This window comes from Cyprinus carpio, chromosome A25 (genome assembly GCF_018340385.1).
Source record: "Cyprinus carpio isolate SPL01 chromosome A25, ASM1834038v1, whole genome shotgun sequence".
Taxonomy (NCBI): Eukaryota; Metazoa; Chordata; class Actinopteri; order Cypriniformes; family Cyprinidae; genus Cyprinus; species Cyprinus carpio.
The window spans coordinates 3,607,878-3,723,040 of NC_056596.1; the positions used below are offsets into that span (position 1 = coordinate 3,607,878).

At 35.8% G+C, this 115,163-nt stretch overlaps 1 protein-coding gene and 2 pseudogenes across 1 annotated transcript; 2 read left to right on the plus strand and 1 right to left on the minus strand.

Annotated features, from left to right (window-relative positions):
* Positions 1-7,077: 7,077 nt before the first annotated feature.
* LOC122135668 lies at positions 7,078-58,604 on the plus strand (annotated as a pseudogene).
* A 7,615-nt stretch (positions 58,605-66,219) lies between these two features.
* On the plus strand, positions 66,220-89,731 carry LOC109098541 (gamma-tubulin complex component 6-like). The gene is given in 28 exon segments (XM_042715896.1): positions 66,220-66,357; positions 66,772-67,475; positions 67,477-67,575; positions 67,661-67,824; positions 69,134-69,353; positions 69,670-69,831; positions 69,938-70,059; positions 70,464-70,527; positions 70,694-70,803; positions 73,169-73,260; positions 73,441-73,580; positions 75,230-75,379; positions 75,693-75,774; positions 77,117-77,205; positions 77,278-77,393; positions 78,540-78,678; positions 80,449-80,535; positions 80,627-81,736; positions 81,835-82,152; positions 82,557-83,229; positions 83,555-83,713; positions 83,807-83,975; positions 85,097-85,238; positions 85,412-85,606; positions 85,686-85,818; positions 86,995-87,208; positions 87,310-87,503; positions 89,522-89,731. Coding segments are annotated over 27 exon segments (5,952 nt in total). The 5' UTR covers positions 66,220-66,357; positions 66,772-66,800; the 3' UTR covers positions 89,656-89,731.
* A 1,767-nt stretch (positions 89,732-91,498) lies between these two features.
* Positions 91,499-104,433, minus strand: LOC122135541 (annotated as a pseudogene).
* Between the last annotated feature and the right edge of the window lie 10,730 nt (positions 104,434-115,163).

Consider the following 115,163-nt stretch of genomic DNA (forward strand, 5'->3'; position numbering starts at 1 on the left):
TTAATTATATATTATTTTATATTATTATAGCGGTCAAATAACACAATATCATATAATATATTATTAATACATGATTATAAATATAGAATATATAGTTTTTAAATATACATAAAATGTATATATATGTACAGTATGTGTGTGTGTATATATATATATATTATTCAAATATTTATGTGTATTACTAGTAGAATTGAATCTATAATTGTATATTTATAATTATATATTAACAATTAATTATATGTTATTGTTATTTTATATTATTATATCTGTCAAATAACACAATAACATATATAATTAATCATTAATATATGATTATAAATATATAAATTGTAAATTGTATTATTTTTTACATGATTCTAAAGAGAATATATAATTAATTATAAATTATAACATTATATATATATATATATATATATATATATATATATATATATATATATATATATAATATATATATATAAGATATATATATAATTATTATTATTATTATTATTATTATATTATGTCATATTATTATATATTGGGAGCATGTGCTGAATCATATTTCTCTCTCCAGATCTTCCAGAGCTCCATGTAGGAACCCCAGACTCTTCTATAATATCAGAGGCAGATGGTGATCCAATAAATGAGGCACAAATGTGTCGGGGCTCTCAGGTGGTTTCCATCGGCAACAGTATATGGCACACACGTGTTGAAATGTGCACATCAAATCAACCCGTATTTATCAAACTCTACTGTCCTCGAGCGCCTCATTCTCTCGTTCAGAGGTCGTGTGGGCCTGGTCACGGCTGAGATTTATAAAGCTTCTCCGTAAGTATGCTGATCCGACGCTGGCCTCCTCCGTGCCCTGAAAGCCATATTCATCAGGATATGAAAGGTTATAAACTTGTCCTACATCAGCACTTCTGCTCGCCGCTTAATTAGATCTTATATTTCACGGAGCGAGCTTTGAGCTAAAACTTTTTGCTCATGCTGATTACCAGCCCGACAAAGTTTGTAGCTCAAACGCAGTGTGATGCTAGCGCTCAACGTCGTGACGCTCACTAAAACCCCAAACCCCCGTCGCGTCTAGCAAAGCGCCTGAGCTTTGATTTGCCTCTAATGGCGGTTGTGTTTCGCCAGTCTGGTTGCAACCAATACAGACTAATTAGGCTTTGGTGTGAATAATTAAGGTGGTGTAGCATGACCAGCAGTAAGTAACAAAGTACATTTAGCGAAAAGCAATTAGCGGATTTTAGCACCTGCAAAAGACCATTTATCCTTTTTAAGCATTTTGCTGTTGTTGTAAGAAAGGAGTTCTCTGGCTGTGTTTCAAACACTAGTGAGCTACATAGACACTGCCTCCTAAGGCGCATACTAACTGAAAGTGCTGTTATGAGTGTTGTACCTAGAGAGCAACAGTTTGTCATGGAAATAGAATGTGGGAGGCATAAGATTATTAACAGTCATTTTAATGTTTTTCTCACACAAAATTATCCCATCCATCCATCCATATATCTATCATTTTAAAATGATATAATATATTTTAATATATATATATGTGTGTGTGTAGAGTGTGTGCCCTTGGCATAATGCATTCGGGATTGCCTTCTGCACTATAAGGATACATGTGATGCCTCTTTCAGAATTCATCCATAGAAAGCTGTCATAATTGCAGGTTTTCGAGCACCGCAGCCTCCGTGTGTGTTTAGTTACAGAGGAAAGCTTCCAGTGCATAGGATCTGTCGATTGAACATTTGTGTGTGATTTCCGGAGAAGTCCCTCGCAGCTCTTTTGGGTTTGGAGATCCTCATCCGGGTGTTTCTCTGATGCTAGCTAATGCTAAAGCCCCGCCGTCTCCACGCAGCGCAATTAAAATTTCATGGCCTCACCCTGCCCTCACTGCCAGCCTGCTAACTTATTTTACGCCTCTGAAATCCCCTAATAAGGGTACTTGTGACATGATTCTCTCCCTAACCGGGCTTCATTACAGATTAACAGGTCTATAGAAGAGAGAAGGACGACTTGAATGAGAGAGGAAGATTACAGAGCCCATGTGATTTATCTGAATTTGGTTACCACACACCTCATTCTCTCCGCTTTCTCTCTCTCTCCTCTCTCTGTTTCAGTTGTCGTGGAGGTTGAACAGACAGACACCTCTCTCTTATGTCAAACATCAATTAAAGCAATTTTCGCCTTGGAAGTAAGTGTCGCCCAGCTCTGTTTATTAACATCTCCACTACAGCTAGTGGATTTTTTTCCTTCTTAAGGAACAGTTTTTTTTCCCCCAAAAAGTACAGAAAAAATTCTTACATACTGGCTGAAATAACACTATTAAAACAACATATGAAGAATAATATCAGATATATCAAAATCACGTAGAGTGGGGGTGTGGGTGTTTCGGACGGTACAAAAGCATGCAATCTATAGGTCGAGTGCAACCAAGTGGCCTTGATGATGTACAATCACTTAAGTATGCATGCTGTTTGGTGTTTTACTTCCGCTTTTGAAATTGATCAGTTCAAGGAAGGAGGGGAAGGGTGGCACAGTAACTCGTTTTTGGGGGCCAGGCCCGCAAATGCCCCCCTTTGGCGCTGGCCCTGAGTAGCTGTGACATCAATCCCCGTTTTGTCAGAGCAATGCCCCCGGTCTGCCACATGATGCCTCATCCTTCAAAACTTTCAGGACGTTCTCTCGCACTGGAACCAAACCAAAAGTATTCCCTGCGGCAGAACAAAACTGTCTTGTGCTTAATTGATGGCGGTGGGGAAAATGTGTTTGAATATTTTCGGTTCACGTTAAAACAAGTGGCAGAGAAGCCAGTTGTGAAATTCCCCTTTAGCATAGAGCTTCATTTAGCAATAGCGAGGAGTCTCATGTGATCAGTGTCCGAGTAAAACTCTGTTTCTTCACTATGAGCACTTGTGTCCCTGTGCACTTTGAGAAAATAAACTCTCTTAAACACTTTTCACACCTTCATTCTGACAGTGTCAAACAGTTGACATGCAAATGCATCAATGGGAGAATTCCCTCATTTTGAGACTTATACAAATACATGTATTACACATATATTATATATATAACAATAATCTAACCTTGAGGTCATGAATGCTGGAATTAACATTTCTGCATTTTGACATTGAGAGTATAGGTCGTAATTTAGATATATATTTTAACATGGAAAAATGTGGTTTTAACAATGCTAGAATGCTTTATGTATCCCCCAAACTGTAAGTCGCTTTGGAAAAAAGTGTCCTGCAAATGAACTAAATTTAAATGTAATGTTTTTTGTAATTGTATATGAAAAAACTATAATATAAGTATAGTCATTATAAGTGATTTTAATATCTGGGACAAGCCGAAATAATAAATTTCTATGCATATATCATATAGTGAACAGTAGTACTTGTTTTACCAAAGAATGAAGCATGTTATTTTTTTATTTTTTTTATTATATTTAAATCTGATCACCCTTGTGACATAAGGGTCCAAAGTTGAAGAAACACCTAGACTGTGTGTGTCCTCTGTTCCTCAGACGTCTCCTCATGACTCCAGAGGAGCAGAGAAATTGGCTTCACTCAGCAGAGCAAGACACAGATGCAATGCAATTCGACTCCATCTAGAACTCCATTTAGGGATTGAATCATCAGTTTCCATTTGGACCTTCTCCGCCAAATTGAAAAAGAATGTTTTGTGCAGCTTGGCCTCGGATGTGGAGCTCACCCTGAACTTAGTGTCCTGATGGTTTTGGAATGTGGACTGAGGACAGACTTTCGAGTTTTGATGAGCCATCCGATGCCACAGGTGATATCCGGCCAAGTTTGTGTTCTGTAATTATCAGCAGAAGCCGTGGAGAATAAATACTCAGGAACGAGAGCGAGTGACCGGCGGTTATCTGAGGCGAGGGTTAGCATCAATAGCCGACGAGAGAGATTTTAAACAGTACATGTCGGCTAAAGCCTGGCTTTTGATGTTGCCCAAACCCATCTGAGCCCCTACAACATTTTCCTTATAGGCCAGATATGACAGGATAACGTGAATGTGTGTGTGTGATTTCATATCTGCCGTGTGTCCCGTTTAGTCACATGGGCAAATTCAAACTCTTATTTAAAGCAGTGCCAGCACACTAAGGAAAGTTCTCAGGTACATCTTTCATCGGCTTTAGTTTCTGAAATTTCCATTTTGTGAAAGTCGATTGAAATCCGTCTCCTATCACACATCCTTAAGACTTTTCTTTTCCTTTCCTTTGAAGGAAAATATTCATGAATAAGTAGGATTTTGTAGCTGTTTTTTGAGTTGTGTGAAGAGCAGTGAAACTCAGAGCACCCCCATCATTTCACCCCTGGTTAACCCACAGCATTAATGTGCGGGCGGTCACATTAGCTCCATTTCTATAGAATGGAACACAACTTGCACAGAAGTCACTCTAAAAGCAAGCAGAATTTTTTTTTTTTTTTTTTTTTGGTCAACGTGACAAATCTGATTTCATTCAGAAATCCTCAAAGTATGAAGTCACAACTTCTAACAGCATTAACTTACGTCTGCCCACATTTATTTATTGACACCTATTCATTATCACCAGTTCATTTAGCCAATCATATCAGAGTTCATTACATGTCCCTAAAAAAAATTAACCCTACTTGGTGTCTAAATTTAACCCGTCCAAGTGCACACACACAGCAGTGAGAATGAATACAGAAGTGAACAACACACCGGAGCACCCAAGGGACACTGAGGGTTCAATGCCTTGCTCAAGGGCACTTCCAGCCATGGGTATTGATGGGTGGAAAGAGCGCTGTTCATTAACTTCCCCTCCCCCACCTACAACTCCTGCCAGCACCGAGACTCAAAACCTGCAATCCTTCGGGTTCCAAGTCCCAACTCTCTTAACTCTCTAACAATCTTAACTGAATATTTGACTGAATTATTAAAGGGGTCATGAACTGCATTTTTTAATCATTTTGATAATGTTCCTCTGAGGTTTCACCTCATAATATTATTGTGATTTTTACATAAAAAAAAAAACATAATTTTAACAGTAATAGCTGTTTTATATTCCTATTTTTTTGAGCCTCTCTGCAGAACATTCTGTTTTTATAGGCAGGGTATACATCAAACGTCTGGAACACAAAATGCAATACTGTTAATATCCACTCTGGTCAAGACTCAGCGCATGCATCATCTCTGAAAAGCCTGCAAGGTACTATCTTGTTTAAAAATGAATCAGTAGCAAAGCAAGCAAACAAACAAACATTGTGTTTCACTGGAGCTCTTGCTAATTTTACCCTGATGCCCGGTGTTTTTACACCAAACCGACTTGAGAGGACACAACGCAGCGTATAGACAGCAACGAATCCATATATAATTCAGCAGGATTCTGTCTAGAGTGGATTGACACAACAAATCCCTGACTGTAAACTTCACGTCGGGTGGTTCTTAGCCGGTCCAAGTAACCGTGCATTAAAATTGTTAATGCATAGCTATCCATGCATATCCCGCTTAAAGCCGTAGTGATGTTGCCAGTATTAAATAGTTTAGGGGGAAGTCTTGGCCTAGTGGTTAGAGCGTTTGACTCCGAACCCTAAGGTTGTGGGTTCGAGTCTCAGGCCATCAATACACGACTGCAGGTGCTCTTGAGCAAAGGCACCGAACCCCCCAACTGTCTCCCCGGACGCTGCAGCATAAATGGCTTGCCCACTGCTCCGGGTGCTGTGTTCACGGCTGTGTTACGTGTGTGTGTGGTGTGTGTTGTGTGTGTGTGTGTGTGGTGTGCACTTTGGATGGGGTTAATGCAGAGCACGCAATTCTGAGTATGGGTCACCATACTTTGCTGTATGTAACGTCACTTTCACTTAAGCTGTTTATGATGTTTTGCAGTGCAATATTTGTCCTGAAGGGTAAAAATTAGGTTATTTCATCATGTTATGGCTCTATTAAAGCTTTATTATTCTGCCACTTCAAGTCAGACACAGAGCTGAAATTGGTGTGTGTAAGATCATATTTATTTTGAATTAATTATTGGTTGATGGATCAATCAATCTACAAACAATGAGTTGTTAAGTTTTACTTAAAGAGACAGTGAGTTTACCTTCCTCGTTGCTGAGGAATATAATGTGCAGCAGCGATACAGTATCTAAGTTGACACAAGTTTATGTACTTCTGTCTGATGCTTCTGTGTGTGCGTTACAGTGTGACCTCTGATCTCTCTCTCTCTCCCTCTCTTCTCTCTCCGCCCTCTCTCTCTCTCGCTCTCTTTAACTGACTTGGAACTACCACCTGTACCTGCATTAAAAAAATTTTAATGCATACCTGCCAGCCATATCAGAATTGATATTTCAGACTGACCATGGTATAAATATGATTTGAATGATATTTTCAAAAATAATATTTGAAAGAAAAGAGAGTTGGCAAGGTAAACCAGAAGCAACTAAATACCAAGTGTTGCAGTGTTGACGACTTAATTTATTATAATGTGGAATATTGATCTAAATAGACGAGAATAAAAAGCATAAACAATCTAATATAACTAATAATTCTCTTGTTTTTTACAGATATGCACTGGGGGGTTAATTTCATTCTCGAGTCTGTAATGTAAAAAGAATCCTTGCTTGTTTTGATAAATGATAACATTATTGTGTGAAACTGAGACGGTATTTCATTTATATCTTGCAAGAATGGAAGAGTTTTGAGAGTGTTGAGTTGTTTAAATCAGATCATGACAAGTGGCTGACAAGATTTTTAAAAATTTCTTGGCAAATCAAAAACATCTGGTGTAAAAATATCAGCCGTTTAAAAGCACTTACTGAATGCTGAATTGCTTGCCTCTCTGAATGGAGGAATGGCCCACGCTAAGCCTCGTTCCTGACCGCCCGCCCGCTGGCTGCTGTGATTGACAGCTCCCTGATCATTCCCTGATTTCAGAACCTAATTATCCGACACGTCTGTGTGCGTCAGTCACTGCTATCGCACACTAGATCAATAGATAGATGGACAGAGAGAGGGAGGATAGTCGGTTAAAGCATAACTAATGCGATATGAGTCCCACCAGCACCAAGCAAGAGAGAAATATAATTAAGGATCAGATGTCAGTCCGTTAGGATGCGCGTGACGCTGGTTTCTTATTGCGCTGCAGAAGAGCTATTTTTAGAGCCAGTGACCACAGGGAATGACAAGAGGGGTCAAGGCGTGACCGGTAGCCACTGTCCTTATGACACCTGCGCTGGACCCAAACCAGGTGTTGTGAGAGATAAACATTGCGAGAATTGCTGGCCTGTGCAAAAACACTGCGAGAATCACCTTATCATAAGAGAGAAGCGTGCAGCGTTATTTCTGACCTCTTTGTGTAGAGCTCTAAATATTGTTGTGGAGTTTGTGCTGTTCGGCCGGAGACTTTCAGAAGGGCTGAACGGGACAGAAAGGAGCACCCGGACGGCCGAAGGTGACGTGGACTGGCGGTGTCCCTCCGCTCATTTACAGCGGTGACATTTGGGGAGAAGGATGTGGTTTGCAAGCGCAGACGTGTGTGTGTGTTTATCTTAAGGAAAAGAAGGTCAGGCCTGTCTCCACGGAGCTAAGATCAACCGCTGCTCTTGACGCGCTGACTCTCTCCAAACTGCCACGTGTTTCCCGGCCGCTCGTGAGCACGACTCTTTATTTGCATGCATTTGTAAATGTGTGTGTGTGTGTGTGTGTGTGTGTGTGTGTGTGTGTGTGTGTGTGTGTGTGTGTGTGTTTGTGTGTGTGTTGTGTGTGTGTGTGTAGTTGTGTGCGGTGTGTGTGTCTGTGTGTGTTTGTGTGTGTGTGTTTGTGTGTGTGTGTGTTGTGTTTTGTGTGTGGTGTGTGGTGGTTGTGTGTGTGTTTTGTGCGCTGTTGTGCGTGCGTGTGCCGTGTGTAGTGTGCGTGCGTGTCGTGTGTGTGGTGTGTGTGTGTGTGTGTGGTGTGTGTGTGGGGTGTGTGTGCTTGTGCGTGTGTGTGTGTGTGTTTGTGTGGTGTGTTGTTTGTGTGTGTGTTTTAGTGCTGGTTAAAGGCTCTCATTAGTGTCGTAGAGAGGCCGGGGGGATTTGCTGAGTTGGGTGTGGCTCGGTAATGCAGAAACATCACAGCCCTGATAATTGGTTTGTATTGTCATTACCCAGCGGTCCTAGACTGACCGACTCGGGAGTGTTTTGGAGGCGTGACGGCGTAGACTCCAAAAGCAGAAATACGTTTCCTAGTTGAAAAGAACATAGATCTGGATTAACCAAATATTCATGTTTTGCAGTGTTCTCATGCATCTACAGAACAAATGCCCCCTCCTGGGCATTATTATTCTTACTATTATGAATCTGAATTTTAAAAGCAAAGTATGAAAAATTTCCCCTTGGTAAAATCTATGAATGATTTGCTATGTTATTAGGGAGTGTAGTAGTTCTAGAACGCAGACACACAGCTCGTGGTCCTTCGTGTGTCCCAGCAAGGGCAGCTGTGTGCATCACTGTCAGTGACCTGCAAAGCTTTTATTGGCTTTATTTATTAGCAGCCAGTGGGAGAGGAGCAATTCGATTTATTTTTCTCTCGTTCGTGTTGACAACATGTTGCGCCTGAAGATGCTGATGGTGGGTTCAAAGCGCTGGCACGGTGTTACAGACACGATCTGACGTTTGGAAGAGTCTACAAACACACACACCCACTATCTAGAGCTCAGTCACTACTCGTCTCTGACCTTTGACCCTGATTGTCACACAACCAAGCAAAAGCTCTCCCCTCCCTTCCTCCATTTCTCTCTCCCTGCTGCTATATTTGGAATGGAAAAAGTCCTGCATACTGTGGCCTACAATATGCAATTGTTATGTAACAGTATACAACAGTAATTGTTTCAGACAGTAGTAGTGTATGCCACATTGACCTCATCATTGCAAAATGTTTTATAAAGTTCTGTTGAACTTTCACTTTTATTTTGGGTATTCTCACAATACACTCAGTTAAAATTCAGGACACCCCTGCGGTAAGTGTTACTCTTTATGTCTTTTACAAACAGTAATGTATGTATTCACACACACACACAAACACACTTTTTTAGATTACCTTTTTCAGACTTGTAATTACTATTAAATTTTATATTTTTTTTTATTGTTAACCTTTTTTATTTCGCGGGGATTTTTTCTTTTTTTTTCATTTTTTTTTCTTTTTTTTTTGTTATTTCATTATTATTGTGATTATTTTTATTAGCATTTTTATCAGGCTCCTATGTTTAGGTTCATTAATTTTATTTTAGTGGCGATCTATAGGTCCTTTTCTATGCCATTAAAGTGAAATAAATGAACATAATCTTAGGAGGCCATGATAAAAATAGCTTTCATATTAGCTGAGAAAAATTTCAGATTGGCATATTAGAGGCTTTTGGCAACTGCAACTCTTCATATATACTGGGGAAAGTACTATTGTTTCATATTTTCATTGATTACATTTTTAAATAATAAATTTATAATTAAATTATTACTTTTATTTTATTTATTATTTTTATTACCTTTTGTAAACTGGGAAATGGCCATAGTTTTTGTTATTTCAACATAATTTTATTATTAATGTTATTCTTCAGCTTTTTTATTCAGATTAGGAATTTTTTTTTTTTATTGTTATTATTGTATAATAATTATTGTTACGTATGTATGTATTTATGTAATTTTTTTATTTCATTTTATTTTATTTATTCATATATATTAGGCATTATCCCCATCAATAAATCTATCCAAAAAGGCAAAAATGAAAGAAACTCCATCTTAGCATTATCCCCATCAATAAATCTATCCAAAAAGGCAAAAATGAAAGAAACTCCTCTCAGTTCTCTGTGAAATGGAGGCATAGTAGAAGAATCAAGCTTCACGGCTCCACCGACTTAAAAGATGATTGAAAGCTACTCATCATTAGTAGACAACATAATCAGTTGGGTGTTGGATCGTTTTTTACAACTAGTTCCAGAGCTGTGTGACTGAAAAATAAGGGGACCAAAAACAGTAATGAGAACAAATCGGTGCTAGAGAGAGAAAGGCACAGAGGAAAGGATGGACGGTTAAATCAAATGGATTTGGCGGTAGAATTCTGTCCACCGTTTCATATTTAATTCTTGTTTGGCCTGGGCCACGCTGTGTCCCCCCGTCCACACACAGATCCCTAGCGTTCCCAAGCGGAGATCCCCGGCTCAGCCAGAAGGTGCAAAGAGGACCAGATAAGGTGCTGGAAAAATCCAGTCCCAAACATGCGACGAGGCAGATGTGTGTTTGTGAGAGGAACAACACATCTGGCGGGTTGGCACTGAGTGGAGCAATAACGCTCAGATGAGGCCAACGAGGATGGGCAGGCGGCGCCCACACACCGCAGAGAGGCGCTCTGCGCCCTGCGCACGCTCTGGAGTCCTCCGGTCCTGTTTGTTAATGGTCTCTTACCGCTCCCTGGACGCGCGGTCGCCATGGCACAAGCCGCTTTGCGCTCTCCACATCAATGAAAATAAATGGAAGAGGCGGTCCGGAAAGAATCACTCATATGGAAATTCAATGGAGTCTGTGACAGGGACTTTCAGCAGGGTGTTGGGGCTCACAGGAGCCGCAGACTCCCGTGCTGAAACGAAATTCAGGGCCCTGTAGGTTTCGTGTTTATTTACTTGTATTGGTGCTTCATTCTCTCTTGAAAAGAAGTGTAGAAACAATCGATTTATCTCTTTCTCTTGTTTAAAACTCCATGAAATCTTGTCTGTTGGCTTTGAAGGCTGACATCTAAGACGCTTGTGTACTGGACAACAACACACTTTCTGTAGAAAATATGTGCCAAAAGATTATTTACACATTATTTATTGTTTTATACTATCCAGTGCTAAAATTTAAAACATTCCCATCATTCTAAATTATAATACCTGACCCTGACTAGCGTAAGCATTTATATGTTATTATTCTCTCTCTTTTTTAGTTACCAAATGTGTAGTGGTGTGTGTGGGTTATGTGGTGTGTATATATCTATATATAAAAATATTCTTTTATATATATATAATAATATAGATATAATTATATAGTATATATATATATATATATATTATATTACATTCTTTTTTTTATCCATTATAATTCATCATTATCACCTATCACTTCACTTTTTTATTTATTTACTTTTATTTATTTATTTAGTTTAGCCTTTGCCTTTATTTCATCTTTATTGTATCTTTTATTATTAATTTTAAAATTCTTAAATTCAAAGTTAAAATTATTATTATTATTCATTTGCGATTATAGGGGCTTTTACAGGCTTTTTGTAGACTGGGGAATTTCCTATTATTTATGTAGATTAATTAGGATAATTCTTTTTTTGGGGGGTGGAAATTATTATATTTCATTATTATTTTTTCTTTTATTAATATTATTATTATTATTGGGGTCTTTTGCGTTTATTCAGACGAGTAATAAATAAATTTTTTCTTTTCCTTTTTAATTTGATTTATTTGAGTTATTTTTAGTTTTGTGTCTTGTTTCCTTTATTCAGCATTTTGAATAATGTGCACTACCTGCAAGTCTACAACTCTTAAAATTTAGCCATCTTTAATGAACAACAAAGTTCTGTGCAAACCCCTAAACACCTGACCCTGACTAGCATTAGCATGCATTTAATTACTGTATATTTTTCTCTCTTCAATCTTGTCAGAACTGACTACTATTTCCATATGATTTTTTGCAGTCATTACAGAAACGTTCTGCTTAGGACGTGGCTTTTTGTGCTCTTGAAAGCTTGAATCATGACTACATGCTCGCTGTAATCTTCCCACGATAGCCCAGGTGAAAGGCACATGTGGACTTTCCCTTGAAGTCTGTGACACCGCGCACGGATATCTGAAAGCCTGCGACGATCTAACAAGGCCATTTTTTGTTTTCCCACAGGACGGCTGTTTTTGTAAGGTGTTTTTTTGGTTCCTGTCGCCTGACTGATGCGAGAAAACAGGAATTATCTTCTCTCTGGCAATAATAAACTACGCTAACTATGAGGTCTTCTTTCTCTCGTCTCTTTTCTCTCTTACTGTCTTCTCCTGGAAGGTAAAACCCTTATGTTCTTCAGTACACGTTATAATTAACCTCCTGGCTCTCCACTCCGATTCACTCCCGATTCCTCAACAGCATGTTTTTGCTTCAAAAATAGCGCATTTACAGTAAAAAAACATTACTGGTTATTATTTATCAGACAACGTTCCGAAACCAACGTTTTGCCCTCTGGCTATATTCAGGTATCTATCCTCAGGTATCAAGTAGAGTTTGGGTATCCTCCATAGGGGCGATCGATGCCTTACGATGTATGTCTCTGGAATGCGGCTGCGCAGTCCTGATGGACTGGGCCACAGGCGGCTCTTAGCCCGATGGTGTTGAGCCCTGGCTGCGGGCCCGTGTATTGCATGACTGTCGAGCCTCCGGCACGTTGATCCTGCGCGAAATTATTCAGGATTAGGCAGCCGGGATTAAGCGTGAGCGTGTGATGGATTGAAAGAGCCGGCACACGGAGACAGGAGACTGGATCCACACACGATGACCACTATACCCACACATAGCTAGAAGGGAAGATTTGTATAGGCTGAACAGACCAGTTTTTTGGTGCAGGGTTGTATCGGCGAGAAGCGATTTGCAAGCATAAGCTAAATGAATCTTTGAAGCTTACATGTCGTACAATGAGAGAAGAACCAGTGCAAGGAATTCGGCTGTCGGCCTAATCAGAGGTTAAAGACTCTGTACCGCTCGCAAGTAGCTTTGTGTCAGGGAATTATAGTTATATGTGTCCTTTGCATGCTTTTCAATTAATAAAGGTTCTTATTAGCTTTCATACTTGCTTAAAACAAACGGGGAGCATGGAGGTTCGTTTGACAGCGCTTCTATTTTTTTTGGGCCCTTCAGTCCCTAGATAACGAGCATCATGCTCCCACAGATAGCAAGCACTGTCGTTTGGAGTGCACCGCGCCAGTAAGAGAGAATAACAAGTTGAGTCTTCATGGATAATACAATAAGTTCAATCATGGATATCTATGTGTCAATATATGTACTTTGTAATAAAAGTGATACGTGGTATGCACTTGGACCTTAGATGTTAGGTCCATTAAAGGATTGCAACGATCTATGCATTGTAAACTGACACGCAGTAAGATCTGCGACTACAGATGAACAAGAAATTAAAAAGAGGGTACAGTATCACCACTCCACAAAATACGAATTAAAAGTGTTGTCAAAAATGATTTAATCTGCTCGACCCCTCATTCCAGTAGTACGTATGTTCCAAGTTTTGTCTAGTGAGTTCGTTCCTGTTCTGTTGACACAAAGGGGGAAGTCTCCATATTCATTAGGAATCTTCTGGCAGTCTGCCAATGTGTAGATTGCACAGGTATAGCGTCAGTGGATTGCCATAAGTATTTTATTTAAACAAGTTGTTTTCCTATCCTATTGGGATATGTTGTCAAAACGGTATGGTATTGTTTTAAGCGTTTATCATTGTAGTGAATGTCTGAATGTATCCAGGGCGATCATACATCTGACGTACACACACACGACACGCTGGAGTGCCATAGCGAGATCGATCTGCGCAGTCTGTGAGTTGCTACAACCGGATGAGTGTGCTCTCTAATAGCTATTTTTCAAGTGGTGTTCTTTGAACTGTTCTTGTGTGGGTTCCCTATGAGCCATGAATTCTTTGGATTGTGTCTAGGGTAGCATGTTTTAGAATTGCTCAACTGGAGGCATGCGTAGTACAGATCCTGTTTTAGGTGATTCCATGGGGTGTATCTACTGAGTGACGCGTGGTTGCTATCATGGGGTTGCTGAGGCAGTTCTATATAGGTATCATTAGGTGTTCTAGGGAGTTTCCAGACGGTTGCTAAGGAGTGATACTGTTGGTCACTACTATAGGTATGCAATTTGAGGAAAGTTCTATGGAATTTCAAGGATGTTGCTAGAATGTTTCTAGTGGGTTTTTATGACAATATGAAGGTTGGCTAGTGTTTTTGAATGGGTTTCCAATTGTGTTTGTGGTGGTTTCTATGATGTTCTGTTTGTCTGTCCGCTAGGCGGTTTCGCGCAGGGTATGTTAGGAGGTTTACCAATTGCCAATTCTTGGGTGACTTTCTACTGTAAGTCGTGTTCTATAGGGGGTTTCAAGATGATTTGGTGGTTTCTAGGTGTTGTTTAAATGGGGTTCCAGGTCTGTTCTGGGGAAGTTGCGCTATGATGTTCTGTGTTGAACTTTTTAGGGTGTGATAGGGATTCAAGGGGGTTTCCAAGGTGGTAGGGGTGACTCTGAGGTGGTGCTTTAGAGTATGATCTAAGGGGTTTCTAGAGAGTATTTCCGAGTGTAGATGGTTGCTATGGATATTTCTAGAGCTGGGGGGGTCTTCTAGGCGTTTTCTCAATGTGTTTCTGGGGGGATGCTAGGGGATTTTTAATGGCACTTCAGTGCTGACTTCAATGCTATGTCTGGTATATCTGTTTCTCTTTTCACACCTGTCTTTGGTCATCCAATGTCAGGGTGCAAAATTATATGTCTGCATTGCCCTGTATAGAAATGAATAATCAGGCGTGCACGTCATACGCTCTCATTCTCGTGACTAACACCCAGTCATTGAGGACTTTGAAAGTGTAATACAGTCCATGGTCCTCTAAAACACTCAGCAGCTAAGATCAATGATAACAATTAGTAAAATTATTGTGGGTCTCTTGCCAAGATTTTACTAATGTCACAAGTGGCGCTCGAAACCTTTTATACTAAACTTAACCACCGAAACCTCCAGCCGTCCCGTACCAATTAGCATTTGAATCCTGCCCGGGCTTTGTCATTTGCCTTAATCTGATGAGACAGAACGGCTAAAGATTTTCATCCAAGGTGCTGATGCATGTCCACACTGGTCACCTGTCAATAACAGAATGTAATCAGGACCAGCTAGACCAGTGTGTCTTGACCTTCTGTCCCTGCATTCAAAAAACGAACACACATGTCAGGAGATAATTAGGAATCCACTGAGATGATACTATGTGTGGACCTTCTTATAGTATGCAGTTCTCTGTCACTGATCTAGATGCTCCACGTACGCGATTTCCTTGTTGGTGGTCCATCGAGCTCAGTATTGAGTTAGGAGCTCGATCTGAAATCATTCTTTCAGGTCTAGGGCGCTGTTTCAAGTAAATGCTGTCATCTTGTCTTCCCTAAATTAGAGTGTTAAATATGTATATGATTCCTTTCAAGCACCTGGCAGCAGAGCACTACTGCATTGTGAGAGGAGCTTTGTGCTTCTAAACCCAATTCCCAAAGTAAATCTCTGAGGAAAATTGTGAATTGCTCACAGATGTGGTGATTCTTAACTCAAGTTGATTGGAGCATCAACATTTGCAGTGAGATGTTTCTTTCTGCCAAAATAATAGGCACAAATGATCATTGAAGTATCAACTTCATCTAGATGTTTTCTTCTTCATCAGATTCCACAAGTGGATCATATCAGAAAGAGTATGATAAGAAGTATTTGTGGATTAAACGCTCAGATCATTTTGTGCTTTGGTCGGCGACGTTTTGCAGTGCAGAAATCTTTCGAGCAGCAGTGTTTTTATCAAAACTCTGGACTTTGATAAATATGGACACTTGTTTGAGACAATTTTCTTCTGAAATTTTTAGTAAGAGCAGCGATAAAGCTCCGAGAAGCCAAGATATAAGGAAAAAGTCTCCATTTGGCACTCTATTAAGTCTTGTTGGTGATTTATTTTTTCTCTTCCTATGAGGGTTATCAGTCACACTTGATGTTTTCTTATTTACAAGGGTCAGTCATACTTTTCAGACACAACAAAATAAGGTCTTTATTTGTCAATTGTTGAGAAACAATTAAGATATTATAGAGATCTCATTGGTGGGTTTGTCTTTACAACAGAGGATCATTCATGGTTTCAGAACAAGAAAAAAGTCATGTTTGCTCTCCGTTTAGTCTCTTTGGGAATTTTCCATTTCTCTATTACAGATCGAGTCACACTTTGTAGACACACGAAAAATCTTGAGTATCTATCCATTTATTAGGGTAGCCGTTACTTTCAATGAGAATCAGTTGAGAGATTGGAGATATTTGTGATTTTTTTTTTTCTTTCTCAGGATCAGTCACACTTCAGACAGAAGCAAAAGTCTCAATTTTACTCATTCAGGGCTGCAATATTTAACTCTTAAGGTCTTCATTGGTCTTCATTGAACCCATTTGCTGTTTAGGAGAAAACAACTGAGATGATACAGAGACCTCATTTGTTATTTTTTTATTTTTTTCCCCACAAGGAAACTTTGGGACACAAGCAAAAGTCTAAATTTCCTCTTTGTTGTTTAGGAGAGGAAACAATTGATGGCATTACAAAATCGCAGGATCTCATTTGTGTGTTTCTTCTCTACATTGTCAGTTACAACATACTTTTTAATCACATTAAAGAATTCTCTTTACTATCTAGGAGAAACTGCAGAGATCTCCTTGGATGATTTGGTCACAACTTTTGCAACTATAGCACGATAAGCATCTACACCTGATTTCAACCTAAATGCTGCAACACCCATCAGACGAGAGCAAAACAACGTCCTCACGACACAACCATAAAAAGAATAACAAACCACTTCCCCGAAAGAGGGTACGAACGGCGTAAACCAATTTAAGCCATCATTCCCAAATTAAAAAGAAATGTTCTGATCGGGTATGAACTAAAAAGGGGCAGCTACATTTACGTGAAGAAATTCGAATTTGTAATAAATGAGTGGCTTGCGTGATCAAGCAGGGGAAGTGTGTAAAAAGATGAATTAAAATTGCCAAAAGATAGAAACAAATTTTTACATGTGAAAGGTCAAGGTTTTCTATGTAACACTGAATGTGAGAGCTGAAATTAACTCACACCTCAGGGTGAGTCGGGGTGCGTTATCATTTCGATGCGTCGATTGGAACTCCAGGGAATGGCAGGTTAACGTCATAAAAAACAGTCCACCCAGGTTTGAATCCACGTCAGGCTTTTTTAATTTAAAGAATGTTTCTCGAAGTCATGAATGGGCAGAGAGAGTGTCTCTGCTGCGACGGTGTTTGTTTGTTCACTTTGTGGACACTCCTTCACAACCGTAACTCTTTTTACAGCAATTGGGTCTGACCTTGCTGGTTGCTAGGTATGGTGCTACTATAGGTGGTTGCTGGGATTCTTCAGGGATGGTTTCTGTTATGTCGTTCAAGAGTGGTCGTTCTAGCAGTTTCCCAAGGGATTGTTAAGATGTTGATCTGGTGTTGCTCACAGGATGTTTTAGTGGGTTGTTTTTTTTTTTTTTGGGGGAGGCGAGGGGGGATGCGGGGGAGGGGTGTTCTAATGTGTTGCTAGGTCTGTTGTAAGGCGTTGGGGTGCTTCCGGACAGGAAGGTTGAGAAGGTGTGGTGGTTTTCTACAAACTGTTTTGGGTGTTATTACTGAGGGGGTTCTAGGTGAGTTGTCTATCGATGTTCCTGAGGCAGGGGTTTCTTCTATATGTGTTGCTATGTGCATTCCTGAACTATGGGTGATTTTGGGCTTGCTAGTCGTGCTACACTGATGGTTCTAAGAGAGCGGGGGGTCTCTGAGTGGTGGTGTGGCTAGTGGGTATATGATGGAGTTTAAACTTACACTTCTAAGATGGATTCAAGGCTGTTCTAGCGGAGTTTTTAATATGTTTATGCTGTTTTGGGTGTGGTAGTTGTTTTTTTTGATTGTGGTGGTTTTGATTGGTTTGCTCGTGGTGTTCTAGTGAGTTTATCTCTATGTTAATCACGGGTTGTTATGGGTTGTTCTAATGTTCTAGTGTTCCGTAGTATTCTACGATGTTTACATGTTTACATTTTAGTGATGGTTGCTAGGAGGACTTTTTATGTGAGTTTCTATTTTCTGGGGGTTTGTTTAGAGTGTTGCTCTCGATAAGTTTTGATTAGAATTGCTGTGTTGTTTTTGCGATTTTTGCGGGTTCGATGACTTGTGCCAATGATGTTCTGGCTGATGGTTGCTAGGGTGTTTCTAGGGAGCTATTCTTCTATGATGCTCTGGGTGGGGTCTATCATAGCGTGTTGCTAGAATGTTTCATTGGGATTTTCTGTGATATTTTGTTCAAAAACAAAAAAAAATGTTCAAAGGGGTTTTCTATGATGTTTTGAGTAGAGCTGTTTCCTATGGTGTTTTCTGCTGGGGGTTGCTAGGATAGTTGTCCTCTCCTCGGTGTATGCCTGGATGTATTTAGTAGGTGCTTTAATGGTTTTTTTTGTGGGGTAGGTGTTCTATGGTGTGTTCTAGGTGGTTGCTACAATGTTCCCTATGTGAGTTTTGGTTGCAGGTGTCCTGTGATGTGTCTAATCGCATATGAGAACTAGTAATAGTGATTGCACTTAGCAAGCAACTTTACTAAGTAACCTCGACTTTTATATTTTCCTGATACCTGAAACTTTGCATTTTATTGCTTTTTCCTAATTCAACCTACTCTTTTGACTTTTTCCAGCCAATGGCACCATGATTACCAGTGGTTCTTACTGGTGTCTAACAGAGTAACACCTATTGCGTTCTCTGAAGACCCCGAGATCTAGGAGTTTCTCCCACGAGACACACCCATCAATGAACGTGGCACAAGGACCCACAGACCTGGTCGGTGTTTACCTGGGTGCTGTCAGAATGCCATTTTCGTTGAAAACTGGCTTCATTGGCAACCTTTGAGGGCCAGGAGCTGAAACAGGGCCCAAGAAAGATGCGAGGGGTGTCACCCCTCCCGTGTCTACTTGCCATGACCTGAAAGACACCACACAACACCCATAAACTCTGCTGGTTCTTCGTGCTAATGGGGTCACTGATAGTCCTGTGGGAGTTGTAACCAGAGGAATCCTGCTCTCTGCTCAACCTCACCAAGAAGGCCAATACAACTTACAGCGACAGCAAAGGGTAGCGTCCTACGGTGCCACCAAGCCTGAAGACGCCGTTTCCGTGTAGTAAGTCATGTGCCACCTATTGAAATGCGGTGTGATAAACCGTTCAGTGTCTTTTTAGAGTTAAGGGAAGAGGGCTAGTTGGAACATGGACAGCTCCAAACTCATCAGCACCAGAATCGTGCAGAACTACCGCGACTGGGTCGTGTTCGAGAGCATCATCGAGGCGTCTACAGTCCAGGCAGTTCCCTTCGTGCCCAAGTACCTGCACGACTTCCGCTTCGCCTTCAAAAATGACAACTTCGTCTACTTCCCTCTTTTCACGCACTCTCGGTGGAGCGGACAACAGAACTTTACTTTTGTTTCGCGCCTCTGCGAAAACGACAATCACTATTATTCGTACACGAGCTTCAGCTTAGTTGCGGTCTGAAGAATCGCTAGCAAACAGAAGTCCCAAGGCTCGCTATTTGACAGAACCTAGGAAAATGGAAAGCATAGACAGGCCTTTACATGAATCTCGGAAGAGTATGATGTCCTGAGTTGAGGAACTAAGTCCTGTTTGGGGCGCTGCCTAGCCGTCAAGAAGGGACCACCGAATCAGCTTCTGTGTATGCTATCTCCCTTAAAAACTTCCAACCAGAAACCCTCTTGGCCCATCGTTACTTACTTACTCTGCTTGCTGACAACTCACGACATGGCAAGGATTGATGACCGATTAGTTTTGGAATCCCTACACGTCCAGTAAGATGATCCATGTGTCAACACGTGTAAGTTCCAGCTTTTTCATTACAGTGATCAATGACACAAGTGTAACAATGGTATTTCTTGCTAGTTTACAACTGCAATGCTTTAACATTTTCGGGACCCCCACCATTTGTTTATTATGAACTCTACCACAGGTATTTGATGTCCATTAAGTTGTATGCAGAATAGTTTTTTTTTTCTGCACTAATGACGTAATGGCATTTACAACAGAAATAAAGGGCTTTTAAACCCACACTACAAGGTACATATCTCCTCCCCATTAGATAATGTGCACATATAAAATGACCTTTAATAAGAAAATAATCGCTTTGCTTACCCTGTATTTTATGTTTTTCGTTTAATGAAAAAATATCTTTAAAATATAGTATATCTCATAACTAATCATTTAGATTATATACTATATATATGATATACTATTATGATATTATATGTGTGTAGTATATGTGGTTGTTACTATTATTATACTATATATTATATAAATAATTTTTTTTTTTAGTAAATACATGTAGGTATTATGATCTATTGATCAAGCCTTTTGCCACAACAAATGCGTTTCTTTCTTTTCGAGTAATGTTCATGACAAACAGACTCTATATTTGTTGGAGAGATTTACTCATATGACGTTGACAATATGCAATAGTGTTAAAAAAAATAAGGGGCAGTGTGCCACCGTTATGCGGGAAAACCTGACTCAGCCCCTCCGAATTTGTGCAAATTGCTATTTCTATGCGTGCTCCTTGTCAGGCGACAGCCTACTTAGCACGAGAAGGAGCGTAGAGAAAACCGTCATCAAAACGTAGTAGCTCACTTTGTCAAAACCCCATCATATTTCGTAACTTCCTTGTGAACTGTCAATTTTTTGACGGGATCAGAACGCAATGCCATGGGAAAAAAGTGCCTTAGACTAGCTACTGTAACCTAGCGAGCAGCTTCATATATATTTTGTTGGATAAGCTCAACGGCCCAATCTCGCCTCGGACATCCTGGAGTGTCCTGATAACCTGCCCGCGGCCAAGATAGCAATGGGAGTATGCATGGACGCACAGTAGCATTGTAAATAGCAGACTATCTTGATGTCATCAGGTTATGTTAGTGAATCTAACCCTCGAACTCTTATGTTATCTTGCAGAAAAAAGACATTGATGCAACCAGGTATAAGTGGAGAGCCGATTTTCTCCCCCATCTCCGTGTGGCCATATTAAGTTCGAGCAGCGAAAAAAGTTGTTGTCCTTGTAAGGGCCAATCCGCGTGCTTCATCAGAGCAGACCTAGCTGAATGCAGCTGCCCGCTCCCCGTGGCCTGTCGAGAATGAACACACCACTGTATGTCTTTTCTGGCGACTACAATAGCGTAACCCGTGAGAGTGCGTGATTCACAAGCGCTGACGATAAGCCTGTGTTAAAGCCCTTCAAAAAACCTACATTCACACAGTGGCTCAAACCCACATTCCAGACGGGTGATTCATAGCCCATAGCGTTGAGTGCGCCACCACTTTGTCGGAATTACATAAGTGGAAAGGAATGTAGTTCCATAGTTATCATAAGAATAACACTTAAGGAATGACCTTTATATGGGAACTGTAAACAACTGGCTTTGGCATTGGGAATAGATCCATCGACATTCTGGTGCCCTCACCCCTAGGTGTTCGCTTTCAAATCTGCATGATGGTTTCTTCTCTGATAAATTTTCTGTCCCATATGATGCCATTTTTTATAATCTTTCCTAAATATTGCTTATTGCGGAGTCTCCTTCCCTACATAGCCGAGTACATCATGACTGGCAAAGGTCAAAAGTGGGTTTTTTTTAGTTTTGTTTTTTCTTTTTTGTCAAAAGTCAAAGATATATTTTGGATTTTGTCAAAATATAGCGTTACCACAATATACACCCACTAATTTTTTTTTTAATAATTTCTCCTAAACGAGTCAATCCCAAAAAGGGCAGTTTTCAAAAACTCCAGATGTTTCGATCTCTAAAGAAACACATCCTGTTCATGAGCCCTATCACGTCTTACTTGTGATATGGATCGGTATGGCCCTACTCCTGTGTGGTGTAATTGGGCCTACGGATGTACAGTGCTGTGTCGGAAACGATATGCCCACTTGCCACCAAAGACTAAGTTTCTCTTTTTTTGAGGTGCACCGCCCATAAGACAAATGGTAACAGTCTATTTATTTTTCCATATATTCACAGCGTAGCTAGATTCAGTGAGCATCCTAGCTGCAGTCCAATATATCTGCGGCCTAGCTGTAGTTCAGCTTTCAGAGGGCCGAGATGTTTTGTGAAATCTTCCTACACATTTGACTTCCCCCGCGTAGATTAGAAGCGACAAGTTTTCGGTGCAGTTTAAAATGATGCGAAGACACAAATAAAAGATTTGGGGCCGTTGTACTGCCTACGTGAGTCGACCTGCTGTGATATTGTTAACCACTGATTTTCTTTGCCAGCCTATAAACTTTCGGTTCCCGTGGACAATTACAAACAATGTTTTTAACTGTTTCACACCCGGGCGTAGGACACAGCATCTTCTCACAACATCGAGGTTAACGCAACAATGAACAGGCTACATTGTGTTTGTAGGGGTCAGGTCAAGAGCTTGTTCATAGGCCTGGCCAATGATCGAAGCCCATAGATTGCGCGCATTATTACATGCCAAATATACAAACAATTGCATGTAAACGGCAATATATTAGAAATGGCGCAGATAGGGCCCGCACTAATTAATAATACTTTTGAATACAATAGAGATTGAATGGCGAATAACTGCTTGCCCTAAGCGTTTAAAATGATTACAAAAAAAACATCATAAAACTGTTATAAAAGTTGTCCACTGATGGACTTACAGTATGCACTATATTCTCAAGTCTTCTGGAGTCATATATAATAGTTTTTTGTGAGGAAAAGCATCTACATTTTAAGCGTTATTGAGTGGAAAATCCTTCTCCTTTGTTCCTTGTCCTGGAAGTATATTAGCAATGTGAATGATTCTTTTTGAGTCAGAGCTTTCAGTGAGTCATTTGATGCCCTTCACAGAACCGACTACTGTAAGTGATTCATTAATGAATTAAACTGATTCACTTCTCGCGGGTTTCCTGCTTCAACTGATTATCATAGTGAAAAAGCACATTTTTTTTTTTCTTTTCTTTTTTTACACAAAGGTATGACTTCAGAATGCAAACATAGTGCAAAAGTCATACTACATTTATAATTTTATGACAACTTAGTGTCTTTTTGAAGCTTGAAAGCACATCGGTTCATTTATTATTACATGCGAAAATGAACGACCAGCACAGTATTCAAAATTCTCTCCTTTCAGTTTTTCAAAAAAGAAAGTCATACTTGTTTGAAACAAACATGAGATAAGTAAATGACACAACGCCCATATTTTGAGTGAAGTAACCCTTTAAACTAACTTTCCCTCAATTTAAAAAATAACCCAAAAATTGATTCAGCCCCTTGGAGGACGCGCGAAAGAGAGGCCTTGTTAAGGAAATGTTGAGGAAACGAGCATCTCTAGAAATTTGAGACAACCAATTAGTGAACCGCTACAACCAGCTAGCTACCTGGTGTCACACACCTGATTTAGCATGCGCGTCACAAAGCTGGAGTTTAGGCTTTGGCAGGTGAGGGAATTGGAGGGTGAACGTGGCGAATCTCTGACAGAGGGATGAAAGAGAAAAAGATATTACTGTCACCGAAGCGAGACACAACCTAAACATCAACGTTAGACGATATATTAGAAATAATGAACCTCTCGCTCCACGTGAGTCCAATTCGTACGTCCCAATAAAAAGGCTTTGTTAGAGCTGATTATTTGTAGGATAGACAGATGAAATTGAGCGATAGATGGATAAAAACAGTCCAGATCGAGGTTTCTGTGAGTTTCCTGCAAACGGAGCCACAAGTTTGACGCATTAGGTGGCTTGTAGGCTATTGTTGAGGGTGACACCGTGTCAGGTGCGGCTCGGTGCGTGGGACACGCTGAGGGGGTTTTGTGTGGTCGGAAAATATGACACAGATGGGTCCTGTCTGTGCTGGCTCGACTGTTTAATTGCGGGGTTTTATGTGTCTATTGTTCTTTCTCTACCAGGTACATTTGTCAAGCCATCCAGAGGTGTACAAACCACCGGTCCGGGTACACAACCAGCGGCCCGGCTATGTAAATACTGAACCTTTTCGTTTGACAAAACCCAGGGGCACGTGTACACAGCACCGAGGGAAAAAGGTTTACGGGGCTGGCGTCATTTATAATAGATGGTGGTACTAGGTAGCAGCTCTTTTCGACTATCACCTCCTCGACCTCAGGAAAGCATGATGATGCGACTATTCCAAGCGGCTTTTTGTATTGATTACGGCTCCTGCTGGTGCAACTGAAATATACATTAGTATTTTTGTAACAGGCAGACAAATATAGTGTACGTCTTGGCCACGTGAGCTATATGACCTTCAGTGTGGTAATTGCAGTGTTTACAAGGCGGTGATCGGGTGATGTATTGAACTCCTTCATGCCTTTGCTTTTTTGTGTTCCTTCTCTGTAATTTTCTGCAATTGATTTCCGCTTGAACTGAGTGAGCATTCAGGCCTTCGTTTAGATCAGTTCAATTTCAGTATAAACTATTTACTTTTCAAAAAAATACTATTGTATGGTTTTGACTTAATTGTCCGCTTCTTGGGACCTTTTAAAATCTTACTGAAGTTGTGGACGCGCTTATTTGCTTTGCATGCTTTTAGAGTACACTCTATGCGAGTGCAACTTTATTTGAGATCTTTGTTATGATTTTGTGGTCGTGCAGCTTCACCAAGGTGCCCGTACAGGCCTTTTGGCCATATGAACGTCAGACTGCAGTAGTCTGCGTCGCTCAGATCGAGATCCGTACTGTGGCTGTTGTGTCTGTCCATGGGAGGAACAGTACCCATATGTTTTCAAGTTAAAATTGTGGCATATAGTCTAAGTTTGTAGTTAAGTGTTTGAAACCAGCCTCTGTTTCCACTAAAGTGTGTGTGTAGTGTTTGCAAAACATAATATATTTAAGATATATTTTATTTATTTATAAGTGTATTCAAATCTTTTTATTTTCTTAAATTTAATTGTGAGGTATTAGTATGTTATTATAGTAATTAATATATTAAATACTATATAAAATTCTTTAATTAGAATTATATTTGAAAGATTGAATTTATAGTGTTATATAGTATATATTAGTTGGTATATACTATGTTGTACATTATTTTTATGTTTTTTAAAGCTAAAAAAAATAAATATAAACGACACAAAAATAATACTTATTTAGTTTTATTTTTTCATTTTTAATGCTTATTTTAGATTTTTTTTTTTTTCTTTATATAAGTAAATTGAATTGTTGACAGTGCTTTATATTAATTTATTATGATATTATTAAATACACTTTTTATTTTTCTTACATTTTGTGTGTTTATAGTTTTAAGTAGTTTAGTTATATATAACATACGCACATATATATTATTTAATTAGAATTACATTTTAATTTATGTAGTATTTTAATATGTTGAAAAAAGTTAGGTTTATTGTATTATTGTGTGAATGCTATGTTTTAAATTTTTTTGACCATTTTGACCATTACCTTGATAGTATTTACATACACTGTTTGCATTAAATTGTGGTGTCTATTTAAATGTAAACTGTTTGCATTTTTGATAACATTTTTTTATATTATTGATGTAGATTATTATTTTAAATTTGAACCAATTGAATGCATGATTTTTTAGTATTGTTTTTTTATTTACAGAATGCAAAATTGCAAGGTTAGAACACAATCATCATGTTTTCCTCCCTGAACATAAGTGATATTTGTGTATTTTAATAATATTGTTGTATTTAATTGCATGAGGAGTGTTATGTTCTAATGCGTTATTGATTGGCTTAGATGCACCAGGAGATTCGGAGTGCAGTCCGCGCGGAGGAAAAGAACGGTTGGCTGTGGAGTCCAAACCAACAGTTTGTGAAAATCGTCTCTTTCCATCCGCCAAATCTCAGCTGCTTGAAGTCCCAGCAGGTACCAGGCTGAGTGGTCGCGGACAACAATTACCAGAGTCTTATTTTTAAACCAGACTGCTCAGCGCTGATTATGAGAAAAAGCTGAGCACGACTCCCACACAATGAGGCCATATTGGTGAACCAACGGTGAAAAACACAATGGGCGCTGATGGCGTGTTTAGAATGCTGTGTGTAAAGGTGCTGCTGTTGTGTTGTTCTGCGCTTCAATGCAATACGTTCTCTGATTACAGAATGTGTGTATTTAGAGGATGCTTATAGCTGTTTTCTGGAGACGAAATGTTAAAAGTTATTTGTTCAAGGACATTCTTATGAAATCTCAATGATTCAGACGAAGTTTGGAAATCTTGTGGTCGAGCCATAGCCTGGTGGTTCCACCTAAACATGATAAACATCATCATAAATCCATCATTTTTGCATTGAATTGCATGGAACAACCCAAAACCAGTCCATCTCCTTGTACTCTGTATATATGTAGTAGTTTCAAAGATTTCTGATTGAAGTTATGGAGTGTTTTTTGCTCCTTTTCTCTCATATCATCACAAGTGTGTGAGTTCCATAGTTTGTAAAATGTCCCTCAGGTTGAGATAAAAGTGCGATCACTGCCGATCCTCCGAGATTCAGACCGGATCCTCTGCACCTTCGGCTCTTATCAGAGCAACGCCGGGATGGTGGACGGCCGAATCAGTTGCCGCTTACCTGAGCAGCATCTTATAAAACCGCCGACACCTGCCCCAGCCAAGGTACGTCACTCACAACACAGCACACGTAATATGTGTGTCAGACTCTCTAAAATGTTGACTATGTTACTGAATGCACTGTTTCTAAGTACCCTAGCCCTAATGAAGGGCTGACTGTTCCTGAAAGCTTCTCATTTTATGTCTGAATTATTTATTATTTTGAATTACATTTGAATTTCATTTAATTACAGTTTTCATTAAATTATTTAATAAATAATTGTTAAATATATATTTTTATTATTATTTTATTTATTGTTTGTCTACACGTAGCAATCCAAATAAGTTTCTAAAATAAAGCGAAAACTAAAAAAATAAATTAAATTCAATTTAATTAGTTATTAAAGATGTTCTATTATTATTTGCATTTATAATAAATAATAAATGTTATTATAATTTGAATTAATGAAAGCAATACTGTATTGTTAATAATAAATAAATTGTAATATTTATATTATTATTTTTGTTTAAATGTTTTATATTTTTTTAAACAATTATTATTATTATTAATATTATTAGAATTCATATAATGTAGCAGTCCAATTCTTTTAAATGGTCCAGATTGATGTGGGGTTATAGCTATAGTCTAAATTAAATAATTAATGTAGCATTTTAATTAATGTTTTTTGTTTTTGTAATAAAAAGTGTATTTTATTTAATTATAAAATGTCATTTATAAATACAAGAAATTGTTATATTAAAGTAAAATGTATTTTATTATTTAATTGGTTTTTATTCATTATTTTATTTACTTTATGATTTACATGCTATTTCAAGCTTATATTTTGTTATTACTGTGAAACTCAAAAGGAGAAATTTCACACTGGTTTTCAACAGTTCTTGACCACATCTGTCCAAGCTACAAAAAGGGCAACAACAAAAAAATCACCATAAAAGACATCAATCTGACTAATCTTCTCCTCCATTAGCTGTTAAGTTGAAACTTGTCTAATTTGTGAAGAAATTGTTCTTTTGAGTTGATTCTTTCCACTGAATCACTTGATTTGTTTTTACACAATCAGACAAATCCAATTCTATCTTTAATTTGCTTTGTTAAAGGGATACTCCACACCCCAAAATGAACATTTTGTCATTAATCACTTACCCCATGTTGTTCAAACAAGCCCGTAAAAGCTTTGTTCTTCTTCGGAACACAATTTAAGATATTTTGGATGAAAACCGGGAGGCCTGTGACTGACCCATAGACTGCCAAATAAATAACAGTGTCAAGGTCCAGAAAAGTTATGAAAGTCCTGTCAGAATACTCCATCTACCATCAGACGTGCAATCTGGGTTATATGAAGCAACGGGAACACTTTTTGTAAGCGAAGACAACGACAAAAATAATAAACGACTTTATTTCAACAATTCCTTTGTCAACGTATCTCCTCTGTGTCTCTCCATATCACTGTATGCTGCGTATGTGCTCTTCTGTGTCAGCACGCCACAAGGATGCGCTGTTTTCTACGTGTATTTAGCTTTGATTTGAAAGAAAACAGCGCATCCTTTGTGGCGTGGATGATACAGAAGAGCATACGCAGCATACGGTGATATGGAGAGACACAGAGGAATCGTTAGCCATTATTTTGTTTTAATTCACTTTGTCCAAAAAGTGTTCCACCTGTTGCTTCATATAACCCAGATTGCACGTCTGCTGGGCCAGATGGATGTATCTGACAATGACTTTCATACCTTTTATGGACCTTGACACTGTTATTTATTTGGCAGTCTATGGGATAGTCACAGGCCTCCTGGTTTTCATACAAATTATCTTAAATTGTGTTCCGAAGACGAACAGAGCTTTTACTGAGTTTGGAACGACATTGGGGTAATGATTAATGACAAAATTTTCATTTTGGGGTGGATATCCCTTTAACGACTTGATGTCCACTTACTGTATAACGTTCCATATAACATCTCTTACATCTCTTACTGTCCTGTTTTGCTACTGTATCTTTAAGACTTGATGCTGTGATTGGCTAACCTTCTCCTGACCCTCTCTGTATATCTTTTTTTTGTAGATTTCGTTGCGGTTCCAGTTCACATCTTTGTGAACGGTAGCGTGCGGTTCGCGTCCAGTGAGTAACAAGTTCTACAACTGTGGCAGCGGCAGTCCCGGAAAGCAGAAAATACACCGTACGTTTGCTGTCTGTCTGGGCTGCTATTGTCAGCGAGTGTGGTCTCCGCTTTATGCTGACACCACTGTGTGTATAAATGAATACAAGCATCTGTAACGTTGAGGTTTACTCATAAATTGAAACGCATCACTGAAGCTGGAATTGAATTTGATTCTATAGAGACTTTTTTTTCCCTCAAAGAGCAGGAAATTGCTTTCGTTTCTCATTCATTCCATCACACATGAAAGTCGAATCGATCTCTCATCTCTTTTTTTTCCCCTTCTCCTTGTGTTTTTAAAGCTCTGGGACTTTGCTGATGAATGAGTATTATTTGAAGTGCACTGAGACTATATGCTTTTACTACAAACTTTACACACTGATTAAAAATGTAACTAGAAACTCTGATTTGAACCTCCTGCTTTAATGGCTTGCGTGTTTCTCTGCAGATGCACCCTTCCTGTGTAAGCACCGCTTGGGGATGTCAGTGGAACCATTGCAAGCGCACACCTGCACGGATCTGAGCGATGCGGAAACCGGCGCCAGTATAATCAAACACAGACAGGTACCTGAACAGAGAATCCAAATGAGCTCACACATTTTCTCCATTTTCTTCCTTTTTATCAATAATGCAGATTAAACGCCTCACTTAATGTCAGAAAGTTTTTTTTTGTTTGTTTTTTGTTTTGTAAATGTGTTAAAGTATCACTATTCAACTTTATTCAGCATGGATGCATTTTATAATGTTACATTATAATGTTCTCTTCTTCTGTTGAACCTTCTATTCATCAAATAATTCTGAAAAAAAAGGGGAAATTCAACTTTGCCATCACAGGAATATTATTTAATATATTCAAATAGGGGGAAAAAGTCATTTTAAATTGAAATAATAATGTATAATGTTCCAGTTTTAACTGTATTTTTGTTCAAATAAATGCAGCTTGAGTGTAAGAGACTTCAAAGATATTAAAAAATAAGACCAACCCCTAACTTTTTACTGGGTATTATATGGCACCAGAACATCATAAAATGTGTTGTGAAGCATCATATTAAAATCCGAAAAATCAACATGAAATGGTGTTCACAACCATTTTTACTTCCATAAAATCAGATGTATTTCACACGAGAAAATCTTTATTGAAAAAAGTGGGATTAGTTACTTGAACAGAATTTTTGAAAGGAAACACAAAAATGCACCTCCTCACTAGCCTTGATTTGTTAAAAAAACGTGTAAAAACAATATTGGCTATTTTCCTTGCCATGTCGTCCTAAGGATGGTCATCTGTAATGGAAAGTATAATTTATTAATGCACTTGATAACTTTTTAAATGATTGATTCACGGCCAAAAATTGGGTATCTAAGATGTAGATGATTTTGTTTCTTCATCTGAACAGATTTGGGAAATTCACTTGCTCCTTGCTCACCCAGTGATCCTTTGCAGTGAATGGGTGCCGTGTAGGAATGAGAGTCCATGCAGCTGATAAAAACATCACAGTAATCCAGAAGTAATCAACACCACTCCAGTCCATCAGTTAATGTCTTGTGCGTTTGTGAGAAACAAAACCCATACTTAAGACATATTTAACTTCAAATTGTTGCTTTCAGCTAAAAAATACGATTCCATAATAATCCATAATATTGCTTTCCTTCCCTTCAGTGAAAAAAAATAATTTCAGCTGAATCAGGAGAAGAAAATATGCTCAGATCAAGCACCTATTTACAAGTGAAACACAACCCTAAACAGTTCTAATAATGGACTCGTATTTTTGTTTCAGAAAATGGCCTTGATGGATTTGTTTCTTATAACACAGATATTCCTTAATAACTCACAAGACAATTATTTGAAGGACTGGAGTGGTCTACATATTACTTGTGATGTCTTTATCAGCTGTTTGGACTCTCATTCTGACGGCACCCATTCACTGCAGAGCATCCATTGGTGAGCAAGTGATGGAATGCTGAATTTCTCCAAATCTGTTCAGATGAAAAAAACAAACTCCTCTACATCTCAGATTTTCAGCAAATTTTTCATTTTTGGGTGACTGTTGTTCCTTTAAGACCAGGAATGTGTATTTGGCAAATAAAAACATCATCTGACTTTTATTCTAACCTTCAACGGCGAGTGTTTTAGCAGTGTTGCAGATGAGGAAGTGGGCTAAAAATGACATGTATGAAAAGCAGGCCATTGAGTAAACGTCTCTTCGTGATGTATGTCTGCTATCAGCACCATTGATTTGGCCACACTTTGATTAGTTTCATGTGATTTCTTCTCTTCCAGCACCAGATCCACTGTCTAGATGTTAGATTTATTATTTCTTAAAACCATTTCTTGAAGCACACAGCTGAATCATTATCGATATCCATTGCCAGCAATTTCAGAAATGGCCTCCACACTGTTTGATATTTGCTGCTTCCTGGAACAGGCCACACAATGGCTGATGAAATGGACACAAAGTAAATGATGCTTTAACTCATAAAGTTTAAATTGCAAAACACATTCGCTGAGAAATCAGCAAAAAATAAAAAACAAAAAATGGATGGGAAAAATGTATTTTATGCAATTAACACAGTCGCCAACGTCAGTGCAGATATATTAGAGTTCAGCTGTAAATAAACTGTTTTATTCATACAACATCAATCATAGTTAATGAGTTTTTCAGTTTCAATAGATGTTCATTAATTTATTCGATGTCCGATGTAAATTTAAAATGTGGGGGGGGCTCAGAAAATTGCCATAGATTAGTGTGGACTTCAGCAGACTCTCCGCTTTCCTGAGTTCTCCATCTTCTCTGTGTTCTAGAACAAGAGCTGTCCGCGGTTCGAGAACCCAGATCCCGTCCTTATCCCAGTCGGATACAAAACCCGCATCAGTTTTGAGGGCATCAATCTGGACCCGTACAAGGTGAGTTCTGTTTTGCGCTCCTCCTTTTCTCTCATCAAATGCCCCACTCTTCAATTTTATCTCGTTTTCTGACTCAATTGTGTAATATATTAAGTAGGGCTTTATAAGTTGGTTAAAATTGTATTTAAATAAACTGCATATGTTTATTAAGTATCGTAAAGCCCAAAGTATACTTCGGCTGTCCATGTTCTGCAACGGTCCACGGTCCCACGGTTGAGTTTACTTTAAAGTTAGTATACATTAAAAGCTGCGCGAGACGGAGCGGAACTCGGAAAATGAAGTATATACCCAGACCTTGAAAAATGTAATATTGGCATACCTAATATTAAGATAGTTTTCAGAGATTATATCATTGGCAAATTGTTTTGTTGTTGTTGTTGTTATTTGAAGTCAATTTTGTAACTAATTTCATAGTCAGTCTTGGATTAAAGGATGTTTAGATGTTAAATGTTTTCTGGACAGCAAGAGAAAAATACTAATAATACTATTTTTTTTTTTTCAGTGCACTTACAATGCATTCATAATCCATTATAAATCATAATTCACTTTCCTCTAAACAGATCTGTCCAAATGTGTCTTGTGTTTCTTTCCAAATTTGTTCCCTTATCTCCCTCCATCATTTCCTGTCCTCCTTCCTGTGAATAAATGTCTCAAAATGCTTTTTGTTGATGTTTTATGAATTGCGACACTTCAGGGTCGTGATTTCACCATCGGAACAGAGCTGATGAAGTTTGAGGAAGATGTCAAGACAGAGCCGGGACCCTTCTACTCTTTCAGCGGATATGCGGTTAGTTTCACACACACACACACACACACACACACACACACACACACACACACTCCAGGTCTGTTTCTCTCTCTCTCTGCATGTTGCCCAAGGCAGACTGTTGTTCCTCTACTGTAAATCTTTTTATATAAAAAGCTCTTGCTAAATGATACGCAACCAATGCCATTGTAAGGGACACCTACCTACACCTCAGTGGCTCTTCTGGAGTTTGAGATTATAGCTCCCACCTGTTGGGAAAGCCTCCAGTCCTGTAATTCGTCTCTAGTGTTTTAATGTGGAGGAGAGAACCGTAGGTGTTGAGATGAGAAAGGGGCGGCGATAGCAGCATATACTGTTCGGTTGGGCTGCTTTTTGACTTCCTGCCAAACTGCCCGGGGGATACGGAGAGGAATATTTTTACCTAAGATGAGCTCTTGTCCAAATGAGACTCTCCTGAAAGCTGCTCTGACTCTCCCTCTGATCTGTCTCTTCCAGTTTTCCTTTGATTAAAGCTCATGAGACCAACGTTCGTGTTTCCACGTAAGAGACAAGCACACTGGAAGAAGATCGAGCACGCAGTCTTAAGCGGTAATCGCCGTCGATCATTTGCTCACCCTCATGCCATTCCAAACCCATATTACTCTTTCTTCTGTGGAACATAAAAGACGATATTTTGAAGAATGTACTGGTTGCTCTTGCAGTGGACTTACAATGAATGGGGATAGAAGTTTTTAAGCTTCAAAAATGGGCAAAAATGGAAGGGATCTGGATTTTCATGTTTAACTCAGCGACTCGATTGTCTTGGATTGAGTCAATGAGTTGAACTTGAGAATCCAATCAATTCAGTTTGTGATTGATCATTTGGACTGGTTTTGTGAATCAGATCAACTGATTTACTGAAAGGCAGATTTGACTCAAAAGAATGATTCTATTCATTCACAATGTAAATTTAGCTGTTTCTCAATCAAAGCCATTGAATGAGTTTAGAAGTCTTGAATATAGCACACAAGTCATATGAAATATGGTGCTTTTGCATTTTTTTTTAAGCTTGTAAGCAACAATCATTATTCATTGTTATTACATGAACAAGTTATTTTAATTGTTATTTACATAAAAGTAATATGTATATAGGTCTGTTATAATTTATATTATTTCTGAAAAACATTTATTTATTTTCATACTTATAAATATAAATATTATATTATGCAAAAAAGTATTTCAAATTAAAATAAATTCCTACAGGTTTGGTCCGAAATGGGTAAACAAGAACATAAAATTTAGGCAGGTTTAGACTGATTTGGTAAATCAGATATATTGATTCATTGAAAAGATTTGACTCAAAACAACGATTCATTCACATTTTGGGGCTTCACCTACGTCTCGTATTAATTAAACAACTTAAATTCGAGTTATTTCTTAGGCAAAGCCATTGAATGACTTTAGAAGACTTTAAATTTAGCACACAAGGTTAATCATTTATTTAAATAAATATTTACTTATATTACGTTTTTTTTTTAATAGATATTATTTACTTATGCAAAAAAATAAATGAATAAAATCTACAGGTTTGGACCGACATGAGTAAACAATGACAAAAATTTAAACTGGTTTTGTATATCAGATTAATTGAAAAGATTTGACTCAAAAGAATGATTCATTCACAAACTGAGCTTAAAAAGTTCTCATATACCAACTTAAATTCAGGTCATCCTGTAGACTCTCACCCAAAGCCACTGAATGACATTAGAAGACCTGACTGTAGTGCACACGTTTATTTATTTATATTATTTACTTATTTATTTATATTATTTATTTTATAATATTATTTACTTATTGCATTATTTATGCAAAAAAAAGCCTTTAAAATGAAAATAAACCTAAGCAAGTCCCTCTGGTGGTTTTACTCTGGGTTTGTGTTTCAGTCACTCTGTATAACTGCTCTCTGGGACGTGAAGACTGCAGCCTGTGCAAGAACGCCGACCCCAAATATCAGTGTGTGTGGTGCACGCAGTCCAGCTCGTGTGTGTACGACCAGCTCTGTGCCTCGAAAGAGCCGAAGGAGTGTCCCGACCCCCAGATCACTGACTGTGAGTCTCCGCTGATGACCAAAACAAGCCCATAACCCGAAAGCTCTGGGTTTTTTATGAAGACAGCCTTTTCATAATAATTTAATGTTATTGATTTTCACAATCCTCAGTAGTCAAAAAACACAGCCCAAGAAAGTTTCAATCAATATTTATAAACTCTCTTGTTTCTCCTTTCCAGCTTTCACACAAGTTGTGACCCCTGGAGCACAAAAGCAGTGTTAAGTCTCTGGGGTATATTTGTAGCAATAGTCAAAAATACATTGTGCGGATCAAAATTATAGATTTTTCTTTTATGCCAAAAATCATTAGACTATTAAGTAAAGATCATGTTCCATGAAGATATTTAGTAAATTTCCTGCTGTAAATATATCAAAACTTAATTTTTGATTAGTAATATGCATTGTTAAGAATTAATTTGGACAAGTTTAAAGGCGATTTTCTCAGTATTTAGATTTTTTTTGCACCCCTCAGATTCCAGATTTTTCAATAGTTGTATCTCAGCCTACAATATTGAATATTTGTAATAAACCATACATCAATGGAAAGCTTATTTATTCAGCTTTTTCAGGTGATGTATAAATCTCAATTTCGAAAAATTGACACTTAAGACTGGTTTTGTGGTCCAGGGTCATAATTGAGTAAAAATCAGTAGAAAACCTCAGATCATGTACTCTGTTCACATGACTGAATTACTGCTGGGAATACATTAGCTTGTTTAGAAAATATTCATCTTTTTTCTGTTGTTTTAGGGGGGATATGGGTCATCTGTGTGGTGGTTTTTCTCCCTCATTTCGGCGGTCTCATAATTCGGGTGTTTTTATAATGTATTTCAGATCACGCCGAATTCGGGCCGCTGGAAGGAGGAATAGCTGTCACGATTAAGGGCTCGGAACCTAGGCATTCAGAAGGACGACATTTAAAAACATCACAGTGGCTGGAGTGCCGTGCAAACACCTGCGGGAACGATACTCCGTCTCAAACCAGGTAACAACACACCCCAAAACTGAGCCGCTTCACATGAAAAGGTCCTGTGACTAAATACTATGTGCATTGTTTTTTTCAACAAGCGCTCAGGAAATTGAGGTGCTTAAACTTCAGATACTGTTTACTAGTCTCACAAGACAAATAAATAGCAAAAAATACAGTTTAAACATTTCATGTTACAGAAAATACAGTTTAAAACTCTGAATTTGTACATGTTATTGCAATAAAAACACTAAGGACATTAGTATCGTATATATATATAACAAACCTCAAAATTAAAGGATTGTTTCTTCAAATTTAGAATATTAAAATACATAATATTAGATAATAACAATTAATGAAAGTTTTTGCAATAAATATAAATAAAAACTGTAAATTTATATATGTTTATTATATTATTAATTAATATTAAATTTATACCTATTTATCTCTTTCTCTCTCTCTCTCTCTCTCTCTTCTCCTCTCTCTCGCTTATATTATATATACAGACTAGCTATTTGGGACCTTATATTGATTAGTTATACAGTACTTATAGATAAAAAAAAAAAAAAAAAAAAAAAAAATATTTCCCTAAAAATAAAAAAATAAAAAATAATAAATAATAATATAAATAAATCACTATTTTACTGAGGGATATGGACATTTGATGTGTTTAAAACTAGTTTTAATGTTTATAATATAATTTATCTGTCATGTCTAATAAAATACAAAAAAATGGGGATTTGTGCCTGATATGGCTTTTAAAATGCTGATCATAACTTTACTCCTGTGAGTCTTCTTGGTCACTGTATTTGTGTGTTTGGTGGCTCAGATACAGGAATAACTAAACAAGTTTGGTTACTGCAATACATCATAACATTTTTCTTAAAGTCTCTCATAAAGTGTGTTTGGTGCTGAACGAGAGCTCTTGTAAAATGAAATCCCTGCTGGACCTGCGCGTGCGGATCTCTGTGGTACCAAATGGCCTGGTTATCAGCAAACGTCCTGTTTGAGAAAATCTGGTTTTCTTCAAAAGCTTAATTAAAAAATAATTACCCAGAATTCAACATGTAAATGCCTCCCCCAAGAATGATCCAAATAATGCCTTTTAGAATCTGCTCAAGGCGTGCGATTATACTTCAAATATTAAGCATCTTTCGCACGAGTTTGTCTTTGCGTTTCCTCTTGTAGAACAATGTTAGATTTGTACACGTTTGAAATATGGAGGCAATGTTGTGTGGATTCGGAAGTTGACAATGAGCTTTTCTCACAGGCAATGTCAGGCTTGGCTGAGTCAGTGGATTTCTACATCAGGCTTTATCAGCTCTGTTGTGAGCGTTCAGCCTGACTGAGTGTTTGTCTGGCTGCTAACAAGTTTGAAAAGATTCTCTTTTTCACGGGAGAGTTTGGCTTCCGAATGGTAAATAAGACTCATGGAGAGATCGCTGTCAGAAGAGTCCTGTCTGGGGCAGGCTGAAGTTCCAGGTTTCGGAGACTAACAGAGGATTGGTTTTCTGAGTTGCTACATTTCGGCTGTAATGAATCTGGAATCTGTGGGCTCGGGGTTAATTAATAGCATCTGTTTTCAGCCGCTGATGTTTTTGGGTGTCTGGGCGGGAAATGTTGGTCCAGCACTTATGATCTGGTCTGTCTGCACACTTTGACCTGGTCTAGAATCCATTAGTGTTAAAAGAACATTCCGGGTTGAATATAGTGTAAGCTTTATGGACAGCATCTGTGGCACGCTGTGTGCGGAAATTATTATTCCACCTTGTGCTTCAGTTTGCATAAACTACTGTAAATATGATCATTTATATGCATGCATAGAATATAGAATGTTTTTTAATATATTTTTTAAAAGTATTAACTTACTATTTATGTATATTATATTACACACACACACAACACCACACACACACACACACAATATATATATTGATAAACACAATAACAGTTTCTATATGTGGGTATATTGCATTTATTTATATGTAAATAATATTAAATAATATATAATATATTTTTATGTATTTACTTCTTTAATTATCTTGTTTGTGTTCAAAACATTTAGTTTTAAGATTTTTTATTAATATTATTCACACCACACACATATGGTAAATATATAAATAATATAATGCAAGTAAATTACTAATTTGTTTATTGACGTGTCTAAATGTATTAATTTATCATTTATATGAATAAGTTTAATTTAATGTAAACCACATTGAATTTATCTTTGTATATATTATAGTATTTTATATGTAAATACTATAAATACAATATATATATATCTAATATAAATATCGAGTATAACTAAGATTTGGAATTTTATATAGATTCCGTAGCTGTCACTAAATGAATATGAATGTGGTGTGTGGTGAATTAGTGTGTGTGTGCGTGTGTGCGTGTGTGTGTGTGTGTGTGTGTTTATATGTATTTATTTAGATTTTTAAATAAAAAGTCATTCATTCAGTCTAAAATGTGTTTTTTATTTATATTATTTACATAAAAAATGAATTAAAAACAAAAAAAGTTTGCTGGTTTTACAAAAAGCAAAGTGTAATTTCAGTTTGTAAAAAATGAATTTTCTTTATGAACTTCTCGTAAACAATATAAATAGTATTTTAGTGATACTCAGAAGCATGTCACAGATGTTGGTAGAACTTCAGTGTCTGGATCTTTTTAATTAAAGCCGTTTTCCGTGTGTTTGTTTGGAAGTGTGGGTGTGTGAAATTTTCGGCTCGGCCAAACTGTACAAAACCGTAGAGGTGGAAATCGAGGTGGGGCAGAGGAAAAGAAAGGCATATCCACAAAAACGTCCGCCGCTTCACCTGACATGGTAAGTCATCAGCATCTGCATTACCCACATTGCACTGCACACACCACACACAGTAATTCAGTGAAACTCTGAAGGTTTGTAGTGAGTCCAACAGGACCTTCTACTGGCTGTGTGTGTTGGTGTATTGCTTGCGGCTGTTTTTTGTGTGTGGCCACTGGTCACACGCTCCTGCAGGCCTAATGATTATCAGCTGCTGACGGCTTTAAGCCGACTTTATTGCATCAGATTTTCAGGGAGAAAGGCTGTCACAGTCCGCTCCCACGACGGGAAAACTCTAAGGGGATGTGTTTGTTTGGCAGACTGACGGCTCTCGGACAGCGCGCAGATGCATTTCCTGGGGATTATGTATCATTACAATAAATAGTAATGCATACAGCGTCTTTGTCATTGCTGGGTACTTGCTGTTCTTGTGCACATTACTACTGTAATATTACAATTTATATTAATTATATTACTTATTATTACTTATATTATTTATCTAGTACATACAGTATAATTGTATGTAATTTAAAGTAATTATTAAATTAATAAAAATATATATATTGTTGTAATATATCGTTTTGTAATATTAACTTGTATAACATGAGTTATAAATATTATAAATAGTGTTCCGTATTCAGTTTAATATTTACTTATGACCTGTTTGCTGTAAAAATATTAGTTATATGTACTGTGCTAATGCTGTATTTTGTATAATCAATGTAATTAAATTAATGTAAATTATTTAATTAATAAAATATAAAATTATGTTTTTTTATATGTATAAACAACATTTTATATTTTTATTACTTTAATAATTACATTAATTTAATTACATTGATTATACAAATACAGTATATATATATATATATATATATATATAATATATATATATATATATAATTTTGTATAACTTTTAAAGTTTAAATAAGAGTGAGTTAGATACACACCTCAACATTTATCTAAACAAGATACAATATTTTATATTTTTAAAAAAAATGTAATTTACTTTTTATTTTATTTATATTATTACTGAGAAAAATACAAATTAAATTCATGAATTAATAAATAATATTGTACAAAAAACATACAGGTGTAATTCAACTTTAAAAAAGGCAAAATATACAATAATACTTTATATGCATATTCCATAAGGCAAATTATTAAGTTTGCACACAAAAGAAGAGTAAGAAACCTAGAACTACATTATACAGTTAGTGAACAAAAATAAATGTGATCTTTGTTTGTGTAGGACCCCGTCGCACAAAGCGTGTCTCCTAATCAAGGTCCTAAAGCAGGAGGAACTGTCCTCACTATCAGTGGCATATACCTGAACACCGCTTCAAAAGAAGACCTTCAGGTCATGGTGGACAATGTACCCTGCAGAGTGTGAGTGCATCATGGGAAATGTCGTTTCTGTCATTTTGATTAGATTTGCCCCTTTTGGTTGATTTTGTGCTCTTCCTCTGTGTTAGTGAGAGCTTTGGAGAGCAGATCACCTGTAAACTGTCTGAGTATCGGGGCGAGACGGTTCCATCGGCTCACCTCCCTGTCACAATTCAATACGGCAAACACACCACAACCACCATCAAGACGGCCTTTCAGTTCTCCAGCAACCCCTCGGTGTCCGACCATCAACCCAGGAGCAGCTTCATCTGGTCAGTTCTGTTTGCCAGAAAAGATGCCATCCAATCCATGCAATAATGTCCTTGCCCACACAGCCGTTACATCTTTACTCATTTGTACACAGATAAATACTGCTTTTTTGCAAGACATTATTGAAATACTATTACATATATTATTATTAGTACATGTATTATTTTGTACATACGTACAAGATCATTTATTTTAGATTATTAATATAAAAATGCATCTAGTGTTGTATGTATATTTATATTTATAAAATGCATGTGTATATAAATATAAAGCATGTGTATATATATATATAATATTTTTATTACTTTTTTATAGATTTTAAATATATAATGCATATTTCATTATATTGCATCATACTGTATATTTTATTAACCTGCATAACTTGTATAACATTTATACAATTTATTAATTTATATAAATATTTTATATATATAGATTTATATGAATAATTAAATTGTATATATGATGCAATATTTTAGTTTACTATTATTTTGTATGTTAATGTTACAATTTTTCTATTTTTAAATATATATTTAAACTATATATTAACATATAGTATGTATATGTATAATATATATGTGTTTTAAATGTATATTTATATATTATTCTATATATAATATATATATTATTAATATATATGTATGTATTTGAAAATTTAAACAATATTTTTTAAATATCGTATTATGAACTTGTGTGTATGTATATATGATAAAATGTTTTATAAATGTATTGTATATTGACTATATTTGATATTGTGTGTGTGTGTGTGTGTGTGTGTGTGTGTATCAACTTGTATAACACTTATAATGTTCATATACATAGTGTAGTTCAAATAATTTTGTATATTTAATTTTATAATTTTATATTTAATTTATATTATAGAATAATATATAGGGACAAACCTCAACATTATGTAAACAATATTATTTTATTTTATATATGTATTATTTATTATACACTGCCCTTCAGCAATGTTACATCAATCTAAATTAAATATATATATATATATATCATTGTGTTATGACTGTGTGTATGTTTCAGTGGTGGCAGACAAATCATGGTGGTGGGCTCTGGATTTGACCTGGTCCAGAAGGCTACCATCAAGGTGGTGGGCGTCAGCTGGAGAGTGGTCCGGTCAGGCCGTCCTAGAGGAGGTGAGAGAAACACCAACCCTGATCCTCTCGAGGGAAACATTACTTGCTGTTTGTTTTTTGTTTCATTTTTTCATCTGTTCCTCTCGCTTTTAGGTTTCCATCGTGCATGAGTCGCTCGGGACTCCTGATTGAAACAACGAGAGCTGCTCCCGGTCCGAAGCGCTCAACGAGACGGAGATTAAACGAGCGTTTATCGCATGAAAAACTTGATGAACGCTTCATTTCATCTCCCTTATCTGAGGAGAAGCCTTTGTACTCCAGCCCTTTCTCAAGCGTTCTCACTGCTTCCATCGCTCTTTGCTCCATCTGTCTATCTATCAGATTTTCCACCCCCACTTTTAGGGACTTTTGCTGCTCCCTCTCAGAATATCAATAGATTTCCCAGCTGCAGTGAAATCTGTTCCTCTGTTTTGCTGTCTGAGAACGTTCGGTCCATCTCAGGGTTGGACATTAACAGGGGCTTGTGGGAAAAAAAATGCCCCACAAATTCAAGATATTGCCCCTGCACAATTACACTAAATCTATTATTGCTGTCACGATGTGAAGATGAATGAAAAGTGACAATTCGCGTAATTACATTTAATCTGTGAATCAGATTGCCTTTGCATGTTGTTTTGGCATTGTTGAGCCTTACAACCAATCACACACGTTTCTGTTGAGTTTATGAATGCAATGGCCAATCAGTGGTGTTTATATAAGTCAGTGCTGAAATCTCCGGTGGTGCATCCAAAAATCGCAAACTTTCTGAGCAGGTACTACATTTAATTTGAATTTATTTCACATCGGTTAAAAAAGTATGTTCTATACAGTATGATAATGGGTACTAGGAAGGAAATTCAGAGGTACTAGATTCACCATGTTGCGTCGCTTCACTTCCGTTCATAAATCCTCTCCCGTGGCCTCATGGGAAAGTAAAGTGTCCATTGTTTGTGCACTTCAGAATCCGGGCAGAAGAAGTAGTTCATCATCCGGGTACTTTCACCTACTGTGTTTCAAATTTGTGAATTTGGACATACTACTTTCCTCACATACTGTTTTTCGCATACTATATAGTAGGGAAGTATGCGATTTCGGACGCAGCATGTTGTTTTGTTGAGCGCATACCTTTACTGACTGAATTCTCTACTTTAACGCTGTTGCCGTGGGTTGTTTTTCATGTCTGCGAGTTGAAGCGACCCCAATAACATGATATTTAGCCCCTGGAATGCAAATGCAAAAAACCTGGCAACCCTGTGAAATTCTCTCATCATAAACAACAAAATGCAGATATGAATAGATTCATTTCGAAGCTTCGGTGATTATAACAGTTTTATTTGCATAACGTATGCTAGACTAGAACTAGACTAAGTTTGTCTGTGTAGCCAGAATATGACGTGCCGTCTTCATTTACAGAAGTCTCTCTCTTCCTCAGTTTGTAGAGGGATCCAAGCACAAAAACGACACCGTGATCATGTTCCTGACAACTTCCCTCAAACATTCTCACAACTACACGACCAACTCTCAACGACCTACGACCACCTCGATGACCTCCAGACGGAGCTGACGCCGTTCGAGTATCACCCCGACCCTACATTCGATCGCCTCAACAAGACGGTTATCACCGAGAACAGCATGATCATCGTCACTGTGAGTATCTGCATGAAATCTCATTCAGGCCGGGGGTTTTCATGCTCCTCAACGCTTTTTTGGTGTGTCTCAGGGGTCGGGTGGTTTTTCTAAAGCGATGACGGCGAAGGATGGCGCAGGCGTTTGGCGCTCGATCCAACCGTGTAACGTAAACACATTACAGGATGAGAAATTATTCCTGGACCCGCCCTCAACCGCACCCAGCGCTCGATCCAAGAGACAGAGGAGAGACACCAGCTCTGACCCGCTGGACCTGGTGGTGAGACAACAACATCCTTCCATTCATTCTGCCCTCCTTCAAGCCTTACATTTATTCATCCATTCACATTTTTTTTACAAGTAGTTATTGAATATACTTTTTTACTTCCAGAGAAATAAATGTGTGTGTGTATATATATATATAATTTATATATCCATCAGTCCATCTATCACTTATCTGTCTGTCCAATTATGTATCTATTTATCCATCCATCAGTGTATTTATATTTGATCATTTATTTATGACAAAAAATTATTTGCACCTATTTATGTGCATCTATCCACACATTTGTTTCTTTACATTCTTTTTTTTTCTAAATAGTATTTTTAAACTAAAATAAAATTAAAAATATACATTATACATTATTATATATATATATATATTATATATATATATATATATATATATATATATATATATATATATATATATATATATATATATAATATATATATATATTATATATCCATTAATCCATTTATCTTTCCATTCACTTATTAATTTATTAGATATACATTTTTATATTTCAGAAAATATCTGATTTTTTTATTCATATAGTCACCGATCCATCACTTGTCTGTTTATCCACTTATTCATCTGTTTATCCCTCCATCCATCCATCATTCATCCACCTATTTATATTTATTTGTTTATTTATATAATCATATATCCATCTGTCCATTTATCTATTCATTCATTCACTTATTTATTTGTTTGCTTGAATATTTATTTTTACATTTATTTATTGATCAATGTTGATATCATGATATTGATATCCACACGTGTTTATTTCTTTATATCCTCATTTATTTATTTGTTTGTATATATATAAATGTATATATCCTCCAACACATATTTTTCATTCATTCATTCATTCATGCATTCAATTAATAATTTATGTATGTATTCATTCAATGAATCATTTATTTTTATTTATCCATCCGCCTGTTTATTTATTTATTTATCTAATCATCTTTCCACCTTTTTATTCATTAGTTTGCTTCCATCATCCACATATTCATATATACTGTATTTATCTATCCATCCACCCATCAGTTTATACATCCATAGGTTTTTTCTGTCATCCACTTTTATCTATTCATTCGTTTATCTATCCACCCAACACACTCTCTCACTCTCTTTCTCTCTCTCTCTCAGATTAAGTTTGGTAATGGCGAGTGGTTGGTCGGCTCAGTTCGGTACGAGAGGAAGTACAGTCTCCCGCTGCCCATCATCATCCCCGCGGTGGTCGTTCCCATGCTGCTGATTATCGCCATCTCCGTCGTCTGCTACAGGTTAAAAAGAAGAACTGCACTTCCCACAGTGCCCTTGATCTGTTCGTCTGAGAGAACGTTTCATGTAATGAATTTGTGAGTTCATCTGATCATCTGTGTGTAGGAGGAAGAGCCAGCAGGCAGAGCGAGAGTACGAGAAAGTGAAGCATCAGCTGGAGAATCTGGAGGAGAGTGTTCGTGACCGCTGCAAAAAAGAGTTCACAGGTCACACGTGCACACATAATCCCGTAACCATGGCAACAGATGATTTAAGACCCTACTCTAAAACTAGTTGACCTCAATAATTTACTAGTTGGTTGTTAGATGACTGCCATCACTCATTCCTAGTATCTATTATCTATCTTTCTACTTTTTTTTATTTATCAGTAATTTATCTGTTCTTTAACATTTATTTCTGTATTTATTACTTAATTATAAATTATTTATTAATAATTAAGTAATCAATACATATTAATTATTAAATTAATATATATTAATTTATGAATTAATCAGTTGTTTATCTATTATTTGTTTATTATTCCCTCATTCATCAACCTATTATTTATTTATTTATTTATGAATTTATCAGTTAATATGCTGTTTATTTGTCTTTCCACCTATTTTTCATTTATCTATTATCTAGCAGACCATATATTTATTTATTTATTTGTCTATCTATCCATCCACTTAATATTTATCAAATAATCTATTAGTTTCCTATCTTAACAAAAAAAATGTAATTTACAGTTGCTTATCTGTCCATTCACATTTTTTATTTATTTATTTATTACTTTTTATTTTTCAATTAATCCATTATTTATCTATTGTTGTACCCTTTTTTATTTATTTTTTATCCATCAGTTTTATCTTCTCATTCGTGTTTGTATATTCTTAGCAAACAAAATAAATAAATAAATAAATATAATTTATATATATATATATATATAATATATATATATAAAAACATGTATCAGTTCAACCCTCCCTCATATTTATTTATTTATTTATTTTGTTTGCTAAGAATATACAAACAGGAATGAGAAAATAAAAACACGTATCAGTTCAACCCTCGCTCCCTCCCTCACCCAAAAAAAGTGTGGTTTTGATATGTACTAATGAAAACAATCTTCACATCTAGGATCTTGAGCTGGTCTTTAATTCTAAATCTGGTTTTTAAAACTCAATCTCAGAACTGTCTGGATAAGTTTGAAGTGTCGAGTTTGAAGCCAACACGTCATTAACGTTGGGCGTGTCATTTCCTGTGCAGATCTGATGATCGAAATGGAGGACCACAGTAACGACATCAGCGAGGGCCGGATCCCGTTCCTGGACTACAAGACCTACACAGACCGCGTCTTCTTCCTGCCCTCGAAGGATGGCGCCAACGACGTCATGATCACCGGCAAACTGGATATCCCAGAATCCCGCAGGGCTACGGTCACCCAGGCGCTGAACCAGTTCTCCAACCTCCTCAACAGCAAAACTTTCCTCATCAATGTATGAAAACACACACACAAACTGTAATTATGATCCATTTAAAGACTCTTCACATACTCAACTTAAACCATTCTGTGCAGTTAATAGCAGGAAAGGTCAGCAAATTAATATTTGAGGATAATTGTCGAAGGGTTCTCATCAGAAACAACACACATCAGTGATGAAGCCTTTAGACATTTGCTCAATTATACCGAATGGCTCTAAACCGGCCCCAGAGGACTCAATCAGCTCCTGCGCTCTCATTAAAGTCTTTTATATTCATGGCACAAACACAATTAAACATTTACATCTAATGACACACGTGCACGCATAAACAAGCACACATCAGTGTTTTAAGACTGGCCTGTAATTATCTCCCCAGTGTTTAAATCGTTACCCTCCACACACAAAAGTGCATCATACAGACAGTAACAAACAAAATAATCATTAGAGTATAACAAGATGCTTGTTTAAGATGTAAATCTGAATGCTGCACACTTTTTATCACAATTAGTAAACAGTGATCTCTCTGTGTGCAGTTTATCAGAACGCTGGAGGGCCGTCCGGATTTTAACGCCAGGGCCAAAGTGTATTTCGCGTCTCTGCTGACTGTAGCGCTTCACGGTAAACTGGAGTATTACACAGACATCATGAGGACGCTTCTGCTGGGGCTCATGGAGGATTACGTTCACAGCAAGAACCCTAAACTGTTGCTCCGCAGGTGAGATGCCGTCTGACACGGCATGCTAAGGTCTGATGCATGTTGTACAACAATGGCAACGTTTTTCAAAATTTGTACTCTGTAATCTGATTGGCTGGCTTTACGCAACTTCTGGAAGCCAGGGTGAATATGCTTTATAAGTTAGTCAGGAATAGTGTTATTTTAGTTGTATTTACATACTTGTGCAGTATTTATTAATATTCAGAATTAGTTTTTTTATAATTACATATTTTTTTAATATCTTTTTATAATTTCAGTTTCCTCTCATGATTATAATACAGTGATACATAATTTATTCATGTATTATATGGATTGCAGTAATAAGGTTTTTGCCTTAAAATAATGAAAATGAAAAAAATTTATAATAATGTTTATCTTGATCCTAGAAACCACTTTTTTAAATAATTTATATAATATAATATATTATTATTATTATTATTATTATTAAATTTAAGGTCATTTGAATAGATTCTCTTTATTATAGTACAGTGATTTTTTTTATATACATTTATATATTTATATTTGTTATATATTATAATACCGTGATATATTCTATATATATTATATATATATATATATATATATATATATATTATATTATATATATATATATATATATATATATATATCTATATATTTATAAAATGTATTAATTTATTATATGCGTTGTAGTGGATATGATTTTGCTTTAAAACAATGAAAAATGTATTGTCATTCATTGTCAAATTAATTTTCTTTCTTTATTGTCATAAAATTATGTTATAGTGAAAACTAATTTTAACTCCAAATTTTAGCTCCAAACAAAATGCTGTTTTTTCTTTGTGTAAAATATATTTAATTTCTGGTGTTTTGATTTTGGAGCAGGTTTTGACAGGGTGTTCCCAAGCCATAACTAGTCACTAGATTTCTCATATGAAGTTTGTGGCACTGAATCATATATAATATGATATATATTCAAAATATTAAAAGTTTTAGTTTGAGACATCCTCAAGTGTGACTTTGAAATAGATGGTTATTAATTTTGGATGGACCTCTAAATGTCACATGAAGCATATCATGTTAGTCAAAATTCTCGACATGAAAAACACAAAGCTCACTGTCCCAAAGCCCATCCGCAGGCACAGAACTCTCCAGCACCATGTTCACATGCTTGTTTGATTGTCATAGCTGGGTGCTGATGCTAATTATCGTTGTTTGTTATTGACTCAGATGAGTGTTGAAGTCTTGATTAGAGCAGCAGGCCGCTGGGGGCCGTGCGTTACACAGATCTTAGCACAGTTAAGGGCCGGTTTTAAAGCAGAAACCACTTCAAATCACTGTGATGTACGGCCTCAAGTGACTTGTCGCTTTCATTAACAGCCAGCAACCGCAACACAATAAAACTCATCTGTGTTCAATAAATAACTGTGTTTATTATTAATAATAATCATAATAAACAATTATTCTGCCATGTAATCTAGTTCATTAGCCTGACAGCTTGCTGTCTAGCAACTTGTTGTGTTAATATAGTGTTTAACAGATCAGATTGGATATCAGCTTCAAATGAAACGATTTCAGAGATTTTATAATACAATAAAAAATAATTTTAGGTGGTTTGCAGAGGAAAAAGCATCAGTGTTTTAGAGTAGGGATTCCCAAGCTTGTTCTGTCAGAATTATTTTGTTTTTTTGTTGTTTTTCATTTGATTGTTGTTTATTATTTATTAATTGTTTTAAAAATGTTTTTTTTATACATATATATATATATATATAAAATTGTTCATTTTTTATGATATAATAATTATTTTTAATTTTTATAATTTAATTAAATATTAGCTATGAAGTGAATATTAGTAAGTGTGTGCAAATGTTTTAATATAAAGGTAATCTTTTTTATTTTTATTGTTTTAAACTGTTTTTAATGATTTTTATGTGAAATTCTATATTTAATATGATTTCTATATAAATTATAATTTGTTATGATTTCGTTATTAATTTTATAGTTTTATAATTTTGTAGTTTTATGATTTAATCATGAACTCCATTTTCATTTTCCATTTTCATTTTTTCCCCTTTTGGGAAACACTATTTTAGTGAATATTAGTAAGTGTTTTAAAATAACATTTTCATTTTTTTTTTTTTATTAATTAATTTATTATTTTTTATATAAAATTTTATTTTTTATATAAAAAATAATATATACATTTTATTTAAAATTATGTTTTCATGTTTACATTTTTATGATTTAATTCATGATTAGCTTTTCATTATCTCACGAGCTCCAGTTTGGCAAACAGTGAATATTAATTATTGTGTGTGTGTGTGTGTGTGTAGGTCTGAAACGGTGGTGGAAAGGATGCTGAGTAACTGGATGTCCATCTGTCTCTATCAGTTCTTGAAGGTAAAATATTAAACATGAAATACATTCATAAAGATTCACTCATATTTCAATGCATCGGGATTTAACGATCAAGTCAAATCTTGACCTGGAAGCTTCATCTTTTAGGAAGTTTTACACACTTCAACACCTTTAATTTCATATTACATAAGATTGATTATTAGTAGTATTTTAAGGTCTTTTAGGGTTTGGTTTTGTGATGATAATGGTGAAGTGGCGTCTGTTCTTCATCTGCATGAATCAGCCCTTCAGTCGCTCACACACTTGAACTGTAGATTCTTCAGAGCCTCCGCTCATTCACAGGCGGAGCTCAGCTGGAGGAATGGTTTGTCTGTGTCCTGAGGCCGTGTTAATGTGCTGCTGTTTTGTTCAGGACACCGCCGGAGAGCCGCTCTACAAACTCTTCAGAGCCATAAAGCACCAGATTGAAAAGGGGCCGGTGGACGCACAGCTCAAGAAAGCCAAATACACGCTGAATGACACTGGCCTCCTCGGAGATGACGTGGAGTACATTGTGCTGGTGTGTGTGTTTGTTTAGATGTTTTCTATAAGACCCTCTGGGAAATTCCCACATTCAGAAGTCCCTAACTACAGCCTGACGTGATTTGGTCAGAAAGAAATGGGCATGGAGTTCCCTCACTTCAATTTTTTGATTAATTAAAAACAAAAACAAAAAAATTAATTTAGTGCTGCTACAACAAGATGATTAGAATTATGTCTTCTTTATGCATTTTAACTACATTCAATTAAATTTAAGATAACACATTCATATAATTTCCTACAGTTTAATTAATAAAGAAGCAGGTTGAATAAATAAGCGAGAACAATATAATATAATAATAATAATAATAATAATAATAATAATAATATAACAATGTAATAAAACTAATTCATATCTATATAATTTTGTAAAAATATGTTAATATCAAATTATATACATGTATTTTAAATTTATTGTAAACATGTATGATATTTGTCATTTATACATTACAAATATAATATAAATAAAAGATTATATACATGTATATTGTATAAATAAATCAATTGAAATTCTATGTATAATTTATTAAAATATATAATTTTAATATTTATAGTGTTTATTTATATATATACTTTAAATAGTTTAAAAACAAGTAAAAACTAAATAATAGTAATCTACATAATATAATAAAATAAAAATTTATTCATTTTTATTTCAAGAATTTCTTTTATAAAATTATAAAAATTAGAAATATATATTTTATTTTATTAAATTATTATAAATTTTTATATATAAATGTATTATATAATTTAAATTATATTTCTAATTTATTATTAATATTTATATTTTGTTAAATATTATGTGTATATAATTTAAATATTTGTATTTAAATAAGCTATAAATAAATACATTTTATTATTTATATATTTAATATAAATAAATAGCAAATAATAAATGTTGCCATAAATTTTCACGTTCATCCCACAAATAATAAGTGTGAAAATGACTAAAGGAACAACTATTCGTTAAACAAATTTAAGCCAACTAATATGATTCATATTGTTTTGGTTTCTCTACCCAATATTTTTTTTAAATGACAAATGCAATGAAAATCTTAAGAAATTGTTATCGGGACGTACCAAAAATGAAAGTATCATTATTGCACTTGTCAGGAAAGAAAGTTTTATCCATGCATTCCTAATATATATTTAATATGTTTATTATATCTCTTCATCTCTAATCAGATGTAAAAAAAAATATATACAGCCACTTTATTTTCACATTATTTTATCAGAAAACTGGTGATGATGGGAAATTGATTTTGTCCCTTCACGAAGGAGTATCAATTTTCTAGGATGTTCAGAGCGTTTGTATGAGTTTGCTGTGTGACCCCAGACGCTGCAGGTGCTGGTTCAGGGCGAGGGGCCTGACATCACCCCCGTAAAGGTGCTGAACTGTGACACCATCTCTCAGGTGAAGGAGAAGATCATCGAGCAGGTGTACAAAAACCTGCCGCACTCTCAGAGACCCAAAGTAGACAGCGTCACCCTCGGTGAGAGAGCGCACGCGTTTAATCGCTCATGATTCCACATCCAGCACGCGCTTCTTCATCCGCACGTGTTCTGGTCTCTTGCACAGAATGGCGGCCCGGTTCCACAGGACAGATCCTGTCAGATCTAGACGTGACGTCGCAGAAGGAGGGCAGATGGAGACGTATCAATACGTTGGCGCACTATAACGTGAGCGCATACAGGATGCTTTAACCTAAAATGCTGATGTGTTAAAAACACAAGTGTCATTTTCTCTTCTTAAACGTGACTTTTGTGTGTGTTTGTGCTTTTAGGTACGTGATAATGCAACGGTGGTCCTTTCCAGAGTTCAGCACACACAGCAGTCATACGACCAAAATCATGATAACCATGAAGAGCGTGAGTTGAAGTCTGCTCTCTAAGTGTGATCTGTGACTCCCGCTCTGACAGATGCGTGGTTCATACACTCTCTTCACCTCGACTCACAGGAAACGCCCTGCTGGAGGATGATAAAGTTTTTCACCTGGTGCGACCGGCCGATGAGCTGGACGAGATGAAGTCCAAGGAGAGGCAGTATAAAGGACAAATCCATGACCAAAGCCATCACAGAGATATATCTGACCCGACTGCTCTCCGTCAAGGTACTGACCTCCTCTTCTCACTGAATGAGCTGCTCCTTTAGAAGAAAATAATATTTGACTTACATACTTTGTTGGTAAATCATGAAGGGAGGAACGTGATTAATGTTAATTAAAACTAAAACCTTAAAGAAAATTGTTACCTGAAACTAAATATGTCAATTGAAATAATTACTAAATATAAAGAACTTAAACATATTTATTTCAGCTAGTTATCAAGGCATCATTTCATTTGTACTAAAATAACTCAAACTAAAGCAATAAATAAAAATTAAATTAAACTAAAACTAAAATAAAAAAATAAATAAAAATACATAATAAAATGTAATTCATAGTATTAAGAAAAAAATATATTAGTATATCAGTTATGCTAAAATAACACTGGATTTTATCCAGATTTGTTTGGATTGTGAAATCTATGATATTATTGTTTTGTTTTTGTTTTTTTGTTTTTTTGTGGTTTTGTTGTACTTCAGGAGAAAAGATGTTTTAGAGACAAAAATTATTATGTAAATAAAAACTTTAAATGTGAAATATTAAAATTGGAAAAAATATTTAAAAACAATAATAAAATGTATAGAAAATGCATGTCAAAAGCAACGTTGCATAGACAGCTGAAGAGTGCCACTTAATAAAATGAAGAAATAAAAGATCAGTTTATTAATGAAAATGAATTGCTCTTCAAACTGATAACTAAATCAACATTTAAAACTTGAAGTTGTTTAAATTTTACTTATCTGACACTGTCAAATTATTTATTGTTTATATTTTTGAATTAATATCTTGTTAAATGTATTTATTTATTCATTTATTATTTTTTTGAGAACATATAATTTATATAAATATATTATTGTTACATTATTGAACAAACTTTGTTTACAAGTTTTAAAAGTATGATAAATAAATTTGATTCTCTAAAAAACGTGTACATTTATCTTATATTTTACCTAATTTCAATGGATAAGTCAAGTCAAGTCAAGTCAAGTCTGCTTTATTTGTCAATTCTTCCACATGTACAGTACATACATACAGAGAATCGAAATTGCGTTACTCTCAGACCCCCGGTGCATACAGATAACACATCAAATATAAAATATAAAAGAAAGATAAAACTGTACAATAAGGGAATGTAAAAAAGACATAATAGAAAAAATAAAATAAAAATAAGGTTAAATAAAAGCAGCGCAAGGCACATGGCAGATAGAGTACAAACCAGTGAACAAACGGTGCAGATAAAAAAAAAGCTGCATAAAGTCCATAAAAAAAGCTTATTCAGACTGATTAAAGTGACAAAGGGCTCGAGCAGTTATTTTATTTAAAAACTGACTGATGAGGAGGTAGAATGACGTCAGTTCATGGTGAATGAGGTAGTGAGCAGACCAATGCTGCACAAAGTGACTGGTGCATGTCATCGTATGTTAGAGGGAGGGGGGGTGGAAGGACCTGGAGATGTGGGATCTGGGGAGGGGGGGGGGGTTCATAGTTCAGTGGTGCCCTGGGCAGAAGAGGGACGAGGGGGGGGGCAAGTTTCGGGAGCGAGTTCAGCTTCCTGACAGCCTGATGGATGAAGCTGTCCTTCAGTCTGCTGGTCCTGGCCTGGAGACTCCGCAGTCTCCTTCCTGATGGCAGCAGACTGAAGAAGCTGTTTAACGGGTGAGTGGGGAATCACCTGTGATGCAGAGGGCTTTGCGAGTGAGACGGGTTCTATAAATGTCCTGGAGGGAGGGGAGAGAGACACCAATGATCTTTTAAAACCATTTTTATAAAGTCAGTCCACTGATTAAGAAATTATTTTAGCTGTGTTACATTTTGATGGAAGATGAAAACGGTGCATAATCAGTTATGACTTATGATTTAATGTTGCTGATGAGCAGTCCAACTCTACAGCAGTATTTAATGTGGGAAGTGTGTCGTATAATTATTGTAACCTCCATAAACCTCTAGGAACTCTTGTGAGTGCTCGCATGTTCTCTTAACTCACAACGTGTAAATCTAATTGTGTTTGATTGGTTCGTCACATGTCCTTGTGTCAGAGGCCGTTCGCAGTAAATTGGGCGATTAGAGGCTAATTACCTCACAAGTCTTTCACCTTGTACAGGAGTAATTCTGTCAGTGCTGACAGACACAAGGTGTAGTGGAGATGAGAAGCATGTAACTTCACCTGTCAGGCCGATCAAAGCATGAAAACATCCATGTGTGACTGTCAGTGACCCAGCAGCCTGACGTGTGAAGAAATCAGATGGTTTTCTGCGGGGGTTTTTTTAAGATCTGTGTTATGTTTCAGGGCTCAGGTCTTATAACATGTATCAAGGGTTTTCAACCATTTTTGTCACCTGAACCTCAAATAATTTACTTGAAGTGATTTAACATTTATAAAAACAGATTTTTGTTATATATATAACCCAATATAATAACAATATAATTATATTAAAACATTTTAAAAAATTACATATAAATAAAAATGTACATAAATGTTTGTGTGTGTGTGTGTCTATATATTATATATATATATATATATAATTATATATTATATATATATATATGTATGTATGTATATATAGATAGATAGAGAGACACACACACACACACACACACACACACATATATATATTATATATAATTATATATATAATATATATATGTATATATTTTAAAAAATGTTTATATTTTTAATGCACTTTATGTACTTTGTATGTTGTGTGTAATTGTGCGTACATATATATATATATATATATATATATATATATATATATATATATATATGTGTGTGGTGTGTGTGTGTGTGTGTGTGTGTGTGTGTATTAACCTGTTTGAAGTGATTATAAAATATTCCACACAAAAAAATTAACTAATAAGAAATAAATACATTTGAAATAAATAGAAATAAATAAATAAAATATTCATTAACCTAGGTTCATGGCATCAAATCTGCGAAAGTTTTTTTTTTTTTCTCCCACGAAAGCTCAGGGCAGTTATAGAGAATTTTAGTGATAACTGTGAGTTAGAAGAATCATTTTACGCATAAAAAAAACACTTACAGCACTCTTAAAATGAAGTGCTAAACTCTAATCACCTTGTTTTTGTGTCTGTGTGTTTTCAGGGTACGCTGCAGCAGTTCGTGGATGATTTCTTTCGCAGTGTGCTCTGTTCTGGCACCAGCGTCCCGCCGGCGGTTAAATACTTTTTCGACTTCCTGGATGAGCAAGCCCTTAGACACGAGAACGTAGATGAGGAAACCATACACATCTGGAAGACCAACAGGTGGGAGAGAGTGTGCGCGTGTTGTGCTAGTCACAGCGGCGTCTCTGCTCTTCTCTCGAGAGACCGTTCGGCAAATGCTAATGCCAGCACCGCATTCATTTATTCCACCTGATGTGCTGCCGCGGGTGCGGCGTGATTGACAGCTGCTGCTGAGATGTGAATAAATGTGACAAGCAATATCATCACTCCAGCAGCTTCACCAGCGATTCTATTAAATATAAAACCCGCTCACAGCCAAACAAACACCTTAATTACATCCCTGCTTCATTTAATTGTTCTGTCATTATACACCTTTTTTTTCTCTCTCTCTACTGTTTCTCTTCAGAGATGCGACTAGCCAATATATATTCCAGAATCAGTCATCTGAACGAGGTTTTTTTTTTAAACCGGCTCACAAGAAACAAAAGCCAGAGCTGTTTAATAAACTGTTTGAAATTCTAGAGCCGTCTGTCCGTGTTCATGCTCCGACGGAGTGAGTATTGAGGGGCGGATTGAGTGAATTATTTGCTCTGTAAATTTGTAAATGTGAGTTTATGCGCCAACCGCAGGAAAGACTGAGTATAAAATGGATTAAATACATAATTAGCGGTGTTTGATAAGGAAAGCATCGCTGTTGCTCATCCCGAGGGTTAGAGATTTAAACAAACCCCTGACTGTGATTATTAAACTCTGCCGCATAATTTGACCTGTTTGACATGAACGATTCCTCAAATTGTACAGTTTGTTCAAGAGAGGCGTGCTGTTACTTTACTCACTCATCAGACTTATGGTTTTTGACTAAAGCATGATTAAACGTTAATTAAAATTTTGACTTCACTTCAAAATTTACTAATGAACAGTATTGTTCTTTTTATTATGTGTGTGTGTGTGTGTGTGTGTGTGTGTGTGTGTGTGTGTGTGTGGGTGTTAAAAAATAAAACATATTAAACAAAAATATTGACGACTTCAGAATTGACTATTTCTTTAAATATATATATATATATATATATATAATTGATATATATATAATAATATATATATATGATAGTCAATTCTAAATATACAGTATATACTGTAGTAGTTGACATGGAGTGACAGCAGTGACATGCTATATTTTAATAAGTTTTAAAATATATATATTAATTTGAAAGATTATATGGAATAACATTATTATATACTTGACTTAAATTGAACATGAAAATTACTTTCCGAACCAAGGCTGCTGAAGTTTGAAACTAAATGACTAAATTACTGTATGCTTTGTTGCAAGAAACCTTGACTATATGAGTGAAGTATTTCATATTCACAGCCGCTTTAATATTCATCCGCCTCTCTCCGCAGTTTGCCGCTGCGTTTCTGGGTAAACATACTGAAGAACCCTCACTTCATTTTTGACGTGCATGTGAGCGAGGTCGTGGACGCCTCTCTGTCTGTCATCGCTCAGACCTTCATGGACGCCTGCACAGAAAACAGAGCACAAACTCAGCCGGTAAGTGTTTTGAGAATCAGCCACAGACAAACCGCCCAGAAACACATCATTTATCGACGTGCTCTCTCTCTCTCTGTCGCCTGCAGGATTCTCCCAGCAACAAATTACTCTATGCAAAGGAGATCTCCACCTACAAAAGGATGGTAGACGAGTAAGTGCTCCAGTATTGCGCAGTCTCAGCCTCCAGCCGGACGCCCACAGATGGTTTACAGACTGTCTGATGCATGTTGTGCACAAAAATGCCAAGAACTTTCTCAGCATGATCTGATTTACTGGCTTTATGCAATATCTGGGAGTCAGAGCGACAGGTTTTTAGCAGTCCTCTGGGAAGCTAAGTTGTGTTTATGTTCCCAGGCGGATACATTGAGCATTTCTGAAGTAGAACTAGTCTGCTAAAGTTTAAACGCATCAAATCTTTTAAAGTGATTCTTGATAATATTAAAGAATTCTTGTGTTTGAGACACTTTAAGTAAGATCTACTTGGATACACAACAGTATATTCTGCTGTATTTTGTGTTTTTAGATTTAAATGCAATTTAAGAGACAGGTAGAGAACTTCTGACTGATACTGTATGTGAAGCAGTCAACCCTGTTCATAGTAGGTGTTTTTAGCTGCAGTTTGGATCAGACGTCTCTTGTGTTTTCTCCACAGGTACTATAAAGGAATCCGGCAGATGGTGTCAGTCAGTGACCAGGGTACGTTCTTTCTCTAAGTGGAGCTAGTCAGAAAAAGCTGCATGAAGCTACTATCAATAATAATATCAGACAAAATAAACATATAGTACTTTTCCTAACATAGAAAAAGCCCTTTATTGAATTTTCTTCTGGAAATAGTAATATAAAACAAAAAGCAACTGTGCAAATTTAGAACCCACCCCAAACTTGGTAGACTTCAAAAATAAATACAAAATAATAATAAAAATGAAATAAAAAATATGTATATAAAAATAAATAGTAATAATAAAAATAAATGATTTAATAATAATAGATAAATACATAGCAATAAAATAATTTTAGAAGATTTTAGAAAAGCTGACACAACATTAAAAGCTGAATGCCATATTTTTCACATTAGATCCATGTAAACGAGAGTTCCATCGAGATAATGTCCAACAAATACACAGTCCAGGTTTATTAATGTTTGTTTTTTCAGTCACACACAGACAAACTGAAACACACAAGTGGCTCTTCATCAGCACGCCAGCAAATACTACGATGGGGTGAGTGCACACGCAAAAAAAAAAAAAAAAAAAAAAAAAAAAAACACACACACACAAAAAAAGGGTAACTGACATGAAGAACTGACAGCAGTGACATATACAAGTATTTTGACCTTAAGCTTTTTTTTTCTTTTTTTTAATTAATATGCAAGTTGTTTTACATTAATTGAGACTATATGGGAAAAAAATTAATTTGTCACACAGCAGGACCATTTAAATAAACAGTTAAAAGATGAGGGGGAAAAACATCAGATGGATGGCTGGATGTTATAGATAGTTGTATAATGTGTGTGCACTGAAAGCTCATGGTCCGTCTGTCTCTGTAGATCATCATGTCTCTGGATGAAGATCCTGCGGCCCAGAGTAAACAGTTAACACTGAGACTGCAGCAGATCGCCGCAGCGCTGGAGAACAAAGTGACTGACCTCTAACCCTGTCCGAACGAACGCTCTCAGTGTGTATTTAGCTCATCACTATAATCAGACGTTCAGTTTCTTTCTGTGTAGAGACAAAGGTTTTAAGAATCGTATTCTATATTTTTTTTAATGTGCAGTCTTTATGCAGAAAGCTTTATAAGAGAAAAATAACTTTTTAAATAGACGGCCTTGTTTCAGTTGTTTTTAAAGCTTCTCTGTGTGTGTGTGTGTGTGTGTGTGTGTGTGTGTGTGTGTGTGTGTCTGTGTGTCTGTGTGTGTGTAAAAGGATGCCTATTTTTTGACCAAAAGGGAGCAGCCCATGACCCTGCAGTTTGTGTGAGCAGGTCACATCTGGTCTCGTCCAATCAAAAGCAGCTGAAGGCGACCGCAGGATTTGCATGGGATGTGTTCGGAACAGCATACTAGCATATTACCCATACTACTTCTGCAGTATGTACTGTTAATGTGCAGGGTGCCAAAACTTTTACCACTGTTGGGTACGTTTTCATGGACAGATCCATGCTGAAATGTGACCACACCTTAACACAAGTGAGTACACTGCACAAAGTACTACAGTATATCCCACAATGCGATACACTCATCTTGATCTTCCATTTCCAGCATGATCTAATATCATTATTAACATCTCCTTTTTAACTTATTGTTTGAATCAAAAGTTGAGACATTTCTACACAAAACAGTGTGTACTGCACTGCAGTATGCTAGTATGTTATTCCAAACATATCCGTTTAGACGATCAAATGGCCGTCCATTTCATAACCACCTGTTTCAGTTCAGCCATATGGACTCACTCTCTAGTAGATCCACAAATAATCAACACAGGCAATAAGAAGTTGTCATGAGGCATTTCTTTTTTACCTGTGCAAAGACTTTATTTCAGAGTTTACTTCAGAAAATCATTTTATTGTGAAAACTTTGCCACTGACTGAATTTATTACAGAAAGCACAAACAGTCGATGCACAGGACAGATTTTGGGACATTTCTGAAAAAAAGAAGAAAATGCCTGAAACAGGCTATATGCAAGAGTATAGATGTTTTAGCTACACAAACTCAATTTCAGCTTGCGTAGACTGTGTTTCTGGCCTGAGATGGTTGAGCAAAGCTGAAAACTTCTCTCCGACTGTTTGCGGCTCTTTTGGAAAGGGTTTAGATGTGTGATCTGGATCATTAATGGCTTTATTTTGGCAGGGAGGATAATGACACACTAATTTGTTTGTTATTCACTACTAAACAAGATGGTACTATAGCACTCCGCCAAAATTCTGCTCCCAGAGACGCTATTATCTTTGGACAAAACCTTTTTTGCGAGAGCATTTTGCATTTGATTGAGTGTCTTAAAGACATCAAGAAAAAAGGCTTGAAGCTTTTTGTTTTGCATTACAGGCTGAAAAAAAATAATCAAATTGATAATGCTAGTTGGAGAAGGTGAGGGACAGTCTCATTCTAGAGAGCATTGTGGACAAAAGGACGATTCGTGCATATACTCGACCATTCAAAGGTTTGGGATTTGTACGTTTTTTTAAGCTCACAAAGACTGCATAATAACTGAAATATTGTGATATAATATTCCAATTTAAAATAACTTTTTTCTATTTGAATATATTTTAAAAAATAAAATAATAATATCATGAATAGCAGAATTGAAAAAAACCTTACTATAATATTATAAACTTGTAAAATCTTACAAAATTATTCAATTATTAGATGGATATAAGAAACATTTCTTATTATTATTAATGTTCAAAACGGTTGTGCTGCTTCAAGTTTTTGTGGAAAGTGTGCTACTTTTTTTTTTTTTTGCTAAACTTGAAGTTCATAAGAACAGCATTAATTTGAAACATATTTTGCAACATTAAAATGTCTTTACAGTCACTTCTGATGAATTGAATGCATCCTTGCTGAATAAAAGTATTAATTTCTTTGAAGAAAAAAATCTTAGCCTGCTCACGCCAAACCTTTGAACAGTTGTGTATATGATAAAACCAAGCAATAAGCAACTAGAATATAGTCAAGGCTAGAGGGGTTTTTTGGAGTTACAAAGCATGACCACGATTGATTTCATTAAACTGTTTCTACAAAATAAAAAATATTAAATACTACATATAGTCCCCTGACATTTACATGACATTTAAAATTACACATTAGCCACATAACATAAAAAAACCATTTCCAATTGGACTTTATAAACAGGTTTTCTGTTAATGTGGCCCTCTGAACTCAAGTTTTTTAGCGGGTCCCTCTCTATGGAAATAGTCTGATCTCGCTGCCTGTTACTGATCTGAGAGCAGCGGTTTCATGGTAGCAGATGGCACGCGATGTCAGATGTTGAGATCTCTCTGTTTCTGTCAGAGAGTTGGGCAGAGCTGCTTGGTGTGAAGCGCTTTGGCACGGGCCGGCCCTCCCTCTCTCTTCCCGTCTGCTTTAATACAAGCAGCAGGAGCTGGGTTTGATCGTAACTGTATGTGTGATTCTGACTCCATGCGTTCGAATCTACCCTTGCCAATTACTCTTTGATTTTTAGAGGGATTGTTCACTCAAAAATAAACGTGTGATTGTCATTTACTCACCCTCGTGTCGTTCCAAATGTCGTATACAAAAGAATAGGGCTTGGTTGAAAAAAATAGATTCTTAAATTTTCATCAATTTTCATTTTGATGAACTGATATCGATTCTTAAATCCAAAGAATCGATCTTGATGCTTGTGTAAAAACTTCACTTGTTCTTAACATAATTTGATTATTTGTAGCGCGCATCCTATCCAGAAAATCGCAGTAAGCTTAGTGCTTTGTTACATTTGATGAGAAACAAAGTCTTAGCTTTCAAATTCTGTCAATATTATTACAAAATTCAATCAATAAATACTGTTTTGGTGCACTTAAATGTGGAGTGACCGATCGCTTAGCGCTTCAGTTCAAACCATAGCCTCAGAGTCATAGGTCACACTTTAAGTAAAAGTTACAGAACGAAATAAATGAACGAACATCAGAAGGTATGTTGAAAGATACAGTACAACCTAATGAAATGTATCATGTGTCTCTTGTAGTGCTTTCAAACGATTAATCGTGATTAATCGCATCCAAAATAAAAGTTTTTGTTAACATAATATGTGTACTTTGTATATTTATCATGTATATATAAATACACACACATACAATATATATGTTAAAAAATATTTACATGTATATATATTTATATATTTAAATTCTTATATTTTATATTATATATAAATATATTTAAAATATAAACAACATATTTTTCTTAAACATATACATGCATGTGTTTGTATTTATATATACATAATAAATATACACACACATATTATGAAAACAAAAACTTTTATTTTGAATGTGATTAATCGTGATTGTATTCGCTCAATCAGCGTTTTAGCCGCTGAAAGACTTCAATAAAACTAAATGTCACATAACGTACATTTACCTCAGGAAAGCCATTCAATGTTTAGAAACTTGACAGTTAGGTAGAAAAAATAAATCTAGAGAGGAAAATTTTGCTAAATATGTATCCGCTATATTACATATTCATTGTATTTTTACTTTACGTTCTTCATTATTTAATGTACGTTTGAAAATAAGTTATTATGGCAGCCAGCATTTAAATGTTTATATATAAAAAAAAAAAACGAATTGGAATAGAAAGATAATTATGTAATTACCATAAAAATTGCCTTAAATGTTTGTATACAAATCAAAACTATTTAAACCTTAAATATTACAGTAATTAACCAACTGACAGGTTTCCCTACAGGATTGATAGAAATAAAATATTTCATTTGAGAAAAGCTGACATACTGACGCACACGCACACACACACATATATATGCATATATATATATATACATACATCAAAATGAATCATAATTGAATTTAGATCAGAACTGAATCAAGTTGTGTAATTTGTGCCAATGCCCAGCCCTAAACAAACATTTTCTAAAGAATGTGTTTCTGCCATAATAAACAATTTAATTTTGTGTTCCACAGGAAAAATAAAAGTAAACAGGTTTTGGAATGACATGAGGGTGAGTAAATAATTTTAATTTTTAGAATGAACTGTCCCTTAAAAAGCAGCACAAGCACAGATGCGAGTCTCCGTAGTCGAGTGTAAACACCTTCTTTTAACGCCTTTCTGTAGCCAAAACGTGCCTTAATATGTGTTTAAACGTGATGGTACGGTGTTGAGGACGTCAGGGTGGGTGGGGTTTCGGTAGTCGTGTAGAGGTCAGAGGTCGGGGCGTACGTGAAGTGTGGTGTTAGACATCAGTAAGTGCAGTATTCAGAGGTGTGCTGTAGCCAGAATATGCCAATATATTTGAACATGCTGTATGTATAGAGCAAAAGCGCCGTTTTTAATATCTTTTGGGTGTTTGTGGTGAGTGTGTGTGTGCTTTTTAGGAGTTTTACCGCACTGGGAAAAATGCTCGAGCTGAATAAATGTGTGGAGGAGAATGTCAATACGTTCCCTCTGGACAGCTGCCATTACGTTTGGTTTTTTATGCAAAACGAATTATTGATTAGCACAATTGTTTTATTATTGTACCGACCCGAAATTGTGTTTCAATGGTGTGTATGAACAAACAATCTGTACAAAACCTTTTCTTACTGCTGTGCAGTTAATATTTTATGTCCTAAAGAAAATATATGCCTTTGTATTAAAATGCTACTCTGTCTACACTGTTCTCCTGTGCGTTATGCTCTGAGAAAACTTGTTTGTTGTTGTCTACATTTTTTTTTTTTTCACTTGTGAATGTGGCGAGAGCAAGGTGTTCTGGGATTGTAGAGGACTACGAGTGCTCTTTCTGGACTCTCGGAGGACTGATGTCGTATGTGTGAACTGTGCCGCCACAGGTCCAACATGCCGTCTGATCCTTATATGAATAAATATACACGTCCATTTCTCAAGTGTTGGGTTTCGCCTCTTTTCTAGCCCCTGATCTGGAGGGTCTCTAATGAATCAGGTGCTGCAAAGACATTATGTGACCTTTCATGACGAGATTTACATGGTTTCACTGTCATTTGTCAGCACAGTTAATGTCTTGAAAGTAGAAAGGAAGCGCCAGATTTTGTCTTTTATATCAGGCGAGGACCCAATACACTTACAGAACCTGTTATTCTTAAAACTACTAAAAATCATTTTCGGTAAATGAACATAATGTTGACATACAATATAAAACATTTTTGAAAAAAAGAAAACAAAAACAAAAAAATGTACAGTACATGAAAATAGAAATATTGCCTTGGCATCTAACTGAAATACGTTTAAGTAGAAGTAGTAAAATTAATAAACGGAAATAAAAAAGCTATATAGAAATATAAAATAATAATAATAAACATGACAAAAGCACATAACAGAATTATTAAAACACACGTCTATAAATATACATATATATATATATATATATATATATATATATATATATGTATGTATATATGGCCTATATATATATATATATATATATATATATCTATATCATATAATATATAGTATATATAATATATCTATATATATATAAATAATACTAAAAATAACACTAATATGCAGAATCATTGAGTGTTAATAATACTAAAAATAACACTAATATGCAGAATCATTGAGTGTTTGGTTTCTAAATGTCTCATTAAATTGATTTCATGCTCTCAGCAGCCAATAATACAAACCATCTTTATCCTATTTTTTGCATAGTTTTGGTCATGTTTTTGGAGGATGAAGGTGTGTTACACAACCTGAACATCTGACAAACTTGATTAGCTTCTAACAGGTGAGTTTGATAGGATGCACTGGCTTTGACAGCAATAAAAAAAGATAAGGGTGTTTTCTCCACCTCTGTACAATGTAACAAAGTAGAGTTCAAATTTATGCAAATAAGCAGTGATGCAATGTTGCAACTACCAATCTTATAGCAACCAAGGAAGAATTGCTGTCAGTGTGAACACACGGTTAATGTGAGAAATTCAGTCTGTTAATGTTTCGTAGAAAACCACTGGTTAAAAAATATAGATTTGCATAAAGCTGTCACAGTCGCTCAAATCAGCAACTTTCATTGAAAACCAATGACTTTTCATCACGGAATAAAAATGCTAAAAAGTAATTGTAAGTAATCTTTTCACACAATTACCAGTTTTTATCTCACAGTTCTGTCTCACAATTCTGACATATTTTCCTCACAATTGCAAGTTTCTGAATTGCGAGAGAAAAAAAATATTTTGAGGAAAAAAATATTTTTTTATTTTTTATCTGTAGCGGATATAAGCTTTAATTTGACATTAATATTAAAACTAAAGGTTTAAACCAGGATCCTCTTTATATTCGGGCCACCAAATAATATTTGTCTTTTTTGCTGTATAACTATAAGCAGATAACTATAAAATTACACAGTTGATGGTAGCCATTGTCTTTCATATTTCTGTATTTTTCCCATACTATGGAAGTCAATGCCAACTATTTGGTTGCCGAAACTTTTCAGAATATCTTCTTTGGTGCTCAACAGAAAAAAAGAACCTCAAACAGATCTGAAACAACCTGAGGGTGAGTAAATGACAGAATTTACATTTTTGGATGAACTTTCCCTTAAAATGGGTTGTTGAAGAAAAATGACAAATGCAAAAAATGAGAACATCATTCAGACGGAGCAGTGGAAGAAGAGTGGGACAGTATCAAAACAAGCACACCTATGGACTCGTGTGAATTCTGTTTTGTCCTTTTTACTACAAATTGATTACACGTCTAATCCAGGTTATGTCTTCTCAGTGACAATTCTAACTCCTGTATAAATTCATTAAAGAAGAGAATGTTGTTTGCTGGTTTTACAGCTGCAAAGAAGACAATAATACAAAACTGGTTTACTCCGCACATGTGTGCAAAAACCTTTTGGATTCATAGCCTCCTTAAAACAGTAACCTATGAATGTACAACAGCACAAATTAACAAGGCTTAACCTACTACACTTGATGCATGGCATGTTTGGCAATGTTTTTATTCTAACATTTATTCAACACTTTCTTTTTTTTTTATGTTTTTCTCTTTCAGATTGTAAATTATTGATACTATGTTGCTGCCCCTTCCCTATTTGTTTGTTTGAATGGTGGTATTTTGTTAATCTAAAAACAATAAAGAAACACACACACAAAAAACACACCTAAAGTCCCGAGTCCACCACAAATGGACCTAATGTGTTAGTGCCAAAACTGAAATATTTAAATCAGATTATCAGGAATGTTTTCATGATTTACTTCGCAGAAACAAATCTACAAATTACACCTCTCTCTTATTAGATTTCAGATGAGAGGAAGACAGTTTAAATATAAAAACCCTTCACCTTTTACGCCTCTTGAGTTATGTAAATTTAGAAAGTCCCGGTAATAAGCATTATATGAGTCTCTGTCTTTAGTTAAACCCTGGGAAAGAGGCGGTCTGGATGTGTGAGAGTCTCTCTTTCATAGGAGCTTCTGCTACCCATGATTCTATAACTGAATTAATCCGATCAGACCGTGCAGCCCCCCTGCATGGGCGCTGAATTAACTTAGTCACGATTCCATGCAACCCGAGCTTCAGCCTAAAAAAAAAAAAAAACGCTCAGATTTTCCACATGCTGGGAAAATAAGAAGCTCAGGTCTTTTCATTCTCGCTGTGAGAGCCATCACTCAAGGAAAGCTCGCCCGAGCAGGTGTTTGTGTTTGGATTCATCTGCAGTGGTGTCTCACCTTCAGATATTAAAGAGATTTCTTCAGCTTTGCCCTAAAAGGGAGACACGGGCCCCCAAACCCACACACACACTCAAGAAATCTCCCTCAGCTGCTGCGGTCCAAGAAAATCTCAGAAGGAACTGTCATGATTAATAATGTAATGCTTGACCACAAACATCTAAGCATCTGCATATCTCACAGGAGCCAGAGTTTGAGTCTGAATGGGGTTGTTGTCCCTCACGTTCAGGGACATCTACTCTTCTCTAGCTTGTTAGAAAGTTCATTCTTTACTGTTTTTCCCTTAGGGGCGAAAAGAACCAGCCTCATCTGCCAACAGGAGACCAACTGCATCTGCATGTAAATGTTAAAGGTCATTTTGTATATAAAAATATTATTACTAATGCATTCAGATTCATTAACCAAAACAATACTACAAGAATCATAAATAACTAATGACTTGACTTGTAGCCTATGGGGTGAATCCAAAATTTTGTTTACTCTATCTAGTAAAACATAAAGTCAAGTATGCACTGTCAGCAATATTTGGAGTCACCTTGAGGGAATAAGTCTAATAAGAAATAAAATATCATAGTTAAAGGATGTGTATCACATACAGAAAAATAGAAAATGCATGAATGTAAACATATTTATACATTTATGGAGCTCTCGTGCCTTCATATGAGAAAACAAAATGCATTAATATCGCCGCGACGCCGCTAGTTGACGCTTTTAGCATCCGGGGATGTGCACGTCATAATACAGTCAAGTTTGATCCAATGAAATGACTGAGAGTGCGGGCACGTGTCTCAGGTTTAGCCAATGAATGTGCACTCACTTACGTTTCATCCAATGAGAGTACAGAGAGGGCGGGACTTCAGTGTGTAGCGCGGCGGTCAAGGAAGCTTAGCTTGTGCGTGTTTATGTGCACCAAATTCTTGTGGTTTTATACAAATAATGTTTATTCACTGATGTGGAATAAACAATTGCAGCCCGGACAGCTGAAAGTCGAATTCTAACGTGAGTAAAAGATCTTTAAGACACGTTTATGTGAGCGTGATGGCGGTTGTACGCTACAGTTGTGCTTGTTTACTGCCTTCAGTATTAAATACGGCAAATACAATGCTTTTATCTGTTAAATAAACCAGTTATGAGTGCAATAAACCTTAAATATTCATATATAAGAATGTATTTGAACTGTGTTCTCTGGCTTTTGGGTTTGGATCATGTATGCTTCATTTATTGAAACAAAGAGCATATAACATAATAGTAAATGTAATATGTTAATATAATATTGAATATTTTAGGCTAGAAGATACACAAAATATAATTTATACCTTTCATTAAGCTCAAAGACACTTTATTTAATTAAGGACAAACGATACTGTGCATATCATGATTTCGTGACGTAAAAAAATTGTTTGTTTTGCGCAGGTTTCCTTGCATCGCGCGCTCTTGCTGAGATGTCTGGTTGCCAAGACAACAGCGGCAGCATCACTGGGCTGCTGGGTGCGCTCTGCGACTGCGGCCTTTCCGGGTTGTCATGGAAACGCCGCGCTCTGGGCGCAGCATCCCGGGAGTCTGCGCGTCGGTCCCTGCGCAAGCGTGCGTATGGTGCGCTTCTCGCCGGACTCTTCCAGGACGGGTCACCCAAACCGCCTCCGAACGCCCTGGCGAACACACCCGCCCATAATAAAATACTGATGATCTCGTTCGACCTGCGCGTGTCTGGCCACAATGAGGAGGCGGAGAGGTTGGAGGAGCTCTTGAGTCAGCTACAGGATGGGGCGGACTCTTCGGGACTGTCCGAACTCGATTCTGTCCTGGAGCTCCTGGTGCAGCTGGCCGGGTCCGTAGCTCCGCCCCCTCTGTCTTTCAGTCACGACTATATGCGCCGGAGCGTCCCGTGCAGCGCAGACCACCGTTGGGCGGGTTACCTGAGCCGGGACATTAGCAGCGGGGCCTGGAGGAGGAGAAGGGTGTGCGTGTGTGGTCTTTGATGTGGTGAGGAATGGGGTGTTTTCGGGGGCATCTGTAGGACCCTGAGCACAGATGCTCCGCCGGGCACTGGGCTGCTCGGACTGGGACGCAGACAGGATACAGAGGAGAGGTTTGAAAGAGAGACCCGGCTGTCGCTGTTTTGGTGCCCTACAGCACTCCAGAACGGAAGATATGGACGTCCGACTGGACCTGCCGCCCGTTCCAAGCAACGCAGACCTTACTGGACTCAGTATACGGGTGAAGATACTACATTAGAATCAATACTAGTATTTTCTCCTAAAAACGGTCCTCTCTGGTAGCTTATATGCTGTTGTTTCTGCAGGTTCCTCTGTGTCTGGATCAGTCTGATGATGAAGGCTTCCAGTCCGCCTCTAATCTGACTCCAGATTCCCAATCCGAGACGAGTCCCAGCCCTGAGATCGACGTGTGGGAGGCCCTGCGGACATTCGTGCCTGGAAGACGACGCTGTTGGGAGAACATTGGCTGGTAAGAGAGAGAGAGAATATGTAAATATCTGCTCTGACTGACAGTGGTTTGATTCGATAATATAGAGATATATATCTATCTATATATATATATATATATATATATATATATGATAGATAGATATATAGATATATAGATATATATATATATATATATATATATATATAGATAGATAGATAGATAGATAGATAGAATTTTTTTTTATCTGCATCAAAACGCTTAAACTGAATTGACCAAATTTTGATTCAGAATTATTTTCAAAAATACATTATTGATCAAAAATTTATAAACACTTTTAATCAATTTATGCATTTCAAAAACCTGGTCTAAAGGCTTATTCTTAAATGTTTGAAATCAGTTTTGTACACAATATAGTTAACTAAAACTAAAATTAAAACCAGTGAAAAACATTTATTTCTTTAAGTGAAAAATATTAATTAAAATGTAAAATCCAGGTAGTTGCCAAGGCAATATTTCTTAATTTAATTTATTAAACTTAATGTACTAAATTGACTTAAACTAAAATTGAAATGGAAATGAATAAAAACTACATATATGTAATTAAAAACAACACACAACAAAATTAGTAAAATTCTAACTCAAACTAAAATAGAAAAGGAAAATGTAAAAATAAAAACTGATTAAAAATATTAATAACTATAATAGTATCTCGGTGATACTAAAATAACACAGGTGCCCAAATTGCTTCACAAAACAAATATTTTAATTCTTCAGTTTGTTTAATGTTATTTTTGATAAAATTGTCAAAAGGTTTATTTTGGATAATCAATAATTACTGAAGTAATAATAATAATAATATTACAAAAATTATATTATAAATATTATATAATAATTAATACCTTGTGATATTCTAATTATCATAATCCATTAAAGGGATAGTTCACCCAGAAATGACAGTTCTGTCATCATTTCCTCATCCTGATGTTGTTAGACGTGACTGACTCTGCTGTGCAACACAAAAGAAAAAGATTTTGTAGAATGTTGGTAACCAAAATTTCCAGTTGGTTCCCGTTGACTTCCATTATATTTTTTGATCATACAGTTGGAAGCAACACTGTTTTGGTTACCAGCGTTCTTCATAATATATATATTTTTTGCATTTCACAAGGGGAAAGAATGTCATGCAGGTTTGGAACTAAATGAGGGTGATTAAATTATGACAGAAATTTCAGTTTTGGGTGAACTATCCCTTTAAAAAATAGCAAAGCAATGCATTCAGTTCCCCCCTGCCAACTTGTTTGAAGTAGTTTGAAGATGGTCCACATTTGTCATCCTCTCTCTCCTTCAGCCCGCCGGGTCAGAAGGACCCTCCGTACCTGACAGAGGCTGGCAGAGAGGCGTTTGATCAGCTGTACCGACTGTGGGAGGGGGAAATGAGGAACATTCTCACAAAAAACACAACATCACCTCCCCCTCCCCCTCCACTGTAATGACAAGATCAGAAGCTGGTCAAGGACGTGCTCAACGTGCTGATCGGGGTCTCCTCTGTCACTTTTCCACTCAACGAGGTAGCGGAATCAAATATACAACACAAAAAACACAGTTGTGGCGTAACGGCCCATAGAAGCATTTCATGTGAAGAGAATTGATGACAATGAAATTTAGCACATCTACCTTTCATATTGTGACATTACAGAGTGAAACATGGAAGTGTCACTGTTACTCTTTTTACTTGAGCCCATAAGCAACTGTGCAGAACACCCTACCAACTGCATAGTAACATGCCAAATATTTTGGAAAACCTTGAATCAGATGTTGATACTTATAATTAGGAAATCTAACAATAAGACCTTTTTTCTTGACTTGCTTTATTCTTCACTCAAGACTAGTGTGCAGTTTGATGTTCGTCCGGATATATGTGTGTCCGGGACGTCCCCTGAGAGTGTGTCTCGGCTGCTGGGTGAGCTGGCGCAGTACGGCACACACTACCTGCGTCTCAGCCGCTTCTCCCTGAGCAGCACGAGTCAGAAGGGACTCGTCTTCCAGGTGACGCATGCTTTACTTTAGGACTGATCTAGGACCAGTATTTCCCATCCTGTTTATTCTTTTCCTATAACAACATGTTAGACAGATGCTTGTTTGTGTGTTTTAGGCCTTCACAGGTGGGCTGCGCCGTTACCTGCATTACTACAGAGCGTGTGTGCTGAGCACGCCAGCCTCTCTCAGTCTCCTAACTATCGCTTGTCATTTCCGCAAACTGGGGCGTCAGCTCAGGTGAATCTTCACCCGAGTCACACAGTCACATGTAGTCCAGACAGCTGGGGTTTTAAATTGGGCATATGATGGAAGACAGGTATTTTGGACCCTGTATTGAAGAACCTCAGCTGTGTGGAGAGCACTTTAAATTGAGTGATATATATATATATATATATATAAGTCACACACAAAATATAGCTATATAAATGCAAAATTATAGATTTAAAATATATATTATTTTATATAAATATTATAATAAAAATGTATAAATATTATAATAAAAATGCCAGTGGAAAAAATCCTTGTTGATGAGTCCTGGGTGTTATTATTATTATCGGACATCAAGAGAAGAACTAACATAAATAGATTATGTAGTCTTTAAAAAACTTGAATCATTGTCTCTGTATGTGTGTGTTGATCAGGTATCTGTCAGAACTGTGTTGTGTGGATGGAATCGGAGGCGTGGGACGAGCAGCGTTCCCCGTGGTAAGACACACACTCTCGTCACACACTTTAAATACTTCTGTCAGAGACATCAGCTTTGAAGAGGAGTCTGAAGACATTGCTTTCAGCTCAGAAGTGTTGTTGGCAGGTGTGTGTTGCAGGTCTGCGGTGGTGTTTGTGTTATTGGCAGTGTAATGTGTGTGTTTAGGGTGTAAAGCTGCTGTCGTGTCTGTATAATGAAGCTCAGAGTAACTGCAGTAATGAGAATCATCCGGTGCTGCTGTCGCTGCTGAAGAGCAGCTGTGAGCCGTACACACGGTGAGAAACTCATCTCCTCCTTTCGCTTTTTATTTCTTTATCTATTATTCAACTCAGGAAGGTCACTTGAGAGCAGAGTGGTTTTTGACACCCTGTATTTTCCGAGTGATTGAGACCATGAAATAAATGGTAGCGAGATACTGTAGTGTCTAACTGGCATTTAAATGCACAATACAGATCCTCTGCTGTTATTTACTCACCTTCATGTTGGAACAAACCCGTATGCTGTTATCTTTCTTGTGTGATTGGAGAATTGTCATGTATAAACAAAATCAAAACAAATAACAAAACCAAAATTTAAAATAAACCACCTAATATAAAAAAATTACATAATAAAACTTTCCCCGCCATTAAACTCTTTCAATGTACAAAAAATTTATTTAAATAAAGATACCAACCACCGCCAGAGATTTTGATGATTTTCACTAAAATTGGTGACCTTCAGTATATTTTGCTGTATGAATATTTGAATATGCAATACACCAAAATAAAGATCAGAACCTCTACTTTTAAACAATAAAATCTATTTTACTATATCAAAAAACACTCTTTTTATAAAAACACTAATAAAATAAGTATTTATAAAAAAAAATTAAAATTTAGAAAAAAAATGAGAAAAAATCAAATTTTTAACAAAAAACAAAACCATAATAAATATTCGGTACGATTATCAAAGCATAAATCCAGTAAATCGCTTCCATCAACACCTCCAAAGCTTGCACAGCCATAAACCACTTTCTGGATCAACATTTTACTCCGTAACATTATGCAGTTTTCATTTATATGCTGTCTATTTCTGATGATCGCGTTATACATAATATACATCTCTTTACACAGTCCTGTTCACGTGTCTTTTTGTCCGGGAGGTTTTGTACTCGTTCAGAAGATGTGTAATAGCACCCCCTAGTGTATAAAAGTGAAAACACGCAAAGCTATAAAAACTCGTCTTTAAAAAAAAAAAAAAGCCAATAACGAAAAAAAAAAAAACAAAAAAAAAAACAAAAATTAAGCCATAAAAAACAAACTCGTCTTTGGCGGGGAAGTGTTGTCTTCTAAATGACGAGATAACTCGTCAATGGCAGTGTTACGTCCCCTGTAGTTAGTAAGGGGTATGGGAAATAACATTAAGTGTTGGGAATTGATTTCGGTTCAATACCAGGGCAAGCAGTAAAAACAAAGATGCTAAAGGCAAACAAGTATTTATTTACAAGGTTATTGTAGGAAAGCTTATACACACAAAAAAAAACAAAAAGGGAAAAATAATAAAACCCCAGGAAACTAGGGAACAGAAAAGGAGGGAATTGGGCGGCAATCAAACAAATGAAATAATCAAAACATAACCCTCTAACTCAATTATCAATTCTACACTAGCTACAGAAAAAGAAAAAGAAAAGAAAATCTTCAGTATCCGAAGATACCCTAACGTAAGCTACTCTCACTAGTTCAAACAAGAAAATACAGCAGGTGATGCACGCCCCTTACCTAGTGTATATAACAAAAGTTAACTGCAGGATGAAAAATGTATATCACGTGATATGCTTACCTTTCCTCTCCTTCCCTTCCCTTTGTATACATACGAATGACCAACCAAAATATATTTAAATGAATGGGGGTCAAACCGAGGATTTTTGGTAATGTACTGAACACACGCAGATATACACAAACAACACAGCTTAACCACAATACACAAAGCTAGCATCGGCTAAAATCGGAATAACAGAAAGACTAGCAAACAGACAACAAGCAAGGCCTCTCTTGCATTGTCATCGTCTTCCTTTTCTAGATTCCAAGCTCCATCAGGTGGAACGAATCAGATGACGTCATCACCTCCAACGATGATGGCAGGAAGCAGGACCAATGGCGTCGCACTAAGAAAGGGAAAAAAATAAAGAAACCAAAAGAGGAGAGAAAACACCACAAAACGGCACCAGCCGTAACACTCTCCCCCTTAAGAGTAAACATTATAAGAACATACAAAATATGTTTTACATTCATAACCTTTCCTAGACTCGCGACAGGGCATCTGCTACTACGTTCTCTTGTCCTCTTTTATGCTGAATTTCCAAATCATAATTCTGTATCACCAGAGCCCACCGCATAAGCCGCTGATTAATTCATTTTAGCCTTCCTGTAGCTCAAACAGCAGAGCATGTCGCTAACAATGCCACGGTCATGGGTTTGATTCTAGAGAATGCATGAATTGAAAAAAAGCATACTTTAAAGTATACTGTAAAAGCAGGTGCATAAATGTGCGTAAACTTTTTTTTAACAGTTAGTTTAGCCTTATTAGTCTACAGTGTAATGTAGCTTTCTATAATAACAGCGGTTGTCTGATAGCTTACTAACTATCTGTGCGGGTGTGTAGGTTTGTTTCAGACTGGGTGTACAGTGGCGTCTTCCGTGACGTATATAAAGAGTTTATGATCGAGGTCAATGAGGATTATCTGACCTACAGAGGTGAGCTTCTCAGTCTCATGCTTTCATTTTGTTGAATGATAATTCCATCTGTTTTCTGCTGCATTATTATGGATTTCTTGTATTATCTTGATTGTGTGCAGTTACATCTGTGATAACAGTCTTAAAATCAATGACATTTATGCAAAACCCCTTTAAAAATGAATGAATCTGTTTCCTCAGATAAGAACTTTTGGACGCAGGGCTACACTCTCATTTCGTGTGATGCAGAGGACTGTGTGCCGGTGTTCCTCAAACACATCGCCAATGACGTCTACGTCTGCGGAAAAACAATCAACCTGCTGAAAATCTGCTGCCCGCAGGTACTCCTCAAACACTTTAGAATGCTTTATATACACTGCTGCTCAAAAGCTTGAGGACCGTAAGATTTTTTTGTATATTTTTCATCTATTATGCTCATCAAGGCTGCGTTTATTTTCTGAAAAATTCAATAAAAACAGTAATATTGTGGATTATTATTGCAATTTAAAATAACTGTTTTCTATTTTAATATATTTAAAAATGTCGTTTATTCTTGTGATCAAACCTGTATTTTCAGCATCATTCCTCCAGTTTTCTTTGTCACATGATCTTCAGAAATCATTCTAATATGCTGATAAGATGTTTAAGAAACTTTTATCATTATCAGTGTTGAAAACAGTTGTGCTGCTGAATATTTTGGTGGAAACTGTAATACATTATTCCAGGATTCTTTGATTTAATAGAAAAGTAGTACAGCTTTATAACATTATAAATGTCTTTACCCTCACTTTTGATCAATTTAAATTGTCCTTGCTGAAAGTATTAATTTCTTTATTTATTAATTCCGTTTTACTTTTTTCCAAATTCAGTTTTTTCTGTTTTAATTTTTCTGGATTCTGTTTTTTTCCGTTTTTTTACTCCCTACTAATTATTAAAATTAAAATTAAATAATAAAAAAGCAAATCAAATCCAATAAATTAAAATCATGAAACATACATTTTCACATCAGTTTATTAAAAGTTTAACAAAAATTACATTTAGGGCCCTAAGAAATGTTTTATTTTTTTCTTACCATATTTTTTATTGTTACCATATTCTGTTTTAGCATGTCTAATCATTTGAATGCATAAAACAACTTAATTTATTCATTTTTTTTCTTAAAGTAGCCTTATGAATTATTTCCCTCTCAGAAAATTTAATTTTTCTGGTTATCAATTGAAGGCATAAAAAAATGTATTACAAGCAAACTTTATTTTTTGGCAAAGAAGAGGGGATTAACTAACTAACTAATTAACTTAATTTAAATTAAAACCTGAAGAAGAAATGTTGCGTGATTATTCATTAAAAAATAATGTTTGTTTCATTTTCGTAGTAGTAGTAGGCTATGTACATTCTACTGAAAAATAGACTTCAAATCAAACCGGACTTTTATTTTGACGGGTTGCCGTGAATATATTTCAGTTCTGTGTATGTGATATGATGCTAGTTTTACTCAAATCAAACGGTAAAATGCTCATAAAGTGACTCTCAGAGCAGTTCTGGAGATGTTGTTCATGTGTTTATGTCCTCATTTAGAGAGAAAGCAGACGCTGAAAACACTGCGAGCGTCACGCCTGCTTCAGTGTGTGTGTAGTAAATGAACTGCGCGTCTGCACCATTCATTAACAGAGACACAAAGAACATGCAGGATTCATACTTAAATCAACTTTTGTGGCTTAATATTTACAGATACTAGTTTATATCACAATTTGATTGTAATGACTTACTTTTTATTAGTTCATTTAAAATTTGACAAATTGCGTGACATTCCGCATTAAACTGTGAATTCCGTTTTTAAGACTGGATTCCACGATTCCGTCCGCGTTTTCTGCATCGCAGAAATCATAGGGCCCTATATATGTGTATATATAATAAATAGATAAAAATACATTTTACTGGAGATAATTACAACATCGGAAATTCCGTCTAACGCCATCTTTTCATTAAACAGCACTACATCTTCTGGTCGGATGTACCAGTGCCCAGGATCGCTGTGACGTTTTCCCTGCAGGAAGTAGAGGAGATTGAGAGAGACTGTGCTGTGTATCGCGGACGAATGGAGACGATCGCTAGGCACAGCGCCATCAGCAGGGAGGAGAAGGTACTGCACCTGTAATCATGCTGATTGGATGATTTGTGGAGATTTTTTTGGAAATGTTGATATGTTGTAAATTAATTGTGAGGTTTTTAGAATAGCTCATCCAGGTTAAATGCTTATATGTCTACAGTATGATTGCTGAATTCAGAGCCACTAATGGTGGAGAGCCAGTACTGTTGGCATGGCAACAGATAAGATTTTAAAAGCTGGTCCATTAACCCAGTTTTATCAGGACACTCTGACCTGGGATAAAGTCTGCTTTATTGTTTTGCGCTGAAGTCTGTCTTCTTTCTTCTACAACTTGTGTTTTTGTCAGGCTATGCGGACTGAACAGGCCCGACAGGAGCTCATTAACCTGGTCAGAGTGTCAGCGGCCAAGACCCTGGAGAGAATCAGAGGTCAGAAATCTGTCCCTTCAAAACCCACGCGCGCACACACACACACACACACACACACACCTGATGCTGTTAGAAGCCTCTGTCTGGCTAAAATTAGTCTTGCGTAGCCAGACTTGACTTTCATCATAGTTCCCTGTCCCAAATAGCACCCTTCTAAATTATAAAATGAGAAATGGGATATTCTGTGGGCCTGCAAGTTCACGTTGAGTGAGCCATTTGGGACAACCACATTGCTGATTATCCTGGCCAAAAGCCGTTCACTTGGACAGGAACATCTGACTGATGTGTAACAGGGTTTTTATTGTTAACTTGCACTAAACCATAAAAAGTATTACTTGAAATATTAACTGAAATAAAACATTGACCCCCGGTTTCACAGACAAGGCTTAAGCCGAGTCCCAGAATAAAATGTAAGTCTGAGCTGTGTCTACTGAAAAAACTTGCCCTTACGGATCTTAAAATATATCAGTGCTTTTGTTTTGTCTCAAGATGCACACATATATAATGTGTTTTCTCAAAAAATTACTTAAGTGTCCTAGTTGAACTGTGGCCTAATCCTGGCTTAGTCTAAGCCCTGTCTGTGAAACCAGGCCTAAATGTATTTTATTTCATGTAGTTGCCAAAGCATTTTTTTTTTTAATTACATTTTTAAGTTAAACTAAATATACTAAAACCAAATAAAAACTATATAGACATGCTAAACAAAAAATAAAAATTGTTTTAAAAACACAAAATTACTACATTTATAAAAAATGACTAAAAGTACTAAAATAAATAAAACTAAATCTAATATGTAATATAAACTATACAGACAGAGTTTTAAAAAACAAATAAAAATGACAAAGAATGATCAAATTGCTCAGATTTCTTATGAACATTTAGTTTAATAAAATTAAATAATCTAAAACTAAAACTATAGACAAATAAAATAAAAATGACAAAAAAAATTGCTAAATTGACAAAAATAAAATAAAGTACTGAAGAAAACTAAAACGTAATAAACTATATAGAGATACTTTAAAAAAAAAAAAAAGAAAAAAATTATTAAATGACATTTAGACATTTTAAATAATCAAAATAAAAAATTACCACAAAATTTCAACTAGTTGCTAAGGAAAATGTTTCATTCTTGTTTAATTTAGTTTAAATACTAAAATAACACTGATATGTGTAGTAAACATTATTATTTTTTTTTAATGTGAGGAGGACACACAGCTGTTCTCCTCGCAGAGGTCAAGTATTAATTATCAGGATGACTAACGAGAGAGAATTCCTCCCCACAGAGACAGATGAATGGGGATTACAGCTGACACCCCACTGTTCTCGCTCTCGCCCCCTGCAGGTCACCAGGTGTCGCAGCGTCTGGCAGAGGAGGCCCAGAAGAGAGAGCGATTTGAAGAGCTGAAACAGCAGCTGGAGCTCGACCAGGAGGTGAGGAGCATATTAATAACCCTTCAGTAAAACCATCTTCAGCAGTTCTAACTTGTATGGATGTGGTTTCAGTGGCGTAGTGCTGTGAGACGGAAGCAGCAGGAAGACGATTTCAGCTACGCTCGAGAGCTCAGAGACCGAGAGCAGAGGCTGCAGGCCCTCGAGGAGCAGCTGGAGCGCCGGGCACGGTGGGCGGCATACAGTAACAAACAGAAAAAGAAGTGATTGAAGCTGAGGCTGTAGGGCAGCAGTGACCGCCCACAGGAAGTTTATGTCCCATTCATGCATTTGAGCAATTTATTTAGTAAAGCATTCTGAGCCGTGAACCAAAACAAGCAGTTCTCAGATGAATCTTAACATTGAAATATTGGAATTAAACCAAAGAAGTATTTAAGAAAAAAGACAAAGGTACAAGATTGTGTACTTTTTTTATAAGGGAAATGAACTGCTCATCCTGGAGGGCACTGCAAATGACATAATCAAGTGAAAAACAGTGTTAAAATGTAAAACTGTTGACTAAATTTATTATTGTTAATATTCAAACATACAAATATAAACAACTTGATTGAACAGCTTTGATCGCTTGAGAATTGTTGGTATTACACCTTTTTTTTAAATGTAGTGGAAATTGCATTGACTTTTAGCTTCATATAGTGTAATATCACCCTCAGGGCTCAGGGTAGGTCTGTCTTGAAAAATTCATGTGTGACCCTGGAGCACAAAACCAGTGTTAAGTCTCTGGGGTATATTTGTAGCAATAGCCAAAAAAACATTGTATGGATCAAAATCATCAATTTTTCTTTTATGCCAAAAGTCATTAGGATATTAAGTAAAGATCATGTTCCATGAAGATATTTTGTCAATTTCCTACTGTAAATATATCAAAACTTAATTTTTGATTAGTAATATGCATAGCAAAGAATTAATTTGGACAACTTTAAAGATAATTTTATCAGTATTTTGGTTTTTTTGCACCCCCAGATTCCAGATTTTCAAATAGTTGTATCTCAGTCGAATATTGTCCGATCCTAATAAACCATACATCAATGGAAAGCTTATTTATTCAGCTTTCAGATGGTGTATAAATCTCAATTTCGAAAAATGTACACTTAAGACTGGTTTTGTGGTCCATGGTCACATAGTATAAATAAAAAAATATATTTCACTGTGAAGAGAATTTATAAGATTTTTTTGAACTGTTGCACTTTCTAAAAGCACTCAAATATCCAGAGAGATCAAAGACATTTATATATATGTATATTATATGTACATTTATTATAAATGATATATTATCATTTATTATTTATTAAATGATGTATTTTCTGTGTGTTCAGGATGGATCTGATCACTCAGTACAGTCAGTTATCAGAAGCTGCTGCAAGACGAGAGCTCAGAGCCATGTGGAAGGTGCAGAGGATGAAACTCGACGAGCGCAGAGTGAACTTCCTGCAGCAAGAACAACAGAACGTACAGGTCTGATATCATGCTTCAGAGTTTTTATTGTTATTATTTGTCTTTTTTTTCTAATAACTTTTTAATAAATGTTATCTTTTTTTTTACATTTTTTCTTTTTTTGCTTTTTAATAGATTTCAGTACCTGTTTAGTAGGGGTGGGCGATATGACCAAAATCTTATATCACGATATGATAAATGAATTAGTCTTCATTGTCTAAGTTATGTACATCTATCTATCTATCTATATATATATATATATCTATATATATATATATATATATATATATATATATATATATATAGATAAATGGTATATATATATATATATCATATACGCATAATCATTAGCATTAGCATTATTTATTTATTTATTTTCTTCTTATTCGAGTTACAAAAGTGATTTAGTCAAGAGCAGTGAGAGATCTCAACAAATTCCATACAAAACGAATATTGGACAGCTTCCCCTTTAAGACCCGAAGTCCAGATCCAATATACTGTTACATATACGCTTTCTCTCGCAACTGTTTAAATTAAATTAAATAATTAAATTTATGCATTTAGCAGACGCTTTTATCCAAAGCGACTTACAGTGCATTCAGGATATCAATTTTTACCTATCATGTGGTTCCCGGGGAATCGAACCCCCAACCTTGCGCTTGTTAACGCAATGCTCTACCACTTGAGCTACAGGAGCACTTATACAATAAAAAAACGCTCATGAATCATATACTCATACAATCAGTTTACAATCATTTAAAACCTAAATGACTGTGTTTATGAGGATACTTGCATTTGGACGCATAAAAGTGTTTATGCAATCGTTCAAAGCCAATAAAGCGACAAAAACGCTCACGAGCTCTATTAGCAGCTGATGCGCAGCTCACGCACTCCTCTCACACAGAAACAGAGACAGAGCGCGCATATAGCTCTGTTTTTGTGTTTCAATGGCCTAAAATCAGTAGTTAATACATTTAAAAAAACATAAAAAAAATGTTTTTAATATTTTTGTTTTTATGTTTGAGCTTATATATCTTTATTATCATAACAGTCTGAGAATTCTGATTCCTGAACAGTAAACTTTGAAGTGTCAGCTTTGTAAACATATGTTTATTATGTATCTAGTCAGAAAGACTCATAAGCAGAAACCTTATTATTTTGGGTATGTCATTTCTGTCTCTATGCCGAAAATGGGGGTATACTGTTAAGGGGTCAAATTGCAGTGCTTAAAAACGCATGCAAACATTAAGTTTTCATGACCACGCGCACAGCAACGTGACGTGAGCACACGCATGCTGTTATTCACGTGTCTGTCTGCATCCCCGTGTAATGCATGTGACTGCCGTCATTCAAATAATGAAAACGTATTGCCGTAAACAATGTATTTTGCGGCACCACAAAATAAACGATAGAGCACAATATGAATCGATAGACTTTTAATTTAGTCCATCCGATTTAAATCGTCATATCGCCCAGCCCTACTGTTTAGTATCTTACTTTGCTATTGTAATAGTGATATTATACATTTATTTTTACAAAATGTTTTAATAACAGTATAATCTTAATTTTAATTATAGAAATAATACAACTAAAATCTTACTTGTGTTATATGAAAGTTTCCAGTTCTCAGTTTATGAACCATTCTTTATGAGTTCCTTAAACTTTTAACTGACTGATAGTTGTACTTCAGCAGTTAGCCAAGGATATGTGTGCATTTGCCATTATAGTACTATTTTGAAGTGATGGATAAGGGTAAATCTTTATCTCTGAGGTGCTATGATTTATGTTCAGGCTATTCTGGAGAAGTTTCCTTTAGGTCAGGAGGGCCCCCCTCTAGAAATATCCCAAATGCTACAACCTGCACAACTACACGCTGAGGTCTGTGTGCTGTTCTTTAAATGTACTCATCTATAGCATAATAAATTCAACCTACTCCAATGCTGTTTTAATTGTTTTTATTTTACCTCAGCTCTCTGAGCAGCAGAATCTACGAGAACAGCAAATAGCAGATCCTCCTCTCACAGAATCCTTTGCTCCTCTCTGCTCTCCTGCCATTGGTGAAACTCAAGCTCTTAAATCAGAGGAAATCGACATAGCTGACTTCCTCCCGAAGCCTCTATACGTCCCTGATAGTGATGCCATGACCCAGGCCCTCCACAACATTGGATCCGACCTCCTGCAATCCCCTCAGAAACCCCACCCACAGCAGCCACACCCATCGACCTCCCACATATGCGTTGGTGAAAACGTTTCGGAATTCCTGGATTCTGTCCCCGTTCCTAATATATATGCACGGGCATCCAAGTCCAGCTTCCTATGGGGTCAGTTCACTCCAGAGGTGCCAGCAGGTCAGCCGAAGGCTAGTGTTCATGGACACCCTTCACAGAGCTCTGTGCAGTTGGGAGGCTCCACTGCCTCAGGGCGAAACAAGGGCCCAATTCGCTCTGAGTCAAACACCCCTGCACAAACCATTCAAGAGCGAACATGTGAGGCAGAGAGCAATAGCCAGTGTACAGAAAAACAACCGACTGGAGATGAGACAGGAACAGAGCCCTCGGCAGCCAGCACAGGTTCAGAGCCAAAGCAAGCCGCCCAGGAGCCAACAGAGGAAGCCAAGTCCTGTGAGCTTGTCAGCCAGCCCTCTCACTGTTCTCAGCCAGATCAAGAACAATCTGTGTCTCTTCTCAGAGGCTTCCATGAGTCAGAGTCCGATTCTGATATGAGAAATAACAGCCATGATCCTGATCCAGCACTGATCTCATCTTTATCCTCCTCTGATGTCTGTGGCCACTCCTCCAATGCCCATATAAAGGTTTACAAAAAAGTTTCCGAGCAGGTCACCCCTCTTGCCATATCTAACATCCATGGCCATGCCTCTGATGCCCATATAAGGGTTGGCGATCATGTTTCCGAGGTGACCACTTCCATCCCCACACCTAACATCCATGGCCACGCCTCTGATGCCCATATAAGGGTTGGCGAACATGTTTCCGAGGTGACCACTCCCATCCCCACACCTAACATCCATGGCCACGCCTCTGATGCCCATATAAGGGTTGGCGAACATGTTTCAGACCCGGTGACCACTCCCCATCCCCACACCTAACATTCCCATGGACACACCTCTGATGCCCATATAAGGGTTGGCGAACATGTTTCCGAGGTGACCACTTCTAGCATACCATCCCCACACCTAACATCCATGGCCACGCCTCTGATGCCCATATAAGGGTTGGCGAACATGTTTCCGAGGTGACCACTCCCATCCCCACACCTAACATCCATGGCCACACCTCTGATGCCCATATAAGGGTTGGCGAACATGTTTCCGAGGTGACCACTTCCATCCCCACACCTAACATCCATGGACACGCCTCTGATGCCCATATAAGGGTTGGCGAACATGTTTCCGAGGTGACCACTTCCATCCCCACACCTAACATCCATGGCCACGCCTCTGATTCCCATATAAGAGTTGGCGAGCATGTTTCCGAGGTGACCACTGATACTCTCGTTGACACAACATCCATGGCGACGCCTCTGATGCCCATATAATGGTTGGCGAACATGTTTCAAAGGTAACCAATCCTCTTCCCACGTCTAACATCCAAAGCCATACCTCTGATGCCTATAAAAGGGTTGGTGAACATGTTTCTAAGGTTATCACTCTTCCTATGCCTAACATCCATGGCCACGCCTCTGATGCCCATATAAGGGTTGGTGAACATGTTTCTGAGGTGACCACTCTCATCCCTATGGCCAATATCCATGGCCATGCCTCTGACAGCCATATAAGGGTTGGTGAACACGTTTCTGAGGTGACCACTCCTCTTCCAATGCTTAACATCCATGGCCACGCCTCTGATGCCCATATAAGGGTTGGCGAACATGTTTCTGAGGTGACCAATCCTCTTCCAACACCTAACATCCATGGCCACGCCTCTGACGCCCATATAAGGGTTGGTGAACATGTTTCTGAGGTGACCAATCTGCTTCCAACACCTAACATCCATGGCCACGCCTCTGACGCCCATATAAGGGTTGGTGAACATGTTTCTGAAGTGACCAATCCCATCCACACGGCAAATATTCATGGCCACGCTTCTGACGCCCATATAAAGGTGGGTGAATTTGTGTCAGATGTTGCCTCCTCTCAGCCACGTTGGAGCAAATATGGTCATTCCTCTGACAGCACCCTTAAAGTGGGTTGTGTGATGCCCTATGCTGCCCCATCACTCACCCCTCTACCTGGCAGCTCTTTCGGTCACACATCTGACTCCACATTGACAGTTGGGTGTGTTGTCTCAGGCGTAGATCCTCAACCTTCTCCGTTACCTGGCAGTGCATATGGACATTCCTCACAGTCCACCTTGGGTATCGGGTGTGTGGTTCGTGGGACTGAAACCACTCGACCCAGCTCTCTTTACAGCGGTGCCTACGGGCATTCGTCAGACTCTGCTCTGGGTATGGGCTGCATGGTTGGCGGGGTGGTGCCAGGGAGTTTGTACGGTGACAGACCACCATCCAAATCTGACCGAACATCAGAAGATGCAGAGAATCTAGCCATCCAGGGTGAGACTGCTGCTAAAATAAAATAAATAAAAAAAACACTTAACAGCAGGTGCTACAGAATAAAATATCTAGCATTTTCAGCTGCTTTTAAAAACCTTCCGAACTTAAAAATAACTTCGCAAACATTATTAAATGTTTGAAATTATTGTCAAAAAACATGAAGGTCTATTCTTAGCCTATAAACCTGTAGTACCTCTCTTTAAAAACAAGGTGTGTGTATATATACAGTATATATATTAGGTCTCTTGATGTCTGTTGGTCATACACAAAGTGAATCCACTGTGGTTAATGGTTTCATATTGTTTGTATTTGTAATGTTGTAAAGCAGCGCCCCCTAGTGAGCTGTTCTCCCTGGACGAGGGACTGTCTGCCTGGGCTCTGGGACTGGGATTGTCCCCTAAAGAGAGTCCAGAGGATCGTTATCTTCTCAGTCTAGCCTTACAGTACCAAGTGGAGCAGTACCAGGACTCGTACGGCTTGATGAGTGAGTACCGGACCTTCTGCCTTCGTCATGAACCACTAGAGCTTTCTTTCTTTGTCAGAAACTGAGAGGTTTGTGTTGTTGTTCCTGCTCTAGCTGCGTCTCCAGACTCTGAGCTGCTACTGCAGGTGACGCGGGGTCCGAATGGCCTTCCTGTAGATCCGTCTCTGCACCGGTCCACCGACGCCACTGCTGTTCAGCTCAACGAGATGATGCCACTTCCTGTTCTCATGAAACACTCAGTTACAACACCACTGATTACACAGTATGTACTTTTATTTTCTGATTTATCATATTCTTTATTTGAACTATGCAAATTTGCTTATTAAAATCTCAGCATTTAGTCTAACTCATCCACCTAAATTTAATAAACACTTGATTTTTGATTTTTATGTATACCTTTGGCATGAAGGAGTCTTAGTTGGTTCAATGCAAAACCACCAGCATGATGAGTATAGTAAGATTCAAGAACAAATGACTTTTATGAGCCAGTTCTTTGAATTTGTGGGGCAGGTTATTGGTCTGAATCGGGGTTATTGTAGTTAACTAAAACTGAAACTAAAATGAAAACAATTTTTGTTACTTACAATAAATAAACTTAAAATATTGAAAAAACATATTTTAGCTAGTTGCAAAGATAGTATTTCTCATTTTCATTTAGTTTAAGAATGCACTAAAGCTGAAATAAAAATGAAAAAAAAAATCTGATGATAAAATAGTAAAATAACAAAAACACAACAAAATTACTAAAACTTAATGAAAATGAAAACAAAATCTAACTGATACAAAATATTTATAAGTAATAGTATTGTCTACTATTTATATCTATCTTTATATCTATGTATATACAAATTTGTACATAAATATATAGTATTAATTTAATAGTTATTGTTAAAAAAACAAAAAAACTATATATATAATATATATATAATATACATATATATATATATATATATATATATATATATATATATATATATATAAAAATCAAAAAAATTGAAATTGACAAATAAATATTTTTAATTGTTTAAAAAATTTACCATTGCAACTGAAATATATTTTCAATTCAAATCGAAATCCAAACTGAATTGTAAAATCAGTTCCAATATCCAGGCCTAATGTAAACTATAAACAACAGAGAAATCTCTTAATACAAAAAAAAAATATTGTCACAACAAAACAAAATTTGTACATTTGAATCTCTCACTCTCGCTCTCTTTCTCTCTCACTCTCGCTCTCTGCTCATCTCTTCCTCTCTCTCCTCTTCGCTCTCTCTCTCTCTCTCTCTTCTCTCATCTCTCTCTCTCTCTCTCTCCTCTCGCAGCTCCATCCTCTCACTCTCTCTCTCACTCTCTCTCTCTCTCTCACTCTCTCTCTCTCTCTCAGTGTGTCTATGGTAAATAAGGCTGTGGTGGATTATTTCTTTGTGGAGTTGGGTGTGGAGAAGCACTTTGAGACACTCAGGCATTTCCTGTTAATGGAGGATGGAGAGTTTGCCCTCTCTCTCAGCGATCAGCTCTTTGAGAAGGTCTGAACCATTTTTCTTCTTCTACAAAATCTGATTAAAAATGACAAATTAAACATTTGAAAGATAACTAGATGCCTCTCGCTCAACTAACCATGCAGCATAATGAGGTCATGTGATGCATGCATAAAGAAACTACTGTGTGAAATGCTTATCGTTGTGTGTTGTGTGTTTAGCTGGGCAGTGGTCAGACGCCTGGTGAGCTGCTGACCCCGCTGGTGTTGAACTCCATTCTCAATAAGGCCTTACAGTACAGCGTTCACGGCGACAGCGAGCTGGCGGCTCACTTCACGTTTGCGCTACGATATCTCCCTGAGATCTTCCATCCTCACGCGCCAGACTCGCTGAACTGTCTCGAGCTCCGCTACAAGGTCAAGAGACGCCCACTGTGTTCATTTCTTCAGCTCCTGATGCAATATTTTCGTAATCTCGCTCTCGTTCTGTCTGTAGGTGGACTGGCCGGTGAATATCGTCATCACAGACAGCTGTCTGAACAAATACAACAGACTCTTCTCTTTCCTGCTGCAGCTCAAACACATGGTGTGGTCCCTCCGAGACGTCTGGTTTCACCTCAAGAGGACGGGTGAGATTTCTGCTCCTCATTGCACACTCAGTGAATGTATGAAACTCTGCACACAGAGAAGTACATTTCATGTCCATTTTGGTCTTCAGTTCTCATATGCTGGTTATGAAAAAAGGTACTGTTTTTAAATCTGTCACAGTGGCCTTTGTATAGATCTGTTCCAAAAACCCTTCCAAACAGGAGGCAGCAGAATTATAAATTTAATATTTAGAGATATATATAATTCAGATAGGACAAAATTTAAGGTGCCCTTCGTGGGTAACACAATCCCAGAATGCATTAGTAAACCAGAATTTCGTGGGGAAGATTACATCACAAATTGAGGAGTTTAAGTATGTTTTCACAAAACATTTTTATTAACATTACACTTATATATTTGGGAAAAGAATCTATGTAGCTTTAAAATAATATACAAAAATAGTACTATATATATACATACATGCACTAAAATTTCTCAAAGTAATACAATTTTTCAGTAGTATATTAAACCATAATAAATAATAAAATGATACATCAAAAATATATTAATACATAAATATTATTTTATCTATATATTATTTTAAATATATATATATGTGTATATATGTATGTATACACATATATATATATATAATATAATATATATATATAATAATATATTTATATAAAAACATTGTTTATTATATATATATATATAATTTTTTATATATTGTAATATATATTTATTTTTATATATTAATTTTGTGTAAATATATATAAAACATTGTTTATTGTTTAATATATGAATCAAATATGTATAATTTTATTATTTATGATTTAAAATACTAATTATATATTACAATCAAAAATTATCTTAAATATTTTACAATCTTTACAGTATGTTTAAATATATATATGTGTGTATTTATTTGTCATTTACAGTAGCTACAATATTGCTGGAAAATTATAAGAGGAGCAAACATGACTTCCTGAGGAAAAATAAGTAATCTAGCTTGACAGTGTTACCTTGATGATATTATTTATATATAAAACTCAAATACATCGAAAAAAAAAAAAAGAAAATTGTATATGAAACTGACCACCGCCTTTATTCAAAAAGGACAATTATCATTTTTGTAAGGTTGTGCTAATTGTATATGAAAACTGTCCTGATACTTGACCAGTTTTTATATGGAAATGTCCTCCTCCTTCTCTCAGCGCTGGTGAAAGGTGCCGGTCGCTCCGCTCAGTTCCATCAGCTGCAGCTCTACAGACACGAGATGCAGCACTTTGTGAAGGTGATCCAGGGCTACATCGCTAACCAGATCCTTCAGGTGTCCTGGAGCGAGTTCACACACAAACTGAGCAGCGCCAACGACCTGGACGCGATTCACCGCACACACGCCGAATACCTCAACAGAGCCATCTTCAGGTGAGGACACGTCCTACACAAACATGACACATTCACTGTGCCTATACAGATATCTGGAGCGGGATATGAAGCTGGGATGGGTTTTTTTTTTACTCTCTCAGGGGTTTGCTGACGGAGAAAGCTGCCCCCGTCATGAACATCATCCACAGCATCTTTAGTCTGATCCTGAAGTTCCGCGGGCAGCTGATCGCGCAGCCGTGGGAGCTCCAGCAGGGGGAGCCGGTGCATCCCAGTTTCATTGCCATGCAGCAGTCCTACAACACCTTCAAATACTACTCCCGCTTCCTGTTCAAAGGTGAGCTGCTTCTACAGGTGTAAACATGCCATGATCAGATTTCTGCGAGCGTGGAACGAAAGATTAAGAAGCGTCCACCTGCTTCCGTCCAGAATACAGACCGATGTGTGCCAATATACAGATCATACCTCAACACGCGACAACCTCGCACATTCATATACATCTGTACTGTGTGCTATTGTTATGACTTGTTGGTTTATTTACTCTCTCAGTGGGTTTGGTTGTACCAAGAGAGATTCCCCCGTAATGAACTCATCCATCAGAAACTCCGTCTACTATCGAAGTTCCCGCGTGCAGCTGATAGCGAAAGATAAAGTGCCGTTAACAGCTACTATAGAAACTTTAAATTTTGCGCCCAGTAACAAAATTGCCACCTGCAGTAGTAGAACTACACCTTTGAACGATTAAACACTAAAATATTTTATTTTCCTGTAATAAAAATCAAAATATTTGTATAGTCTTTATAAAGGTAATATATATTATAAATATTAATATTATCAATAATGCCGAATACTGGATAATATTGTTTACTTACTGTCATAAGAAAGTACAAACCAAAGGCATGTTGATAATAATATTAAGAAGAAATGCTTCTAGACATATATATCACCTAAAAACCTTAGTATAGGTCATTATATAACATGTAGTATAACTTCATTTATTCCTTTTGTCTTTTTGTGCTTGTTGTGATGGACTGTAGTAGATACCATTACTGATACAATAAATCCGAGTAGACCATAGCCCTACAAATTATATCGAACAAGAACATTTATTTTATTGTTTTACAAAATACGTGGTAAGATCGAAGGTGACACATTTTTTAATTAACAAAATTTAGTAAGAAAACATTTTCTTACACATATAACAGAACTATTATTACTTTATAATAACAATAAAAATATCTTGTATATGTTAGAAATAATCTATATTAGAACATGTTCTACATATCATATATATGAAATACTGCATAACTTTTATTATGTATATCTAAATACAAACACAGGCAGTATAATATATTTAAGCAAAAAATATACATATGATATAAAATATTTATATTAAGACATATACATGCTTAATATTTTTCAATATATCTACTTTATGTTGTGTGTATTTATCCATAATAGCTGTATACACAGTCAACATACATTATTATTAAACAAAACTTTTATTGTTAATGTTATTAAACTAGTGTTTTAGATAGAAAGGTACACACACTAAAAAAATTGTGTTAACGCAAATATAGCTCTTACTTTACTCATGTTTTTTCTTTGAGGTTACATTTCAAAAAGACTCTCCCTCAGTACACCTGTTTATTTAGCATTCTTTAATTTTATTTATTAGTCATAATTGCATAATGCCTAGAAAATATAATGTCTTACTGTTAAGTACTCATACCTCTTTCCGCTTGAAAATCAGCCGCAATCTGATGGCAAAACAGTCTACAGAGTTTTCATTTTCAGCGCATCAATCCACACTAATGAGCACTCAATTAAATTTTTTTGTGGCGAATTAAACCACCAACCTACATCACACCACGTCGTCTTGTATTACTGCTGTCACTATACACCAGGTGATTGCAAGACAAGGACGCCGCTGTAACAAACTAACCAGATGGTGCAGTCTTTGGAAAACCTGGCTCAAGTAAATACTGTATTGTTTGCCAGCAGAGTCATCACTGATACAGCTAGAGTTCTTGAGCAGAGATGCATGCAAGCCGTGACAGAGTGTCTCCATCAGGACGTTCAGACGTGTAATAAAACACCTCTAAAGGGTCTATATCCTACTCTTCTGAAGTATTTGATCTGTTCTTGAACTCTTTGATAAATGTTCTTGTATCTGATCAATCACAGTAACTTAGTTTTACGTGATCATTTTGCACACTACTGAACAAGTATGTAAATTTGATCAGTCATATTTTAATAGTAGTTCAAATTAGTGTTTATAATAATAATAAACTTTCAAAAGAGCATTAAAAAATAAATGTTGAATGGCTGTATTTATGCTTGTATTTTCTGCAGTGGTGACCAAACTGGTGGATAAAGGTTATCAGCCCCATCTGGAGGAACCACCAAAGCAAACAATCACATATCAGCCCCATCTGGAGGACTTCCTGTTGCGGATCAACCTCAATAACTACTACAAAGACTCTTGATTTGTCCTCTGACCTGCTGCTTTAGTATCATGTCAGTGTGTATATAACCAAAGCAAACAATCACAATTGCCCGTAGCCCTGTGCAATTCGTTTCCTGTTCTGATGTGTGCACTGATGCTTTTCTCCACAGAGGCTAGATGCTGTTCATCTCCTCCTGTTATGATTTCAGCACTGATGCTTTTCTCCACAGAGGCTAAACGTAATTTATAAGAATAAAATAAACAATATAATCATAATACTTCTTCACAACACACAAAAAATCATAAATATTTTTATTTGTCAAAATGGTCACAAAGCTTTATTAAAGTGTTGTCCATTCTGAACAGATGTTACTGAATCTAATAGACCAGTAACTGCTGTGCTCAACAACCAGTCACACCTTCATGAATATTTTTATTTGTCGTCATGCTAAAGCTCGTTGCAGGTTAAACTTCATACACTAACAAACAAATACCAAGAACTTGAATAAAAATAATTAAACCCTCAATCAGCACAATAAATGTAAACAGTTCAACGTCATTCACTAGAAAACAACTTCCAGGAACTTGGATTTCAAGAGTTAAACCCTTCAGTTCACAAACGATTGCAGATAAATGAGTGTTTAATAAAGTGCTGTGGATGCGCTGATCCATCTGCTCTGAGGAGAAAAAGCCCTTCCGCACAAAAAAATAAAGTAAAATAGAAAATGATTTAATTTTGTTGCCAGACTCACCCTGAGATTATTCATTTATCCACAGAATGAATGTTAAAATATATGACACAGTTGTTTTTCATCTACAGGATGTCTGAATTTCCTATTCGAGTTAATCTGTTCACTGTATTAAATATAAACACACAACTAGGAAAGTAAACATATTCTAGAGGTTTTAAAGTTACTGTTTTGTCTGCGCGCAGCAATCTAAATTGCATGTTAAAAGAAAAATGAAAACCAAAATTCAGAGAAAAGTAGAAGAATTTTTGTTTTGCATTCTGCTGAATCCAATCTGCGCAAAACATAAATCTAAAATACATTTATGCCAGACAAGTCGAAAAGGTTTTGCATCCTTTTAAATCAAAATATCTGCATGTAAGCAGTAACATCAGCCCTTAATAACCTTAAATTAATGGTTCACTTCACAACTGGAAAAACTTCCGATTTATACGAGTTTGTTTCGTCATCTGAACAGATTGGAGAAATGTAGCATTGCAATCACTTGCTCCCAATGGTCCTCTGCAGTGAATGGGTGCCGTCAGAAAGAGAGTCCAAACAAACTGATAAAAACATCACAATAATCCACAAGTAATCCCACCACCTCCAGTCCATCAGTTAATGTCTTGTGAAGTGAAAAAACTCCATGTTTGTAAGAAAAAAAAATGCATCAAGACATTTTAGCTTTAAACCGTCACCTCTGCCCAAAATATGAGTCCATAATCCATAACACTTCCTCCAGTTCCATGTCTTTATCATCTGTTTGGACTCTCATTCTGACGGCACCCATTCACTGCAGAGGACCCCAACCCAGATGTAAGAGCAAGTGATGCAATGCTGCATTTCTCCAAATCTGCTCTGATGAAGAAACACACTCATCACCTGAGGGTGAACACATTTTCAGCAAGTTTTCATTTTTGGAAGAACTATTCATTAACATTTTTTCATGCATTTTTTTTAATTTTACCAAGAACACCACCAAACATCTTTTCCTAAGTAGTATTAGCATTCATGAATGCATATTTTAAAACTTTGCTAATTCTGCATACTAAATCGTTGCTAGTATGCAAATTGGGATTCACACAGGCTTTGCAAGACATAATTCTAAACAGCATCACAATTAAAGTATAATGGGAGCTTTATGGAATGTAAATGTTATGAAAATCAGCATTTAATATTTCAGATGCAACAGGAAGAAAGAATGTGCAAATGTTCAGGTTTCATTGGAGGTGTTTGCTTATAACGTAGTGTGAGACATCTAAACCTTTCCTGTATCATGAGCAACAGAATGAACTATCATTTAAAAAAAAAAAAAAACAGTTTGTAGCTAAAACAAACTTTGACATTAGGAAACAATTTTAAACGGTAATGAAGTTTAAATGACAATCAAATTGCGAATAGAATCATTAAAAGACTTTTTCCTTAAAGTGACAGTACACCCAAAAATGAAAACCCTTGAGTTGCTCTTTTCCACACAATTAAACTAAAACAGTAATTTACACTGCTGAACTCCAAAAAGTACCATTAAAATATAATAAAATGAGTGTATAGTACTCAAGCACTATATTTAGAGTCATGCAGTACCCTTGCTTGAGCAACTCTCATTTGTTGAGGAAACGGTAGAAATGTTCATTTTTGGGTGAATTATTCCTCTAACTTGTAAACTCATGTCTGATGTGTTGAAACTGAAAGATTACAACAAGCCTTTATCCTTCATCAGGTGCATCTAAAACTGGGTAAGTGCTAAACAGATCACCTGTTGTCTTTCCTTCATTAGTCTGTCTAGAGATGAGAGAACAGCAGCAGGAAATGAGAGTGTGTGTGTGTGTGTGTGTGTTGTGTTCAGATCAGGCCTCTGACTCCTGCTCGTCCGGTCCGGCTGCTTCCACTGCAGCCCCCGTCTCGCTCTCCAGCAGCAAAAACTTGCCATCGTTCGTCAGAGGCATGGCCTTCTTCGCCTTCATCAGCATGGGCCAGAGCTTCAGGGTCCCTGACCAAGGGTGAGGTGCACGTCATGAAAATCACAAGGGGACAATAAACCCCCACTAAAAATATACACATTGGAAATGACCTTTGAATGTAACTGTAAAAATGTGTATAAACATTAATATTTTAACCCAATGCTTCCATCCAATGCAATCCAAATTAATCAATACAAGTTTAGAAATATATATATATATACAATCTTCATTTAGTCTTAATATATTTTAATATATTCACATAATATTAATTATAATTTATTTATATTTTATACTAATATATTCTCAATTTTTAATATAAATTTATTTAAAATATATTCTAAACATTTAATACAATACTTTAAAAAAACTACATGTATAATATTTGTATTATTTCATATAGTAAGTTTGAATATTAACATGTAATAGGATTATACTAATATATTCATAATATAAAATTTTTGTTGATTTAAAGACTTTTATTACTATAATCAAATATTATCACTTTTGATAAAAATAAACATTAAAACATTTAATATAATATACTAATATCAATAAAATTTTGGTGTTTTATTTTTAAAAATTTTCAAATTGACTCAACAGTCTGTCAATATAGTATTTCAAAGAATACCATGGTAAATATTCTGTTAATCTTTTGTTAGTTGTTATGTTTTCACAGTGATATTACACAAAATATTACACAAAAATATATACAATACATAACAAATGTCAAAAAAAAAAATCACAAAAAAAAAAAATTTTTGTTTACACGATATATTTTTGTACTGTATGTGTGTATGTTAAAAAATAAATATATATATATATATATATATATATATAACGATTTGACATATATATAGTTTGATCGACCCCCCATCCCTTGCCCCCCCCCCCCCCCCCCCCCCCCCCCCCAGCCTAGTTATCTATATACTATATATATATATGTATATGTTTATATACACATATGTATTATGCAAAAAAAAAAAAAATTCCAGCAGAAAATCTTTATTCTCAAAAAAAAAAAAAAAAAAAAAACAGCACATTCCAGACATTAAATTGGCTGTGAATGATGTTTAAAATGGCAGATTTTAATCTCTGAACATCAGATGTTGTGGTTTTACCTTCTTTGCCAGTGAGATCTCCTTCCCCAGGTTTATCGTATAACAAATCTGAGGAGAAACAGCAGAAATTCAGGCATTAATCTGATATTAAATATGTGATGTAAGCGTTAATGTTTATGATTTCAGACAGACCTTCTCTCCTTCAGTGTTGCTCTCAAACGCGAACACGCTGAAGGAGGGCTGATCCTCGCCTCCGTCGCTCCAGTCGCTCCCCTGCAGAACAAACCCCATCAGCCTGCTGTTCTCCTGATGGGCGGCAAACTGAGTCACGTCCTTCAGCTGGAACTGACACACACACACACACACACACACACTACTGAGATGTTTCTGCTGTTGATCAGAGAGATGTCATCGCTGATGTTTGGCTTCAGTAGCCGCAGTCTTATTAATAAATCAGCACTTACACTGATTTTGGTGACTTGTGTCTGCGGATCGATCAATCTGTTGAGAGACACAAAAACATTTTGGAGCTCCCTGAGCATCCTGCACACATATAAACATGTGAAACAGTCCAGGTCAGAGCAGTTCTACCTGATGCAGGTACTGGTGACCATCAGGTGGGATTCGCTGGTTTTGAAGATGTTGTGAATTGCGCGAGCGGCGAGAACCTGCCTCATGGCTTCATAGATCACTTCCTGTGTGTGACCGGCCCGAACGGCCATCGAACCCAAGAACCGCACGGCAAACACCTGCTGCAGGAGCGAATCTGGGATATTTGACATAAAATAAAAGGAAAAAGAGAAATTATATTTTTGCAAAAATATTTTCCTATTTTAAGAACATAATGTGTAATAATCACATTTCTTACCACATATTTATATTATTCACCACATATTTATATTTGTGTGTGTGTGTGTATATATATATATCTATATATATATATATATATATTATATATATATATATATATCTATATATATATATATATATATATATTATATATAATAAATTCCTGAATATATTTAAATTACTGTTTAATATAATATACTAATATAAACTTAATTTAATATTTTAAATAATATATATATATTTTTTTATTGATAAACATAAGTATTAATACATTTATTATAATATATTACACTGATATATTATACATTTTTTATTAGTAATATTGGTTTTACCTTTTTCTATTATTCTCAAATTTATATATATGATTTAAAATATAGAAAATGTATAAAAAGTATACACAAAATATTTACAATACTTATATATTGCTAAGTTATTTACTTAATGCTCATATTATTTGATTATATATATATATATATATTTTTTTTTAATACTTTTTTAAAAATATATTTAAAAAATATTAGCATATTTACCAAATGTCATTAAAAACTTGGATCAATTAATAGACAGAAAGATAGATAAATAACTCAGTATAATAGTAAAAATATAGACAATGCATATCAAATATGTAAATATATATAAAACATATAAAAACATATAGTACATTAAAATAAATCATAATCATTAAAATTACTTCATAATCTGCAAAAAAAAAAAAAATTTCTAGAATTCTAGAATTATATATATATATATATATATAATATATATATATATATCTATATATATATATATATATCATATCTATATAATAAAAAATAAATATATATATATATAAATATATATATTTATATATATATATATATAAAGTAGTACTTTATTTATTTACTTCCCCAGTGTGTCGAGTTGAAACAGGCTCGTCTCACCGTGTGTGTCTGAATCACCGTCAATCCTCCGTCTCACCAAAGGGGTTTGTGCGTCTGACAGAAAACAAACCGTTATAACAGAGCAGAGACAGTAAAACTATAAACACACTGTAAAAACACACACACTGATACGGTTCATATAAACACTTCACAAAAAGGCCACACTGTTTCTCATAATCTCTTCATGTGTCCAGGTGGTGTTTGACCTCTGACCTCGCTCCGGCTCGGTTTCTGGTCCAGGAACTCAGACGCGGGCAGCACAATGTCAAACTGGATTGGCGTTCCTGGGACGATCAGATCCTCAGGCTCGAGGGCTGCAGGGGGTTTCTGAGGCTCTCTAGAGGTCACGCCCGCCTGGTTTCGCTCTGTGGAGGAGAATAAAAAACAGGACTTTAACAATAGTTTATAAAGCTCTATTAAAAGATTTGAATAAACTATAAAAGCATGAATGTTGTTAGTCATCATGAAATATTAGTACCGGTCTGGGTTAGGAGAACCCTCTGCTCGCTTCTCAAAGCTTGTGATGGGCGTCACAGCCTGGAGGGCCGTCTGATGCAACCTGATCGCCACAGCCTGAAAACATCACACACACACACACACACACACACACACACACACACTTCAACTGACAGATACATAGATTTACTCAGTGCTCACATTAGGTATCTGATACATACAAAAATGTATAAAAAAATAACGAATAATAAATAAATAAATAAGTGTGATAAAGTAAACTGTAATTAATACAGTTAAATTTGTTTTGCCTTTAATTAAAAAACTAATTTTTAATGTGTGTGTATATAGATATATATATATATATATATATATATATATATATATATATATATATATATAAAATATAGAAATTGTATTAATGACTTGGTATTTAATTCTGACTGTTTTCTTGAAATTTATATATATAATTCAAATACTGTATTTGATTATTAAAAATTATATTTTTCAAATATATTACAAATATATATAAAATATAAACAAATATATACAAATGTTTTAAAATATACCAATTAAAATGTATAAAGATGTTAATATGTATGTATGTATATATTATTAATATGTAATAACATTAAGAAAAACAATTCAAAGAATCCTGAATAAAGTATCACAGTTTCCAAAAAAATATTTGGCAGCACAACTATTGCCAACATATGTATAATTTACAATATATATATATATATATATATATATATATATAATATATATATATTATATATCATATATATATAATAGATAATTGTAATTTGTATTATTTTTTACATACATTTAGCCTTCATTTAATTAAAAAGCGATTAATTCTAAATTATTATTTGCATATTCATTTACCTTCCAGTTGTAAGGATGTTGCTAAGTTATTCCCTCAGTGCTCACATTGTGTATTGTATTATAATATACTGTACATATTTCTATCATTTTTGTTTACCATGTTGTAACTGCTATAATCTGTGTAGGTAACTGAAAGCACTCTTTAAGCCATACCTCAGGATTGTCGGTCAGATAAATCTGTCTGGAAATGTTGTTGAGGGTGCAAATCCACTGTGGAGAAAAATGAAAGAAGTGTGCAGAAAGAATGTGCAGTCATAAATCAGTCTATAATCAAGAGAGTTGAGTTCAGAGTGTATTTTGCAAAGCATCTTTATATAAGAGTGTAAATACCTCTTCATATTCCTTCTTACCCTCGGCCTGAAGAATCAGAGACCTGAAAACAGAGTGAGAAAGAGCGATGGTAACCACAGGAAGACATCATGTCTGTTATCTCAGGGACGTGTCAGTGTGAACATCAGGAGAACGGAGGAATCTTCCATTAACACCACAGACACACACATCAGGACGTCATTAATCTGTTGAATCATTCAGCGGGAGATTCAGAAGGAGTGACACTGATGGAGGATCAGAGGAACAAGGTGAGAGGGAGACTCACTGGGGAAATGAAGAGATGTGTACGTTTCCTTCAGCACTAGCCATATTTTTAGCAGTGACATCTATTTAACATAATGGCTGGATTATAAAAACTTCAGTGTTTTAGTTTTGTGTATTAAGACAGACATAACCTACAGTTGAAGAGAGTGAATCAACTCAACTACAGCTGAGACAATTTCAGCTCAAAATGGAATGACTTTCATCTAAAAACATAGCAATGTTAATTGACATTTATGCATTTGGCAGATGCTTATTCAATATTTAATGTCTTCATTCAAGAAATCTGGATCTTGATTTTTTTTTTTTCTCTAACTCTTTTTTTTTTATTCTCGCCATTTTATTCAAATTTTTTCAACAAAATATGAGTTTAATCATTTAATTGCATATTATAACTTAAATATCAAGATATTTACCTTTTTGCTTCTCATTTATATATGTGTATATATATATATATATATATACTATATATATATATATATATATATAAATTTGTATACATAATAATAATTGATAAATAATACAATTAACATATTTATTTATTTATTTATTTATTTATGTTTATTTTTAATATTCTGTTAATAAGAATATAAAAAAAATATCAAAAAATATCTCCATGACATTTATTAAAAGTAAAATATAATTATTGGTATTTATTAAGCTTATATATGTACGTGTGTGTGTGTATATATATATATATATATATATAATATATATATATATATATATATATATATATTATATATATATATATCGATATATATATATATAATATATCTCTTCTGTCACCAAGACAAATTCCATGTGTGTATATATAATTTTATATCATATAGAATTATATATAGTTTATTTATTACATAAACATAATTTAAATATTTAATAATATTTATAATATAGTTTTTTTTTTTATTATTCTTAATATCTCTTGTTTGTTGCCCCCAATTCATCTACAGGAACACTCCCTGTAGCAGCCTGGGACCTTTATGAGCTGACAGATAAAGCCTGACTCGTTTGACAGATTCACACACAAGCACTGTCTCCATACGTTTTGCCGTTGGGTGAAGTGATCTGGAAGCAGTAGCGGCGGTCCTCACACTCGACGGCCATGACAGAACTGTTGTCCAGATCCAGAACCATCCCGCCTGCCACCGCGCCCCGCGGCTGACACATCAGGTTACCGCCCTGCGTGAAGAAGAACAAGCGGTCCCACGCCGTCGTCACCAGACCCGTCTTACTGCCGGACACAGAGGGTTCAGTATGTTAAACACGAGACGTCACCCGCACGTTTTCATCATATCCGACAGATATAAAGTGAGGCGTACTTCCTGATGTTGAGGTAACCGGCTTTCTGGACGAGAGCGCGATTCACGGGGACCTGATCGTGATCCGGCATGTAGACGGTGTCATCCACGGACAGGAGCTCTCTCTGAGACGAACGCATGACCTCTGCGTCCACCTCTAACTGAGACTCAATACTGAAGCACAGACACAGACTCGATTCACTCACAGCCAATCAACGATCAATCACAGAAATCACTCTGCTCCTTTACCTCTGATTCATGCTAGAAACTGAGCTTAGAAAACTGTCCATCTTCTTCGACACCAGCTCCATCCCCTTCTTAAAGAAATCTATCTGTGAGCAAAGAGGATAAAAGATTATTCAGCTATACTGACCATAATGTGCACAAATAACACTTACATTGAAGCAGAAAGTCAAGAGAGGTCATGCATTAGTCATTTTACCACAGGCAGGCTGCAAAGAGACACACACAACCTTGAATGTCTTTTAAAAAGCAGCTGTAACAATATGATAAAAAGACGTAGCTGAAGAAAAAGAAACACCTGAATTCATATTTATATAACTATTATTCTAAAAGATACCAAGCAAATAAAAGAGAATTTTTTTTAATTATTGTTTTAATATGAAATATATATATATGATAATAATAAATATTTTTTATTTGTCTGCTTAGAATTTAATACAGTTCATTAATTTATTTATTTTGAAATTTGTCTACTTAAAATTTAATATGCTTTTCCAGAAACATCTGATTGTTTTAAAATCTATAAAAAAAAAAAATCATATTAACCTAAAAGCAAATAAAATAGCATTTTTGAAATGTAAAATTTTAATTAGCAATATAAATAATATACTAATTGTTGTTATTAAAAATATCTTTTTTAAATTTGTCCATTTAGAAGTTAATATGATGAATAACTAACTGAACTTTAAATATCAATATTAATCTTTAAAAACAAGCAAACAAAATAGTATTCTTGAAAGTGTAGTGTAAAATAAATAATATTAATGTAATATGATATATAATGTAACGAATTGTAATATAAACAGTATAATAATATTATTATTAAAACAAAATTCTTTTTACATTTTTTATTTTAAATATAATATGGTGTTCCAAAAATAACTGAATATTAAAATAAATATAAAAAACAATTATAATAATCATCAGTAATAATAATAATAATAATAATAATCCAAAATCACGACAAATAAAATTATATTTTTGAAATTATTATTTTACAAATAATATAGTTTTATTATTAGAAATACAATAATTAATTTTTACTTTTGTCTCTTTTAAATTAAATAAGATTAAAACACACTAATATTCAATAAATAACTGGATTAAAACCCAGTTAATATTAATAATATTCATATTAAAATTTATATAAATAATACTATTACCAATGTTACTAAATGCCAAGCAAATAGTATTTTTGAAATTATTATTTCAATATCTTTAAATGTTTTTTAATTAATTTGAAGTATATTGTCAATGAATTATATCGTGAAGTATATTGTCATTGACCAATAATTTTGAGAATATTAACTATTTCTTCATACAGCTAGACTACTGTACATGCATCAACTGATGTGTGGTCCCCAGTGTGCATACAGTATACTATTTGCTATTCACAAAAGCTTTCAAATGTAGCTGATCCGTGAAAGAGTGAAGCAGTGACTGCGGCGAGCTGAGGTTGTTTTGATCAGGTGACAGACCTGAGCGTGTGTGTATCCCAGCATGGGCTCCAGCATGGCCACTCTCTTCCTGTACTGCAGCGCGTTCAGAGCACAATAATACTGCATCGCGGCCTGATGCTGCTTCCTGCGGCAATACGCCACCTCTCTCACCACCTCAGCTTTCATCTGTCCACACACACACATTTATCTACTCACTGCTGGATCCTGATGGATGGGTTTCATAGAACATATCAGCAGACACATCTGATCAATATTTACCTTTTCATTTTCCTCTCTTTTTAGGTAAACGGACTATATTTTCACCATGGCAGCTTCGTGCTCTGAAAGAGACAAAGAGACACAAAAAGAGGTAAAAGTGGTTTCATTTAGCACAGAACTATTTTTCTTTCATCCATTATTAATAAAGAGATATTCTTAACCTCATACCATCACTGGCGATGCTGAATATCTCCTTCAATGTGCTGATCTCTGAAAACAAACAGCACAGCGCTTTAAAATCTCCTTCACATCATACTGAGATCTGATTACCTGACACTCAGACTTCACTTCAACAGATCATATCATTAAAAACAGGATTTTCACCTTTGACAAAATACATACATTTATACTGTATAAAAAGCCTTAAAATAATTTAAAAAACAGATACAAGAGCCTTAAAGGTACAGTAACACAAGCATTTAAACAGAGATTGTGATTAAGAGTGATTAAGGAATATAAACAATTCATATTTAAATAAATATGAATATTAATTGAAAAGATACCAAGAAAATAAAACCGTATTATTCTTTTAATAAGTGATATAAATAATATAACAATTTTATTATTAAAATATTATTAAATATTTTTTATTTGTCTACTTAGAATTTAATGATCAAAGACATCAATGTTCAAGAAATAAATTAAATTAATATTAAAATATGATATAAATATATTTATATAAATTAATTATATATATTACTAAATTAATATTATAATAACTATCAATATTAATATTAATCTAAAAAACAAGCAGACAAAATATATGTATTATAATATAAATAAAAAAAAAATTCTTATTAAAAAGTAATTTTTAACTGTCTGCTTGAAATTTAATATGATGTTTAAAAAATAACTGAATTAATTTTAACATAAGATTAATATTATTCTATATACACAAGTAAATCAAATAGTATTTTTTTAATTAGTATTTTTTACCGTAAAAAAAATTAATAAAAAATATGTAAACAGTCTAAAAAAAGAATAAAATAAAAATTGGATGTAAGAATCTTAAAGGTACAGTAACAAACATTTAAACATGAGGAGATAGTAAAAGTGTTAAAAAGTTACAAAAAACATACATTCACTAAATTCTATAAATGAATGAATAATGAAATAAACAAAATGAAAGCAGATGATCTTTAAGGTGAGTGTTGTACCTGTGAGGTCCTTCTCTCTGAATTGCACCATGGGAAACACCATCTTGTCTGCAATCTGAGAGGCCAGTTCAGCATGCAGAGAGTTCAGCTAGAGAGATAACAGTAATATTTTAATAGTTATGTTATTTTCAATATTTATAAAAAATATTAGTGTGCAGAGTGTGGACAGTAATAGACAACGGAGATGTCACACTGTAAGTTGTTGCTGCTTTGATCTAGATAATATTAAAATTCTGTGATCATGCCATCATAGCATACTGTACATCAAACAACCTGCGAGAGAGAACACCTGCCACACAATTGATGGCCTCGCTCTGACCGAGAGACCCTGACAGATGGACACACACACACACACACACACACACACACTGCAGGTGTCTTCTCACCTCTTCCACGCTTTTGGCGAAGTGCTGTAAAGTGTTGATCACCTCTTCATCGCCCTTTGCCAGAGCAAAATTCTGCGCCCACAAAGCATCAGATCAGATTGATCAGTAACACATCAGATATTCAGACATTCCCACAGCTCCTCACGACTGCTAATGCACCGCCGCCGTTAAAGAGGAAGTCAAAACTGCTCACCTGTTTCTCATACTCCAAGAGCTGCTTAGAAAGCTGTTCTGTCGCCAGAGCCATTTCATTCTGCAGACTCAAAGAAAAAATTATTTTAGTCAGATGAAGAATCGGTCTGATGCTAACACAAATAGTGAAATCAGAATGCATATGTTGTGGGATCTTTGTGAAAAAACAAGCTTCTTAAAGGGGCTAATTTTATTGATTTTATTATATAAACTTATTAAAAAATGTAATTGCATTTTATTCAAAACTGTAAGTCAAATCGAAAAAAAGAAAAGAAATGTGTATATATATATATTATATATATATATATATATATATATATATATATATAGATATATATATATATAGTATATATATATATATTCGCCTAACAAGAAATTCTTAAACTGAATATATAAATAAAATAAAATAAAGATTTATATCTAACAAATGCATGACTATATAATCAAGGTTTATAACTATTCATATATATATATAACTTAAAAATTTACATTTTTAGGATTTATAGCTATATATTCAGAATTACAACTATACTGTATATCTGAATTAATATTTATATTTTCAGACTAATTATTACATATTAAGATTAACATACATTCAGATCTTTAAAAATCACATAAATACATACATAAATCAAAACATACATAATTAGAAATATAAATATACACATTCAGATTTACATAATAAATATAACATTTATATATTCAGTTTGATAGTTACATGCTAATTTATTTATATAAATATTCAAATTTATATTTACATATTTAAAATTATAACTTTATATTCAGGTCATAAAACATATATTAAGATTTTTTATAATTATTTCCTGTCTGGCTGTTTATAATATTTAATTACATTTAAATTACGCTCAAATAATTAAATTAAAATTCATAATGTTCCATATTTCCAAGTATATGGATTAATCCTTTGGAATTTGATTGAATCGTAAATGTTATGCTATGATACTATTGGTTGTTATTATTTTCCGCACCCCTGTGGCCCTGGTGACATCATCAGAAAAGAACATTTGTTTCACATGTGAAGAAAGTTTGCTAAAAGACTATGGAAACAAACTTTTAGCTTTAAAATAACATGCACTGATCATTTGTGCACAACAAGCTGAACATTTATTTAAAAATACAGACTTTACTGATTAAGTCAAAGTGAAAATGTGTGTTGTGTGTACCTGTGCTCCAAACACTCTTTGCATAGACTGGAGCAGCTGGTTTGTGTAGTTAGTGAGCGTGCCTGCATCCTCTTCAAACACACTGAGCAAGGACCGCGTCTGCAAACACAAACACCAGTGAACACGGGACGCATACAATTCTCCATATTCACACAGCGTCAAACGTGCAACAAGCATTTGTGTATCCACAGGTGTGTTCTGTCAGGGATCAGGATAGACTTTTGGGTGTGTTTCCAGTGCAAACAAAGTGAACAGCCGGGCGAGCATTGCATTATTGGGTATGACTCAGACAAATAACTGCATATGAAGTAAATCATTAGTTCACTGAGAATATCACAAGCATGTGGGAGAGGCTTCACGCTTTTGAACTGCTATGAAATAACATGCAAATACTAGGCCTAATTATGACTTTTGCATAGCCAGTATTAATCAAGACATGTTGCAAGACAATGCAACAGTGTTTCACTTGATGCCTCAGACCTGTCAGGTGCAGAGCTGATACTCAATAGCATTTGTAGTTGTTTCTGACCTGACGTTGATGTGTCAGATTTGATATTAATATCTGATTCATCTGGTCTAATGTATCAGTATCAGACTTGAGTGGGTTGGACCACCTAAACAACATCTCACTCCTCCCATACAGGCCCCTTCATTCACAACTCCCACCACTACCAACAAAACAACAACAACAAAAAATCAACAAAGCATTTAATAAGATTCGCGTTTGTAGCGTCAGATACACGCGTCTCTCATATTTATAAACATATGATCAACATACGTGCAGGATGCGTCTCGTCTATAGGCGCTTATCTGAGATAAAAAGCTTTTTAAATTAACCATACATGCAATGATATGAACTATGAGCTGAGGTTATTCTCCGGTTAATCTTACACTTAAATTTAACCTAAAACGATGTTTTATTTAGATTAGCTGGCACAGACGCGCTGCGACGCGTCGCGACAACCGCATCATCAGTTTTGCAACGCTAAACGCACAAAACCAAACAGTTATGAGTACTAAAGCATTGAACAAAAGTCCAGTAAAATAATTTTTACCTGCGGACTGTCTTGCAAGGCCTCCTCGAGTAATAATTTGTGGTGTACGGCCGGCATCTTTCCTGTCGAAGACGGTGGGAACGGAATACAAGGATGAGGACTACATTTCCCAGCATGCAGCTGCTCAGAGACGATCCGGAACTGCTTTGGTTGCATGCTGGGAAATGAAGTACTATTTAGTTAGAATTAAACCTGCTGCAAAAATAGGCATAAGTAAAGCACAATAAATGCGATCATTTAAAAGCATTTTGTCGTTAAAAAGGATGCGGAAATCAAATACATAAAAAATAATAAATAAAAAAAAATAAACTGCTGTTTTGTCTTTGGGGTTGGAAAGCTTGCTAACTTCTATCCAACAATACCCTCTGCTGGACTATACTGGCATATTGTTACCATTAAAAGTTTGCATTTTCATTCGTAGGTTAATCTTATATAATAATTTATTTTTATATTTATTTTTCATATATATAGTGTGTGTGTGTGTGTGTGTGTGTGTGTGTGCGCGCATCAAGAGAAACACAGATGCAGACAGAGTGTTTTTTTCTGCATCACAACCTTGATATGGGAGGTGCATAAGGAAGTTCTGGAGACCCCAGTGGCCCCTGAACAGCTCCCTGATGAGGCCGCTCCTGTCGCTGTCATAACAAATATCTCTTTGTTAACACATCAAGGCTGATCACTTGGGATCCCAGACAGTCCTTGAAACTCAGAAACCAACATCTGTGCATCCTTCATTTGTCATCAGCCCAAACAATATCTAACTAGATTTCTTAAAAACGGAAACAGACAGAGAGACAGGCAGATATACAGACAGACAGCTGGATTTGAAGAGGCTTTACTTTGTTCAGAGTCCTTGTTTATGACGGTCATTGATCTTCTATAAAAATTCTCTCCACAGCTCAGAGCTTTTATTTATAAATAAAAGAAAAAAAATATTATAACAGATATACACATATTTATACACACAAAAAAAAAAAGCACTTCACTGTGTGTGGGGACGGTTGTTTTTGGCATGACACTTGATGACTTTCTGCTTTTGGCATGTCATTTTTTCTGGGTTTCTGTGGTATTCAGGTCAGGTTTTATGAGCTGGACACATTGTCTACACTTAACCACTGCAATACTTTTCAGGGGCAGCTGAAAATATGCCGCCTTTAATATATAAATATATTCCAATTGTTTAATGCATTATTTTTTAAATAAAGAAATCATTGGACAACATAGTTAGCATATGAAACTCCCTATCACAAAAACATCAAGTGATTTTGTATCATATTTTGTTTTGATGACAATGTAACATATGTGGCATATACTTCTGTTAAGAAAAAAATACTTAAGCATTTTAGATAAACCTTATTAAAATGTTTATTATTTTCTTGCTTTTTTTTTACTTGCTTTTTATTTGTCCTATTTACTTATTTATTATTTGGCTAAATATTTCCAACTTGATTCCCTGTAATGCATTTTCTTTTCAGTTTTTATTCATTTTAATATTTTCTATATTTATTGCTTGCTTACTGTTTTTTTTACTTGTCAAATTTATTTATTTTTATAATAATTTCACATTCTGACCTGCAAAGATATTTATTAAATTGTTTATAATTACCATTTATTATTATTATTTTCTAAATATAATACTAAATATTATTAGGCTTTTTTGGTTCATTGCGATACATTTGTAGATTAATGTGTATTATTATTTAGTAAGTTTTATTCATCTTAATCATACATTTTTTATATTTCTTGCTTTACTGGTTTTATTTGCCTAATTTTTTAATGTTTGAAAAGTCTGACATGTGAATATATTTATTAAATTGTTTATAATGTTTTAATGAATTACAAATGTCAATTATTTCTATTAAATATAATTACACATCTTTCATTCCTTGTACATTGTTATTCATTTTATTGTACAGTAATTAAGATTTTATTATTATTTTACTGCTTCCTTTTTACTGTTTTTATTAGTCTTATTTTATTTAGCTGGTTAAAATATTATAATATCACCCCCCTTCTCCCCCCTCTGTTTCCACGGCAACCCTGTCAGGGTGGAGGAGGAGAGGAGAGGAGCGAATCATGAGCATCTCAGCTCTCTCTCTCTATCTCTCTCTCTCTCTACTGTCTCCTTCTACTCTCTCTCTCTCTCTCTCTCTGCGTTCGAGGGAGCTCGTGCATCACAACAGAGAGGTCCCTCACTCATTCGTCCTTCTAAAGCAGGCACGGAAAGCTGCGTTCATGCCAAAATGGGATGTGGAAATTCCTCCGCCACCAGCACTACAGCAGGAGGTGAGTGTGTACTGCTTTTCTATCAGTGCACGGGGCTGTTCGTGCTGTCCGAGGTTTGATTGAGCGCGCTGTTTGTCCTTAAACACTTGATTAAGTGCGTGTAGGAGCTTGTTAAAGTCTCGTGTCCTCGGTTTATTAGCAGGAGCTCCGCGGCGGACGGATGTGTAGAGGTATGTGGCGTTAGTCAGACAGAGGTGAAAGGATCTGATGCTTCATAAACTCAGTCATGGAGATTTCGTCCTCTCACGTCTAATATGTATTCAGGTCAGATCTGTGCTTACGGGCTTAATGAAGAGAGCGTGTGTGAGCGCGCTGGAAAGAAAAATGAGACAAACCATAAATGAGATCACTTTAGCATCTATGCTTCTCCCAGACGGCAGTGAGAGGCACTTTTGCTTCTCAAGAAAAAAAAACCTCCGAAAATCTTACATTTTGTTCACTAAAGGTTAAGAAAAGGATGCTCGGATGCGACCAAGACATCAAAGTCTGAATCAAAAGTCAGAGATCTCAAATGTGAACTCAATATTGCTCTGAGGACTTCATGTTACAGCTGCTTTTTTTTGTTTTTTTTTTTGGCATCAATTGTTCCATACAATAACCTTTAACATCATTGGAACGTTCCATTGGATAAAGGTTCTTTAGATTATTAAAAATGTTCTTAAAATGAATAAAATAAAAATTGTTCTTTTAAGAACTGTTCACTGAATGTGGTTCTTTGCTGTGAAAACCCTGCTTTGGAATATGTCCGTTGATTCATTTTTGAAAGTTTTTATTTCTCCATTTCAGGAGAAACAAAGTTCATACTTAACTGAAACATGCCTGAGAACACTATTATGTGTGCTGACTGCTGAGCTACAAAAACAATATTTGAGATATAAATGTTACCTTCACAAGCCTGGACGTTGAAAATGGGATGTGAGAACAGCTGGGGATGATTCAACCGTCACCTCTGGAGAAGCAAGCGAATGAATTTAAATATGCAGAGAATTTTAAAAAGTGCATTTCATGTTATAATGGCCAAACAAAATGAACTTTGGTTAAAAACAGAATAAGCCTTGAGTGTCCTGAGAGAAAATGATGAATGATTGGCAAGCGAGGCATCAAAGTGACGATATCCATCACTAAACTCCTAAACAGAGAGAGTGGAGGGGGGAGAGAGTGTGGAGCCTCAAAAGGGAATTTATTGCTTGGACGATGTTCTTTAAGTAGCTCAGGAGATTTGCTGAAATATAGAAGAAGAAATAGAATATTTTCCTTGAGGATCACCTGGATGAATTTGCCCTGGGTCTCGCCCACTAGACCACCTTCCCGGATGACTGCCTTTCCTCGTTCCTGCTCGCCAGCCTGAACACGGATACACGAGCACAGTTGTCCGGGAAGGGTCCTCGAGGGAGCTTCGCTGCTTATGTGGAGTGGGTGCTGAGCTCCCGCAGATCTGCCTTCACCGCCTGCCTCGCGTATGAAGACGCCAGCCCCACTCCCAACCCAGTGGCCAGACAGACACCACCCCACAGCGAGGAGAGACTGAGCCTGAGCCCACCGCAGACGGAGAGAGCAGCTCAGCCATCGCTGGGAGGAGCGACCGAACCTGACGCCATCAGCGAGCCAGAGAAGACCCCGTCCAAACAGGTGTGCGTGCCGACCGTCCCATCCATCGCCGAGGGAGTTCCTGTGGAATTCGAGGGTATGGATGTGAGTCCCGCCCACCCTCCCGCCACTGAGAGTGAGTGCATGTGTTGTTGGACTTGAACATTATTTTTCAGTTTGGAGAATTAGAGACTTGGCTTCCCCTAAGCCATATTTTTAGTTTGGAGAATTAGAGACTTTGGCTTCTGATTTTGTTCATCTGTTACTCGCTGGTCCCGCCCAGCCTTTCTCTCCCAGCTCCTCTCCAAACTGGCTTTTTATTATTTTTGATTGACTTTTGAGCATTTCTCAGTCCCCTCATCTGGCTTTTTATTTTCGATGCTGCCATGGAGCGCCGTTCAGGCTGTGACCTGGGCACCTGCCATCACACCCCTGCTCAAAGCCTCTCCCTGGCTCTCACCCAACCATCATCACCACCCTGGACTTTCTTCTTCCTCCTCCACCCCCATCCCTCTGCCTGCCCTCCCCGTCCCAGCCCCTTTCACCATCCCTGTGCCACCTCCTCATCCTTTATGTTCTCCCTAACATAAAACATAGAAACATTCATAAATGACTCAAGCCTCTCTATAAAATGAGTGTGGACTTTGATAAGGCATTTGCTCTTGGATAAATGTGATGAGGAATGTTTGAGTTCATACTGAGATCATTTGAATGCAGACTTTGGTTTCTTGGAATGTTTTTTTCAGGAGAAACATCTGAGAAACAGGAGAGTTAATCAAATGATTAATTGCATCTCATTACTATCCACAAGGTTCTTTCTACTTACTTCTTTTTGCTATGGTTCCATGAAGGACCGTTGACATCCATGGAATCTTTCCATTCCACAAAAGGTTCTTTTGATTTTTTTTTCTAAAATGGTTTTCAACCTAATAAAAATGGGTTTTAAAAAACAAAAACAACAGTTCTTAAAACTGCAAAATGGTTCTTCTGTGCATCATTGCAAAAAACCCACTTTTGGGTTGATCTTTATTTTTAAGAGTGTGGAGCCGTCCAAGATGACAGGTTGTGTGGATATGTTTCTTGACCCGATAAAACTGACCTCTGTTTCTTGAGGACAAGAAAACACTCAAGAGAAAAGTCTTCAGTGAAAAGGTTTTCAGCATTAGTCTAACACAGATGGACATTATGTATACTAAATGAAACCTACAAAAAAATAAAATAAACTACACCAAATCAAAACAAATCAATCTATAAAGTCAATCAAACGATACAAATCAATTTTCAATTCAATTCAAGTTTATTTATAAAGTGCTTTTCACGATACAAATCATTGCAAAGCAGCTTTACAGAAAATTAGATTTCTACAATATATTTAGTATTAGCTTGTCAGTTGGTAAATGTACGGTAAAATGCAGTTAATGAATAGGGACTGAGACTTTAATAAAGACTGTGTTTGAGAGAAAAGTGAGATTGAGAATAACCGCTGTGGTTTCTGTCTTTTAGGGTGAATTAAGAGTCACTGCACAAATGAACGTTTGTAATCAAAGAATTGAACTGCAGACTGAATAATACTGGAAACAGCACTCTTGTGACCCCTAAAATCAACACAGTCATAGAAAGAACCGAATTTGATTCACTAAACATGTCTGTGTCATTTGAAGAGACTACCTTTTGCACTACTTTTGCAGTTACCCAAGGTTTCTTGTAAATTTTCATTTTTTATTTTTAATGCTTAATTATTATAGTATTATTAACTAAAGAATTAGGACATTTTTAAATATAATTAATTAATATAATTATAACATTTATAATATGTATAGATATGGTTTACATGTTTCTATATAATATCTATTGTATTTTTACAATAATTTTTCTATATATTGTCTGTGTGTATACAAACCTGGGTGCCTGGGAGATACATATATATATATCATATAAATATATCTATATATATCTATATATATATTATATATATATATATATTATACACATAATAAATTATATATAATATTATATAATAAATTATATTAAAATGATTATTAATTTATGTAATAAATGTCTGATAATCAATGTAGCACTATGAATTATAATTTTATTTTCCATTTTACTTATACAAACGTATTTCCAAGTATAATGGATTGCGAATGAATAGTATTAAATGTTGATTTTACATATAAATCCTTTAAATTAATAATAATAAAATATATATATATATTTTCTTTTCTGTTTTTACAGGTCCAGCAGAAGTTGCCAAGGATGTGTGAGTAATTCATTTACGACATATCCAAAAACATACCATATTCATGAATGTGAGCCACAGAATGAATGTCATGACTGTTAACATCTCCCACTGACCCGAGAGAAATTAATAACTGCATACAGTGCCAAATTCATAAGCACAACTGATACATAACTGCTCAAACACAGTAATAAATGCACTAAAAATACACACCACAGACGGAATCCTGGGAGGGGGGGGGGGGGGGGGGTCAAAAGGCCTGTTCCAGCTAACCGTTCAGCAGCTTTTGTGGCGCACATGGGCCCCTGAGGGTCCAAACACATGCTAACCAATCAGCAATCGTTAACCATCCCACCCCCCCCCCCACCACCCATGCTGACACCTCACAGTTTACTGTGTCAAAGACACCAGACGGCATCCGTCCCATCGGTGGAAAAACCCCCGAGTGTGTTTAGACAGCAGATTTCTGTTATGACATCAGCATGTGACTTCTGTTTTGACATAGTTTTTAACATTTAACCAGTCTATAAAAAGATACAGAGGAGTTGAATAAATCGCTCGCAGTTTGAAATATTTAACATTTTTCCACGCTCAAATCAAGTCGTGATAAACATTTAGCTTAAGAGCGCATTCTGGAAATCAAAATCCCATTCCAGTTCTCCACTGCAAAATTGGAAATTGCATATTTGATGCACGTGAAAATGCAAAAAAGTTTGATCATTTTTTGCTGTTGTTTTAAATTTATTTTCAATTTTACTGTTTGTTTATAAATTTATTATATCTATATATATATATATATATATATATATATAAGATAGATAGATAGATAGATAGATATGAATAAAAAATTATAAAATAACTACAATTAAAAAAAACAATTAAAAAAAAAAATTTAATCTCAAGTTAAAATCTCTGGTTAAAATCCCATTCAAAATCTAAACTGCGAAATCAGAAATGGCATTTTTTTATGCAAAATGAAAAATTAATCTGTGATGTATAGAAATAATGCTTGATCAATTCGTTATACTGTTGTTTTAATTCTTCAGCTAAAAAAAACAATAGAAATTTTAAGGGAATATGCTTTTTGTTCAGTGGACAAGAGCATAAAATGTGAACATTAAATATGAACTGAAACAGGCTGTACTTCTGTCCCATGAAATAAAATATAGACTAGGGTCCATCAACACAACAGGCTCTTTCTGAAATTAAAACTGCTTCTGAATGTGGTATGAAGTGTTTTGATGCCAATCAGTCATATGTAACTGATTTTTTGAGCAAAGAGGACACTGGACGAAGTACAGTATGAAAAAGTAGACAAGAGAGCCATGAATTGATGTCTGACAAATGTGTCAACCACAGAGATGGTCTTCATCTTAATTCTCTTGATGCAGGACAGAAGAACCTTCACCAGATGATGAGAAACGAAGGTTAGACGGTCTACTGCAATCATGACAATGCATGCAAGACCTCTGCTAAACATAATTTTGACACTGAATCGGGACAGTAATGGTGAATGTGTAACTGTGTGTTCTGCAGGAACTATGGAGGAGTGTATGTGGGCCTTCCTGCTGACTGATCTGACCACACAGTAGCTGCCAGCCAATCAAAATCCACACGTAAAGGTGAGGAGCACTTTCAAAGAAAAACACAGGGTTGAAATGTTATGACAAAGCTGCTTGTTTTCCAGCTGTTTTATATTCACAAAAATGAGAACAAATCAATAGACTGAAATTAACCACAAATCATTTTGCGATTCCAGAAGCTTGGTTGTTCTTCAATTAATACATGTTTATATACACATAAAAAAAAAATCAGTTTACGAGTTGTACATTTTATATGTAACTTCAATTGTGTTCTACAATATATATAATTTCATGTTTTATATATATGTTGTACATTTTCTAATTATACATATTTTTGAAGCATTTTAAGATTAATTTAATGTAGCTTAATTTAAATAATTTCTCACTAATAATAAATATTCCCTCACTAATTGACTAGTTGGATTAGCCAACTACACGACCATCGTGACCCATCTCTAAAAAAATACAGAACCACATGAAAAGAGTCCATGCTTTATATTTCCAGACTTCTGAAGCCTTTGTTTGATGAAGAGAGAGCAATTCAAATAGTAATTTCACTGAACACACATTTGTTTCCGTATAATGTGTCTGGCATTGTGCAGCCGTATACATTAACAGACAACATGATATAAATACTAATGTATGTCAATTACCTTTAAGGTTATATAATGCATGTTTAAAAAAAAAAGCATGAGGAAAGGACCCCATAACAACACGGTCGTGATGAAAGGCTATAAATGGCTGAACTGATTACCCATAATAACCCTGTGTATGAGGAAGCAGTGTGCGAGAGGAACAGACTGCGGTATTACATTAGATTACACAGCACAGCATTACGCCACGGCTCCAGAGAGACTATGAATGGATCAAATCACACGTCTTATTACATTACTGCTAAAAACCAAGTTTAATCTGTATCTGGAGCACAGGACTCTCGACGGTGTCTGTAAACTCAAATCAGAGCGATTCAGTGTTATTATTTTAACGACAGCATATGTGGCATACTGTCCATTACCACAGACTAAACATGCAAAAAATCCTCTCAGTATGCAAACAACAACATGTGCACATTACTTAAAATGCAGTGCATACTTGTTGCACAATTTGGGGCATAGTTTGAATAGAATGATAAACACTATAAGGAGTAGTTCACCCAAACATGCTGAAATTGTTGAAAATGTGCTCACCCTCAGGCCATCCGAGATGTAGATGAGTTTGTTTCTTCATCAGAGCAGATTTGGAGAAATGTAGCATTACATCACTTGCTCCCCAATGGATGCTCTGCAGTGAATGGGTGCCGTCAGAATGAGAGTCCATACAGCTGATAAAAACATCACATAATCCACAAGTAATCCACAGAGTTAAAACGTCTTGATAGGTTTGTTTCTCACAAACATGCAGCTTTTCACTTGACAGGATGTTAACTGATGGACTGGAGTGGTGTGGATGATTGTAATGTGTTTTTATCAGCTGTTTGGACTCTCATTCTGATGGCACCCATTCACTGCAGAGGCATCCATTGGTGAGCAAGTGATGTGCAATGCTTCCGTTAACTACTGGGTGAACTATTCCTTTAAATCTATTAGCCTGTGACACTAGTGACCTCATGCAATTCAGCAAGTGCGGTTTGGTCATTATCTTAGAAATAGATTTTAATTTTTTAATCTATTTTTGTTGTGAACATTATTCAAAGGGATCAAATATTAAAATTGTGTCATTTACTCACCCTCATCTCAAAGAATGAAAGCGTTACAAGTTTGGAAGAACATTAGGATGAGTAATAACATTTTTCAGATGAACTATCCCTTTAACACTGAGTGCTCCGATCACTTCCAGATCGTTTAATATATCTGTAACTGAATCCATTATTTTCTGTGGCCAGTCAACAGATGCTATAGATGTTGTCTGTAAGATATTAGACAAAATAACCCAGAATATTCCTGAACGTAAGTTTGTTTTCAATACTTTTGTGAAAACAGCAGGTGCCTGTCACGCTGACTCTCTGATCAGAGCTTGAAAGAGTCCCGACCGCTATAAGTGTGTGTGTGTGTGTGTGTGTGTGTGTGTGTGTGTGTGTGTGTGTGTGTGTGTGTGTGTAGTCATGACCCGTCACCTTCTCTTTAATAACTTTGGTTTTAAAGCTTTCCAGAGAACACAGATTGGACACTTTAATGCACGAGTTTTCCAATTAGTGGCGGCCATCTTTTGAAGCTCAAATGAAATTTAATTGTCAGATCACTCATCTTGTGATGTAAACTAACAGCTCGTTTTTTCCTTCTTCTCGTCAGACTGAAGGCAGATCACATGAAACGACAATGAAACCAAAGTTCTGCAGTGGCTGATTTACAACGGATATTGAGACGATATTCGAGGATCAAGCTGAGAACTGGTCGGCACTTCGGAATGGACATCACCGTGACATCATACTGGCTGGCGTACAGAAGGGTTCTGTTTCGGAACACTGAGCATTATTGTGACTATGAATGTAGACTCTGTTGCCATGGTGACCGGCGACCCCCCTGACCTCTCCCTCCGCCAGGAGGACATCCTGGTATTTCGGATGTCACCATGGCAGGGCATTTCCTGAGTCGGAGGACCCCTCAGACCCGATTAACTGTACGTCTCTGCAATAACAGACTTTACTGAATCTATTCTTTCAGTTTTTCTGAAATCTGAGAGCTGAAAAGGATGATGTAAATATTTTACACACGGTATGTAAGCACGAAAGATGTTTAGCACTAACATGACTAGAGCTGTTGACATGACTACTAATTTAATATATAGACTGTAGTTTTCTTATACACTGTTGATAGCAACTCACTATGTAAAGTTAACGCTTATATTAAATAGCATTTACTAATCGAAGAGTTCTATTTATTCTATTTCAGGTTATTTGACCTGTGATTGTACCATTAACATTTTTAGTGAACTAATGTGTATTTCTGTATATGACTTTAAAAAATATGAGAAAAAAATTTTAAGAAATGGAATCTGTGTCTGCATCTGGAAAATTATCTATCTGCATTCTACATTTTGAAAAATAAAGGTGTCAGGATGAACCCAAAAGTTGTTTTTTTCCAGAGAAATGCAACCTTTTCATGCATGTTTCTTTATGGGGGAAAAACTGTCAACAAAGAACCTTTATTTTTAAGAGTTTAAATGCTTATTT